General features: G+C 45.7%; 1 protein-coding gene, 2 long non-coding RNA genes and 1 pseudogene across 4 annotated transcripts; 3 read left to right on the forward strand and 1 right to left on the reverse strand.

Annotated features, from left to right (window-relative positions):
* Positions 1 to 28,247: 28,247 nt before the first annotated feature.
* On the reverse strand, positions 28,248 to 30,522 carry LOC129045927 (uncharacterized). Of its 2 annotated transcripts, none has more exons than XR_010409710.1 (3): positions 30,201 to 30,522; positions 29,485 to 29,603; positions 28,248 to 29,265 (listed from the first exon to the last, which is right to left on the reverse strand). It is a non-coding gene; the product is annotated as an uncharacterized LOC129045927 (long non-coding RNA). The 2 variants fall into 2 exon arrangements; XR_008506414.2 differs by having other exon boundaries at positions 28,250 to 29,265; positions 30,221 to 30,520.
* Positions 30,523 to 30,605: 83 nt separating this feature from the next.
* Positions 30,606 to 80,122, forward strand: PRAG1 (PEAK1 related, kinase-activating pseudokinase 1). The gene is made up of 6 exons (XM_045879758.3): positions 30,606 to 30,825; positions 35,021 to 35,497; positions 37,523 to 39,354; positions 59,167 to 59,324; positions 71,155 to 71,912; positions 78,779 to 80,122. Exons 2-6 carry the CDS (start codon positions 35,189 to 35,191, stop codon positions 79,946 to 79,948), a joined length of 4,227 nt encoding a protein of 1,408 aa, XP_045735714.1. The 5' UTR covers positions 30,606 to 30,825; positions 35,021 to 35,188; the 3' UTR covers positions 79,949 to 80,122.
* Positions 80,123 to 108,908: 28,786 nt separating this feature from the next.
* LOC123847390 (uncharacterized) lies at positions 108,909 to 122,175 on the forward strand. Its single transcript, XR_008506413.2, has 5 exons — positions 108,909 to 109,022; positions 111,974 to 112,056; positions 121,065 to 121,235; positions 121,329 to 121,423; positions 121,717 to 122,175. It is a non-coding gene; the product is annotated as an uncharacterized LOC123847390 (long non-coding RNA).
* A 12,643-nt stretch (positions 122,176 to 134,818) lies between these two features.
* LOC123847756 (aspartate aminotransferase, mitochondrial-like) lies at positions 134,819 to 136,897 on the forward strand (annotated as a pseudogene).
* The last annotated feature ends 6,833 nt before the right edge of the window (positions 136,898 to 143,730 follow it).

Raw genomic sequence — 143,730 nt, forward strand, 5'->3', positions numbered from 1 at the left:
GGGTTCCACGAATCTAAAGAATCCTAGAATTTTAGAGACGTGGCCATAAATAGCACAATCCAGTTTCCTTGGTCTGTGCTTCTGCCTACGCCCTGGTTACGCAGGGATACACCAGGGGTCCTCCAAGGGAACCACAAGGTAAAGCCCCGCAGAGAGACACTGTTACAAGGCCTAACATAAGGGAGGCACTTGGAAAATATCTGTTGGATTAATACATCTCTGTGGTTTGTCAGTTTCACTGGTTGTTACATAATTTAAAACATTTTTATTTTATTTTATTCTTATTTCTTATTTTATTTTATCTTTTTAAGTAGGCTCCACACTCACTGTGGAGCCCAGTGAGGGGCTTGAACTCACAACCCTGAGGTCAAGACCTGAGCTAAGATTAAGAGTCGGCTGTTTAATAAAGATAAATCTCCCTTTTTAAAAAGATTTTGTTTATTTATTTGACAGAGAGACAGAGAGAGAGGACACGCGAGCAGGGGGAGTGGGAGAGGGAGAGGCGGGCTTCCCGCCGAGCAGGGAGCCCGATGCGGGGCTCAATCCTAGGACCCCGGGATCATGACCTGAGCCGAAGGCAGACGCTTAACGGCTGAGCCAGCCAGGTGCCCCAAAGATAAATCTCCTAAAGAAAAATGTAAGTTTATAAAAATTCCAATAAAAATAACAGGATTCTTTTTTTGTAACTACACAAGTTGATTGTAACATTCATATGGAAGAATAAGAATAACCATAATGTGAAAAAGTAGAATCATACAGGATAACTAGACCTACCAGATATTAAAATGTCACAAAAAGTAAAATATTGATACTGGCACCTGACTAGCTTACTCAATGAATAGAACAGATAAAAGGAAGTCCAGAAATAGACTCTGAATTAAATTTAGAAAGTACAATAAGAAAGCATGGTTTTTCCTTTAATCGTGTAGTATCCCTTGGGACGCCTGGGTGGCTCAGTCGTTAAGTGTCTGCCTTCGGCTCAGGTCATGATCCCAGGGTCCTGGGATCGAGCCCTGCATCGGGCTCTCTGCTCCGCGGGGAGCCTGCTTCTCCCTCTCCCACTCCCCCTGCTTCTGTTCCCTCTCTCGCTGTGTCTCTCTCTGTCAAATAAATAAATAAAATCTTTTAAAAAAAAAAATATCGTGTAGTATCCCTTTGCCTTCTGAGTTAAAAAAACAAAACGAAGAGTACTTAAAAGGAATGAATTATGTGACTAGATTTTTTAAATTCTGTATGGAGAGGCACTTGGCTGGCTCCATCAGTAGAGCATGCAACTCGATTTCAGGCTCATGAGTTCAGGCCCCATACTGGGCATAGAGATTACTATTAAAGTATTAAAAAAAGTAAAAAGGGCGCCTGGGTGGCTCAATCATTAAGCATCTGCCTTCGGCTCAGGTCATGATCCCAAGGTTCTCCCTTTCTCCCTCTGCTTGTGTTCCCTCTCTCGCTGTGTTTCTCTCTGTCAAATAAATAAAATCTTTAAAAAAAATAAATAAATAAAAAGTAAATAAATCTCCATTTAGTGCATCATGACATAACAAACCACCTTAAAACTTAGTATTAAAATTCTTCAGGTTGATAGGGCTCAGCTGGGTGGTTGTGTTCTACATGGACTTGGCTGGAGCTCTAGCCATTTGGAGGCTTCATTCAGCTGGAGCTGTAGACCTGAAGTGCTTTGGTTCTTTTGTTGTGGCCTCTTCACAGTGGTTGGGATTTCACATGGCAACTGGGTTCCAAGTGGATGAAAAAAGATCTTAAAATTTTGTCTCGGGTGCCTGGGTGGCTCAGTTGGTTAAGCGACTGCCTTCGGCTCAGGTCATGATCCTGGAGTCCCGCATCAGGCTCCCTGCTCGGCAGGGAGTCTGCTTCTCCCTCTGACCCTCCCCCCTCTCGTGTGCTCTCTCTCATTCTCTCTCTCAAATAAATAAATAAAATCTTTAAAAAAAAAAAAAAAAAGTCGGCTGTTTAACCGACTGAGCCACCCAGGCGCCCCAAACATTATTTTAATATTAAAATAAATCTGTGCTAAGCATGAACCTGAATGTATGCAAATTAAAAAAAAAAAAGTCATCTGGGAGATCAGGGATCCCAGGGATGGGATGCAGAATGTAAATGCATGAAACGACTTCATCGAGGGGATGTGTGCTGGGGGGGGGGGGGGGATGGGGGGTGGTCCTGAGCTTAGTAACTTCCAAAATGAGCGGAGTCTCTAAGACTGAAGGCAAAAGAAACTGTGCATAAGCTTTGTGCTTAGTTGTTCACGTTGTTTTCCCCAGCGGTACAGATTAACAATAGTTCCTGCTGCACGTGTACACCAGGAATGAACAGATCAGTAAAAGGATAACGAGTGATGGGAATCAGCTTTCTCACTGTTGGAATGAGAGTTGACAGATAAGCAAAGGGAGAAGGCTAGAATGATCCGTGTGTTAATGGATTCACATTGGATAACACTGTATGAGCTTACATTTAGCTGAATATGGGTACAGATGTATCTGTATGTACTTCGGATACAGATAGATGTGCAGATATTTATAGACGTGTATGTAGGAGTTAGTACACACACATCTCTTTCCTTGCTCTGTCAGCTGAGAGGAGGTTGACACAGAAGCCAGCACACCTAGAATCTTGGTCTCTTAGAGCATTCTCCAGTGAAAGGGACCAGGCAGGACTCCTTGGAGAAATGGCTGATCCTAGGAGCAGGGCAGGAAACACACATGGTGAGCCTGGAGTATCTTCAAGCGCCAGAAAGGTAAAAAAAAAAAAAAAAAAAAAAAAAAGCTAGAGGAAAAAGAAACCCCAAAACAAAACCCCACAATGATAGGGGTAGGAACCACCTGAAAGAGCTCCTAATGAGAGCCAAAATGGGAACAATTTGAGCACCAAAATTAAGTAGACTTGGATTATAATCTAAAGGAAAAAATAAATAATCATAAGCCTATTGCTACTATAAATACATGACTAAATAAATAAATTGCAAAAAAGAGACAAATCTCAATAATTCCAAGTAATTTCTGTACTCTGCCTTCCAGGAGGTGGAGCTTGACAGTCCACTTCTTAAATACGGGTTGTGCTTAGTAACTTCCTAACTTCCTTGCAGAGAGGACAGTATGCAAGGGAGGGGAGAAAAATAACTTTGAAGTGGAGAAAACTGATAAACACCACCTCAGCTAGGAGATCAAGGTCAACAGCAACAGTGATGTCATATTGATTAGTATGTTCTCTCGATATGATGTGATGGGAGGTGCCCTTTATCTGTGATCTTCTGCTAAAAACCCATAACCCCTGTCTAACCAAGAGGAAAACATCAGACAGACCCCGATTGAGGGAAGATCTGAGTCAAAATCATCCAAAGAAGATCTGAGGAACTGTTATAGCCAATGCGAGTCTAAGAAAATTTGACAACGGAATGTCATGTGATATCCTGGACAGATGCTGAAACAGAAAAGAATATTAGATAAAACTTAAGGAAATCTGAGTAAGCTAGGACTTTAGTTAATCATAATGTATCCATATTGGTTCATTAATTATAACAGATGAACTTCCTAATATAATGTAAGGTGCTCATAATAGGGGAAACTGGGTACAGAGTATATGGAAATTCTCTGTACCATAGCTTTAAGTGTTCTAATCTAAACTGTTCTGAAATAAAAAATACATATATATTTAAAAAATCTAGATAGGTCATGGGGTAAAGGGCCAAGATGACGAATCTTTAAAGAAATAGGTTGAAGGCAGGCTGAGTAAAGAATATTCCAGAATGTCAAGGTGTCCTTTGACTCCTTGCCGTTAGGGGTACTTTGGTAGCATGGTTTATGGTGTAAAACACTACCTTAAACTTTGGACTTTACCTAAGATAATGCCAAGGAAACTTCAAGGATTTACAATCTCCTTGTTTAAGGAGTGGAACAAAGATGAAGACTGGAGCGTCTCTAATGATTAACTAACATATTTACATTATCCATGTTGAAAAAAAAAGACTTCATTGACAAAGAATTGAATCAACCACTCATCGGTAAGACTTACTAAAATAGTTTGTTTTCATAATACATAAGGATGATAAAAAAAAGTTGATTTATTTTAGAAATATTTCTTTGTTCACTTTTAAAATCCTTTGGAAGTTTGTAGTGACTAATATTTATGCAAATAGTCCACTTGGCCTCATTTCAGCAATCTCCCTCTTTTTACCTTTTGCTCTTTGAAAAGCTCATATCCCGGGTAATTCTTAAGGATGAAAAATCTCATCAGTTTAGTTTATATTTAGTACTCGAAAGCCTTTCAAAATGTATTGCGTTTATTTCTCATTACGTAAGGCCCATAGTACCTGTTAAATTATAACTTGTGTTTTAATTTTGAGCAAATCATAACTGGTTCTTAATAAAATGGCTCCTCAAACTAAACACATGTTCTACTTTGTCCAATACCTTTTTAGACATTATAAGTGAACTTTTTTCCCTTTCTTCCTCCCTCCCTTCATTCCCTCCCTCATTTCCCTCCTTTCCTTCCTTCCTTCCTTCCTTCCCTCCTCCAAAATGTTTACTGAGCATCTACTCTGGCCAGGATTTGGGAAAACATTTTATTTTATTTACTTAATTTTTTAAAGATTTTATTTATTTCTTTGAGAGAGAGGGAGAGAGCACAAGCAGGGGGAGGGGTAGAGGGAGAGGGAGAAGCAGACTCCCCACTGAGCAGGGAGTCTGACATGAGGAACAAGGGGCTTGATCCCAGGATGCTGAGATCATGACATGAGTCGAAGTCAGACGCTTAACTGACTGAGCTGCCTAGGTGCCCTGGGGAAAACATTTTATTTTATTTATTTTTATTATTTTTTAGAGATTTTATTTATTTCTTTGAGAGAGAGAGCACGAGTGGTGGGGAGAGGAAGAGGGAGAGGGAGAAGCAGACTCCTCACTGAGTAGGGAGCCCGAAGTAGGGCTCGATCCCAGGACCCCAGGATCATGACTGAGCCGAAGGCAGGTGCTTAACTGACTGAGCCACCCAGACGCCCCTGGGGAAAACATTTTAAATAACATATGGTTGGTATCAAGGAGCTCACAGTCCAGTAAGAGAAGCAGATGATGGGTAGACAGACAATTAATCCTCATTAAATGAGTATTAGGCTAGAGGTGTGCAAAGGATGCTTATGAGGGCAACACAGGACAGAAGCCTATTCCTCAGGGTGGGGGAAGTCCTGTTACTGTTAACTCAGTTACTGTTGCTCAGGATCGGGAATGGGGGGGAAGCCATCCCTTCCCTCACCTGACACTTGGCTAAATCACTTTCAGGGGATTGCGTCCTTTGCCCTGAGGTACATCTGAAATCCGATCATTTCAATCAATTGACAAATGCATCAGATGTAATGGAATCAGCCAAACCTTCCCTCTTATCCTGTCCCGACTTTTCTTTGTAAAACCTCCTAGAAGTAAAAAACAACAACACAACAATAACAACAACAAGGTGTTTGTGATAAATCCTGGAAGGAACAGTGACATTCTTTCTGTCCTCTGCCCTCCCCAAATTAAATACATAAAACATAAGGCATTTAGAAAAGTGATCACATTTTAAAGAAGATGTGGTATATATATGCAATGGAATATATGCAGCCATCAAAAGGAATGAGATCTTGCCATTTGCAACGACGTGGATGGAACTGGAGGGTACTTTGTTGAGTGAAATAAGTCAAAAAGAGAAAGACATGTATCATGATCTCACTGATATGAGGAATTCTTAATCGCAGGAATCAAACAGGGTTGTTGGAGTGGGGGGTGGGGTGGGAGGGATGGGGTGGCTGGGTGATAGACATTGGGGAGGGTATGTGCTTTGGTGAGCGCTGTGAATTGTGTAAGACTGTTGAATCACAGACCTGTACCTCTGAAACAAATAATACATTATATGCTTAAAAGAAGAAGAAGAAGAAGAAGAAGAAGAAGAAGAAGAAGAAGAAGAAGAAGAAGAAGAAGAAGAAGAAGAAGAAGGAGGAGGAGGAGGAGGAGAAGAAAAAGAAGAAGAAGAAGGTAGCAGGAAGGGAAAAGTGAAGGGGGGGAATCGGAGGGGGAGATGAACCATGAGAGACTATGGACTCTGAGAAACAAACTGAGGGTTCAAGACGGGAGAGTGGTGGGGGGACGGGTTAGCCCGGTGATGGGTATTAAAGAGGGCACGTACTGCATGGAGCACTGGGTGTTATACGCAAACAATGAATCATGGAACACTCCATCAAAAACTAATGATGTAATGTATGCTGATTAACATAACACAATAAAATAAAAAGTGGCAATGGAAAAAAAAAGTGATCACATTTAACTGCTTCGTGTATTAGTTAGCCAAATATTTGAGAGGGAAGCCAGATTTCTTTAAGGGTTTAAAAAGTTTGTGAAATAATTTTTTCAATATTCCTTTTAAAACGTTCTTCTCTGATAGCGTTGTGGCCTTTCTAAGCTGTGAGTGATTAGAAATGCCTGGTTTTTACATCAACCCAAAGTGATAAATAGTTATCAAGCCATAATCTGATAGTGCTGGTCTCATGACTGTCTTGGAGAAACAATGCCCCCATTGTAATGCCACAAGGGGCAAAATGGGAGACTGTCAGAAGGGTCTTAGTGTCATGGTTCTGCTCCAAAATGTGCTGAATATCATGCATCCGTGTCACACTGCCGTGTAAGGCCGTGCCCATGTTGCCACACAAAACCATATTATGTAGGCTTGACAAGAGCCACCAGCAAATCTGAACACGGACATGTGAGCTCTGAGACTCTGAATCAGCCCCCTCTTCCAAAGATCAAAGTTCAAAGTCGACTCTCTGAAGGTTTTCTTCAGGAGGCGTTTTATTAAAATTCTTGTCTGTTATTTAATTCAGCAAAGGGAAATCTCGAAGCGTGCGAACGCAAGAGGGAAAAAGTATTCACGCGTGAATCATACATGCCCCACTGGGCGCTGTCTCACGCCTAGATCAGATCCCAAGAAACTCTGCCCACATGAATCTTGCTCCAAGATGTTTATGAAACAACCGGGCCGACATCTGAACTCTCTCTTCCGGAGCCAACGATTTCTGGAAAGAAAGACGCTGTTACTTACACAACGTGCTTAGTATATTCCCCGGCTTGGATAAACGGTGGTGTCGAGTCCGCGCGCAGTGTCGGTTTGTCAACAGTGGTTTCGCTAAGTAGGGAAGTCCCGAGGGCAGTTGGTTGATTCAGGGCTGATCTTGCCCCTCGTCTGGCCCAGAAAAAGGGAATTCGGCATCACGCAGGGTGAGCGCACCCCGCACGTGGCGGGAGACGCTGACCGCAGGTCGCCCACCATAAGGCACTGCCAGCGGAAGAAGACGCAGAGAGCAGGGCGAACTGAACAGAGGTCAGAAGGCCCTGGCTTCCAAAGTCAGAAGGCCCTTTCTCAGTCTCGGGGATGGCTTCCTTGATCTCGCCGAGCCAGCGTCCGCACCTGTAGCCGGGGGCTGCGGGGCGAGCCAGGCGCTCAATCAGAGGTAGGGCTCTCTGCAACACGTGACGCCGCGCATCCCTCTGTCCGGACTCTTCCCTGCCCTTCGGTATGGTTCCTCTTCACTTCCCTGGGAACAGCTGTTACTCATTCTTGAAGATCCTAATCAGATACCATGACTGCCAGGAAATATCCCTTGTGCCAGGATAACTAGCTCTTCCCATCCCCACCCCTCCTCCCCCAGTTCCTGTCAGGTCTTTACAGCAGGCACCACCCTCGGGGCGGATGGGCACCTCCTGAAGCTGCCTTATGGTGTCATTACTCGAGCGGTGCGTGACTGTCCTCCTAGTCACTGCCTGGACGTTTGTCCAGGAAACCAATCTAAAGAGCCGTGAGAATGGGGATGAGGAGGGGTGATGGGAAATTGTTGGGGAGGAGAATGAGTTGCAAGACTGAATGCAACACGCTCTGAGATCATCAGTGTGGATTCAGCACAAGAGGAAAAGGCCAAGGCAAATATAGTCAGTCTCGGAGTGGAACAGAAAAACCATAGAAGGAAGACGGGGCTAACTCTGGTCTCTTGGAAGCAATGGAGGAATGAAAAAAAAAAAACAACAAAAAACAAAAAAACTCAACTGGTGTGCCTGAAATGTGTGTGTGTGTGTGTGTGTGTGTTTACATATGTGTGGAGACGTATCTCTGCATATGGCATAAACACTGTTTTGTAAAAGAGGGTAACAGACACCCTAGACACGTTTCCTTTGCTTTTGAGAGTAATTTTCTTGGCGCACCATGACTTGTGCAAATTCAAAAGAGATGATCCCAGTAGAATCACTCACTTTGTTGCTCCCCAACCCAGATAATGTTCCAAGTTTTAAAGTAATTATTTTTGTCCTTCTCTCAAAGGTGGTTGGGCCATATTACTAATTCCCAAACTAATAAAAAATGAGATCCTTGAGAAGTCTGTCACTCATGATTTTGGCACTCATAATAGATCCAGAAGGATACTACACAGGAAGACTAACTTGTGCTCAAATATGGTAAGCTGGGTTACAGAGACCTAGCAAGATCGTCTGATGGCCCTCAAATCCTTTAAATCTAGTACAAGGAGACCAACTTCAAGATAAATGTGGAAGATAGGGCTTCCTGATCAAAGAGAACATGACCTGGTCAAATTACATGGGATATTACTGTCAGATTTCTCTGTATCATAGGTCAGCAAACGTTTTCTAGAATGAGCCAGATGGTAAATATTTTCAGGACCAAAGGCTGTCCTGACTCTTGCACAACTACTCAACTCTGCCACGGTAGCATGAAAGTAGCCATAGGACATGTGTAAACAAATGGGCACACGTTCATGCTCATGGCTGTATTTCAATAAAACTTTATTTACAAAAACAGGTGCAGGGTTTGCTGATTCCTATTAGAGCTGATGACACGGCTGAAATATAAAAAATATTTTTAACTCTTTGGCTTTTAAAATGCCTGTTATGCATTTTTTTAAGGTGCCGTAATATATAGTAGGTTAATGATTTTGTTCTGGATCAGACCCGGATTTGACTTTTTGCCCTGCCCCTAATTACCTGTGTGACACTAGGCATGTTACTTTACCTTCTAAGCCTTTATTTCCTTATCAATAATACCAGTTATGATATTATGATACTTATTTCATTGTTTGCTGTGAGGATTAAATCAAATAATATGTGTCAAGCCCCGAGTACCACTGCTCGATGATGGTACCTATCTCCTGCATTTACATTGTCCTGGAAAAGGCCACAGTCATCAGCAAGAAAACCCAGCGCTACCTTGCCTGCCTGCCTATGAACTATGAGGAGAGTTACACCCCACAGGGTGATTCTGACCATTATAAAGTTCAGCTCCTTAGAATTTCTACCCCTGACTGACTTTTTCAGGGTCTCACAAGCTTCAAGAGATAGATTCAGTAGCACCTTGGTTACCTAATAGTCACTTCGAAGGATAAAAATTCAGGTAATTGCTTTAAGCAGGTCTGCAGAGGAAGGGAAACAGACCTTCTTACATGTTTTTAAACCAATGTAATATTGTCATTCAGTTGTGCTTGCTCACGGTTTAGTTTTCCTCCTGGTAACAAGGGCTCCCTTGTCTTTGATTTTCCAATGATTAGCACATTGGCTAGCATGCACCAAGCACTTACTAAATGCTTTTTGAAGGAATATTGGCAACTGGAAAGAATGAGTTGAGGAACCAATAGAAGATAAAAGTACATGCCTGGGACTCTCGGGGTATTTCCTTGGGACCATGATTTCCCACCCTTATATCCAGACCCTTCCAGGGATAGGACTAGTCTCAAAACAAAGAATCATTTTCTCTAGTTTCTTTTCAGTGCTGGATAAAAGCCGATGTAGATCTCATTCTATACACTCAGTTGAGCAAGGAATGTAACAAGATTTTTCTATAACCCAACTAAAATTTTGTTTCATACCTTTACCAGTGGTAGGAGCTTTAACCCAGTCAACAGCAGTTGCCCTTTTGTGCCCAATCATCGTGTCTAGGGCATGGTGGAGTCTGGGATTCATCTGGCCCATCTGGGGAGGCATCCCGGAGAGGCCCGTCATTGTCCTGCCTGGCCCTGGTCATCAGGAACGCCGGTGTCCCATTCCTCCTTGCTACAGGGGCCGTTCTTCTAACACAGTGCTCTTTCTGCCGTGTTCCAGAATTGACTCTGTCCTCGGTGTTCTGTTGTTTTCCTTCCTCAAGGCAGTAGGGGCAGGAATGTCCTAGGTGATTTATGAAGGAAGGACAAGGGCAGGTATATAGAAATGTGCTGGAAGCAAACACACTAACAAAACTAGTTAATATTGCAAAAGTGCTCTGCCACATAGATCGTTCAAATTAAGATGAACTGGACAAGGGAAATACATGCCTGTGTGCAAATAGCTTGCCTGGCTCCCAGCTACAGGATTGGACCAAAGGGGAGAAGACATTGGTAAATAGATTGGGCTTGTATAGGAAACAAACAAAGCAACGGAACATGATGCATTTAGAACTGTTCATAAATATAAAGAGTTGTCTCAGTAGCCATTGGGTTCCTGGGCAGAAAATATTCAGCAGAGGCTCAGTGCTTGTTTAAGTGGATGCTAGATAAGAGATTTACGGCTTGGGGGAGGGTTGGAATAAATTGTCTTTAATATTTTCCCAGCTGTGCAAGTTTTGTGATTCTTTAGGAGTTTATGTGTATGTGCATGCGTGTGTGTGTGTGCGTGTGTGTGTGTGTGTGTCTGCTTTTGGTTTGATGTTGTGGCTACAAGTCCCCTAAGAGCTGCGCTATTATCTTGTTGTGTGACCTCAGATAAGGTTCTTCACCAACCTGCTTGTTTCCTCACCAATAAAATTGGGATAACAATGCTTATTGTGTATTTGGACGATTACATTAGGTAAAACTCTTTGCAGGGTGATTGATGCATTTTGAATACTCGATAACAAGTAGATAAATCTTGATAGCAATGCTTAACTAGATGTAACTGTTCGGTCCCCCCAAAACTTTTGAACACTGTTATTTTCAGGGTTTCTAGAAGCAATACACTTCTTTGATAATGTGGGCCAATTTTGAGAGAAGTGCCACTTGGACTCAGATATTAATTATAATGATAATTGCAGCTAGGTTCCCAGAGCCCTTGCTCCTTCACGTTTCCATAAGGTAGGTAGAATTGTCACCCAGATAAGGAGACTGAGCCCACAGCTGATGATTGGCAGAGTTTTCATTTGAAGACAGATAATTGGCTTTGTCATCAGCCACTGCACTCCATCTGCTACTGACTTGCGGTGTATATTAGTCAAGGTTCTCCAGAGAACCAAGAGGATACATATATATGTGTGTATATGTGTGTGACGGGTCAGGGGGAGAGAGAGATTTTAAGGAATTGGCTCATGTAATTGTGGAGGGGTGATAAATTCAGCATCTGCAGGGCCAGCTGGAAACCCAGGGGAAAGTTGCAGTTCAAGTCCAAAGGCAGTTGGCTGGCAGAATTTCTTCTTGTTCCTGAGGTCAAGGTTTTGCTCTCTTCAGGCCTTCAACTGACTGGACAAGGCCCACCCACGTTATGGAAGTAACCCACTTTATTTGAAGTTCACAGATTTAAATGTTAATCTCATCCCAAAAATATTTTCACAGAAACATCCAGAATAATGTTTGACCAAATATCTGGGCAACCCATGGCCCAGCCAAGTTGACACATAAAATTAACCACCATGTTGTGGTTCTCCACAAAAATCCACTCTAGTTCCTCCCTAGCTCTCCATGTCCAGGCAATCAGGTAACACAGCAAGTGAGTTCATTCTGAAAAGAATTTTTGAGATTCTAAGATAAAAAGTGATATATAATTACTCAAGTTTCCTACTTCCTTCTCCAACCCCTACCCCCTTTTCTCTGCTTCCCTGCCCCACTTCTTCTGGAAAAAAAAAAGGAGGTTGGAGAGAGAGAGAAGTTTCAACAGGGATAGTTTTGCAACCCGATACCACAGCATGTTGCAACACTATGATGCTTGAGGCAAATGTATCTAAAAGACAAATTCCATTTTAAGTGCATACACTCCATAATAATTCAGCACTTAACATATCTTGGTACTTTGATGTCTTTATGGGTGCTTTTCTCCTTGCTTCTCAGGTTTGCACTTTCTAATATGTAGCAGAGTTTGAAGAATTAAAGTTGAGTCCCTAGTTTTCTCTGGGTGAAGTTGCAAACCTGTTCACATATGATTATTCACATCATAGCTTTGTTGTGACAGGGACTAGGGGATCTGCAGCCACCACCTTCTCAGTCCCTTTGGCCAGCAGTATGTTTGCCTGTTCAGATATAGAGAAGAAGCCATGTTCTGCTCTCCCCGTGGAGTCGTGGGCCTGGAGTGACAAGTCCAGAAAGAGGGCTGCCTATTGGAACGTCTGGGACAGGTTCCCATGGCCAGCCTGCCATGGTTCTGATCATATTTCAGAATGCATGCTTCTGCTGAAAAGGCAAAAGATGATTTCTTAATATCACATCAGACTAAAAGGACAGTTGCTAATTGCTATATGAGTAAGTTATGGTAAGTTACTAATAAACAATATTGACTTAACTTGCAAAAAAAAAAACCCTTTTGAAATCAATTTTTATTCAAAACCATGAAAACGTGCAAATAAATCAAATATCCATCCACTAGCGAATGGATAAACAAATTGCAGTATATCCATGTAATGGAATACTGCTGAGAAGTGAAAAAAGAACAAATCGCTACTACGTGGGGCAACATGGATAAATCTCAAAAGCCTTATACTAAGTGAAAGGAGCCAGGTACAAAATACTACACAAGGTATGATTCTCCTAATATGATATTCTGGAAAAGGCAAAACTCTAGGGACAGAAATCAGAAGAGCGACTGCCAGGGGCCAGAAATGGTAGGAAGGGGCTGACCCCAAAGGGGCATGAATGACCTTTTTGGGGTGATGAAACCATTCTATATCTTGATTGTAGCGGTGGTCACAGGACTGTGTATGTCAACATTCGTGGAATTGCAACGCCTCAAAAGCATGAATTTACTATATATAAATTATGCCTCAATAAATGTGACGTCGAAGAAAAAGATGTAGGATGATGCAAACATCTGGAGAGAGCCAAAGACAAGGATTCCCAGCAAATACAGAGTGGCAATTGTGAAAGAATGGCAATTGCTAAGCTCTCATGCTCTCCCAGAACTCGGGGCGGCGGTGGGGGGCACTGAAGGAAGAAGGAGGAGGAAGGGAGCAGCGAGGGCCAACCCTATTCTCCACCCAGTTCTAAATGCTTCTGCCAAGATTTGCCAGTGCATTGGTTTATTTATCAAACACTCTCACTATCTCTTTGAAGGTGGAAAACATCAAGTCGGTGTTAACCTTCTCAGTGCACGAAGAGACTGTAGGCATGATCCCCCCAGGAAGATGAGCCTCCTTCCCGCTCTGGCTTCATAAGGGCACTAAAAGGACACTTAGCCCAGTGAGTTTGGTTTCCCCCTTTCTGTGTCTGGACTGCAGCTCAGGAAGGTATAGCAGGGAGGCAAAAAAAAAAAAAAAAAAGACCTGTTTTTCATTTGCCTTGAAGGGCTACAAAAGCGGGGTGGGTGGGGTGCCAGCTAAGTTAGCAAAGGGGCTTCAGGGACAGGGATGTGTCACTTTAAGTGCCAGCCAAAGTTGCAATTGGATGAAAAAGCAGGCACTGTTAGCAGAAACAGTATGATTAAATCCCAGTCGCTGTCAGACAGTGAGGGGAAGTAAAATCAGAGGCTTGATAGCGGTGGGAAGAGGGTGTTGGAGGAAAGATAGGAGCGGCTAGGTCTTTAGAGGTGGAAGGGAACGCCTCCCACTGATTGAGCAGTGGCTCCAGCCACTGAGCAACCTCTGAAATATAAAGATTTCCTTTCCTGGTGCCAAGCATAGCCCTCATTTGCTGGGGTTTTGTTTCTGTTTTCTTCTCCGCAAAATGGGGTCTTCCCACAGGGGGAATGTGTCTAAATCCTTTGTTCCTGCTGCGGTGCATTGGGATTGCAGTCTGCACCTTGCTCTGAGGTCCTCGGAACAATACGAGATCACCAAGACTCCTGGTGACTCAGATCGCTGCCTTTCTAAGCTGTGTGCTCTTTTCTTCCCCCAGATGAGACCATTCACCTGGGCAAGTCAGGCGGTGATGCACGTGAGAGCACGGTGGCCGGCACTGAGGGAGAGTTGGGAAGACTCTCTCAGAACCATCGACAGAAGATTACTTTTTACAAAGGGAATCCATTAGAGCCAATAAGAGCGCTACGGTTATCAGTAAGTCTAACTTCTAAGGAACAATCTGCCTGTCCTGTCTCTCTCTCCTCTGGTGTTTCCCTATAACTTAGTTCTTCACTGATGTCTTTTGACCCCTGCCCGTTCCCTTCCAAGTAGAGAGATACAAGGTGAAAAGAATATATATTCTTCACAATGTCTGGAACTTACTTTCTGTATTCACACTGTGCTCGGTGCTTTCCGTGTATTATTTCATTGACTATTAAAAACAGCCCTGTGAGCACTCCCATTTTTCAAACAAGGATATAGAGACCTAGAGAAATTAATGAACTTGCGGAAGGGCACTCAGCTATTTAGAGGGTAGAGCTGAGAATCAAGTCCACACCAGTGCCAAAGCCAGAGATCCCCCCCTCCCCACCTCCAAGCAAAGGCTGCTGTATCCTTGTAAAGCCAAGCCATTCCTTTCAGAAGGAATGGGCATCTCTAAACATTGCCTTCTATCTTTCAAAAATATGCAGGATATGTGACTGGGGCTGGCTGAGATTCAAATACTAGCTCCACAACTTAATGGCTGTGTGAACCTGTGTAAATTGCTTGCTTTCCCCAACGCTGTCAACTGTAAAATTGGAATGATGATGCTTATCTTATAGAATTATTTTAGAGAATGAATGTGATAGTATGTATGAAAATAACTCAACAAATGATACTTTTTCTCCAAAGAATAATCCCCCCAAAGTTTAATTATTTGCTACTCTTACCCATGGCAAATTGACATGGAAAGAAGGCGGGACACATTTAAAGCAACTGATCTGTGTTTTTCAAACTTTTAGAGGTTTTAGGATGCCTAAAATCTGGTGAATGTATTGAGTGGTATATTGGATGTGAAGGAGGGAACAGAATTAGTATTGCCTACTGCATAACCACCATGTTCTCAAGAAAGACCTACTCCAAGGAAGATATCATGGCTGATATTGGACAAACCTTCCCATACACCCCCCTTTCCAAATCCAGCCCTTGCATGAAATCTTGATTCATCTATACATCTGAAGTTGCAATCTTGTTTGTTTATAGGTGCTATATCCCATGAAAGACATAAGTGAACTGAAAACCATAATAGACTCAAAGAAACTTGGAGTTAGAGTAATTTGTATATAGCATTAGGGAACACCTACTTTTTAGTTCCATACAATGCAGGAATCTCTTCCATAATATCTTGATTAATTATCTGAACTCAAGTCTTTACATCCTACCCATGTGGGGAGCTTGCTGTCGGTGTCTGTAAACTTACTGAGCCTCCCTATGGTTTACCCTCACTAGTCCTAGCTTTCAAATAAACAAAGGCCCACTTCCATATTACCTTCTGTCATGTACAGATGAAATGTAATCCTGATGCTCCCTCTTTGCATCAAATTCTCTTTTCTGGGGGTTACAGCTTCCAGACTTTTACTGTTTCTTATCAACAGTGTCCAGACTCTTGGTTCTGCTAGGCCTTAGCTCTGCCCAGTACCCCATCGCCCACCGTTGCAATGGGGCTAAGATTGTCTTGACTTTTTGGCAGCCCACCACTTTGTGGCTGGCTTAACACCGAGCCTGTAATATGAGAGACTGCACAAGGAAAAGGTGGGGCCCCCGGCTCAGAAAAGTGATGAGAACCAGGTGTCGTGGACTTGACCAAGGCAGAGAACCAGGCTCTTCTCAGCACCCTGAATGTCGGCCCTGCTGTATGTGGCAGGACAAGCCTATGAAACTGATACACTGTATAAAATCCAGAAGACCAGTGGATTAACTTAGAATGAGTGATAACTGCTTCCGGATCCAGAAATGACTTGGATTCAACACAATTTGTTTTTCCCTCTTTCACACAAAGATATCATGGAATTCTTTGTCAAATGCCTCAGTGAAGTCTGTAGATGCTCTATAGACTGCATGGTCTTCACCTACCAGCACGATAATCCACTGAATTCCTTTTCTGCTTCTTTATATAGAAATAATGAGCTTCTGTCTTTCTCTCAGGTATCCTGTTTGCATAGACAGCAAGAGAACGATCCTGGTGGAGAACAAACTTGGAAAGAGGACAGACTTGGACTAAATATTTTCTTGACAAAGATTGGCAAGGAAACCATCAAAGACTCTTAGACACATATATGGCTCTTCTTCTTTGCCAAGCTCACTCTTACAGGTGAAGAGGGATGTGAAATGAGTGTAAATCAAGGTTTCTGACCTTTGGGGCTGTGACTGCCAAGGCAAGGGCAAGAAAGAAACTTGTAAAATGGTTAAGAACAAAGGAAGGAGGCATTGGAAGTGATGAAAGGGGACCAACGTAAATGGTACCGGAGGTCACAGTAGATTGTGCTAAGAGCCAAAGGACATGGTGGAGGTGTGGGGGGCAATGACCCCAAGATGAACTTTGCAAGATGAATGGAATTTAGATGGGCTGGCAGGGTGAGAAAAGAGCTTTATAGATAGAACTGATTAAAATAAAAAATACAGAAGGAAAAACTCATCAGTAGGGTGAATGCATCTATCACTGAGGACAGATTTAAGGAGGCACGTTGACGGTGAACTAGGGTACGGAAGCTGAGGGGAAGACCCAGAGAGATTTGAGGGAATCAGTGGGGTGAGAGAGTATGAACTGCTTCCCTGGAGCCCAAAGGGGGAGTCGAATTACCCTTTGGAGGTAGAAACTGACAACATTTGGAGGAAGTACAATAAGTATTACTTTGCAAAGTAGTTGGAAACCTTATAGAACTTGTTAAAATTAAAAGGTACAGACTAAATATATGTATTATATATATATATATATATTTCAAACGTGTAAATACGACCTCGCAGTTTATACACAGTCAATAGGTTGTTAAGAGAAACTAGGGATGTGTCAGTATCCTGATCTGGTGTTAGCATCACAAAGGGCAACAGTATCTTTTCTTTTCTGAAGTCCATGAGATTACTCTCTAATGATAAAACCCAACGCAGCCAGTCTTGACTTAGGTCTTAGACTGGGGAATCCCATGACACACAGATGACATTTCTGAATACAAATGTTTTCTAACGGCCTCATCCCCTAGATAGGGTCATTTGCTGCTTACAAAGGGTCTGGTTTTCTTTGAAATAACAAGAACTGGCCTTATATTCTCTCTTCATGGTCTTGGGAAGCCATTGCACTTTCTGGTCTGTACATTTCTAGATACTCCTCTTGAAAGGTCTTGGATGATGGAATTTGGGATAAGTGTTGAGAAGATCTTTCTGCTTTACTGTAACATTGGTTAAAAATAAGTGTACTATTAATATGCTGTTTTCATAGATGATTTATTTTTGTATGGAGCGTCACCTTAGAGTATCTCAATTTTAGTTACTTTCTCCTTCTACACCACAGAGAGCCCAGGAGCTGTTGCTACATAATACTAATAAGAAGTTCCAAAGACACTCCTGAGTCCCTATTCCACAAAAAAAAAAAAAAAAAAGAGCGAATTCTGCTTTTTAATTTTTTTAAAGTTTATTTATTTACATATTTATTTATTTAATCTTTACACCCAATGTGAGGCTCGAACTCACAACTCTGAGATCAAGAGTCCTATCCGCTACCAACCAAGCCAGCGAGCGCCCCAGATTCTTCTTTTTTAAACATTCGTTTTATCAAATTAAGGTGTTTTGGGGCTTTTTTTGTGTGTGTGAGCAGGAGATGCGCGTTTCTTACTAATATCTTATTTTTGAAATATTTAAATGCCATGAGAACCACAAAGCACAATTTTTATCACGCTTCCTTTCTTCTAATAGAGAAACAAAATAAACACCTTGGAGGCTTTGATGTTATGCTTAAAGGACAACACATTTACATTTTTCACAAAAGTGTAAACAGGAAAACAGTGTGCCTGGCAGGGGAGGGTGGCTGTAGTAGACACGGGCACGAAGAACAGCATCTTCAGTCACTGTGGCTAAGGGAATAAGGAAATGCCAAAAAGGCCTTTGGGAGAAGTGTATTTGCCCTACGCCTGGAGCAGCCAAAAGAAGGTTTGTTGCAAGCAATGGAAGGGCGAGGAATTGCCTAGCCTCCAGAAGCTAATGTCAACTTGGTGATTGAACTTGCTGTCTACCCTGGGGGTAGACATGTGTGCTGTCTTCAATTTCTTTTTTTTTTTTAAGATTTTTTATTTATTTATTTGACAGAGAGAGACACAGCGAGAGAGGGAACACAAGCAGGGGGAATGGGGGAGGGAGAAGCAGGCTCCCCGCAGAGCAGGGAGCCCGATGAGGGACTTGATCCCGGGACTCCAGGATCATGACCTGAGCCGAAGGCAGTCGCTTAACCAACTGAGCCACCCAGGCACCCTGCTGTCTTCAATTTCTTAACCTCTAGGCTCAGAATAAGAGCAGGGAAGAGGTTAAGGGAATGAGGTTCAGCAGAGACCTCCAGCTTGGCTGCTTTGGGAGCTGCAAGTTTATTGGAGCTAATGACTCAGAATGGTTTTGAACTCTCTGCGGGGTTCATGTCTCCACGGCTTGCCCTGCATTTGGCACAGATACCCAAGCATTGGCTGGAATAACCATGATGATAATACGGTGGAGGAGTCCGTTTCTTTCCTAGTGATTGCCCTTAGGATGAGATGGAGACAAAACCCTCAATTGGTGATCACTCTCATGTGGATTTTAATGGTTCTATAAATGATTAAATTGGACATATTCCAAAGTGGAAAAGTCATAAATAAAATTTAAGATTTTTTTCCTTTCTTTTCTTTTATCCTTTCTTTCTCTCTGCCTCTCTTTTTTTCCCTCTTGCCTCTCCTTGCTTACCTTACCTTACCCTTCCTCCTCCTCCTTCTTCTTCTTTTTTGTTACACTGTTAAGGAAATACCATGGGGATCTCTCATAATATTGAGCTTTATTAAGGAAAGACCTGGAATAAAAAGGCTTGGATTGTAGTCTAAGTGTTCCACCACCTACTAGGTGTATATTCTGGGTGACTACATAGTCTTTTTGAATCCCAGTTTTCTCATCTGTAAACTAGAATTCCTAGGCAGGAACAGGATTCAGCTCTCCTGACTCTCAGCCCAGTGCTCTGTGAGTTTACCCCAGGATCCTACTGGTGCTTTCCTACTTGCCTCCATAATCCTCCTCCAGGTGTCTTTCCTGCAGACCCCTTAACCTCCATCCTTTGCTTTGTCTGCATTCCCTGTGATGCCAGAGGGAACAGCTCACACGCCACAAAAAGGCCTGGAACTTAGTTCTTCCAAATCCATACCGATAAATATCCTGATCCTGCAAGAGTATGACATTAAACCACAACAGAACAGATACCCTTACCCACATCCTGCTTCCGCGTCCCGCTTCACCCTTGCGACCTCAGCCACAATATCAATCATAGGGAAGACCTCGTTAACTCCCTGGGCAGTGGAGTTCCCCTGCTCTGTGACCTTACAGAGTATTGTTCCTTCCAACACCTGTCACAATCGGCCACCAAAAATGCACGCTCTTTACACCTGAAACTAATATAATTATTATATGGTAATGATACTGCAATAAGAAAAATTGTAAAGAAGGGAATATAATTAAAAAGAACGCATAGTCCTGTTTGGCCGTGTCATTGCCCAAACCCCTATGCCCCCCACTCCCCACTATACTCTCCAGTTCAGAAAGTCCAGAAACCTATCTGTTTAGCTCATCACTGTGTCATCAGGGCCTTGCTTAGAGCCTGGCACAGGGGATGACCTCAGTAAGAATGTTCTGAATGAGTGAGTGAATGGATTTAACTTTCTGATGCATGCTCTAACAACACCCACCACTTATGGAGTGTAGTACATTCCAGGTCCTGTAGATTAATTGTTCAGTTCCCCCCCAAATTCATATATTGAAACCTAACCCGCAAGGGGATGGTATTAGGCGGTGGGGTCTTTGGGAGGTGATTAGGTCATGAGAGTGGAACCCTCCTGAATGGGATTATTGTCCTTATAAAGTAGACCCCAGAGGATTTCTTCACTCCTTCCACCATATGAGAACACAGCAAAAAGACAGCCTTCTGTGAATCAGGAAGGGGGCTCTCACCAGACGTTGAAGCTGTCTTGATCTTAGACTTCCCAGCCTCCAGAACTGTGAGAAATAAATGTTTGTTGTTTATGGCACTTTGTTATACTAGACCAAGTGTACTCAGACATCAGGTTCTGAGCTAGGCATTTGACATAGCTTGCTTAATTCTCCAAACAACCTCTTGAGGAAGGTACCACTTACTGTGTTTACAGACAAGGAAATTGAGGCCAGGGAAAGCACCGAGAGGAAACATCCAATCCTGCTTCCAGAGTCAGCAAAGGCTTTCCAAAGGTGGCAACGATAATGCTTATGATAATTTAATTCCTTCCAAGTCTGGCTGAAACCAAATTTAAGTGGCTACCTTCTCTGGCAAGTTAGCATCTCAATAGGGAGAGATAGATAGATAGATAGACAATAGATAGATAGATAGGTATCTCATGTATATGATCACACAATTGATATTTATCAAGGAAGCCTCTATTAACTGTAGGAAATATCAGTTAATATGAGACATAACCATTTGGTATAGATCTGGGCTAAGCTGGTTAACTGTGGAAGGTATGGGGTTTTTTTCCTTTTGCTCCCCCACCCCCACCTGCCACCACACTCAGGATAACCCCTTGGAGATCAGGAACTGTCCCCTTCTGGCTTTCTCAAGATACTGATGCCAATCAGTATCAGTCAAGCAGAGGTCTGGCTGTATTACAGCCCAAAAGATGTGGATCTCTGTATTATCTCCTCTGTCATACAATAACATTGTAATGCCTGTTCTTTCATTGAATTACAAACAAAGCAACACTATGGCCAGTTTTGAAAAGTCACATTTATTTTCTTTCTGGACACTGGCTCTGTGGGATCATGCAAGGGAATGCTGCGGTCATCCCCACTAGGACTCAGTCAGCTGAGTTGGAAGAGATTGTGTGTTTGTGGTTTTCTTTTTCCTTTCTTTTCTTTTCTTTGAAGAAAAGAGATTAGTGAATGCATGTCTGTTTGAAAGCAAATTCCTTTTGGAGCAAAACACCAGAAACGTGCCCTGGTGATGAGTCCTCATCTTGTGAGCCTTGACCTACGGATGAGAATATTAGATAATAAAAGGTTTCTTTTGAGAAGAATCAGAGGTAAAAACTCTACAATTCCCTCATCTCACAAATGCACATTTTTCTTTTTCCCTTTTATGCTCTCGTGCTACATCTTTTTGGAAGCTGTTTTCTCATTCAAACAACTCCTACTGGGCCAGCAAGTCTGGAAGAGCTGCAGGTGTCCCCTGGCCACTGCTTAAAAAGCCTACTTGTTAATCAGCCCCATCACGTGTCTTTTGACCCCTTTCCTGCCCCTCTCTCCACATGTCTCTCCCTGCCAGCCACCACTGCCACTTCTAAAAGGGGAAAAAATACTGAACAGTCAGTCAAAAGAGCTATTATCCTAAAGCCTCCTTAACAAAGCGTGGGGCTTTCCAGTAAATTAGTTGAAGGTTTTGCTCCCCTCCCCCTTTCTAGATATGGTGGTCCCCTCCCCCCATTCATTGGTCACTAACAAAGCTTGGTGACTCTGCTACCTTCTGTGACCACTGGACTTTCCACCAAGCATCCCTGCCGGAGCCTCTCTACCACCCTCTCGATAGGTCAGAACCAGTTAGGGATGTAAATCCACAAGCAGATCAGCCTGACTCCACACAAAGTACAGCAAGGGCAATATTGTGGGCAATGTTGTCTGGGAGTTTAAACAAATAAATAAACCACTTTTCCCCCCCTCCAGTCTTCTATACTTGATTATTGACTGTCTGACAATGCAAGTCCTCCCCACATGAGAATGCTAATTCTAGGACATTCTGACTTGGGGAGAAGTAATTTGCTAGTAAGGGCCAATGTTTGGAGAAGGCTCTGGGGGTGGACAGATAGGTTCTAGACAATCTATGTCAATTACATAGTGTGGGCCTGAAATTGAAGGAAGCTGGCATGAATCTACAGGTCCTAGAAAGGAAGGTTTATTTGCTTCCCCCATGTCACCCTACCCCACCCAGCACAGAAACCAGGTACCATCTGTCCCTTCACTCAGGTCATGCTCTCAGAAACATGAAAGGAGGAAGCGGGTAAAAGTATTTTTGGTTTCACCATGTGGTGGACCATGGAGAGAAGTAAGATGTCCCCAGAGTCACTTGTGCTGTATCAAAATGGGGGATTTTACTCCTAGAAAGGGCCAAAGCTGGTTATTAGCAAAATGCTCTAAGTGTCCAAAAGATTGTCTTTCAATCCTTTTGTGGTATATTTCCTATGGGAACCATAAGGAAAAAAGAAGGGAAAGAGAAAAGACCACCTCACTTTAAGGGTGAATAAGCAAACAGTTTGCTTTTCAACAGGCTTATAAAACTTTACGACAGATGGCAAAAGATGTGTTCTTTTTTAGATAAAAAAAATAGGAAGGTGTCTTTTCTTCTACCATTGAACATTCCTCGGGAAAACTTGATTCAGAACATTGGCTTACCTTTGTAAGTAAAAACCCCTTAGATACAGTCCATATAATGACATTCACATGGCTGGGTTTTGGCAAATGATGACTAGGTCTCGGAGGTAATGTTACACAGAAGCCTTCCGGTAGAAGTCAACAAAAACAATGCAGGGGTCAAGACAGTCAGAAGCCTACTGACCTAGCAAAATGCAAAACCGAAGCTGCCTTGGGGGAGACAAGGGGAGAAGGATGTTCAGCGGTGGGATGGTTGAACGGTAAAGCATGTGATGTTTTCTCATCCATGATTTATCAGGCGGCAAATAGGCCTGGAGTTTCTGTGACTTTATAGAATTAGGGATCGATGTGTTTCCTACAGGAGTTTAAAAACTGATGGTCTTTTGAATGACTAAGGCTCATTGGCTTGGAGATAACATGAGATTTGGGGCACCTGGGTGACTCAGTCAGTTGGGTATCTGACCCTTGATCTCAGTTCAGGTCTTGATCTCGGGCTTGTAAATTCGAGCCCCGTGTTGGGCTCCATGCTGGGTGTGGGAGCCTACTTAAAAAAAAAAAAGAAAGAAAAAGAAAACATGAGACTTCTCAGACCTGTTTCATCTTTCAGACATAGGCAGTTCACTTACAGAAATAGAGGTGTTTCTCTCAATCTCTCTCTCAATTATATGAAATATGCACAACATAAAATATGCCATTTTTACTTTTTAAAATGTACAGTTCTATGGCATTAAGCACATTGACATTGCTATCTAACTATCATCACCATCTGTCTCCAGAACTTTCTCGTCTTCCCAAAAGAAACTGCACCCATTAAGCAGTGATTCCCCACTCACGCTCCTCCCACCCCCAGCAACCACCATTCTGTTTGCTCTCTCCATGAACTTGACTACTCTAGGGACCTCACATAAAATGGTATCATACAGCAATTTTCCTTTTGTGACTGGCTTATCCCACTTGGCGTAATGTCCTCAAGGTTCATCCATGGTGTAGCAGGTGTCTGTTCCCATCGTTTTTAAGGTTGAATCATATTCCATTCTTTCTCTTTTCATAAACAACTTCATTGAGGTATAATTTACATCCCATAAAGTTTGACCCTTTTAAGTGTACAGTTCAACAATTTTAGTCAATTTTTCAAGTTGTGCAATCATGATTCACAATCCAGTTGTAGAACACTTTCATCATCGGAGTAAGATCCCCCATGCCACTGACACTTAGTTTCCGCTCCCAGACCCCCTTCCCACTCCCTGCCCCAGGCAGCCGCACATCAACTTTCTGTCTCTATCAAGTTATTTCTCCTGGATATTTCCTATAAATGGAGTCACACGTGGGCGCCTGGGTGGCTCAGTTGGTTAAGCAACTGCCTTCGGCTCAGGTCATGATCCTGGAGTCCCGGGATCGAGTCCCGCATCGGGCTCCCTGCTCGGCGGGAAGGCTGCTTCTCTCTCTCCTACTCCCTCTGCTTGTGTTCCCTCTCTCGCTGTGTCCCTCTCTCTGTCAATTAAATAAATAAATAAAATCTTGAAAAATAAAATAAATAAATAAATAAATGGAATCACACATTAGGTAATCTTCTGTGCCTGGCTTCTCTCGGTTAGCATAACCTTCTTGAGGTTCATCCGTGTTGTCACGGGTATCAGGGTTTTATTGTTTTATAACTGAATAGTATTTCACTGTATGGACAGACCATGTGCTTATTCATTCACCAGTTGATGGGCATTTGGGTTGTTTGGACTCTTTAGCTCTTACGAATAATGCTGTGTGAACATTTGTGTGCCAGTTTTTGTGTGTACCTAGTTTCATTTCTCTTAGGTAGATGTCTAGGAGGGGAATTGCTGGGCCATAAGACAAAGTTCTGGTTAACTTTTTAGGAAACTGTTAAACTGTTTTCCGAAGTGGCTGTACCATTAAGAGGTTTTCTTTAGGGTAACGAAGCAGATCTTTCAAATGGGTTTGTTTTTTCTTTGTGACTCTTCCTAAAGTCAAATATTCTGCTTCTTTCCAACCCTGGCTCCAGCTCAGTCAGAAAGCCAAGCAGTGGGAGTCATGAATTAATTCCTCAAATAGTTCTTATCTTCACACCCTTAACTCACAGTGAGTCCACATTAAAATGAAACAACCTTGAAAGCTCAGAAGAACAAGGTTATGAAATGGCTCAGAAGACCCTGGGCAAGTCATGTCAGTCATTGAGGACCTCAACGTCTCCATTTGTCCCTGAAGGATTAGACCTGGATGATCTGTCCTGTCCATTAACGACATCTCTGAAATGTATGTGCGCCCAGAACAATCCTTTGGTGGGCTTTGAGGTACATCTTAATTCATACTGTCTGGGTGCGGAGGTAAGGAGTTTCTCAACTATGCAAATGCTAGCACAGGTAAGGAACCAGGAATTCTAACCATGAGGCCTGAAACCAGAGAAAGAGGGAGCTAACAATGAAAGAATGACCATTGTCTTCCTAGGGCAGGTTGAACAAAGGGACATGCTGACCTTATTACAGAAAACTGGCCTTATATTCTTAGCGGACATTAATTAACATGTCTCCTGTATGTCATGCTCTTTGGAGCTGATTTCTGAAAAATCTTTATCTTCCATCTAGAAGCAATAGTGTATATCACTCATTGGCACATTTTCATTTTAGTAACCGTATTATTTTCCTAGGGCTGCTGTAACAAAGTACCAAAAACTGGGTGGCTTAAGACAACAGAAATGTATTGTCTCAAGGTTCTGGAAGCTAGAAGTCTGAGATCAAGGTGGAGGCAAGAGCCAGGCTCTCTCTGATAGCTCTGGTGTAAAACCTTCTCTTGTCTCTTCTAGCTTCTGGTGTATGCTGGCAATTCTTGGCCTTGTTGGGCTTCTAGAAGCATCAATTTAGTCACATGGCCTCTTCTCCCATTGTGTTTTCAAACAGCCTTCCTTTTTTGGGTGTCTGTCTCTTTCCTCCTTTTTATAAGGACACCAGTCACATTGGGTTAGGGACCACCCTAATGACCTTATTTTAACTTGATTACCTCTTTATAGACCCTACTTCCAAATAAGGTCACATTCTGAGAAACTGGGGTTAGGACGTCCATCTATTTTTCGGGGGGAGTGGGAGAACACAATTCAACCTATAACAGTAACATTTTTTTTAAAAAATGAGGTTTGCAATAAGGTATCTATCACCAAATGCATATCTAACTGTGTTTATGCTATAAAAGGAAAAGAAGAAAGTGTTTTCCTTCTTTAATGCTTGACATCTGAGCTCTGTGGCACTTGGGCACAAAGGAAGATCATAACAGTCTTGAACCCTTGGCTCTCAGTCCCATGTGGTTTGAGATTCTGACATCCAGCAGTTATTTAAATAATAGCTTTCAGTTTGGGGGAAAAATCTATTCAGTGCTTGGAATATGATACTGTAAATTATTAAGAATGTCTTATCCATGGAGAATTGCCTAGGATTAAAGTCGGGGGGAGGATGGGACATTGGAAAAGGTTTTTTAAGAAGCTTGGACACAAGGATGTGATGCCATAATCACAGGACAGGGGTTAACCGATAAGATTACTTGAATTTCCACAGCTCAGAGAAGAAAGAGATAAGTTGGGTTGGCAACCAAAAGAGCTGATTATCACTTAGGGAGAAAGAAGGAGGGGAGTGGGGCTGTGTATGCTTGCCAGACCAACCTTTGGCTGGCTCGCTGAGAAGACCAGCCTCCAGCAGCAGAGAGAACTCAGATGAGCTCCTCACAGCAAATTTTCAGAAGACCTTTTTCCTTCCCTTCTTCCCTGTCCAATCCCCTCTGGGGTGGTTTTGGGCACCTGCCCGTGGCTTCCAGAGATTCCATCCTATCTCATCTGTGGCCCGCCCTCCTCCCCCTGTTAAATGCCCTTTTCTGGACTGACAGCCCTACAGAGGAGCCCACCTTTCCCGTCCCATTTTCCTCCCCCCTGATTTCCTTCTTCCATGGGGTCCATTGGAACTTCCTGCCATTGTACACAGAGTAACTAAGAGTTTAAGCTGGTCTCAGACACTCTCCGCCTCACACAATGCACTGCAGCCTGAATTCCCTTCACGTCACCTGCTCCCTAGCTCTTCTCCCTCGTCACACGGCTCTGGGTTTCAGAAAGTCTCACAGAGAGGGGCCACGCTCCTTTTCTCCATGGCCTCTTCTAGATGACCGTGTTTGCCAATGCTTCACCTCTTCATATCATCTCTTCTCCAACGTCCTTCATTTTTTCTCTGGCTCCACATGCCACGGCTGGCAGGGTACCTTCCTTCCCCGGTTGGCTGCCACGCACAGCAGACTCAAGAGACCACAGAGTGAAGTGCGCTGACTTCCTTAGTTGTACTAGCGAAACCATTAGTTTACAAGTCTCTGGAGGCTGAAATTCTGCTGGTTATCTTTGATTCCTTCCCCTCCCCCATAGCAGCACCTACCTGGGAATTTCTGTGAGCCTCATATGAGAAAAGGCATGCAAACCCTTTAGCACACGGGGCCTGATACAGAGCGAGGGCTCCGCAATGTAAGCTATTATTGGTAAATATCTTATTGCCCTCAGTGAATTCCTAAGTAGCCAGTCCCCAGATCTCCCTCTTCATGTCTTTCCAAACCATCCATCCCACATCCCTGTTTTCCATTCCCACTGCCGCCTCCTTTATCACAGCCCCCTTACCTCCCATCTGGACCATAGATAGAAACTCCACGCCAGTCTCCTTGTCTCCGACCTCCTCTCCCACTTCCTAATCTATCTGGGATAGAAGATCCAGGTAGGGCTGATGAAAAACTAACTTCGATGACGTCATTCAGTTGCTCAGAAAAGTCAATGCTCCCCTGTGGGTAGGTTCCCTCCTTCCTGCCAGTCCCACACTGCAGTTTCAGCCTTGTCTCCTATAGCCACGCTCCAGCCAGACCAGATGGGAAATCTCTGCAAAGTCTCCCGCCTCTCCCACGACCATTCCTTTGTGGATACCATTCTCTCAGTCTGGAAAGTCCCCATTGTCCACAAATCGAAATCCTTCTCATCCTCTTAAGCCCCCTGGCTCCATGAAACCACTTTTTGGGTTTCTGGCTTTTCCTTTTTTGAGCCCCCACTGCCCCTGCATCATCTCCGGCTCACTATTTTCCCCGTAGGACCTCATCCAGTGCTTCATAAGTAGAAGGCGCTCAATAAATGTTTGTTGACTAAAACTGAACCTCTTTCTCCCTTTAAGGGGAGAGACACCTCTCTGTTGTTTGGGGTCTATTCTCCGACCGGAGAGAGATCAGGCATGGGATTACTTTGGCCCAATCTTCCCACTGTCCAACCCCTCCAATACCCCATCTAGCCTCTTCTCAGCATATTTTAATGTGGACACTTCCTCATTCTGCCTTTTTGCCTTTCTAATTTCAAACAACTCTAGCTTACCTACCCCCAAAGCACTACCTGTCCCGGCCTTTGTCCTAATTCCCCCCAATTTCACTGCTCTCTTAAACAGACTGGTGCTCATGGACTAAAACCCTGAAGCGACTCGCTCTTCTACAAGGTCTGATCTGTATCAGGGAACCCGAGCCCCGCAGTTAAAAGTGTCATGAAATGGACTGATAAGTAGCTAGAAGCAGAACGCTGTGTATACACAAATGACGTTGCATTGCAGGATGCAGTTTGGGAGTTCGAGCAAGAATTGTTTATTAAAATGCATAAGCTTACCGCAGCTTTACTGAGGAGATAACATACTTAACAGTCACTGGTGGAGCACTGCATAAGAGAATGGGTATTTTATGTGGATCTAAGTGGGTCTTTTGAAGTATTTTTTGATTCTTTTCATTAGGCAAGATGAAGCCATCTTTAAGGCCATGTCGCTGGCATAAAAAGATGCACATGACATGTCAGCAACTACAGTATACGCATTTATTTTGTGTGAGCACAGCAAAACACTTGGGAACATGGTTTATTTCGCAGAAAGACTAAATTAACCCTTCAATTGCCGTCCCATGCCACATAACTGCCAATCTTGTCACACTGCTGCCTTTGCTTCTGATCATTACTTCTTCAGCCTGTCTGTGTCTTAAGGATACATTAAGTAAAGAGAGGAAGATCAAGTGGGAACAAGAAAGCCTTCTATATGCTCAATCCTGTGAGGTGGGTGTCCCCATCCAGGCCTTACAGAGGAAGAACAGTCGCGTCTAGCCTGAATCATGGGAACCAGGAACTTCTCGAATCCCAGGCGTGCGCCATCTCCCACTGTAACTAAACCACACTCACATCCTTATGCCATTTTTGTATTTCTCCAGTGCAGACCACTTTGTACCTATCTGCTTATCAACACCCTCCTCCCCACCGGGTCTTAGTAAAGAGAGGCCTGGCCCCTTCTGTTTTGTTGGATGCTGATGGAGGCTAGCAAGAGTTTTCCTTCCATGTTTGTTCATGTGGTTTCCTCCCACTTTGAGAAGAAAGAAAAATAGGGCTGGACTGCCAGGACTCGGAGAGGGCCGCACAGCAGACTGGGATTGTCCACCAGTGGAGCAGTGCGGTTGTTGCTTCTTCTTTTTTTTTTTTTTGGTTGTTGCTTCTGATCCCAGTGTTGCCACTGTTCAGCTGATGGGCCCTGGCAAATTATGTGGTCCTCTGCATGTCAGCTTTCTTCCCTATAAAATGGGCATGATGTCCCTCTCATGGGGTGGCTTGGCACAGGGTAGGCACTTAACCAGTGTTAGCCCCCCTCCCCCAAATTCTATTCATAGTAAGGAGAAATCCAGACATTGGAGCATGAAGAAGTATTCCTTATATCCCTCTACCTTTCCCCTTTTCTCACACCCAAGCCAAACCTCAAAAACAGGTCTTCTCCCTGTCTCCCCTCCACCTACCTCCTCATCCCCTCAGTCCCGCTGTCACTGCCAGAGCTCATGGAAAGCACAGGAATCTCAAGGGAAACCAATCTTCCTCCTCTCAGCTGGGCGGACACTCAGGGGCTCATCCCTGTGGACTGAAAGGCAGAGGACCTAATCGGAGTTACCTCTCTGGGGAGCAGGAGGGGCAGAGAGGAGGTGTTTTTCCAGGGTCTTCTTCCCATTCCCTTTCACTACATTGCCCCCACCCAGGGAGGCTCAAGGTGGTGACTCTGGCGCTCGCTAACTCTCTGAGGAAACACCCAGGTCAAGGTGCGAGCCTGTCATAAGGCAGCCGGAGGAAGGGAGGGGACTGACTAGGTAGTATGCTGTCATACTCTCCGTGACAAGAGTTTTTAGCCCAGGGACTATCTCGAACTCAGTCTATCTCTGTGAGTGAGATAGGGGAAACTGTAAACCCAGGTGTAAATTGGCCCGCGGAGGACCGGGATGTCGGTCCGGGCGAGGTGGAGGACCAGCTCTCTCCAGTCCAACCCTTCATTCTACATCCAGAAAACTAAAGTTCCTGGGGGTGAAGCAATGTGCCTGACGCTCCGTCCCAGGACTGAGCGGGACCTGGAATCCGCCGTCGGGATTCCCAGTCCGGCTCCCTCGCGCCCCACGCTCCTCCCCCGCCACCGTAATGGACAATATCGGTGCCCACGCAGCTTGGGCGACCCGGCTCGGCTCCCGACCTCACTATTCCACTCCCGACCTCTCGCTTTCTCGTTCCCGCGCCGCAGCTCTCGGGCTTTAACCGCCCCGGGGTCTCGCAGAGCCGGCTGGACGAAGGGAGGCAGGACACCTACGATACCTCCACAGACACTGTGGTCAGAGGAAGGCTGCGAACGCCGATCGCCGCCTCCGGGGCGGGCGCAGGTGCGGGCTCGGCTCGCGGGTCGGAAGGCGCCCAGTCCCGGGCCAGGGGCGGGGCCTCCCCGCCGAGAGAGGCCGGGCGGGTGGGCGAGGGAGGGGCGGGGCGGGGCGGGGCGAGTTTGGAGCGCTCGGGGCGGGAGAGCAGCAGCCCGCCGGCGGGGAGCCCGAGGCACGCGGGCCTGGGCGGGGGCGCGCGGGGGGCGCGGGCGGCGGCGGGGGCTGCGGAGGTGCGGCGGGGGCCTGGGCGCGCGGCGTAACCGGAGGCGGAGGGGGCGGAGCCGCGCTCGCAGCTGCCACCCGGCCTCCCGGCCCCGGCAGAGGACACCCGCCCGCCGCCGGGCACGCACCGCGCGCACTCACTCTCCAAACAATGCTCCGAGGCGCCCGGCGGGGCGGCTGGCGGCTCGGCGACCGCCGGCGAGGCCGGGGGAGCGCGGCCCCGAGGTGAGCCAGCGCGACGCGTTCTCCAAACCCAGGCTCTTTTTGTCTTGGCGAACGTGGCCGCGGAGGGGAGCTCCGGCCGAGCGCCGCGGCCGCCGAGAGGGCGACCCCCCTGTCGGCGTCCCCCGGGGTGACAGGCGGCCGCTGGCGGAGGGTGGGGCGTCCGGACCGCGTGCGCCCGGGGTTGTGCTCCAGGTTGGAGGCGCTGAGCCTGGAGCACGCGGGAGCCGGAGGGGTGTTTTCGATTCATTTGAGAATCGCGCTTTTTTAAAACGGGGGAAACTTTCCTTCGAGTTCGGGGAGGGGAAACCGACTGTTCAGCTGGGCTTGCTGGGCTTGCTGGGCTTGCTGTTCTGTTTGGGGCAAGAGACTGAAGCGCTTTGCGAGTTGCTAATGGGGAAGACTTCGTTTCTGCGGCGGGAGTCCTGTCAAAGGAGCAGAGAGGGAGAGGCCGCCGGGGCTGCGAGGACCGGGATCCCGGGGGCGAGATGGTTTGGGGCCCCAGGGTAGCCGCCTCCTGTGTTGCCCCGAGTTAGATGGCAGCCTCTGAGCCCCCAGAGGGCACAAGATGATGCCTTTCTCCCGAGCCCCGGCTGAGCCCTCTGAAAGGCGTACTGTGGGCACGTTCTTAACCTTTGCTTGTGCTGCTCGTGTCCCCAGCCGGACACACACACACACACACACACGCACACACGCACTCAGAAAATAGAACCTCTCCACCTCTCCACTTTCAGGTCCTGTAAATGGGAATGGAGGCAGGGCCGGCTAAATGTGTTTATTTTTCTCAGGTAGAGCTCAGCCAGCGAGGGCATGGCTTTGCAGAGCTGTAAAGGGAAGCCCAAAGGTCTACGGGCCAGGAGTTTTGCAATGAGATCAGGGCAGAGTCAGGTTCCATGGACCTTATTGATCACTGGCCTAAACAATGGTAGCAGCCTTTTTCCCTTTTTCAGAGGGAAATTTGACAGGAAGCCCTGGGGAATTCTGCAGCTACTTTGTTATCAGGGGATCCTGTGGAATTCGGCTATCCTCCTTACTGGTTTAGGCTGTAGGAGGTCTAACCCATGAAAATCACATTCCTACTGCTGAGATTAGATTACATTGCATTGGAGAAGGAAAAAATAAAATAAAAAGTTGGGCGAATATCATGATACCCTCTGGGTGTGTGTGTGTTGGGCGGGTGTTGGGGAGGTGTGTTAAGGTTGTCACTTTGTTCTTTCTGCCTGGGCAACCCCTACCAGTCGAGTATTGAAATCCAGACATTTTCCATATGTACTTTTCTTTTTCAGTGTTGCATTAATTTAATTGTTCTATATATATACGTGTGTATATATATATATATACACACGTATATATATATATATAACAATGCATACATATATATTTATTTATTAGATGAGTCTTTTCTGGAATTCCGTCCCTTCAGGGTAAGGCATTAACAACCTTTGATGCAAGTGTAAGGGGCATTTTGAGCCAAAAGGTTTAGTTTTATGGATCTGGCCACCATTCTTCAGATTCTTTTTAAATGGGATGGGAGTGTGTCTGACAACTTCAGTCTTGCAAATTGTAGCCACAAATCTAGTGCAGAAGTTTGCAGAGGCAAAGCTATTTTTCATGACTTGGATCAGAAAGAATGCTGGGACCTTTTTCTAATCTTACACTGCTGCCTCCCACTGAAATGGGGGAATTTGCATAATTCTGGGGGCTGCCTCCCCTCTGAGGTAAGGGATGTGGGCTGGAAGGTACCATTCCCAGGCTGTGGAGAGTTGGCACTGGTAGGCAAAGTACTGTTGCTGTTTGTGTGTGCCACTTGAGTTTTTCACCATCTCTCACTGAAAACAAATAGGAGATAATTCCAGGCATAGAGCTCTCTAGACAGAACTGGAAAAGCATCTTTTCTGGCTTGATGTGGTGGTAAATTTCTGTTTGCTGTGACTGAGAAACCAGTTTTAACAGGATGCAGTGAGTCAATGATGGTGGAAGGCTAGCGCTTCATTCTGTTCTCTTATTCAAAGCCTTCCCCTAAAAACCTTTGCCTCTCTGAGCCGTCGTGTGGAGAGCTGTGCCCGCGTCAGAGAATTTCAGAGCTGGGCATGGGAGCAGAGAGCGTGCGTAAGCTGGGGAAGGTTCTGAAGGAGGCTTCCCATACCTCAGTCATCCAGAGCCGACCCAAAGTCCCAGGGCTGTTGTGGGCCATCGGGGACAAAGAATGGGGTGCTCTGGAACCAGGCAGACATGACAAGTTTGTGCTCTCGGTTGCCTGTTGGGGGAGGCAATGAAGGGTGGGTGGCCACCCCAGACTGCCTCTTTGTGTGCCTGTGGTAGCCGTGAGGAAGTGGTTGGACACCCACCTCCACAGAGAGCTCAGCCTTATAAGGAGCTGCAGGAACGTGAAAGGCCCACACAGAACGGGTTTCTGAGTTTTCTTTCCCTGTCCCATCAAGGGGGCTCGGGAGCCTTTGCCTGCAGTAAAGGGGAGCCTCTCTTTCCCTGTGGTCAGGAAGCCAACAGCTCTCTATGAAAGGACCAACTCCCCACTTTGGGGCAGGGATATGGACCCCTGCTCTCTGAATACCAGTGTGCTTCTTCCACTCCCCCTCCCCCCAAAATTTAGCAGCAGAGCCTAAAGCTCTCCCTGGCTCAAGACTGTGGGAGGAAGAAAAATCCTTGCTATCCTCCTCTGCTTGTTGAAGCTTAGTGACCTCTTCTGGGGAGCTTGGTGAGGCATGAACCTGCTACTTGGGTGTATTTAGGGGAGGAGAAGAACCTAACCCACAATCATCTTAAAGAGAGGGATGCATAAGCCCCTACCGACAGTTGCGGAAAGACAAACACTTGTCTTTTTCTCAGAGTGTTTATTTAGCTTCAGGATGCGGTGGCTTCACGGTGAACTTTGGAGGGAGAGGAGGTAAATTTAGCTCCGGTGCTTGTGAATAAGCATGCCTGTCTGTGAGTGTGGGACGCTGGAAAGAGAGCACTCTCCACAAAGATGCTGGAGTGGGCTCCTGGCTCACTCCACCCGGTTAGCCCTGATGATAGTTTAGAGGGCATCTGCCCCAAAGCAAGTTCTCACTGGAGGAGAGTGGGGAGCAAACCCCAGGGCAAAGCTCCCTTTTTGATGAGAATCTGATCGCCTGACGTTTGTAGAGCTGATTTTCTCATGGACATTTTCCTTATGAGGAGGTCAGTTCATTTAAACGAGGAAAGAAGGACGACGAGCAGCAAACAGGTGATGGGCAGCCACTCTGTAGAATGAATGACGTGATGAGTTGAGGGGCTGCCAGCAGTTGACCTTGCCTTCTACAACCACCCAGCTCCCTGTGTCTGCTGGACAGGTCGTAGTTATGTCATTGCCGTTGTTTCTCCATCTCTAAAATGGGGATAACAGCTACCTGCCAGGGTGTTATTCAGGCTAATTGGTTCATATCTGCAACCCTTTGAGTTCATCTTCAACAGGTGAATTTACTAGGTTCTCTGGGCAAACTCTCTGCTCCCTATTGGACTGTCAGAGACAACTCTTGCAATAAGCAGACTGCCTTACCCCCAGGGCTATCATAGGGGAAAAGAATTGTGTGATAATCTCTTCCTTCTGTTATATTTTACTCGGCCACCCTTAGACCAGAGGGCTGTGGTAATAAGGCATTTCTCTTTCTGTTTCCCTCCTTGGCCTACGGCCCTGGCTCTGTTGACCTCACTGAGCACCGGGTTGAGTAACGTCTATGAAGTAAGGGGAGGAGGGCGGATTCTCAAGATGCTGGACCTCCTGACACGGTTCCCCTGAGGGGCAGGCTGGCCCCACACCTCTCCCCTTTCTCATCCACCGAGTGTCCCCCTGGCCAGAAGTATGGCTTCCAGCACTGGGCTCAGGGCCCAGGCCTACCTGCCCCCTCACACAGTCCTTGGTGAAAAGCTCTGGCTTGTCCTCTGGAAACCACCATTTTTATCTGCTGTACTACGTTGTGGTTCTTGTCCCAAGCTCTAGATCCCTTCAGCCCTGGGGACTGAAATGCCCGCTCTGCTCGGTACTCCCGTCACAGAGTTGTGTTTAGTTTTCACAGCTTCTGATAAGGCCGCACCACCAGAGAGTGACTAAGAGCCTTATGACAAATAGGTGAGGGCCTCCGAATACATGGAATGCTAATCTCTACCTTTTTCTTCTCCTTCTTTCCCCCTTCCCCCACCTACTACTCCCCCTTGGAAGACTCAGCCTCTCGCTGGTAGTGCGGCCATCCTCAGGTCGGGCAGCTCTCTGACAGGCCCAGTGTTCTGCTTGCTGTCTCGGGAAGCCGCCCTGCGACCCGCATCTGCCTCCCAGGAGACCACGCCGGAGAGCCGAGCGCAAGATGAGCCAGCGCGCCGTGGGCTCAAGATGCACCGGACCGTCCGACTGAGCCCCGAGAGCCCGAAGATGTCTGCGTGCGGTGACTTTGTGGAACACATCTGGAAGCCCGGGTCCTGCAAGAACTGCTTCTGCTTGAGGAGTGACCACCAGCTGGCGCCCGGCCACCTGCCCCCTCCGCCTCGCCTGCCCCCCAGGCCCGACAACTGCCGCCTGGAAGATGAAGGCGTGAACGGCTCGCCCTACTCCAAGCCCACCATCGCCGTGAAGCCCACCATGATGAGCCCCGACACCTCCGATGTGTGGACAGAGGCGAACCTGAGTGCCGACGTCTCGCAGGTGAGGCTGACTAACCCCGGTGGTATTTTTACAGGGGCTGCTCTTGTTGTAACACTGGGTGGCTGGCCAGCAGCCAGGGAGGGCTGTTAGAGCATGGCTCCCGCGGGACGGCCTCCCATCAGCCTGCCCCACGACTGCTCCTTCCTGACTCCTGCCCTCCTTTCCTATCCGCCCTCCCTTCCATCTGTCCCTTTAGGCTGAGAACCATCAGTCCAGTCCCTCCAGTGGCATCGGAGATTGTCTTAATTATATATCTGGAGGCACGCAAAAATGCAGCTTTTTTTTTTTTAAAAAGGTTTTTAAAGTTTTTTCATCAATCGTTTAAAATGCATACACGAGTAGCAATGATTGCATAACAAATGCTCTGTGTCCACAGCCCGTTACCATGAGTGTCCACAGATCAACGCATGACCCCGTCTTGCTTCCTCTCTGCCCCCAGCCCCACCCTTCCCTCCCTGTGATTTTAAAGCAAACCCCAGATGTCGTGTCATTTCCATCCATGTCTTTAAAAAAATAAAGTCTTCCTAAAAAAGAGAACCACAATGTCATGATCCCACTTAACGTGTTAGCAATAATTTCTTCATATCCAGTTCCCAGCCGGGGTTCATGTTTCCAGTTGTGAAGCTTGGATTTTAGCAGCTTTGAACTGGGATCACCAGAGACAGTTATATCCCTAGAGATTAGACCGTTCTGCTCATCTCCCACAGGTCCCCCTTACAAAGGTATAATTCTTTAGAGGGCACGTAGAGCCTGCTGCCTCTAGACAGGGTCTAGGAAGCTGGAAGTCTAGGACATCTAAGAACTGCTTGGGACTTGTTTGACCCTTTTGCCTATTCTAGTTTTCCTAAACCATCATGATGAGTGGATCAGGAAGGCTGTTTGAGCCTATGTGAAATCAGAGGTCAGTTTTAAATTAGAGGAGGCTTAACTGAGGAGAGACATTTCCTGTGGTTCTGCTTAGCTCCATGTTCCTCCAGAACCGCTCCATTGGTCATAAGCTGGTTACACCCATTCACCAGGCTGTGCTCAGTACCTTCGGTCTTTATAGATGTAAGCTAGGGACTCCCTCAGCTCAGAATCATCTTGGAAAGGAGGCGAATGCCGGCCCAACTTTGAGGCTGCTTCTAAAAGTTTTGGGGTAGGGGGAGACTTTAGAAGGGAAGGACAAGGGGACCATGACTTCAGTGATGGGAATGACCAGTCCACATCTTAAGATTTTACTCATTTTAGAGAGAGAGAGAGAGAGAGTGTGTGCACGAGTGGGGGAAGGGGCAGAGGGAGAAAGAGAATCTCCAGTAGACTCTGTACTTAGCATAGAGCCCGATATGGGGCTTGATCTCAAGAAATCAAGAGTTGGATGCTTAACCAACTGAGCCACCCAGGCATCCCATGACCAACCCATATCTTTGTCTCGGGGCTCAACTAGTCCAGCCACTTCTGCAGGCTCCGGCTGAAGTCACTGCCTGTAACTTGGAGAGGGAGCAGCTCTTTGGCATGGCCCAGGGAGCAGCAAGGTCGCTGGGGACCCAGCTCAGAAACCACCCCTCACTCTCCTGCCCCAGCACCCACCCGAGCTGTTTTAAAAAGCCCCATGACCTTGGTTTCTTCAGGATTATACTGTGACACGGTTATCAAGACAACTAACAAACATAAAACAAAAATGCAACCAAACTCAACACTCTGTTTTCGAAGCTCTTAGGAGAATTTATCTCGTCGGGCCATTTTGAGGGAGAAGGCAGAATGTTCTTTTTGAGAGGTTTGTTGTTTTTTCTCCCCGCCCCCCACCTCACAGACTTAAGCCAGCCAGACCCCGGGTGGGAAACGCAGCTCAGTGTATGGGAAGACCCCTGGCTCCGGGGGGGTGGGGGAGGTCCCCAGCAATGAAGAGAGTCCGTGGGGAGATCAGGGCTCCCTCCCTGCAGCATGGAAGACCGTTGACAATGTCGTGGCACTCTCCTCTCACGGTTTCTCTCTTTTTTCTCTGACAAGGTCTAATGTAAGTCTTTTAACCTTGGGGCTGTGTAGGTCATCTGGAGACGAGCCCCCGGCAAGCTCCCCCTCCCGAAGCAGGACGACGTGCCGCTAGTTTACCTGGGCAGCTTCCGTGGTGCCCAGAAGCCGGCCGGGCCCTCTGCCTCCACAGATGGCCTCGCTCGCTGCCCCCCGGCCTATGCCGTGGTGGGCCTGCACAGCCTAGAGGCCCGGGGGCAGCGGACCACTGCCTTCCACCCAGTGAGTTTCTCCAGTGAGAAGGTTGGGCGAGAAGATAAACCCATGTTTCCCTACCAAGAGCTGACCTCCGCTCAGGAGAGCTTCCGCCAGAAGGTAGCTGCCTTTGCTGGCATGACGTCTGGCTGTCACAAGGGCCCCGGGCCCTGCCCCTCTCCACAGCCCCTGCGGGAGTCCCTGCCCTCGGAGGACGACAGCGATCAGAGGTGCTCACCTTCGGGGGACAGCGAAGGGGGAGAGTATTGCTCCATCCTGGACTGTTGCCCCGGGAACCCCGTTGCCACGGCCACCTCACAGGCTGAGAGTTCTCGGGGCGGACCTGGCAGAGGGGACCGCTCACCACTGTGCTGGGAGCAGGGCGTGTGTGGGGGCCCCCCTGAGGAGGAGAAGCAGGTTCTGAGCTTCCCGAGGGAGTGCTGTAGCCAGGGCCCAGCCGAGAACCCGCCCCGCCTGGGTCCCAAGAAGCTGTCCCTTACCTCAGAGGCCGCCAGTTCTTCGGATGGCCTCTCCTGTGGGAGTGCCAGCAGTGGGGCCAGCAGCCCCTTCACCCCCCATCTTGAGAGTGATTACTGCTCCCTCGTGAAGGAGACTGTGCCAGGGAAGGAGCAGGACTCAGGCTGCCACGTGCTGACCTCTACCAGGTGCCTTGGACTGACGGGGGAGCCCCAGCCTCCAGCCCACCCCAGGGAGGCGGTACAGCCTGAACCCATCTATGCTGAGAGCACCAAGAGGAAGAAGGCGGTTCCAGCACCTTCCAAGCCACAGGCCGCAGCGGAACAGGCAGCAGCTGCTCGGGGCCAGGGCCAGGTACGGACAGCTAATGCCTGGGCTCAGAAAGCAGCATCTGGCTGGGGCCGGGACAGGGAAGGCCCAGATATGGCTCCCCAGGTGGCAGCCACCATCACAGTCATGGCAGCCCATCCAGAAGAGGACCACCGGACAATCTACCTGAGCAGCCCCGACTCCGCCGTGGGGGTCCAGTGGCCACGCGGGCCTGTGAGCCAGGACTCTGAGGCAGGTGAAGAGGAGACTGCAGCTGGGCAGGGGCTGAGCTCCAGAGAAAGCCACCGTCCCGACGTGAGTGAGAACACGCCCAAGGGGAAGCCTGCCATTCCCCCCAAGCTGTCCAAGAGTAGCCCCGGAGGGTCCCCAGTGTCCCCCTCTGCCTCCCCACTGTCTGACCTCAGCGAGGGGAGCTCCGCTGGTGGTACGGGGCCCCAGACTTCCTCCAGGGGCCCCACTGACTCTGCTTCTTCCTGCCGGGCCAGTGGCGTCGCCGCCGGTGACTCTGTCCGGTGCCACCCCCCAGCTGCCACCGCCTCAGCCTTGGACCAGAGGAGGCCCCGGTACCAGACGGGGGCCTGGAGCCGTCAGTGCCGGATAGAGGAAGAGGAGGAGGTGGAACAGGAGTTGTTGAGTCAAAGCTGGGGAAGAGAGATGGAAAACGGCACCGCAGACCCCTCCAACTCCTCCGCGTGGCACTGTCTCCGCCCCACAGACGGCGGCTCCGGGCAAAGCAGCAAAGTGGGCACCGGGATGAGCAAATCGGCCTCTTTTGCCTTTGAGTTCCCCAAGGACAGGAGTGGGATTGAGGTATTCTCACCTCCGCCGCCGCCTCCGAAGTCGCGGTGAGTATGATGGTCTGTGTGTAACTCGGGGCCCTTCCAGAAACCTCTGCTGTTGCCCTTTACCGAAAGCCCTCAGGCCCAAGCCCTGAGTCCTGCGCGCTGGGCACCAGCGTCCGCCCAAAGGCCCTTGTGCCTTTATGTAAGTTCTGGGTTGTTCGTGTTCATGCTCAGCAAACAAGCCCCCAGGCGGTGCCCTGCCCGGGATTGGCTTTTTGAAATGACTCTTTCCAAGAAGCACTGCCAAGCTGTTCCTCTCTCCTGGTGCTCAGAGTTGTCGAAGCTGGTACTCTTTTCCTCCCCGTCTCTCTGAAGTCTCCCTAGCAGGCTTTTTCGGGGAAACGCTGAGATTCACCATTTATTTAGACACGCAAAAGAAGGCCAGGGAAGGTTGTCCTGTGGCATTTGGAGAGGCAAGGAGACGGGGAGGCCCACGGGCACTGCCAAATGTGTGCTCCAGAAACAGTTAGGCCTTGGAGCCAAGAGCAGGGTAGTAGGAGGCTCTGCACGTGGTTAGTAACCTTCAGACGTGGATTTTTACCGGGGTTGGGGGGGGGAAGAAGGAGTTCGTTTTAGCATATGCTGAAATCAACAGCTTTCTCCACTGCTTCACTGCTGTCTCCTGCCAGTTTAAAGTACCTTCCAAAGGCCCAAGAAAAATAAGTGCGTTTTTAAAGGTATTGCGTTGTGCATGGAATTTAAATGGGGGGGGGGGGGGGACGGAATTTCCCTCTCATTCCAGCAAGATGGATTCCTATCAGGGAAAGGAGAAACCTGCTGTGTGTTTTGTTTTTGTTTTTGTTTTTTAAGTGACAGCCTTTCCAACAGACTTTTTCTAGTTGTGTCGTTTCCAGTGATTCTGTTTCAGCTCCCGTGCCTCCGGGCTGTTGCCGGAAGCAGGGAGCTGACCACAGAGACATGCAGCTGTGACACTTGACTTTGAACATCAAGGCGTCTCAGGCTGTGATGCTCTCTAACGTGGGCTTTTTCTGTGACCACTGCTTTGTTCTGGTATTGCACTGGCCACCTGCCATGCGGCGTAGACATCCTCCAGATCCTCAGGTGATTTGCAGACTCCTTTTGGCTACAGTTTTAACTTCCCGAGTGAATGAGGGATCCAGCAGCTAAGAATAGCTCCCATTTATATGGCGCTCACTGTGGGCCCCTTGTGGATCTAAGGGATTTAGACCTGTTAACTCCTTTGATCCTCAGAACAGCCCCAGGAGGTAGGAATTACCATTCCCAATTTACAGAAGACAAAACAGAGATAGGAGGAGCTGAAGTCACCTGCCAAGGTCACACCGTTGTGTCTGGCCGGCGCTGCTCCTAAACACATAGGGCACTTCAGCAGGTGGTGTAGGAAGTGAACAAGGCATGAGAGTAAAACATGGGCATTGGCTCTGTCTGCCTCAGGCCTGGGTAGGTTAGTGGAAGTATGGGCTTTGAACTTGACCAGAAAATCAAGTTCATACTGCATCTGTCTTATCTATGGGCTGAGTGATCTTGAGCAAAGCCACTTACCGTGACCGAGCCTCCCTAAAACCGCATGGGAATAACAATGCTTTTATAACACCCTGTTGTTGAAAGACTCAAGTGAGAGGAACAGACTCCAGTAGAGGGGTTCATTATTATGCAGGCAAGGGCCCCCTGGAGCTATTGTTTGTACAGGGACACTAGCACCCTATGGGAACCTCCTGGCCCACTCCTAGGCCTACCACCTGAACACCACCTAGTTCCTTAGGGAAGAAACTAAACCTTTCTCATGGGAGAATTAAGGGCTTGGAGGAACCCCAGTCACCACAGCAACCTGACTCAGGTAGGGTTTGCATTAGCGTCTGGGTTGAGATCAGAGTTTTTTGGCCTGGTTTGTTATGATAAAACCATTGGATTATATATGTAGCTCAAACCAGGTGGGAATCTCAGAGGTTCTGGGTTCCAACTCTTAAAAACAAACAAACAAACAAACAAAAACCAAGCAAACCAAAAAAGTTCTTATTTTCAGGACTTTTGGGGAAAAAAATCTGGGAAATAAAATTAGCTTAAGGGAACCCAGAAAAGAGCAAAGAGCACCTGGCACTATTTAAAATAAAACAAACTCATATATATTTTCATTTGGGGAAGATGTTTTAAGCATTATTGACATCTCTTGAATCATCACATCTGCCTCGTGAGGAGATGAGGGCGGGCTTGGGACCATAAGTTGACTTTTAATTCTGGAACTCAGTACTTACTGAATCCCTCTGAGGAAGGTGCCAGAAACCCACAGCCTTCGAATCTAGCAGGTCAGGGTGATGGCAAATTGGACTGTTCGTGGGAACACAGCCCACAGTTGATCCAGGACCAACAGCAGTACCACACTGGTAACTATGGCAGGCTGATGTCAATTTTCCAAGATGGAAAATGTTAGCAGGTCTTTGAATGACATTGAAGATTAACTCAGTTTCTTTGCACGACCCATCTGTGTGTCCTATTTCGAAGAATCAGCCTCACCCGCAAACAAAACTAGCGACTCTCCTGACGCGTGTTAAGTACACTCAACGCTCTGGAGAAAGGGGTTGTTTCATGCAGGACGGTGTTACTTTTCACTTACACGCACTTAGATCCTTCTGCTTTCTTGGGCTATTATGGAAGAACAAAGAATCACTTTCTGGTTTGCCTAATGGTCCTGCTTTACAAAACTGACTGTGGCGCGGAGTTTTAAAAAAAAAAAAAAAAAAAACGATGTTGAGAATGACGTGACTTTCCTATGGTGTTGTTTTGGATGTTTGGCAGTACCTTCTCTGTCTGAGATGCTGTCCTCTGTAAGCTCCCATTAGGGGTCTGGAGAAGATTCTTGCTGTAATGCCATGAAGGACAGAGGCTCTCAATGCCCATGTCATACCCTTCAGAGGTATTTAAGCGCACTCAGTGTACCTCCTAGCAGATGAGGCACGGTCTGGGGCCACCACGGATCCACCTACACGTTCGGGCTCACCAGCTTAGACTGACGGACCTCACCGAGTCTCTGGGTCAATTTAGTGCCCCAACTTAGGGCAGAGTTCGGAGGTGAGGGTTGACAAGTCCTGCTGGCTAGGAGGCTAAAACCTACGGGGAAACAAGCGTGGACTTCTTAGTTTCAATGTCACATTCAAGACTTAAAGGCAGTTTCTTGAGAGTGGCAGCGCCTGGGGACATAATTAAGATGCAGAAGAATCAAATTTATTTCTGCCTTTTATTTCTTCGCAGATGCAAACCTGGTTTTAAAAGACTTCGGCTTTTGAGTGACAAGGTCAGTTGAGGGAGACTCCTCTGATTAGTGCGGACAGGAATTTCACAGAAAAACCCCAAATTAGGATGAGAGGCCTGAACTCAGAGGAGGAGCGAGAGCATGGCAGGTGAACAAGAACTAAGACCGGTTTATATGGTTTCAGAGGCCAAAGGTCTGGCCCCAGGTGAGGCTAACCAAGAGAAGAGTTTCCCCAAGAAAGTGAGAGAGGTTTACTTTTGAAGTCGTCACTCATGCTCATCGTAATTTTAACCCACTACTTAGTTACATTCTCCCGATCCTCTGCGGGGATTCTGGGGAGCAGAGACCGAGTCTATCTTTGGGCTCTTGCTCGTTCTTGATTCCCCGCTCACCTTCCCCCGTCACTTCTCGGCAGACAGGTGCTGACAGGGTCACAGATGGAGCTGTTCTGTCCACAGAAGTGGCCACTGGGCCATTGGAATCAAGATCAAAATGACTTCATTCTGTGGTCTCTTGGTAACATGGTCTCTCAGCATGAGCCCCAAGGATGGGAGTAGAATGATAGAGATTGCTATTTATCTCCAGACTCCATATCCGATCTGAGTTAAGCTCCGGATGCTTTATTCTTGAGGCATTTTCTGCTACAGTGGATTCTGGTAGAATGGTAACAATTTACTAGGAAATCCTATGGTCTTGATGTGTAATGGGGCTTTTCTGTGTGGCATTTTGAAAATCACAGTTTATATTAGAAAGCACTCTATGTGCTTTGAGAATCTTCTCTATGTTTAGCCTCTTTGACAAAGCTGAAATAAGTTGGCTGGTGGTCGGATCGATCCAGGGAAGACTGAATCCTGGGGATACTTCAGGGAGAGAGATTGCTCCCGCATGTACACACAGAGTTTGGCAAACAGAACGAAGCACGTCAGCAACGCACGTTTATATTCTGCTCCCTGCCAGGGGCAAATTAATAGTTGGCCTCTTCCCCTGAGTTTGTGGATAGAACCTGAAAACACTGGACATCGAATGATGCTGTCTGGACCAGGGAGAATCAAAATTGATTTCTGTATTTCCAGTCTGTAATTAAAAAAGAAAAATCACTGAGTTGAACAGTAGTCTATTTCAAATATGTTGGAACTTCTCTCCGTTTTGGAGCATGCATCCACGGCTAAGGGTAGGGATTCGGTTTTCTTTCTGTAATTCATCAGGTGTCTCCTAAGTGCCTACCTTCCATTATGCTCTGTATAAGGTGCTACAACGTCAGTGACTGGGTTCTGCCCCTTAAGGCCCCTGAGGGTTGAGTGGGTATAAATTAAATCAGCAGATGTGTCGTATGACCACCATGGGCTCTCGCCCTGTTTTGATTCCCTTTGATTAGATTGGTTATCATAGCAACTGGATTCTCAGCACATTCTCATTCTGTTGGGTAACACAGAGGTAAGTTCAGCTCAGTGTCCAGGAGGAATGCAAGAATAGTCCTTCCTTGAAGTGTCTTGTGACCTGATTCAAGGCCAAGGTTAGTATAGGTATATAGATAACCATTTATTTGTAGAAAGGCAGGATGGGGTGGGGAGGCAGATGCTCCTTGAAGGTCAAGAGCACGCTTAGCCATCTGTAATAACACAGTATCCTGTTTGGTGCCTGGTACATAATAGATGCTCAAGAAATACTTGTTGAATTGTAGGCAGAGACCATGCTTGTCTTATCTCACTTTCTCCAAAAGCACTATGCTTCGCACATCAGGAAATGTTGAGAAAGGAACAAGTAGCTTTAAATTCTTGTATCCAAGTATCTTTCTGAAACCCAGGTTTCTGGATTGTCCCAGTGCTCTGTTTTGGCAGTTAACACAGTATGTCTTGCACCCTGTTAAATTGGATCCATATTTGTATCTCCTCAAGAAATTGTAAATTCTTAGGAGAACAGGAACCGTGTTTCATGTATTTTTCTTTGACTTTCCCGTAGGATATCTTAGCATAGTACCTGGGACACAGTAGGTATTCAGTAAAGGATTATTGAACTAGGGGGGGACAAAAGGCCAGAGAGAACTACAGATCTTGACCTGATTTTTCACTGGACATCCCATTATAATTCTGTGCCTAGCCTTGCTCAATAGAACATTATCACCTTGAGTAAAAGAAGCTGAAGTTAATAATTATTAATGTTTCAGGATGGGTAAACACCCCGATAGGCACAATGTATCCTTTCATGGATTAATTTCTCTCCAATGATTATACATTTCAGTTTTGCAACTGGGCTCATACTCTGCTCTTTTTTTTTTTCCCCCAAGCTGAGCAGGTGTGTGGAGCCAGCCCTCTCTTGCCACAAGAATGTTCCTTTCAGGTAGTCATCACCTAAGGACCTTTCTCCCCACCAGTGAGTCTCAAGGAATTCTAGGTGTGGTTTCACTTCTCTTGGGAAGAGATTTTGCATGCTTTCTGAGGTGGGTTGGAAAACACAAGTGTGGGCCATATGCTCGAGCCCCCATTGTCGATCAAAGGGACTTTTTCCTAAAATGGCCAGCCTACTTTTTGGGTGTAGAACTCACCAGTTGGTGAGAAATTATCTATGTGTGGTGTGAGTCGTTTGTTACTGTGTTAGGACCGTCCATGTGCTCACGAAAGGACTTCCTTTTATCAGGAAGGAAGTTGATAGACCAACTGCAGAGAACACCCGGCGGCCCTTTCTGCAGCTGATAACCTTCAGAGTTTAAGATGGGTCTTCATCCCCTGTACTAGAATTGCTCAGTTTCTTTATATCGACTCTTGGGCACATCCCTAAAACTGTCAGTCGTTAAAGGGTGTTTATGCTATTTCCGTACAAGTTGGTAGAACTCCCAGCTTCAATGAGCTTTTGTCTAATGCCTTGGGTGGCTTATTCTCTGTGCTTCTCTAACGGGCTGACTCACGGAAGCAACTGTTCTTCACTGGGGGAGGGGAAGGGGAACTTCCAGATTGAAGACAGCTTTAAGAAATCCTTCCCTTTTTACTCATCTTACTGTCCAGGACCTATCACTGTCAGATGATTCCCTGACTTGCTGGTAGTTTGGTTTTTGGCCACTTCGTGCTCATTCATGCTTGTGCTATGAAAACTTATCTGAAGTCTAAAACCTAGGCAAATAATGGGCAGTGTTACCATGTATGTTCCTGGGTTGTAGAACACCCTTCAGAATGGCTCCTGCTCTTCAGAGAGCTCCATATAGCAGTCAAAATGAATGCAAAAATACACCGACACTGGATAAACACAAGAATAGTTGGGATAACTTGATATATTAGTAAGTAATATGACCTTGAAGGTCAGGAAAAAAGGGAGGAAGTCTTTGGAATTTTAAAGCTAGTCATAGTGGGGATGTCACTTAAAATCATGCTTATTGATATGTATAGCTCAAAAGGAAGATTTTGTGACAACATATTCTTGAACCATGAGGGCAATTCGGTTGCATTCTCCACACCAGTTCCAATCAATGGGAGTAGCAGCCTGAAGCTCCACATGGAAAACAGGGAGACCATGTGCCTTCCCTGCAGGAAAGTTCACCACGATCAATTAGTACTGTCTGCAGGTCAGTACTGCAGGTCATTCGAAACCATCAATCTAGGTTTCGAATCTAAAATTTACCGTCTATAATGCAAAATCGTTGATCGTCAGTAACTATTCCCTATACTAATCCAAGGGTTTTATTTTTTTTTGTTTATTTATTTGTTTGTTTTTTTAAGATTTTATTTATTTATTTGAGAGAGAGCATGAGTGGGGAGGAGAGGGAGAAGCAGATTCTTCGCTGAGCAGGGAGCCCGATGCGGGACTCGATCCCGGGACTCCAGGATCATGACCTGAGCTGAAGGCAAAAGCTCAGTCGACTGAGCCACCCAGGTGCCCCATTCAAGGATTTTATACCTGTGAGAGGATCTGTGTTCTGTCCAGCCCAGGCCATCCTAAGCAAACGTTGGCAGACTGTGGTCCTCTCTTTGATTATAACCTCAAAGTTCAGATTGTAAGGCCAAAGGTTTTGTTTTCTCTTAATGAGTGATTGTGAATATCCCATGAATTGTAACCTTTTTGGAGATCTGTATTTGAGTAAGTAAGAGTTAACCGTTACATCTGTTACCCATTAAATGATGTATGTTCACTTAGCCTTACCCTCTTTGGTTTGTAGCACTGGCTTTCTATGCTTCCCGATGGCAGAGACAGGGAGTGGGGGCAGGAAGTATGTCTCATCTTTTAGAGGGATAGTTTGAAAATGAAAATTCCATATTATAAATATATAAATATTATAATATAAATTTATCATATAAATTTAATATAAATATAAATATGTTTTCATAATACATAGTACATATTATTTTTCTGCATCTTCTGGACTGGTGATGAGCTAGGTTGTTTGTTTCAGAGATGTTCAACTTGGGGACAGAGCGTGTCTCCCCAGGAGCAAGTACAAGAAAGCCAGGACAAGAATACTCACTGATCTGTCACATTTACTTTGTGACCTCCCTTCAGATCTCTCAAAATGCCTTCTATATCTTCATGTCCTCTCTAAAACTTGAAACAGAAATTGTCTCTACCAATGAATCCTAAATCCAGCCCCTTGATCCTACTTCTTATCCTACTTTCAATGCTTGTCCGTGCCTCTTCTGAAAGCAGAGAAACATAATGAAAGAGACTCTTGTTAGAGTTCAGAGTCTGAAGTTTTCTTGGTCTTAACAGTCGTTTAATCGCTAAATATTGAGGATTCGGTGTAGGTGGAGCTAATATGAGCTACTGAGTAAGATTCAGTGTAAGAATACATTATGCCCCTGCAATCTCCATTCCTCAGTGTTTGCCTCGGAGAAACACTTGGGTCAATAAGGGAACGCATACGATGAAGATCATCACAACATTGTTCACAGTAGAGGGTAGTTGGTGCAATCACGGGTATTCGTGTCTAGGAAAACAGAAAAGTAAAATGTCATGAGTATGAAATGAAATATTTAATAGCAGTCAGACATTATGGACTGGATATATATACAGAAACATGGGTGAACCTTAAACTAGCTTTGAGTGAACTAAGAAACAGAACACGATCTGTAACACGATGTAATGCTGTAAATTGAAAACACATAAAGTGCCAGCATTTTTTAAAAGATAAATCCAAGGATATATATCCAAGGAAATACAGTGAGTACCCGCAAGTGGGAAATCGGGAAATGGAGAGTTAGTGTAGAGATGGGGATGAAGGGAAAAGCTAAAACAATGCAGATCAGTGTGAAGGTGTATCATTAATCGAGGCAGAAGGTGATTTCACCTCTCTGCACTTGAAGTAAATAAGAACATAAAGAAAGACCGAATCATGGAGAAAGAGGACTTACTTGCAAGAAATAAGAATGGCAACTAAGAATATCAAGAAAAATGGTGAATGTTTGAAATAGCTGCTTTGGAGAGTGGGAGGTCAAGTGCAAGGATTGCCAGGGAGCCCCAAGGGCTAGCTGAAGGCCGGAATCATGTATTAATTGTGGCCCCAGGCTGCATGGTTATGCACTTTCCTAGAGAAGCAGTAGGCTGCCTGGTGCAGGAGTGAAGATAGAAAATGTTTGAACTTACCTAGTATGATATTGTGATTTGTAATAAATAAACCTTTGGTCTCCATCCCTGTTTCTGGCACAGAGCTCCTAAAACCCGGGGAGTTTGCTAAGTGATGAATTTCCTAGGAGCCATAAAGGCGTGTTTTATTATGTTAATGAGGTGACTTTTGAACCCACCTAAGGATGGGGGCTGGTTGCCAGGAAATCAGCCCTGTGATTAGCAGGTTGGAACTTTCAGCCCCACACCCCAGCCTCTGGGGGAGGAGTGAGGGGCTGGAGGTTGAATCAGTCTTCTGTGGCCAAGCTTTAATCAGCTGTGCCTCTGTAATGAAGCGTCCATAAAACCCCCAAAGGATGGCGTTTGGAGAGCTAAGAGGTTGGTGAACCTGTGGAGACGTGTGTGGAGTGGTGTGGTGCGCCTGCCAAGGTCATGGAGGTTCCGTGCCCTTTCCCCACACCTTGCCCTGTGGCATCTCTTCCATCTCGCTGCTCCTGGGTTATATTCTGTAAGTGAAATGTTTCTGTGAGTTCTGTGAGCTGCTCTAGCAAATGAATCGGACCCAAGGAAGAGGTCATTGGAACCTTCGATCTGATGCTGTCTCCGGGTCCTTAGTGTCAGAATTGAGTTGTATGGTAGGACACCCAGCTGGTGAGAATTAGTGGTGTAGGGACACCCCCGCCCCCTGCCCACCGCCACGCTGGAATTGGGTGACCAGAACCCTTACCCAGGTTGGGGGAGGTTTCAGCCAGGACTAAAGGAGATGGGAGAGAACAGCTAACAGAGGGCTGAAGAAGTGACCTGGGAGTGGGAAAGAAACCTCATCCTTTCTGGGCAACAGACTGGGCCAGAGAGGGGAGTAGAGAAGATCATCTAGTGGCTTTGTTACCAATAGCCTGACTCTCCCAAGCCAGGAGGGTAGGAACAACATCTAATAATAAATACACACAGATTTCTTAAGCCAATAGTTGGGCTCAGAAACTGGGTCAACAAAGTGGACTTGGAGCATTTGCTGAATCAAGAGAAAGAGGGAAAGATAATTCTGAAAGCGTCGTTGCCAAAACCAGTAGTCTAGAAACAGAAAGATTCTGGTCAGGCACAGATTGTATTGGTGGATGGGTTCCAAGAGGGATAGGTCAGGAGTAGAAGAGCAGTAATTCCCAAGTTGGTGAGTAAGAATTTGCTACTGCTTTGGTTTACTCAATCACCAGAGGCCTCCGTTGGGGGTGGAGCGGTGGTGTGAAGGGGGTAGGAATCATGGGAGGTTCTTTTTTGCAGAGGAGAGGCAAGCTAATACCGTAAAAGGGTTCTTCTGTTTCTTAATTTGTGTATAATGGAGCTAATCAATCTGGTCAGCTGTGGAGTACGGCAGCCCTGAGCCTGGGGCTACACTTCAAATTAGCAATGTCTTGAATCCTAGATCACACTGAGGTCTGGTTGATGGACAGATCAGTGCTTCCTAGTTACTTTAGAATAATGCGTATCTTCAAAGCATCATCCTGATGACTTTCTTCTTTGATCTCTTTATTTTTTTATTAAAGATTGTATTTATTTATTAGAGCGAGAGAAAGTGCACGTGCACGTGAGAGAGCACAAATGGGGAGGGGCAAAGGGAGGGGGGAGGGAGAAGCAGACTCCCTGCTGAGCACAGAGCCCAAGTCCGAGGCTCCATGCCAGGACCCCAAGATCCTGACCTGAGCCGAAGTCAAACACCCAACTGGCTGAACCACCCAGGCGCCCCCTTTGAGTCTCCATCCAGTATCATAAGAAAAGTAGAAATATCAGAGTGAAATCTGTAACCCATGTGCTCTTTTCTGCTTCTATCCAGGTAGCAGAATTAGTTTACTGGAGGCTGCTGAAGTCCTCCCTCTGTCTCTGTCTGTCCATCCGTCCGTCCGTCCGTCCATCCATCCATCCATCCATCCATCTTTCTGTATAAGTAACACTTTTCTGTGCACCTGGTGCTGTTTCCGGCACGTAGCAAACATTAACTCATTGCATCTTGCCCACAGCCCCATGAGATAAGTGTGATTGTTATCGGCATTAGGAGAAATGGGCTGGATGGGCAGCTGAAGCACAGATCGCTGAAGTGCCTTTTATCAGGCACCCGGCCAGAGACCAGTGGAGCCAGGACCCAAGCCAGGCAGCAGAGCTCCCGGGTTCATGGTCTTAACCACCCCATCAAGAAGCCTTCCTAGAGGACTCGGAAATCCATCTGGGAAGTTCTGGAAATGCTTGCACGGCTGTTCTTCCCAGAGGCTCCTGCAGGTCCTCCCACACTGTGCTGGGCTGGAGGCGGGCCGGCAGTCAGGGTACCCCTCTGTGGATTGCAGCTGCTTGGTCGTCCATTTGTTCCTCATCTCCTTTCCATCTTCTCTTCCTTTCCACCTGCATGTGAACACCTGTAAGAGCTTCCTCCTTGACTTTCCAGGCCAGGACTCGGGGCCTCTTTACCTCTATTGGAGATAAAGTGTAGTACGTTGGTGATGGGGTCTCCCTTACCTGCTCCCTGACCCTTCTGGCCTGTCATCAGCCTCAGCTCAAAGCTCCCCAGGTCAGGTACCTCCAAACCTCTGCCTGCCTTCCTCCGGCACCAGGCAGCCCAGAACTTCTCTAGGAATGTACACAAAAGAGTACCATGCTGCGTGGGGCCACAGATTAAGGAACTTTAATTTTCTGAGACCTGAAAGGTGATCTTTAAAAAACATTCATAATCTCTCAGTGCCAAAGTAGATCTGTATATAATCAGGGCAAATGCCTTCAGATTTCCATTTGACCAATTCAAGCACTTATCCTTCCCTAAAACTAACGACCGACCTAAATGTTTGCGTGTGCACATCCCTGTCTTTAAAAATAAGTATGGCTTTATTCCTATTTTTAAGTGGTTTCCACTGAATGCAAAGTGCATTCATTGTCAGGTTGAACCAAAGGGTTTTTCAGCTTGTAGAGCTATGGAAGTTACTAGCGCATTAACTGCAAATGCAAATTAATAGGCCTGCACCGTGGGGAACATTGAGGTCATCTGACCGAAAATGAAACTGATTTCCTATCTTTATACATGCTAAGAAATCAGGGGGGAAATATGCCCTCAGAGTAGACTGGACTTATTAGCCCTTTCAGGTGACACTAAGATACTTGGAAAATAACTCCCTTAGCATTTTCATCAAAGAGAATCAAAGATAAAAACAATAAAAACCTTTCAGCATAGTTATCTGCCTTTCTCATCCCATCTCTTGAAAAAAAATTTTTAACTACAAGATTTGTAGAAATTCAGGATATTTTGGAACTGCTGTATTTTGTAAATATGAAAAAGGCTCAGCTATTGAATCCAGCTTTTTTGAGGGGTGTTTGCTCAGTGTTCCTGCCTTTTGCAAGTTTTGCTGGACAAGTGTAATTCTTTACCAAAAGGAAACATTTATGCTCCCAGATGCCACCGAGTTATTGAAACAGAGGCAGATAAACTTAGTCAAGAAGTATTTAGTAATTACTGTGTGTTCCAGTATATTCTGAGTGTGACACAGCTCCTCAGTTTATAATTTGGGCGTGGTAACAAGCCTATTTCACATGAAACAATTAGAATAATCTAACCAAGATTATAACCTAATGCCCAGTGATGTGAATCAGACTCAATTCAGTGTGCGTTCCAGAGAAGACGGATCAGTCAGAAAAGACTGCAATGGTTTGGGCGGGATTTGTAGGTAAGTGATATTGACCCTGGGTTTTGAGGGTGTAAAGGTTTGAAAGGGAGAGACAGTTGTTTCTTCAGAGCTAGGATGGGGAGGGGACAGTAATGCAGAGTGCTTTGCGGACAATGAGAGATTAGCCCAATTGGAGCAAAGGATTTATGAGCAGAAGTCGTAGTATAAAAACAAAATGGTGATAATTTTTCTTCCCAAATGAGAAGTCTAGCTATATGTTGTAATATATAAACAGTGGGGGAAAATGTTTGAAATTGAGATTGGCAAAGAATATTTCAGTCACCACGGAGAACCCAAGATCCAGTATGGTGGCCGAGGTTAAGAATATTTACAAGAGGGCGCCTGGGTGGCTCAGACAGTTAAGCGTCTGCCTTCGGCTCAGGTCATGATCCCAGCGTCCTGGGATCGAGTCCCGCATCGGGCTCCCTGCTCCTTGGGAGCGTGCTTCTCCCTCTGCTTCTCTCTCTCTCTGTCTCTCATGAATAAATAAATAAAATCTTTAAAAAAAAAAAAAAGAATACTTACAAGAGCTCTGCATAGGGCTCATCAGGGTCAACCATCATTATGAGAGCAATGTTTTAGAAAGATTTGGAGTCAGGATGCTCAACCCCCAAGGCTGCAAATCTATCCTGAAGGTATAGATTGAACCCTCCATATACTTTTTTAGGGGAGCTTGACAAGTATTTATCTTCTGGGTCGTAGGTTTGTTGGAGCAAGGATGGCATCATCTCTATGCACTCTTGTATCCCCAACACCTAACACGGTGCTCACCACAGAGCAGGCAGTCAAAATTTATTTCTTAAAAAACCTGGGAATGCTCTTCAGGACAGACAGGATGGGGGACACACTGCAGGTAATAGAGGCATAAGATAAGTAAAAAGTGAGGTGCTTTTACTTTTACACCCAGCAAGCTCAGTGTTTCAACTTGAATCATTGAATGATTTTGACCTTAGGATGTGGCTACCTAGTAGAGAATGAGTGGGGTGCGGCTGACTGTGTTTCAGAGTGTATTTGAATTGCTGCTAACACTGGAGCCCAACAAGACAATCGGAGATTGAAAGCTGCAGGTCAGAGGCAGAGCCGTCCCTATTTTCCTGTGCTTTGGGAGGAAGTGCATTTTATAGAAAAGTCAGAGAGGAACTTAGGGGAAAGGAGAGCTCTGAGCAGTGAATTCACAGCTGGCTGACAAGGCACTCCGCCACCGTCGCCGAAGCTGGCCCTCCTCCTCAGGGCTGCTCCATGGGACCCCACAGTCACTGGCCCAGCCCGTCCCCAGGCTCTGGGGGGCCCTGCCAATGAGGATGGCGTGACGGGCCACGTCTAGGATGGTAAGGGGTTCTCCTTCTTTGATTTAGGCATGACTTGACTTATTTGCATCTGGAACTGGTCTGTTTTCACTTCTTCTTGGCAACTGAAAAAGTGGGTGTCACATCTTCTAACCTGTGTGTGCTTTCCGAGCTAGCTCGGAGGTCTTCTCCGAGTCATCACCAAACTCAGCAGTGAATTTGATCAATGCGAAGGCTTGGTGTGCAGCTGTGCTGGGGTCTAGAGTCCCGAGACTGAATTTCCGCCCTAGTGTTCTTTGGGTTTTCATAAGCTTCTGCTCCGGAGGCAAATGGCTCTCAGCCGAATGCGTGTGAACCAAACAAAAGTCAGGGCAGTGAGAAAGAACCCTGGCCTCCGTCACACTTTACAAACTGTGCCGTCTGATGAGGATCCTGGCGGCCATGGGAAGCTTGAGATGCAGTCCTGCTGGGGCAGGGCATCCGTTAAGAATTTCGGACATTCTAAAAGCTTGGGATATTTTTAGATGAGGCTTGTTCCTATGAATGAGGAAGTCTGGCAGATGGCTCTTCCGCCTGGATTTTTTTTTTTTTTTTTTTTTTTCCCCAGCTTTCTACCAATACAGTACGGAGAAAACTCTGGCAGGGCTTCTTTCTCTAAGGACAATGGGGGGAAAAGCCATTCTGAAATCACCGGGCGGCAGCTGCAGGGCTCAGTCTCTAAGGACCCCGGGCCTCTGGCCGCGTATTTCATCCTACTCTCCTGTGACTCTGGCTAATCAACGGGAGGCAGGGAAGGAAGTCTGAGTAAGAACAAGTCGTTTATCACGCTGTGTGAGCAAAGACATCTGTGCAGACCATGCTCTCCGTGCAGCTGATAAGAATGTTATTCACCACCTAGAGAGGAAAGACCGGAGTATGTGGTTTCAGCCCGTTGAAGTCGCTTCCTTAAATGACGTGACATCAGATTGCATCTTCTAGATGGTTGGCACCAGTTTTATGAACAGCAGATCAAACTATCATTAATGAGGGGCAAGCGCCTTTAGAAGCAATCAGTAGAGTCTTGCTGTGCATCGTTGGGTGCCCTTGGATTGTCATCTGGCCTTAGGTCTGATAGAACAATCCAGTAGGGCTCAGAAAAGTCACCTTTCTCCGGGGATTCTTAAGAAATCCATTGCATGCATAGATGGAACACACGAGAGCAACCTGATTGTCAGTCTCTGCTCTGATGATAAGCTTCCCCTTTCATTATGAAATCTGAGGTGGTTTTGCTCATTCCCTACTTAAAATGGCAATTCTCTAAGAGTGCAGATTACACGGGCTTCCAAGAAAGATTTTTTTTTTTTAAAGATTTTATTTATTTATTTGACAGAGACAGAGATAGCGAGAGCAGGAACACAAGCAGCGGGAGTGGGAGAGGGAGAAGCAGGCTTCCCCCCGAGGAGGGAGCCTGATGTGGGACTCGATCCCAGGACCCTGGGATCATGACCTGAGCCGAAGGCAGACACTTAACGACTGAGCCACCCAGGCGCCCCCCAAGAAAGATTTTTGATGCAATTCATATAAAAGAGTCATCACTCCCAAGATTTCGCTATTATGAGCAAGGGTTACTCCTTTCTTCCCCATTTACACCAGAGAATTCCAACTGCTTACTGGGCTTTTGTTACCTGGTGGGAGCCTGGGCTTCTTGAGCCCTTTTAGTAGAGAAAGAGTAATATTCCCAGAGCCATGAAAACATGAAAATTCCCCCTGTGCTTAAATACTGAGATTTACCAAGGTCTACTTTTGGAGGCTTCCTACTTCCCTACACATACACACATGTGCAAGCTGCTGAAGATTTATGCTGCAACCCCAAGAATAAGCTAATTTTGTCTGCATTCACTTGGTGAGTTCAAAACTGTGACTTCTCCCTCATAGTGACTAGATTCGGAAGAACTAATTTCTGAAGTCTCAGAAGAGTGGTTAGGTCTGAGAAATAACTTTTTCCGTCTATAAGGCTCTTCTGTGGTTATTACTAACCTTCACTGAATCTGCCTGTCCCACGGTGCGGCCTGGTGGAAATATCCTGCTGGGTCATCCTTTCTGTCCCTCGCCTTTCAGAGGCTCTGTAGCAGGTCAAGAAGAGTGGCCATCCCTGGGCTCTTGCAGGCCCTAGTGACTTTCTGTCCTTCTAGAAATGTTCGTTTTCGATTTATCAAATATTTCGAGCCTACAGTGAAGTTCAAAGAATAATTTAACTGTCATGTGTCCTCCAAAGATTTTTCAAGTATTATTAACCTTTTGCCATTTTAGATTTTGAAAAATAAAACATTACAGGTCCAGTGGAAGATCACTTCGTATTTAGTTTCTGTTTCCTTTTCCCATTGTTACCCAGAGTATTCAGTATCTTGAAGATGATGAGTATTATTTCCATTTTACTACATATATATGATAAACAAAAAAATTATAGCATCGTTATGTATTTTTAAAAGATATTTAAACGGCATCACAGTGTACTTGAGACCTTTTCCAAGTTACTTTTTTTTTTTTTTGAAATTGAAGTATAGTTGGCATACAATATTATATTAGTTTCAGGTGCACAACATACTGATTCGACAATTATGTACATTATGAAATGCTCACCATGATGTGTAGTTACCATCTGTCACCATACAGAGTTATTATAATACGATTGACTGTATCCCGTATGCTGTACTTTTCATCCCCGTGATTTATTTATTTACTTTATAACTGGAAGTTTGTACCTCTTAATTGTCTTCACGCATTTCAGCTCTCCCCCCACTTTCTTGCCCTCCGGCAACCACTAGTTTATTCCTTGTTTTTATGTGTCTCTTTTTCTGTTTTTTGTTTCTTTGCTCTTTTTGTTTTTTAGATTCCACATGTAAGTGGGATCATTGAGTATTTTTGTCTTTCTCTGTCTGACGAATTTCACTTAGCCTGATGCCCTCTAGGTGCATCCATGTTGTTACAAATGGCAAGTTCTCATTCTTTTTTTATGACAGAGTAATATTTCATTGTAAATATGTACCACCTCTTCTTTATCTGTTCATCTATCAGTGGACACTTTGGTTGCTTCCATATCTTGGCCATTGTAAATAAGGCTGCAATAAACATAGGGGTGCATATATCTTTTCAAATTAGTGTTTTTTGTTTTTTGTTTTTCAAGTAAATACCCAGAAGTAAAATTACTGGATCATATGGTATTTCTATTTTTAATTTTTTGAGGACCCTCCATACTGTTTTCCACAGTGGCTGCACTAGTTGGCATTCCCATCAACAGTGCAAGAGGGTTCCTTTTTCTCCACATCCTCGCTAACATTTGTTATTTCATATCTTTTTGATATTAGCTATTCTGACTGGTGTGAGGTGATTATCTCATTGCGGTTTTGATTTGCAGCAAGCTACTTTTAACATCAACATTTAAGAGTCATTTCAGTATTAGTATATTAAAATCAAGTTCATTTATTTTTGAATTCTATATCATATTCCATTATAATACTATACCACAATGTATCCATTATTTTATTGATGGACACTGGACTGTTTATGATTCTGTTTTTGCTGTTAGTAACACCATGAAGAGCCTTGTCCATGTATGAGAGTTTCTTTAGATCTGCACTGAATAGTACGGTAGCCAGTAGCTTAAAATGTGGCTAGTCTAAATTACATTGTGCTGTCAGTACAAAATACACACCAGACTTGGAAGACTTAGAATGAAAAAAAAAAGTAAAATATCTCATTAATGATTTTATACTCATTGCCTATTACGATGACACTATTTTTATATATTTTATTAAAAGATATTATTAAAATAATTTCACCTATAATTTGGCTACTAAAATGTTTAAAATTATATATATGACTTGCACTATAATTTTGTTGGACAAGGCTGGTCTAGATCAGGGATCAGTAATCTACCATCTACAGTGTGGTCATCTGTGTTTGTAAATAAAGTTTTATCGGAAAGCATGTCCATTCATTTGCGTAGAGTCTACGACTGCTTTCCTGCTCCAACAGCAGAATTGAGTAGTCGTAACAGAGACCATATGATCCATAAGCCTAAAATAGCACCCATCTGGCCCCTTAAGGAAATGTTTGTTGACCACCGATTCTAGAGCAATGATTTTTAGCCTTTTTTTAAATGACCCACAATAAGAAATATATTTACTATCATGATCTGACAAGCACACACCTGAAGCAAGTGTCACAAAACAATGTTTCAAAAATCCTTACTATAATATTTCATGTTTTCTGGCCCCATAGCAGCATATTTTGTTAAAATAAACTGCTGGTAAACTGCCATGACTCACTAAATTGACTTAGCCATTCATTCACTACTAGTGATTTGAATAACATTGCTCAAGGAATATATCCAAGGTGTGTGTGTGTGTGTGTGTGTGTGTGTATTCACACATACACTTATTTACGTGTTTTTTAGCTTTATCTGTTTATATACATTTCATTCAGTGTTTCTCTAGGTTTATGGAATGGGGAGCTTTGTCCACTCAGCAACTCTGGTGCTGGAACTTGTCCCTTGGCAGTTTTCTGGACCTGAGGAGCAAGAGACTCCAGAGGCCACTTTGGAGGGGCTGGGTCATTGCATTGCCACAGAGCTGGCTTCTCTCCTAGACTGAGGAGTTGTCATTACTCACAACTGCATATCTAGGCTTTATCTGCAAAAGCCATGGTTGATGGATCTGATGAGAATAAAAATATTTTACAAAACTTTCTATGATTTTATTTTGCCAGAGGGTAAAATAAAGATAACTGACTACCACAGCACTTCCTAAGGATCTGATATTTCCCAGAGCCCTACAGTGACATTAAAATGTAAGAAATGGTATTAGAACCTTGCCATCACCATCACAACTTATATTTGACAGCTGTAAAATATTTTTCAATGTGGTTCTAAGAATTGGGGGTGAGGAGAAGGATGTGTTCCTAAAGAGTATTTCATGGTAGCTAACAAACTTTCTCTAAACTTTTCTGGTAATCAGCACCGGATCCCCCGGACTGCAAAGACCAATGCAGGGCCTGGCAATGTTGTACACAAAGAACAATCGATAAATTCTTGACTGTAAGGTCATGTGCATTAAATAAGGCGGTTCTGATGCCAAATCAATACTGCATTGTCTATTTCCTACAGCAGATATTGAGATATAGATCTGCTCTAGTGGGAACAGGAATGTCATCAGGAAATATCAGTTCAGACAAATCTGGGTTACCACCAGCAGGGAGAGAGCTAGATGGATTGTGGTCTGCCTCATTTTGTGGTGAAAATGTCAGGTCAGAGTGAATATTCATGTAGTCCTTGGAGAAAGGGAAGGAGAAATCAATAAGCTAACCGCTCTACCTGATAATGGCAGTGTTTTCTCCAAGGCAAGTTATTTTTCTCTTGAACTTGGTATTCCGGTCCTTGATATATTGGTAATGATGTCTTAGAGATGCAACGAAAGATTTCATAGAAAGCCTAAGGGCAGATTCTGTACTTAAGGAAGAAGGGTTATGTTAACAGGTTTCTGAGCATTGCACTAGAAGTCTGGTTAAATTGATATAAAGTTTTCCTTAATTCCAAGGAACAACCTAGAACCTTTGAAGCTCTGTCAAGAGAATGCCAGGCAAAAAGAAATCCCACCTTTTTAGTCCTAATTTGCAATTCACTTGCCCTGTGATCTTGCGAAAGCTACCCAATCTCTGTATATCTCTATACATTGACTCTTATGATAATGTTCGTGTTTTTCTTCATAGAGATGTTATACAGTAGGTGACGTAAATGTTATGGCCAACAGGGTCAGCATATGAAGGCATATTTCCTCCCAAACCATGATTTGGCATTTGTCTAAATTTTGTAGACTCACTCCTCCTAACCACACTTGAGAAATCTCCTACCGTTCACGTGCATAAGGTTTCAAAAGAGTGCCCGTTCTCTCTTCCCAAAATCATGTTTTCAAAACTTGCTGGTACTGTTCAGGCTCCAGGAGCATAGTAGGTTCATGACCCATCACCTGGTTTTTTAAGAGAAACCAAATTAATTGCTTTTACTGTTTGTTCTTACATTTTCCAGGCACCTTTTAAAGATGAACAAGAGCAGCTCTGATTTGGAGAAAGTGAGCCAGGGCTCTGCAGAGAGCCTCAGCCCTCCCTGCAGGGGTGTCCCCGTCAGCTTCACCACGGGTTCCACAGACAGCCTGGCCTCGGACTCCAGGACCTGCAGCGATGGAGGTAACAGATTTCACCTTGACGGGGAGGCTTAGATTCTCCCGGGTCTGGAAGGCCAGCCCTGGGCTCACTGCCACGATTGGGAATGGCTGAGCTGGACCTACCATCTTGGTCCTGCTTTGCCCATGAGGTAGACTCCACCCAGGAACAGTTGGCATTAATCCCCTGTTGGATACATGATGAGGCGCCTCATTCTGCGCCCTTTCCACTAACACACAGTGCATCCCCTGATTCCTGGGGTGATGAGCCATTTATGTATAGGTCTGTTCTCCATTTCTGTCCTCGGGATTGGTTCTCAGGGGCTTAGGTACTGCCAACCACAAGTTTTCACCCTCCATGTTTCTCTCTCTCTCGCGCCCTCCGCCATCTTGTTCGCCCCTTCATGTGTATGAGTGCACACCCATGTGCATACACGCACACGCACACACACACCTGGACACAGCAGGTGCTTATATAAATGTTTGTTGAATTAAAGCATGGAGGCTTCGTGAGGCTACCATCCATCCCACTCCCTGGAGAAAGCTCTAAGCTATACTATGTGGGTATGTCCTGATTGGGCACATTCCTGAGAAGGAACTCTTGTGTTTCTGTAGTTGTGATGGGTAGTATTAAAACCTCTCACCATTTCAACATTCTTTGTGCGCGCGTGTGTCTTCTGCATTTCTCTTAAACTCGTTTTAACATGTTAGTTTTCGACATGTGCTAACATGACGACCTTTTCTCACTCCTATGGAAATATTTCTTCCCAGCAGGCAACTTTGGAGTTGAGGCTTCCATTGTAAAATCACGATCACCAACATATTTCTATAGGAAAGATGAGTACTGCTAAGTCTAGAGTGTATGTTGTGTCAGTCTGCGGTGTGTTCTTATGGGAAACTTCTGATAGCTCAGACTTCAAAACAGGAAATCTCTTAGTCTTGATTGGGGTGGGATATAGCAAAAGAGGGCTTGCTTTCTCTGCAGATTTTCCTGGGCTTCCATTTTTTTTCCTTTTCCCATCAAATTGTGCAAAAATTCTGTGAGGTGGGTTATTCCACAGAGGTGGGCTGGGCTCGTAGACTGTTGGACCCTGTGCCCTGATGTGCTCTCTCGGGGACTGTGACCAATTCTGAGGGAGCAGTGTAGAGTGGAGCCCCACTGGCCACCAGCCAGCTCATGTTGATGAGAACTCTACCTAACTGTCTGTGCACTGGGCTAGTCAGAACCGGCAAATCATGTTTGCTCTCAGGACTCTTCAGGTCTAGCTAGGAAGACGAGCCTAAAACACGTGACACACAGGTGGCTGGTCTAAGCTAGGAGATTGGGCTTCCCAGAACATGAATGTTTATCAAGCCTTCCAGAAGAAAGAGGAATCAATGAGGGCTGAGGAAGGGTTCAGGGAAGGCGTTTGGAAAAGATGGCACTTCAACTCATGTCTCAAGTGTGGTTACAATTGAGGAGGTAGAGGGAGGAAAGGGCTCTGCAGGTTACGGAAACAACAGAGGAGGCGCCAAGGCACAGGGTTAGCAGGGCATGCTGGGAAAAGGGCAGGACCACCTGACACACTTCAGTGGAAGCAGGCAAGGGGAAAATGGGACTAGAGGCTGGATTGTACAAAACTCTCAAAACCGATGTGCAGAAGTGGGAAATAATGGAGCCACTAGGGATTTAGGAGTACGATGGTGACACCTAACTCAGACATTTTCTAATTAAAATGAATATATTTTCATGGTTCTGCCTTTATCATGAGCCAGTTATTCAATGGGAATGCACTTCAAAATTTGAATTCCTAGATCAACAAAAAGTGTATACCTTGTTACTAGACTTTGGGTCCTTAGAGTGAACAATTTCTACCTGCTGTTCCTGCTTATGGCTCTGTACCCCAGACCATGCTTTCTTTCTCCACCCTCCCTTTGTCACATCTATTAGACATTAGTCTGGAGACTATCCAGAACCACACTGGTCATGAAATGTGAGGAACCCTTCAGTCCACTTCTCTTCATTAACCAAGGTGGCTTGCTTTCGATCTGTTCCTAAACAGTTATCTTTCAATCCCATGAATTCTTGCTCACTTTTACCTCATAAAAATAATGTTGAAGTATTTATCCATCACACCTTTTGTGACTATTTGTATCTAGTACTGAAGCTGAGACAGTGGATCTGAATAAGAGAGGTAGAGTTAGTTCAAGCTAAAGTTCCTGGAGACCAGAATGTAGTGTCTACTTCTCTAATATTAAATGTAAAGATATCATTAGACTATTTGTTTGGTCAGGAAGAAGTCACTAATGAAAAGAGATGCCTTTTGTGGACTTTTTCTATCTGCAGTAAAGGCTGACCTGAGTGAGTTGAGGACAAAGTCATTCCAGTGTCATAATAGTAGTTTGTGTAAATTTCTTGGAAGCTTATCACGGTTAGTGGTTAAAGTTAGTTTTCTACTATTTGGGTTTTGTGGCCAAAAGAAAAAAAAAGTTTCACATTTTATAAGGAAATGGGCGCCTGGGTGGCGCAGTCCATTAGGCGTCCAGCTCTTGGTTTCAGCTCCGGTCCTGATCTCAGGGTCCTGAGGGGGAGCCCCACGTCAGGCTCGGCGCTCAGTGCAGAGTCTGCTAAAGTTTCTCTCTCCCTCTTCCTCTCCCCCTCTCCCCCATGGACGTGTGCACCCTCGTTCTCTTTCTCTCTCTCAAATAAATAAATAAATCTTTAAAAAAAAATTTATAAGAAAAACAAACATAATTGAAATGTATAACTTTGTTGCATTTTAAAAACCAGTGTGTCTAAACTTCATGTTTACAAAGTATCATTTTTATATCAATATTAACTTCACTTCTTTATGCTTGTGTTGCATGTCATACCCCTCAAAGCACATCTGTTATCCCATTTGTCCATGTGGGCAATTCAATTGAACAGTGAGTCAACTCAGTGGAAGGGAAAATCCATGTAAGCAGTTGTTTGGTTTATGCTTGGTTTGGGAGGGACAAACTGCATGTGTCAGGGCAGATCCATGAATGCTGCCAAGAGGTGATCTGTAGTGAATAGCTGTGAGGCACAGTGGTCAGCTAAATGACCCCCACAGATGGGCAGCAGAAGACTCTCATGCTTTAAATGGTTCCTTTTATTTTTTTTTTAAGATTTTATTTATTTATTTGACAGAGAGACAGCGAGATAGGGAATACAAGCAGGGGGAGCGGGAGAGGGAGAAGCAGGCTTCCCGCCAAGCAGGGAGCCCGATGCGGGGCTTGATCCCAGGGCCCTGGGATCATGACCCGAGCCGAAGGCAGATGCTTAAGGACTGAGCCACCCAGGCGCCCCTAAATGGTTCCTTTTAAATAGGTGAGCCTAATGTCACATGAAGATCATTTTCCTCTTTGATTTAGGATAACGTTAAAATTCAGTGCCACAGTTTAACATAAATCCTGGATGCCAGGTTCCCACAGTACAGGAGATTAGAAAGAGCTCTGTCGAACTGAAGCTGTTGGCACCAGCAATAGATAAGAGGTCTGGCCACACAGTGAATGTAGGTATGAATTCACATGAAGGTATGTACCAGGTCAGTGTTCGTATTTTTATGGTTAGCAGACCAGAGATATGGCCAAGTTAATTAAATATCTTGATAGTAGTCAGCTTCTTTTCCTAATTATGCCAAGAGGATTTTTTTTTAATATTTTAGTTATTTGAGAGAGAGAGAGAACGTGCACAGGAGAGAGCACTAGTGGGGGAGGGGCAGAGGGAGAGGGAGAAGCAGACTCTCTGCTGAGCAGACAGCCCGATGCCATGCGATGCGGGGCTCCATCCCAGGACCCTGAGATCATGACCTGAGCTGAAGGCAGCCGCTTAACCCACTGAGCCACCCAGGTGCCCTCCCCACAAGAGGATTCTTAAAATATATACATTAGTTCAGTCATTGACTTGATAGGTATTTGTTGAATCCAAACCTTGTGCTGGGTACAATTTTAGATGTTGAACATACAGCAATGACAAGAAAAATGCCCAGTTCCTTCTTTCACATTCCAGTGGGGAGAGATGGAGAAGGAGAAAGATACAAAGGGCTAAAGTAGCCAGTGCGTCAGATGGCAGTAAGTGCTATGGGAAGAAATCAAGCCAGGAAGTGGGCGGGGGGGGGGGGGGTGGATCTGTCAAGAGAGACGGTAAGTCCACAAAGATCAGAGGTCAGTCAGGAGTGACAGCCTAACCTTCACTGAGCATTTGCTCCCCTACTCAGGCTGTTACCTGAGACTCTGTAAGAAGAAAAGGTGGCCCTTAAAAAGGCATCTAAAACTCCCTAGCTGAAAATAGTGTGTTCTGACTATCGAACAGGCTGTCAGAGCACTTGATCCTAAACTGGCAGGGCTGGTCTAATATATTCCATTTGGTGTTTTGCGGTTAGGCCCGCCTCATCCCCTGCCCCGATGGAGACAGACTGAGTCGTGGGTTCTGTTCTGGGAGATGGATTAGTGAAGGATGAAGGAGCTATCCCAAAGGAAAAGATACTCATTTTTCAGAATGTCTGTGGCCTGAGCCCTTACAATATCACAAAAGTGAAGCTTTACCTTAGTTTAAACTATTCCCTTTAAGCTGAATTTTAAAATATATATTACTACTTCAGTAAAGTCAGTACATGTCTCTGGTAACAATTCACATGATGGGGAAAGATGTGAAATGAAAAGACAAACTCATCAGATACCCTCTAAACAAGCTCCTGCCTTTGACACATTTTGAGCATATTTTTCTATATCTTCTCAGAAATTTTTATCCGTATTTTTTTTTATTTTTTTAAAGATTTTATTTATTTATTTCACAGAGAGAGAGAGAGAGAGTGAGCACAAGCAGGGGCAGTGGCAGGCAGAGGGAGAGGGAGAAGCAGGCTCCCCACTGAGTGGAGAGCCCGACTTGGGGCTGGATCCCAGGACCCTGGGATCATGACCTGATCTGTGGGCAGATGCTTAACCAACTGGGCCACCCAGGCACCCCTTTTATCCATATTTAAATGTCATAAACCTCAGTTCGACACATTTTTATGCTTAATATATCTTGAAGTCTTTCAAATCAGAACCTCTGAATTGATCTCATTTTTGTTAATGCTGTTTATTTTGTCATTGTGCGAAGTGGTTAAACCCCTCTCTTAACAATGCATGGTTAGGTGATTTTCATTACCAGTCTCCAGTAAGATCCCGTGACACACTTGAAGATAATTTGGTGAACATATCTGTAAGATAAATTCTTAGGAGTGGAATTGATATGTCAAAACATACACATTTTAAATAGACATTCCCAAATTATCCTGTAAAATGTCAATTTACGCTTCCATCAACAGCATGAGAAAGTGCTTTGAACTAACTGTTAATTTGGAAGAAAACCCCTAAATGATCCTGTGTTCTTACAGGACATGGAGAGTGCAGGATTCCGCAGCCACACTGGGGTGGTGGGCATGGAATGTTTGCCATGAGCCAGTCTCCAAACTGAGACAGGGCTTCTCCTCTTTTGCATGTAAATTGCGTTCACATCTCGATTATTGTTTCTTGGGATGATTAAGTGTTCCGGGGAGACTCCTCACAAATGCCACATTTTCCTGCCAGTTGTAAAATGTTAATAATATGCTTCCATTTTCAGACCATGTTTACCTTCTTGAGAAAGGAAGGGTTCTTTTTGAAGGGATACTTGCCTGCTTTTTTTTAAAAAAAAAACACTTCGAGTTGAGCCTTTCTGATTGTGTGACCAAACAAGAATTTGCACAGTTTTTCCTTGGAGGAAAAAGCTACACGTGAGGCTAGACCATCCCCTCCGCCACCCACTTCACTGGGTCTCACGGGCTGGGAAGAGGGGGTTTGGCAGAAACCTGCCAGAGTGCCATTGGCAAGGTGCCCACATAGATGGCTTTCTTTGAATGAGGCCACAGGCTGTAGGAGAGGTTTGATCCATCTGCTTTGTTCCCTATGCCTTGCATTTAGTAGGTGCTCAGGAAACATTAACTGAAGGAATGGATAAATCTATACAGCCATTTCCAGCTCTACAGTCTATATCCTCATTAAAAAAAAGAAAATGATCCATGGAACACTCCCAAGTTTTTCAAATAAAAAAAAATCCAGTTTGCTTTACCTTACCTGCAGCTGGAGAATAGCCAGACCCAAAAGCTGCGAATTTGGAGCTTGGGTACTCCTGGCCCTGACTCTGCCTTTGGCCTCCACTTCTGTTCTGGTCAGAAGGCAGAGCTGTGTGCCGAGGGAGCCAGACAGGCTCATTCACAGAGCTCAAAACTGGACTGACCACTTCCTCCTTAAGCCTACCTCTCTCATCTTGGCCGAAGAGAACAATGAAGGTACCTATTAAAACCCCACAAGAAGAGAGGACTCTATGATAAAGAAAACATCACAGTACTACGTCTGAACTTCTGGCCTGCATTTTTGCCTTGGCTTTAAGCTGCTTATCCCAACCACTGAAATCCTGATTTCTTCTCTGCTTTCTAAATATAATGGCACCAGGGCGCCTGGGTGGCTCAGTTGGTTAAGCGACTGCCTTCGGCTCAGGTCATGATCCTGGAGTCCCAGGATCGAGTCCTGCATTGGGCTTGCTGGTCGGCGGGGAGTCTGCTTCTCCTTCTGGCCCTCCCCCGTCTCATGCTCTCTCTCTCTCTCATTCTCTCTCTCTCAAATGAATAAAATCTTAAAACAAAGAAAATTTAATAAATAAATAAATAAATATAATGGCACCAAGCTAGTATACCTTCCCCTTGGTCTTTTTAAGATCCCACCCAGTGCCCCATATGTGATATGTAGCTTTTCCACCAGAAACACTTTCTCTTCCCTGAAACGGACACACTAAAGAGATGCAGAGGTGTTCTACTCTGTGGTTGGCTACTGGCTTTATATGCCAAACTGGAAATTGGAAGAAAAACTTAGGAACAGGGGTTTGGAGCTCTCTGGACCAATTAGTGTGAGAAGTCATTTAAAAACCTACTGATGATGTAACTATGATGGAGGCAAACTTCCCAGAAAACTATTTTCCATTCTCACCTTTTTTTTACACTCTTAGCTGTAAGCCAGAATTTGGAAACGGGGTGATCTAACACCAACATAAAACCAGGATATATTTGAATTCTTCTCATTGCTGTTGAATCTGAGTCCCGAGAAGACAGGCTGTTGGCCAGAGTTTTTTCAGGACTTTTTTTTTAGGCATATTTTCCTGAACCAGTGGTTTGCCTGTGATTTCTGCAACTGTTTTAGGTGTCAAGGCATATTTGTCCCCTCTCCTTTCTGGCTGTTCTAAATGCAGAGTGTGGTAGTTCTTGCAAATACAGTTGACCCTGGCAAAACATAGGGGTTGCAACACCAACCCCCCACACAGTCAAAAATCCACATATAATTTTTGACTCCCCAGAAACGTTAACTACTAATAGCGTACTGTTGACCAGAAGCCTGATAACATTAAGAGTCAACTAACACATACCTTGTATGTTGTAGGTATTATATACTGCATTCTTACAATAAAATAAGCTAGAGAAAGGAAAATCATAAGAGAAAATACATTTACAGTACTGTACTGTATTTTTATTTATTTATTTATTTATTTATTTATTAAAGATTTTATTTATTTATTTGAGACAGAGAGAATGAGAGAGAGAGAGCACATGAGAGGGGGGAGGGTCAGAGGCAGAAGCAGGCTCCCCGCCGAGCAGGGAGCCCGATGCGGGACTCGATCCCGGGACTCCAGGATCATGACCTGAGCCGAAGGCAGTCGCTTAACCAACTGAGCCACCCAGGCGCCCTGTACTGTATTTATTTTTAAAAAAATACATATGAGTGGACCCATTCATTCTGACCCCATGTTGTTCAAGGGTCAACTGTAATAAGAATCTAGCTGCTCTGTTGCCTACAGCCACACTCATGAGGAGGTTCCCCCATGAAAGAGTGAAGAAACTGGCGGAATCAGAGTGGGTCCTCAGGGGTGCACTCCGGTCCCAAGCAAATAGGTACTGCTTGTTTCATGGTGGAGGAAGCACAGTTTCATCGAGAAGGGCCACACATTGCCATCTCTTTCGGAGTAGCCCCGGGAATGCTACCAGCTGAGCTGTTATGTGGTCCTGAGGTGCCCAGGGGCTCTCAGGGTGAAGTATGGTCTTCTCACTAGCCGTGGTTCCAAATCTGGAGAAAAACTTTAAGAAACTGTAAGGAAAGAAATTAAGAAATTGGAAGAAAGAGAGAGAGAAAGAAAGAGAAAGGAAGGAAGAAAGAAAGAGAAAGAGAAAGCAAGAAGAAGGAGGGAAGAAAGAAAGAGAAAGAAAAAGGAAGAAAGGAAGGAAGAAACCTTAAGAAGGATGCCTCAGGTTGGAAGGTGGTTGTGCCTGTTACAGAATTAGGCATTTTTTTTTTTACCTCAAAATCACCATCTGTGTACATAATACCCAATTATGTGGGTAAGGTGCACATTTCGGGTGAGCCTCATTCCCTGGATGAGGTTTGGGGAGCTACAGCCCTGCCCTGCTGGGGACAAGTGTGGTCGGGGAGCACTCGGAGGCAGTGCCGTCCTCTGATTAGGACATGCTTTGTTGAGTGACAGACCCATAGCATCTCAGAAACAAAGAAAAATGAACCATTTTCCACCGAATACCCGGTACTCCTTGCCAGATTTACCTATAGATCTGATCAAAGCCGCTAACTTCCCACAGGAGAGCAAGGAAACACCCGGAGGGTAAGGGAGAAAATCACTTCCTTCCAACTGCCTGAACACACAAGCTATTTTTGGTGTGAAAGCAGAACCTTTTGATTCTCCAGGGTAATCTAGGGAATAAGAAGTGTTACAGGATTTTTTTTTTTTTTTTAAGATTCCTGCTGTCCTTACAGATTGAAAAGTTAAGGAAACTAGAGGTAGAGGAACCGTGGAAGGAAGAGAGCCTTCTGTCTAGAGGTATTTTATTTCGGGGGCAGCTTTGAGACAAAATGCATGTTGGGAGGGGTTGAAAATGGAGTGAGTGGTCAAAATTATAGACTATTCCTGCTGGAAGGGACCTTCACCATGATGCCATCTGGTCAGTTTTTAAAGGAGGGAACTCAGCCGGGTGAGGGCAACGGCGAGCTCGGGGCTGGTCCTGCTGTCCGCACTCAGACCACCGTCGAGGCAGAAAAGGCCGTCATGGGGGTGTCACCGTGACGGAGAGCAAGGAAGGCAAACCCCTAAGGATGGGGAACTAGCACAAGGCTTAAAGCAGCGGCTAGCCCAGAAGCTGATTTGTCAGACACACCCCAGCCAGTGGGCCTGGGGACCAGAAGGATCCTCACTGTAGGCCAGCTGTCCCTGTCACTGGAGACACTGCTTAAAGCATTGACCAGAGACTCTGATCACACTCCCCTGTCTCCCCCCCACCCCCCCTTCTGTCTGTTGATAACAAATGGAGAATCAGACCCTTTGACACATTCCGCCGTGCCGAATGCAGAAAGGCCAGGAGATGGACCTGTTTCCCCCTGGCTGCCCTCTTGCTCATCACCTGGGTACTTGGTGGCTGAGGCTTAGTGTCCTTTGAGAGCCCCAGGTATAAGGGGTCTTGCTCTTCCGTTTTTCAGCCCAGGAGCTGGTGAGGGATGCTCCCCCTGCTCTCTCAGCCTCTGCTAGGGGGAGGCACAGAGAGGAAGTGAATGTACAGCCCTAGACTTCAGCTGCCCCCATTGCTGACTATACACTTGAGAGGAGAAAAGGTTCTTCCTGGAGAGTGTGGGATGGGGGACCCATGGACCCCAGGGTTCCAGAACCTGCTGAGATCAGCTGCGATCAGGATCTCCCGTCTTCTGGCTGCCTGGCTCTCGCTTGCCGCCCTTCTGACTGGGAGGGGAGAATACACGGGTGTGTAGAGTTGGCTGGCCTGACCGTGCCACTGCGGCTTGGTTTATAATCAGCCTGGCTTCCTGGAAGGGTATAAATCACTCATTCAGCCTTGCTGGCAGGCGCCCCACCTGTCATTAGCAACGCAGGGTGAGGTGGGAAGGAAAACTGTGATCTTGTGAAGCCACTGGGCAGCAAGAGTGCTTGCCTAGTGCAGATGTGGGAACGTGAGGAGCACTGTGCTTTCTCCGGGGTCTGGGAAGAGAGAGAGTAGAGCCAGGGAAGGTGTTGGTGTGGGGCCCGACTGCCTCCCTGTGCCGCGCAGGCTTCTCCCTGCACGAGCCTGTTGGCCCCCGGCTCGTGCGTTCATCAAGCTGCATGCATCTACCATACTGTGCTGTGAGCTTTGCGTCTGGGGTTGTCCTGGACAGGAGGCCTCTGCTGTCAGCTCCCTGACTCTGCTCTCATCAGTGAAGCTGAGGCACAGACATCCGTGCCCGCTCTGCCCAGGGCAAGGGGAGCCCTGATGACGTGCGCATGCCCCTTGCTCCCCGAGAGGGACCCTCCTCCCTATGGGGTATCCCAAGTAAGGAGACCCAGCGTTGATCCGAGGGGCCTGGTACCCATGCTTGTTCCTCGGGGGCCCCTTCTGTCCCCACTTTGGTTAAAGAAAGCAGAGGGGGCCTCAGTGTGGGCAGAGAAAGTTGTTAACTCTGCGGGAGCAGCCCTAGAAAGATCCTGTGCATTGACACAGAACTCACAGTTTGCTTCCTTGGGGGTCTTTCGCAGCGTGCCTGGGGCCCATGTTCGCTGTAGCGCTTGCCTTCCGGTCATTCTGCTGAGGTGGGGAGAGGTGTAGAGAGACACCGCATGCCCCGCCCTTCGGATGCCACAGCTTGGGGAACTCCGTGAGGGGCGCATGTCCCCGTGCCTCTGTCCTTGAATGTAAGACCCATATTTCTCTGACTTTTTAACCTTCGGGATACTGGGAGGCATTTTACGACCTATGAGTACTTCAGTTATTGCCCTCAAAGCTACTATCAAAAGCGTGGGGACATCCTCCAGGCAGTCCTGAGAGTGAAGGAAATGAGGACTATTTCAGTTTGCCCTTTCCCGGGCCCAGTGGCTCTGCCTTTCTTCCTGCCTGTTTTTACCTGAACTCCTGTTTCATTGTGAAACCTCCATTTTCTATGCTGATATAAAGCGTGAAGTCCAGTCTTCATCCTGTCTAGACTGGCCCTCCAGCTCACCGTCTGTGATGCTTCTGAACATCCCCATGCTCTGGGGGTGGGGAAGGGGGCTGAGGCCGTGATGGAGTCTCCCCCAGCCTGCCCCCCATCAAGGTCAGCATCCATGTGCCCCACTCTGGGAACTGGGGGTCTAGGAAACACTCGCTTTCCCTAGAGATCTGTTTCTTCGTCTATAAAGTCACGTACCTCCGCCTTCTAAGATATTTCTGGGTCTGCCCTGCCCCCCAAGGCACCAGGGTGCTTGTCAAAACTCATAGCAGTACACACTGAAAAGGGGGAATTTTGCTGTAGGTAAATTGTATCCTCTGTTAACCTGACTTTCAAAAAGTCCATTCAAAGCACAGGTTTGCCATTGTTGTTGCAGGCATTGCTTGCAAAATGTTGGAAACAACCTAAGTGCCCATCACGAGAGGATCGGTTAAATACATTATACTTGCATGGATGATATGGGATCGCTGTTAAAGAGAATTGGATAGATCTGTACGTCTGATGTGAGATATCTTCTTCGTGTAAATGTGTGCTATGCATTTGTTTGGGTTGTTTGGTAAATCTCCAGAAGGATCCCTGGAAATTACCAGCTGCAGTTTCCTCCGATGAGGGGGACAGGGTGCTAAGGGACACGGGAGGAGGAAGACTTCATTGGCACTGTATACCTTTCTTGCATTGTGGATTTTGTTCGTTGTGCGTCTGTTGTCTCTAGAAAATGGATACAAATAAAATGAAGTGCTTTGACCTCGGGGCCCCGGAACTGATTGGCATTGGCCGCTAGCCTGATTGTTGCTATTTCTCAATTTCAGGCCCTCCATCTGAGCCAGCGCACTCACCCACCAGCAGTGGGAAGAAGCTCTTTGCTCCTGTTCCGTTCCCTTCGGGCTCCACTGAGGATGTGTCCCCCAGCGGCTCCCTACAGCCCCCGCCTCTCCCCCAGAAGAAGTTAGTGAGCCGGGCAGCCTCTTCACCCGACGGCTTCTTCTGGACCCAGGGCTCCTCCAAGCCAAGAACAGCAAGTCCCAAGCTGAACCTCAGCCACTCAGAAACCAACGTCTGTGCCCACGAAGAGCCCCACTTCAGCTACTCCTCAAGCCCCGGGAGCCGCCATCATCATACCTTCTCCTCTTCTGAACCCCTGGAGAAAACTTTCAAAGGCAACGGCCACTGGGTGCCAGTGCCAGGGCTGGCGGGCAGCAAGAGCGGGTGCGGGAGCCCCAGCCTCCAGTGCAAAGGGGTCCCCTCGGCCTCGTCCTCCCAGCTGAGCGTGTCCAGCCAGGCATCCACCAGCAGCACCCAACTCCAGCTCCACAGCCTGCTGAGCAGCATCAGCAGCAAGGAGGGCACCTATGCCAAGCTCGGGGGGCTCTATGCCCAGTCCCTGGTCCGCCTCACGGCCAAGTGCGAGGACCTCTTCATGGGCGGCCAGAAAAAGGAGCTGCACTTCAACGAGAATAACTGGTCACTCTTCAAACTGACCTGTAACAAGCCCTGCTGTGACTCGGGGGATGCCATCTATTACTGCGCCACCTGCTCCGAGGACCCCGGCAGCACCTACGCTGTGAAAGTAGGTACCTCCCCGCCCTCCCCCCACACCCTGCTTCCATTCTGCACTGCAGCCAGCTGGCCCCAGCTGTGACCGGGCTGTAGGCACAGGCTTGAAGCCTGAGCTTCCTGCTAACACTTAGTGCTCACCGATTTCTCCCTCAGCCCGGCCTGGGACACAGTGTGGTGAGATTTGTAGTGTGAATGTGACATTCGTCCTCTGCATTCAGGAATGAACCTGTGTCATCTAGTTGGAAAACAAGTTGACTTAAATTTAAGGCAGCAGAGAGTTCACTCATTTATTCATCACACTTTTACGGAGGGCCTACTGCATGCCAGGTATTTTGTAAAGATCTGAGTCGATAGAGGTGAACATAAGGTTCCTATGGAGCTTATAATCTAGGAAGGGAGATAGCCAATGAAGATACAGTTCTGCACATGTTAGAGCTGGAGAGAGCTAGGCCTAAGCATCATCTTGAGCAATGAGAGTAATGGCATCGATTAAGCATTTGCTATGCAACAGGCCTCTCGGGTGTATTCACTCCATGACCTCACGGTGTCACAGTGCAGATAGGTTTTATAGATGGGGAATCAGAAGCGCAAAATGATTAAGTAATCTGCCCACAGCCAGCTGGTGGCTGAGATGGCTGCGAATGCTGCTTTGTTTTGCCTGCAACACTTCTGCTGCCATCCTGTCAGTTAAGAAAAAGGAAGTTCCAAGAAGTTAAGTGACTAGCCCAAGGTAACACAGCTCCTGAATCTTTGCCACCAGATCAGGGCTGTTGCTACCCGCACCCCCCCCCCCCCATATTGCTCTCTCAAGACGTGGCTCTCAGCAAGCTGGCCAAGCTGTCTGCACCCATCCAGCCACTCTGGTCTCCGACACACACTCTGGTCCTTCCAGGCGGCCCCTTCTCTCATCTTCTTTGGCATCCCTTGAATACCTGGTGGTTCTGTAGCTCTTCTATAAATGCAAGCTTTTGTGGTGAGCAAGGAAGGAAATGCTGCGCTCTTTTCTTCTATCACCTGTCCCCAGATATTCTTTCATTTCCAGTTAGAAAGAAATGCAAATAGTGAACTAACATGAAATGGTCTGGGGAGGAAGGGTAGCTTCCTGCTTACCAGTGGAGGTTTTTTTTTTTTTTTAATATTACGATTATTGGCCAAGGAAAATGGCAGTGACTTTTACTTTGAGCTTTTTCTCTGAAGAACTTGGTGACACAATCATAAAAGATAGATGGGTAACCCCTGATTTATATGTTCAGGGGCTATATATAGTTATTTGCTGCCTTCCTAGGAAAAAACAGGGTGGTGGGGGCTGTACGGCTACAAGGAGGGTCCAGCCGATGGTCCAGAAATCAAGGCCCCCAAAGATGAGGCGGGAATGGCTAAGATGGCAGGGGCTAGATGGAGGCAAACGCCAACGTCCTGTGGGAGAGTCTGTGCATTTCTTGAATCTCATCATCTCTATCTAAACCCAGCAGCTACATTCTTTTTTTTTTTTAGATTTATTTATTTATTTGACAGAGAGACAGAGAGAGAGGGAACACAAGCAGGGGGAGTGGGAGAGGGAGAAGCAGGCTTCCTGCTGAGCAGAGAGCCTGACGTGGCTCATGACCTGAGCTGAAGGCAGATGCTTAACCAACTGAGCCACCCAGGCGCCCCATGGTTTTTATATTTCTAAGTGCTTGTCGTGGGCAGCTCGGATCTAGGACCTCCTATAATAATGCAGAGTTAGCCACGTTCTCTGCAGAACAAAGCAGAACATCCAGCTTTCCCAGAGGAGGTAAAAAAACAAGCGTCCCTCCTCATTTCATTAGAAATGTGAACCAGAAGGAGACAGGAAGATAGGCCCTGGCCCTCTAAGGAAAACAGTCCCCGGGTGTCCTATTTGACTTTGCCGGAGACTTGGCAGCTCAAGGACTCTCTCTGTCACGTACGGAAAGGAAATTCGGAGAAGAGCTTCAAATATTCAGAGTCTAGAGAACAAGGGTATCAATCTGCAAGCGCGCCTGGCCTGGTAATTGTGGGGCGGGGGCTTTCGGAGCATCCTTTCCCATGTGCAGCTGGTCCACTTCATTAGCGCTGCAGTCTAGGCGGAATACAGTCAATCTGGAAGCCGAGGGACGGAGCGGTCCCCCCTCCCGCGCCGCCGCCCTGTCGCGGGCCTCGCTTCGTCTGTGCCTGGGAAGCAGGAGCCTTGCTGGCGAGTCCCCGTTAGCCAAAGCAGGCTTGCACCTGCTCCCACTAAACACCGGGCCCTCCTGTTTATGGGCCCAACGCCCTGCAGCCGCCAGGAGATTAAAGCCAGCTCTTAAAGCCCTGCTCCGGGCATACGTGGTAGGGGAAAAAGAAGAAAAGTCATCAGCTGTGTGTGCGTTTTCAGAGCTGCTGTATTCCTCAGCCGCCTCCAACCCCAGTCGGGTAATTAGGGACCTGTGTTAAGCCAGCTGGGCCTTCTTTATTTAACAAACGTGACTTCGCCCAGATTTTTAACCACTAATGAGGCTGTGGCTCCGAAGTTTAAAGTGAGACTTGGCTCAGCAAAACGTTTGAAAGTTGAGCTGAACCAAAGGTTTGTGTGGTCTTGCACCAAAACCCGAGCACAAACTCCCTGAAAATGAGGTAGAGGGGGTGAGGGTGGAGAAGAAGCCTCCCCGCCCCTGCGCCCCTTCCTCTACCCACCCCCACCATGCAGCACCCTAAAAACGATCTCAGGGGGAGCCCGCCCACGCCCCCCCCCCAGCTTTGCTGACTCTCAGATGCAGGGCACGAGGAAGCTGCGACTGCTAGCAGAGGACCGGCTCACTGATTTTGAAATGCATCCAGCCCAGTTGCCATTTACTCTGCTCCTTTATTTACATGTCTGTGCAAACTGTCAGTGGTGTTTGCTGGGCCCAGGTTTTTGATAGCCTTGAGAAAAGGGATCCTTGGAAACACTTCCCAGGCCCTGGCCAGCTGTACCGTCCAGGTTGGTACAATAACCTGCAAGCCGGCTCTGCATGGCCTCACCACAGGGCTCCAGCCAGACCTGCAGAACAATCACCATAGCAATCTTGTCCAGTGAGTGCTCACCGTGGGCTGGTCACTGGGCTGAGAGCCACGCCTGCCTTGTGTCATGGACTGCTCACGGTGGCCCCAGGGGGAGAAGGCACCTATCACTGCCCCGATTGCAGAGGAGAAACCACACTGAGACACGTCAGGTCGATCCTCATTCTTTGTGGACTCTGTATTTTGGAATTCCCTCACTAAAATTTATTTGTAACCCCAAATCATTTTCTGTGGTCGCTGCCCACACAGAGTAGGGGGAGATTTGAGTCACCCGAGGTACGAATTCCCAGCCCAGGTGCGACAAGGCAAGTCTCTGGCTTCCTTTCTCAGCACTCATCTGTGAACAAGTGTCCTTGTTGTGGTCTCTTGATTGCCTCGTTCTTCCCACGTTTGTGTTTGTGTTGATGATTTCACCGTTGAAAATGACCAGGCTGAGCGCTCCCTGGTATTCCTGAGTGCCAGAAGGTTGCAATGTGCTTCTGGGCGGGTGTTAGGTAAGCTTCATTCGGGCCTGAGTTACAGTGCCGTCGGCCGTGAGTTCTGGGTTAGCGAATCAACAATATCTGCTGCTAAGGCGTCTTTAAACAGAAACACCCACAAAACGAGGTTCTGTACTGGCCCCTTTGGTAAAAATGTTGTGACCAGACGCTTGTAAGAACTCTGCCTTCTATTTCCCTTCGGAGCAGTGGGTCAGTTTTCACTCATAACGTGTTCGTGGCTGCTTAATAGAACATAACTACTGCAAATCACAAGAATCGATTGCAACTTGCCAGTGTTTGCAGAGTTCGGAGTTAAGCCAAGGTCTTTTTCACTCCCAAGCGCATACTTTTGGCCCCCGGAACACATCTCACTGGTACAGTCTTGGACAAATAATTTAACCCCTCGGAGCCTCTGTTTCCTCTTCTGTAGCAGCCTGTACTTGCTCCTTCCTCATCGGGTTATCTGAGATGCACCGAGACACTGTGAAAAATGCTTGGTAGGCACAGTGCCTCACATGCAAGTTAGGCAGGTGTCTGTGGTGGCCAAGCAGCTCTCACGGGAGGAGAGTGACCTCGACCTCAGCAGCGCTTTGCCCACATCGCCCCAGATGGCATGGCAGACAGGTCTGTACACAGTGGCTGGGATCGAGATGCAAGACCACTTTTCGAGGACTGCAAAGTCCCTTTCGTGTTTTTTTTTTAAGATTTTATTTATTTATTCATGAGAGAGAGAGAGAGGCAGAGCGAGAAGCAGGCTCCCAAGGAGCAGGGAGCCCGATGTGGGACTCGATCCCAGGACCCTGGGATTATGACCTGAGCCGAAGGCAGACGCTTAACCAACTGAGCCACCCAGGCGCCCATCATTTTTTTTTTTTTTTTAAGATTTTTAAAATTTATTTGAGAGAGAGAGAAAAGGTGCAGGTGCCCCTCCCTTCCTTTAATAGCGTTTCAGAAGACTGCCATTTAAAAACCAAATACAGGGGCGCCTGGGTGGTTCAGTTGGTTAAGCGTCTGCCTTCAGCTCAGGTCATGATCCCAGGGTCCTGGGATCGAGCCCCGCATCAGGCTCCTGGCTCAGCGGGGAGCCTGCTTCTCCCTCTGCCTCTCCCCCTGCTCATGTTCTCTCTCTCTCTGTATCTCTGTGTCTCAAATGAATAAATAAAATCTTTAAAAAAAATTAAAAAAACGAATACAGTTGGGTGGACTAGAACGAGGAGTCTGCAACAATGCCCCTCAGATATGTGTTCCAGAGTCATTTCTGTTAGTGTAATAGGGAGCAGTGTCTGGGAGAAAATGTGCTGCCATTTTATTTCTGTTTTACTTCTGTAACAGAGAGATGACTACATTGATGTGTTACCTCCTTCCTTGCCCCCTTCCCCATGATCGTTTTTAAAAGTTTCCTCAGAGGCTGGACTCTCTTATGCTGAGAAGGCTTGTATGGCGGCAATCTAAATAAATCTCCGTGAAAAGATGCTTGCGACAGAACTCCTGAAAACGTCGCCTGTTAGCAGGTGGCGCCTCACAAACGCTGCTGTGACCCGTCGTGTGTGGCAACGCAGCAGTCCGAAGGCTTATTCCAGGTTGTCTGCAGGATGATATGTTACAGAGGCGAGGGGCCCTTCTCTGCAGGATTGCACACCGACCCTTACCTTTCTGTAAAGCGCAGCCGAGGCTGCACTGTATCCTTTGGAGAGAGGAGACCACAGACCATCTTCTGTCCCTTTCATGTAATTACAGGGAAACTGAGGCCTGACCGAGGGCCATTATGTCTGGTGCAAGACTCTCCAGTTGTGGCAGCCAGAGGAGGGTTAGCGTTGCTCGAGATGCTTGGGGGCGGGGGGGCGGAGGGGGGCTGGCACTATCCTTAGTACAAGACGATGTTGGAGAGGCAGGAAGGAAGTGGTCGTGGGGATTCCCCAGAGGAGTTTGAGATCCCTGCTTGTTTATTCTTACCTTCAGTTTCGAGGGTGCCTTGGGCTCTTTGGCATCCCTAACCCTGGAGACCTTTCTGTTGGCTTTCGGCTCTGTGACTCACCCTCGGAGGCTATTGCACGTGGCTTCCCTCTAGCAGTGCCAATGAAATTGGCTGGCCCTGCAGGCCATGGCATCTAGAAACTGGGGCAGCCTGAGGGAACTTGGCCACGTCCTCGAGGGGCCTGCCTCTGTCTCTCAGATTCCCTAAGAAGGGAGCACCCCCGCGGTCAGCCATCTCCACTGTCAGGTAGCTGCCTTCGAGTGCAAGGGATGGGGAGTCAGGCTGACAGCCTGTGTAAACTCCTGTCTGGCTTCCTGAGAATTTGTCCAGTACACACAGTGGGCAGACGGATGTCTTCCTACTGATACCCAGGTGCCACCCTGCATGTCGTTCTGCAGGAACCCCACTCCTGCTGGGTTATGTAGTAATTTTATGTTTAACTTTTTAAAAAAAGATTCATTTAATAATTTTAGAGAGTGAGCAAGCGGCGGGGAGAGGTAGGGGGAGGGTGGGCAGAGGGAGAGAAAGAATTGCAAGCAGACTCCCTGCTGAGCATGGAGCCCAACCTGGGGCTCGATCCCAGGACGCTGAGATCACGTCCTGAGCTGAAATCGAGAGTCAGCCGCTTAACCAATTGAGCCACCCAGGCACTCCCTATGTTTAACTTTTAAAAAAATTGCCAAACTGTGTTCCAAAGTGATGGCACCATTTTCCACTCCACCAGCAATGTATGAGGGTTCCCATTTCTCTACATTCTTCCAGACACTTGTTATTGTCTGTCATTCTTATTATAGATGTCCTAGTGGGCGTCAACTAGAACCTCACTGTGGTTTTGATTTGCATCTCCCTAATGGCTACTGATATTGAGCATCTCTTCAGGTGCCTATGGCCATTTATATATGTCTTTGGTAAAATGCCTATTAATATCTTTTGCTCACTTTTGATTGGGTAGCTCATCACCTAATTATTGAGTTGTAAGAGTTTTCTGTTCAATTTTATTAAAAAAATCATTTATCAGCTATGTACTTTGTGTTTTCTCCAGCCTATGACTTGTCTTTTCCTTTTCTTAATGGTATCTTTAGAAGCACAAAAGCAGAATTTTGACCATTATCTGCTTTTTTCTTCTGCGGACCGTGCTTCTGGTATGGTATCTGGCAACTCTTTGCCCAACCCAGAGTCTCAAAGATTCCTGTGTTTTCTTGGAAAATGTGCTTTTTTGGCTCATACACCGAAGTCAGTGTGATCCATTTTGAGGTAATTTGTGTGTACGGTGTAAGGGTTTCAGTTCACCTTGTTGCAAATGGATACCCAAATGTGCCAACACCGTTTGTTGAACAGGATGATGGAGTCCCCTCTTGACCTGACTTTGCCTTTTCCCCACAGATCTGCAAAACCCCTGAGCCCAAGACAGCCTCCTACTGCAGCCCTTCTGTGCCCGTGCATTTCAACATCCAGCAGGACTGTGGCCACTTTGTTGCCTCGGTGCCCTCCAGCATGCTCACCTCCCCGGACGCACCCAAGGACCCTCTGCCTGCACTGCCCTCACACCCCCCTGCCCAGGAACAGGACTGCGTGGTGGTCATCACCCCGGAGGTGCCCCACCAGACCGCCTCTGACTTTGTGCGGGACTCAGCCACCAGCCATCAGTCCGAACCGGAGGCTTACGAGCGGCGCGTGTGCTTCCTGCTTCTGCAGCTCTGCAACGGGCTAGAGCATCTGAAGGAGCACGGCATCATCCACCGGGACCTGTGCCTGGAGAACCTGCTGCTGGTGCATTGCTCCCCGCAGGCCTCCCCTGGCCCCGCCCCTGCCACCCCCACGCCCCCTGTCTCCTCTGCCACCTCCAGTGCCCCCGCCCCTGCCGCATCCCCTTCCCCCGCTGCTGCTCCCCCCGCCAGTGTCACTCCCAGCCCCTCAGCTGTCCCCGCCTGCCAGGAAGGGCCCAGGGAGAAGTACCTGCCCCGGCTCATCATCAGCAACTTCCTGAAGGCCAAGCAGAAGCCAGGCGGCACCGCCAACCTGCAGCAGAAAAAGAGCCAGGCCCGGCTGGCACCCGAGATCGTGTCTGCCTCCCAGTACCGCAAGTTCGATGAATTCCAAACGGGCATCCTCATTTACGAGCTGCTCCACCAGCCCAACCCCTTCGAGGTGCGCGCGCAGCTGCGGGAACGGGACTACCGGCAGGAAGACCTGCCCCCGCTGCCCGCCCTGTCCCTGTACTCGCCAGGCCTGCAGCAGCTCGCGCACCTGCTGCTGGAGGCCGACCCCATCAAGCGCATCCGCATCGGCGAGGCCAAGCGGGTGCTGCAGTGCCTGCTGTGGGGGCCGCGGCGGGAGCTGGTGGAGCCGCCGGGCACGGCGGAGGAGGTGCTGTGCGGCACACTGCGCAACTGGATCGACGTGAAGCGCGCCCTGATGATGATGAAGTTTGCCGAGAGGGCGGTGGACCGCAGGCGCGGGGTGGAGCTGGAGGACTGGCTGTGCTGCCAGTATCTGGCGTCCGCGGAGCCGGGGGCCCTCTTACAGTCGCTGAAGCTCCTGCAGCTTCTGTGAGCGCAGCCCCGGGCCCCGCCCTGGAGCGGCCCGCTTCCCTGCCTGACCCCAGACCCCCCCCCCGCCCCCCGCGCCCAACCTTGCCCTGGACACGCCCGCCTCCCCCTGGGAAATGGTACAAACGACTGTCGTATTTGGATGTAATATATATAAAAAATATCTAAATATGAAAGACTGCGGCTGTCATTGCCCACTCTGGCCTCCCCTCGTCCCCAGGCCCCCCCAGTTTCCTCCTGCAATCATGTCCACTTCTGGCTCGGCGCCAGGGCCTGGGGACAGTTCTGCTAAAAGAGCGAAGCCTGCATTCTGGCTTCGCTGCCTCCTCATGGGATCACTTCACCATCTGGTCAAATGGCTATTTAAAAAAAAACAAAAAACCTGAATTTAAAAAAAATGGGGGGGTTGAGTCATTAGCAAAACTCTTTTATCGCCAAGTGCCCGGGTGTGTTAATATCTTGGTGGGTTAAATTGCATCTAAGCTTCTGAGCCGTGGCTTCCAGACCACTTGAGGGGTCCGTATCTCACACTTCTGAGATAGAGCAGCAGGCCCCTCAGCCCCGGGCGTGTGGCCACCACTTAACCTTCCCTGCTCCCCTTCCCACCCAGCAGCCCCTTAGAAAGAACCCGGACCCAACTGTGAGCCCAGCAGAGGTTCCGTTTCCAGTGTGCTAAAGCTGGTTGCCGTTTGTATGGGTCAGAGTCCTGGCCGAAGCGGAATCCACCCCAGATGGTTCAAATGAAGAAAATTTAACCGGGCCACTTAGAAAGGCGTGGGCAGGGTTAAGAGCAAATAGGAAAGATGATGAGGCAAAAGCATGGAGCTGAGGTGGAAGAACTAGCTATATTCACCCTCCATCTCCCACCTGTCATCCCCAGGCCAAGCCCAAGAGGGGCCGGGGGATGGAGTCCGCAGGAATGGCCTCCTCCTTGGGGCAGGGAATGGGGAAAGATGGGGTGGGCTGGGGCGGGGTGGGGGGGGCAGGGGGGGCGGGCAGCATGCTGCCTCTTGCCTGGACTGTGCTAGAGAACAGCAGTACCAGAATAAAACAGAGGTGTTCCCCCTCCCAGACCAGTAGTTTCCCTGCTGTCCTAAGCTCCTTCCTGTTTCCATTTGTAAAACACGTATTCAACACGCTTACTGGCACCTACTACCTACCGCGGTCAGTATTTGTCACTATGCCTTTAAAGCACGTGGAGAGACTTAGGAAGCATCGGATCTTTTCTCTACAAACTAGACACACAAAATGTTACTAATTACTCATTTGAAGGGAGACAGCCCCAAGACCCTCGGATTTCTACCTAAATGGTAATCTTCCACCTTGCGAGCTAATTAATTTCTAAAACCTTGTTAATAACTATGGACAATTGTAAAATCAATGCAAAGATCTTAACGGATGTCCTAGAAATCTGGGAATGTGGGTAGCAACCGGGACAGGGAAATCTCGCGGGTCCCCTTCTGCATATTAATTTCACTCCTTTCGGACTACAGGTAAATACGCCCCCATTTCCCTGCGACAGCTGTGAAGAGAGCGCCTGCCTTGTCAATTGCTGCTTGAGCACCGAGGAAAGAACTGAAAAAGCCAGCTTCCAACTATTTGGACAAGAGAAAAGAGCCTTCGAACATGGAAATCATAATTCTTCATAGGACCTGTCTGTTTCGGGGCGATATTTTGTCAGTGGTTTATTCCTGGGAATTTTCCGGGCACACCCTCTGCCCCCGATTTGCTGTCCTTTGCTTTCTGGTCTTTTCTCACTTCAAGTAAATAAGCAAACAATGGGGAAGGAGGAAATAAACATTCTGCCAAGGGAATGCAGTGCCACTTGGAAACGCATGTCTCGAGGCACATTTTAAATCTCTGAATGAATGACACCTTTTATATATGCCACCCACTTCAGGGGGAAAAAAATAATTGAGATTGTAGAAAAGGTTTTAAAACCAAAATGATTCCAAAAGTAAAGGTGAGAAGAAATGATCGCAAAATAGTCCAATTGAGAAGAATGATAACAAACACCAAACTTACTTCTGAGTTGTCCACCAATGTAGAAAAAGCAGAAAACAGGGGCTTGCAGAATTCTTTGTGGAATTTCAGGGGACAGTTCAGTTCGTCGTGAGGAACAGGCCTTTTCCCAGTGTGTGCTTCTGAAGGGAATTTGTCAAGGATTTCCTTCTTTAAAGACACTGGATAATGTCCCCAATAGCAGTGTTTGTTTTTTGGTTTTTTTTTTTTTTTTTTTAAGACATTTTCCTAGATAGGGCAATTTCTTATATTCACTATTGGTGAAATCCAAGTGGGTAACATTCAAGCCTATTTCCATCGAGGTGATTATACAGGATACTTGCCACCCATTCATCTCCATGGGTTGTTGGCCTTTTCCATAAATGGTAAATCATGTGAATACATATTTTCGGTTGGGCAAATAGCTTTAGCCACTCTAAATTCAGGGGCTCAATATAATTGGGTGGTTTTTGGTTTTTTTTTTTTTTTTTTTTGCCTCAAAATACACCTGCAATGCACATCTTTATCTCCCAGAAAGTTCAAGCACTAAGTAGATAACATGCAGAAACATAATTTTGTTCCACAGGCTGAGGTTCAGAACAAGCAGGGACTTTGGTATAATGCCGGGCTCCTAACCCTTGGCTATTCAATACTCCTGGCATCTGTGGACTCATCGTCTCCTTTTTGCTTGGCTTGAGACCCAACTACTGGTATTTAAATCTCCAAATTTTTTTTTTCTCTCCAGCTCTGAGTCAGGTCGCCCCCATATCCTTTTCACATTTGTAATCTTTGTTGTTAACGGGGCCTTTCCCGTTTTCATGCCAAGATGTGGAATCTTTTTTCTTCTCCTCAGTTCTTTCCTGTAGGCGTTATGAAGCCGTACTTCTGAATTGTTATATCCTTACCAGCAGCAAGATATGCACTTCAGGGGATTATTTATTTATCATAACACATGGCTCAGATCTAAAAAGACAGGGCTCCGGGGAGCTGTAGTTACCAGTCTGTGTAACACTTCCTGGTTTTCAAGAGCTCGGGGCTGGAGAAAATTCTTTTGTGATACACACTTGCACACAAACAATTATAACTCTTTTGAAGAGGGAAGACACATGTTACTTTAATGACTTCTCTGAAATCCATTCTTTAAATATACAGCTAATAAATGAGGCAGGCCTTTCCCACCCTGCTGACTATCTATAAATCTTTGAAGATCTCAGGATAAGCTTATTAATCTCATTAAAAGTAGCAAATTTGTCACGTAAAATCTGCTTGGCATATTTAATAGAGGGCGATGTGAATGGAATTGATTCATTAGAAACCAAAATTTAACCCGACTGATGTCATTGCTAAAAATAGAAGACAAGAATAAAATGATTGGGGCAAGTTCCATGGGGTGAATATCTTAACAAATTACTCTTCTCTTTTCCAGTGCTAATTAATGCGCGTTAAGGGACAGCCAAGGAGACCTACTCCAGACTAAAGATGTTCTGGAAGGACCTGCACTCTGGAAGGTTATTTAGGAGGTAGCCAGATGGGTTCCAGAGCCTCAGGAAAGGAGTCCAAATTGACCCCAAAATGATGTCATTTATTTAGAGAGAACTGGGGTCCAGCCAGAACTTCCATGATCCATTTGGAACCTTCCTGAGTCCTGGATGCTCAGTCTTCTCTGATCCGTATCTTTCCTCCCAGAGCTTGATGACACCTGTTCCAGCTTTCTGGAGTAGGGAAGGCAAAGTCAAGCTTACTCAGGAGCTTTCGGCAGGCCAACAAACTAGCTTGGTACTGAATTATACCAGTGGGAATTTGAACATACAGTTTTATCATACGTTATAAAGTGCTGGGTTCAAATCTTTATAGATCCTTTACCAGAAGTGAGTATAGCTATTTCAAAAACAAACAAAAAACAACAAAAACCACTGTCCTGAACACTGGATGTGCTTAGACCATGAAAACATTTATGTTCCATATTAGGACTTCTTAAAGGTTATTCTTCAGACTTCTGACTTACTGCCTTATCAGGGATAATTAGGCATGAAAACAGATTGACAGAACGAAGCATGGAGATGTAAGGAGGGAAGAGAAGACAGGAAATGAGAAAGCAAGGTTCAGAGACAAACCACCTGCTTTACTACTTTCCTGGAACGATCCCCGATAATTTCCCACAACCCCAGAAGGGGATTCATGAGCCTTAGCCTGCTCAAGCTGCTACAAAAAAGTACCATAGACTGGTGGCTTATAAACAACAGAAATTTATTTGTCACAGTTCTGGAAGCTGGGAAGATCAAGATCAAGGTGCCAATAGATCTGATCTGGTGAGGATCCACTTCCCAGTCATAGATGGCCATATTCTTGCTGTGTCCTCGCTTGGTGGAAAGGGCAAATGAGTTCACAGGGGTCTCTTTTTTAAGGGCACTAATCCCACTGATGGGGAGGTTTTCACCCTCATGACCTAAGCACCTCCCAAAGGCCCCACCACCTAATCCATCACCTTGAGAATTAGATTTCAATGTATGAATTTTGGGGGAATGAACCTTCAGTTTAGGGTATCACTCTTAGCAGCCCTTTCCTGGAATTATCCAGACATGATCTATTCTATTCTATTCCTAAAGATCTCCAGGGATGTGGAGGCTCTATAGAACTCTAGGTGGTATAGAGTTCAGTTTCAGTTTGTAACAGATTCCTTAAGAAGTCAGAAAGACTTTAAGAACTGTACCTTTTATTTATGTCCTTTCTTTACTGACCATTCCCATCACCATGATGATGGAGACAATTTTCTATTTTCCTAAAGAAGTAACAGAGGTTTCCTCTCCCCTACCCCTCCCTTTTACTGGCTTCATTTCTTTTGAGTACCTAAAACATCACAGGCACTAAAATCCAAACTACTCAAAAAAATATACTCAGAGAAATATCCCTCCCCCAAAGCCAGTCCCCTTCTTCCATCCTTTTCCCTGGCTTCCGCCTATCAGCTGTAGTAACCAAACGCACTAATTTCTTCTTTATCTTTCTTGTGTTTCTTTTGCACAAATGAATAGATATAAGACTATTTCTTCTTTCTTACACAAATGTTGGTATACCAGAGAGAAGAGCACTTAGCTTTTCTCTCTTAGCAGTGTGTCAACAAAAACTTTCATCTTTTTTAAAAAATTTATTAATTTATTTTAGAGGGTGGGGGCAGGGGCAGAGGGAGTTGGAGAGAGATATGGCGAATCCTCAAGCAGACTCCACACTGAGCATGGAGCCCAATATAGGGCTCCATCCCAGGACTCTGAGATCATGACCTGAGCCGAAATCAAGAGCCGGTGGCTTCACCAACTGAGCCACCCAGGCACCCCTCAACAAAAATTTTCTTAAAGCAAGGAGGTGACTTGATCGATCTCTTGCTTGACTCAGAGAGTTAACACAGTTTTACCACACCCCGAGGTGGTAAAAGCGTCATTTGCACTGCTTGGAGAGCATTAATTCGCCAACCTTTTAATGATCCCTTACTGGTATTGCCCCTTGTCTTAGGACAACCCATTTTATTTTCCTTGGGAGATACGGACTACTTTTCCTCCCAGATGGAAACCCTGAGACTTGTCCCAAACTGCAGTCGGCTTATGCCTCTGTGGAGTGACTCTGCTAGTCCTTGCCCTTGGAACCTAACGCTTCTTTGATAACTCTGCGTTGATCCCTTAGGCCAAACCCAACCTAGAGACGATGGCCAGGTCTTTGAGGAAAATACTTCTGGGATAATCTCCCAGAAAGTGTTTAAAAAAGAAAGAGATAATGTGACTCTCCGAGGCTTGGCTTTTCGGGGACTCCAGTGTGGTCCTCCCTTTCCCTGACTTCAGAGCGCTGCAATGTAAGCAACAAGGACTCCACTCATAGAAATCGGCTCTGGAACTTGGAGTTAACTCTTACACAAAAGAAGCCTGATGCTGTTGGTCTTGGCAGAGGCCAACATGAGTCATGCACTGTTTCAAGTACCTGATTAAATATGGGTAGAATGAAGGAACTTGCTGGGCGTTTTGTCCCGTGGAAAGGTTTCTTGGGACGTCAAGGGTTGGGGGAGGGGCGTGGGGGTGTGGAAGGCACCCAAGGGTGCAGAGCAGAGAGGGCCTTCCTCGGTCAGTGCCGACTGCACCCTGCAGCTGGGTTTGGCAGCCTCCTCCAGCCATGAATCACACGTTTGATAGCAGGCCCCCTGGCTCATCACCCGACAGCCCCCTTTGTTTTAACTCTGAAAAGGCAATGGCCTACTGGAGAAGGCACTGGAATGAAGACGACCAAGGGCCTTGTTACATGGGGACTGCAGCTCTGGTAGGATAACCATTTCTAAACAACACCCAGCCCACGAATGTTCCTGAAAAGGACTTTTACGAGGGCGCATGCAAGCCTCCAGGATCAGGTTGCCAGGCGGCTGGGATTATCACCTTCCAGGGGACAAGCTTTGTAAGGTCTGGAATGCCTCCTTGGTGGTACCTCTAAAGTTACCTTGAAGGGAAAGAAAGGATGTAGGAGAGAGACACTTGATATTCCTGGAGTGATGTTATTAAGAGCATGCCACAAGCCCTGAGAACCCTATGGCTTGGCTCTGCTGTGTGTCTGTAAATGGACACCACGTTGTTTAGCAAACAAAAATTGGCGTGTAATTCAGGTGCTTTGTCTAGTTTTGACTCTCTACCCCTGAGGTCTGAGCACCAAGAAAGGAAAGCCTTAATGGGCAAACTTTTTTTTTTTTTTGTAGTTTCAGGTGTAGAATTTAGTGATTAATCACTCAAATATAACACCCAATGCTCATCACAACAAGTACCCTCCTTAATACCCATCCCCCATCCAGTCCCTCTCCCCTCCCCAGGCCACCTCCCCTCCAGCAATCCTCAATTTGTTCTCTATCCTTAAGAGTCTGTTTTCTGGTTTGCCTCTCTTTTTTTCCCCCATGTTCATCTGTTTTGTTTCTTAGATTCCACATATGCGTGAAATCATATGGTATTTGTGTTTTGCTACCTGACTTATTTCACTTAGCATAATACTCTCTAACTCCATCCACGTCATTGCAAATGGCAAGATTTCCTTCTTTTTTATGGCTGAGTAATATTCCATTATACACACACAAATATATATATATGTATACCACATCTTCTTTATCCATTCGTCAGTCAATGGACGTTTGGGCTCTTTCCATAATTTGGCTATTGTTGATAATGCTGCTGTAAACATCCGGGTGCATGTATCCCTTCAAATCCGTGTTTTTGTATCCCTGGGGTAAATACATAGTGGTGCAATTGCTGGATCATAGGGTAGTTCTATTTTTAACTTTTTGAAGACCCTCCATACTGTTTTCCAGAGTGGCTGCACCAGTTTTGCATTCCCACCAACAGTCCTCGCCAACACCTGTTGTTTCCTGTGTTGTTGATTTTAGCCCTTCTGATAGGTGTGAGGTGATGTCTCATTGTAGTTTTGATTTGCATTTCTGGGATGATGAATGATGTTGAGCACTTTTCATGTGTCTGTTAGCCATCTGGATGTGTTCTTTGGAAAAATGTCTATTTGTGTCTTCTGCCCATTTCTTAACTGGATTATTTGATTTTTGGGTATTGAGTTTTATAAGTTCTCTATATGTTTTGGATACTAACCCTTTATCGGATATGTCATTTGAAAATATCTTTTCCCATTCCATTGGTTGCCTTTTAGTTTTGTTGACTGTTTCCTTCACTGTGCGGAAGGGTTTTATCTTGATGAAGCCCCAATAGTTTATTTTTGTTTCTGTTTCCCTCACCTCAGGAGACCTTTCCAGTAAGAAGCTGCTATGGTTGATGTCAGAGGTTTCTGCCTGTGTTCTCCTTTAGGATTTTGATGGTTTCCTGTCTCACCTTTAGGTCTTTCATCCATTTTGCATCTATTTTTGTGTGTGGTGTAAGAAAGTGGTCCAGTTTGATTCTTTTGCATGTTACCGCCCAGTTTTCCCAACATTTGTTGAAGAGGCTGTCTTTTTTCCATTGGATATTCTTTCCTGCTTTCTTGAAGATTAGTTGACCATATGGTTGTGGGTTCGTTTCTAGGTTTTCCATTCTGTTCCATTGATCTATGTATATATTTTTGTGCCAGTACCATACTGTTTTGATCATTACAGCTTTGTAATATAACTTGAAGTCTGGAATTGTGATGCCTTCAGCTTTGCTTTTCTTTTTCAAGATTGCTTTGGCTACTTGGTGTCTTTTGTGGTTCTAAACAAATTTTAAGATTGTTTGTTCTAGCTCTGAAAATTGCTGGTGGCATTTTGATAGGGATTGCATTAAATTTGTAGATTGCTTTGGGTAGTATAGACATTTTAACAATATTTGTTCTTCTAATCCATGAACATGGAATGTTTTTTCATTTCTTTGTGTCATCTTCGATTTCTTTCATCAGTGTTTTATAGTTTTCAGAGTACAGGTCCTTTACCTCTTTGGTTAGGTATATTCCTAAGTATCTTATGGTTTTTGGTGCAATTGTAAATGGGATCGATTCCTTGATTTCTGTTTCTGCTGCTTCAATATGGATATATAGAAATGCAACAGATTTCTGTATGTTGATTTTGTATCCTGTGAATTTACTGAATTCATGTATCAGTTCCAGCAATTTCGTGGTGGAGTCTGTTGGAGTAAATAGAGTATACTAGAGTGTACTAGATAGAGTACAGAGTATCATGTCATCTGCAAAGAGTGAAAGTTTGACTTCTTTCTTGCCAATTTGGATGTCTTTTATTTCTTTCCATTGTCTGATTGCTGTGGCTAGGACTTCCAGTACTGTGTTAAATAATAGTGCTGAGAGTGACATTCCTGTCTTGTTCCTGACCGTAGAGGAAAAGCTCTCAGTTTTTCCCTATTGGGGATGATATTAGCTGTGGATCTATCATATATGGCCTTTATGATGTTGAGGTAGTTTCCCTCGATCCCTACTTTGTTGAAGGTTTTCGTCAAGAATGGAGGTTGTACTTTGTTAAATACTTTTTTTTTTCATTGATTGAGAGGATCATATGGTTCTTATCCTTTCTTTTATTAATGTGATGATGTATCACGTTGATTGATTTGTGAATATTGAAGAACCCTTGCAGCTCAGGAATAAATCCCACTTGATCGTGGTGAATGATTCTTTTAATGTGCTATTGGATTTGGTTTGTTAGTATTTTGTTGAGAATTTTTGCATCCATGTTCATCAGGGATATTGGCCTGTAGTTCTCTTTTTTAAGTGGAGTCTTTGTCTGGTTTTGGAATCAGAGTAATGCTGGGCTCATAGAATGAGTTTGGAAGTTTTCTTTCCATTTATATTTTTGAATAGTTTGAGAAGAATGGATATTAACATTTCTTTAAATGTTTGGTAGAATTCCCCTGGGAAGCCATCTGGCCCTGGACTTTTGTTGGTAGGGAGATTTTTTTTTTTTAAGATTTTATTTATTTATTCATGAGAGACAGAGAGAGAGACAGAGGCAGAGGGAGAAGCAGGCTCCCCGTGGAGCAGGGAGCCCGATGTAGGACTCGATCCCAGGACCCTGGGATCATGACCTGAGCCGAAGGCAGACGCTTAACCGACTGAGCCACCCAGGCGTCCCATTTGTAGGGAGATTTTTTATTACTGATTCAATTTCTTTGCTAGTTATTGGTCTGTTCAAGTTTTCTATTTCTTCCTGTTTTAGTTTTGGTAGGTTATGTGTTTCTAGGAATTTATCCATTTCTTCCAGATTGTCCAGTTTGTTGGCATATAGTTTTTCACAATATTCTCTTATAATTGTTTGTATTTCTGTGGTGTTCGTTGTTATTTCTCCTCTCTCATTTGTGATTTTATTTATTTGGGTCCTTTCTCTTTTCTTTTTGGTAAGTCTGGTGATGGGGTTTATCAATTTCATTAATTTTTTTCAAAGAACCAGCTTCTGTTTTCATTGATCTGTTCTACTGTTGTTGTTTTTTTAATTTCTATATCATTTATTTCTGCTCTAATCTTTATTTCCCCTTTTCAGGTGTCTTTAGGCTTCATTTGTTGTTCTTTTTCTAACTCCTTTAGGTGTAAGGTTGGGTTGTGTATTTGAGATTTTTCTTGCTTCCTGAGCTAGGCCTGTGTTGCTATATACTCCCCTCTTAGGACTGCTTTTGCTGCATCCCAAAGGTTTTAGACAATTGTGTTTTCATTTTCATTTATTTACTTGTATTTTTTAATTTCTTCTTTAATTTCCTGGTTGACCCATTCATTTTTTGTAGGATGTTCCTTAACCTCCATGTATTTGTGGCCTTTCCAAATTTTTTCTTGTGGTCGACTTTTAAGTTTAACAGCATTGTGGTCAGAAAAGATGCGTGGTGTGATCTCAATCTTTTTGTACTTGTTGAGGTCTGATTTGTGACCTAGTGTGTGATCTATTCTGGAGAATGTTTCATGTGCACTTGAAAAGAATGTGTATTCTGCTCCTTTAGGGTGGAATGTTCTGAATGTATCTGTTAAGTCCTGGTCCCATGTGTCATTCAAAGCCATTGCTTCCTTGTGTATTTTCTGCTTAGAAGATCTGTCCATTGATGTGAGTGGGGTGTTAAAGTATCCTACTATTATTGCAGTACTATTGATTAGTTCCTTTAAGTTTGTTATTAATTGTTTTATATATTTGGGTGCTCCCAAGTAGGGGGCATAAATATTTACAATTGTTAGATCTTCTTGTTGGACAGTCCCCTTTATAACAATACAGTACCCTTTATTTCTTGTTACAGTCTTTGGTTTAAAATCTAGTTTGATACAAGAATTGCTATTCTGGCTTTCTTTTGACATAATGGGCAAACTTTCTTTTATATACTCCCTGGTTTGGCATCTAATGAAAATATCAGAAAACAACAAATGGCATAATAATAGTCTTTTTGTTTGCCTGACTTCTCTGTTCCAAAGGACTTAAAGTCCTGGTATTTGAAATAGTACTTTACCTTCTTACAACATTTCTCTGATATATGTAGGAATCCAGAGAGGTGACCAATATTTTAAGAGAATATTGAGGTCTGGAAAGATGAATTAATAGATGAAGTGTAAACCCAGGACTAGCGTCTAGGCTGCATGCCTTCCATTCTCCACCAAGTACCACTCTACCATGTGTGTGGTCAGGTGTCCCCTGGGGACCCATCAATATCCTGGCTGTCCTTCAGTGTTCAACTCAAGTCTTACCCTGCCCATGAAAGTTAGTGTCCCTTTCTCCTCTGTGCTCACTCACTTCTAGGTCATTCTCGACCCAGTACTCTTGACCCACAACTAATCAGTTTTGGGGAGGTGAGTACTGTATATTTATCTTGTTATAATAAGAGTGGCAGTGTAGTGTATTCTTCCTCACTAAGTAGACTATGAGCCCCCTGAGGGCAGTGACCAATGTCTGAAACCACTTTGTTTCCCCATTCCTTATCCCCTTATGTTGTATACATTAGGTCCTTAATAACTGTGTCAATAACATTTATGATGATGCATGGTTTACAACTGATGACTCTGATCACCACTTTGGAAAGATGGCGCCTCACAAATCACACAGGGCCCTACAGTTGGTAAAGCACTTTAACACAGCTTACCTTACACCACCCCTCCAGGGTCATAAATATCCCCAAGCACAGAGCATGACCATGAGCTTCAGAGAGACTAAGTGATTTGCCAGAGAGTCCTTATAACTGGTGAGTGACGGGACTCAGACTGGAACCAGCTCATCTGTCTTCAAGCCCAGCGATCTCCCCCCCACAACACAGCCACCCCATGGTTTCTGAAGGACTGTGCTCTTGCCTTTGCACTGGGACCCCCACAGTCTCTGTCTTCCACATCAAAGCTGCTCTGTTTGTCCTATGTTGGGCAGCTTCCCCTGCAATAATGACTGCGTAGTGCCCCGTTATCAATTTCAAAAGTTAAATTCAAAGGAACATTTTATATGTTTTAGGCATGTCATGCAAACACCATCCATCTCTCTGAAATGTGTGGTGATGAGGTGGGTAGTGACAGATGCACACAAGTTTTATTAGAACCATTTTCCACTGAATTACCCTAGATGCACTCCCAGAGTAACGATGCCTCCTGCAGAACCCCCCACCCCCACCCCAAGGGAGCACATTCTCTCTTGGACCCTCTGCTCTTCCCCAGGCCACTGGCTCTGCCAAACCGCCGGCTCCCAGTTCGCAGAAGCTTCATGGGGCCTGTCAGTTGGGCACACGGGGGATGTCCAAAGTGACTGCCCAGTTGAGCCCCTCCCAGGCCCTGCACCAGGCCCTGCTTCTGGGCCCCCAGGCAGCATGCCTGCATTGAAATAGCTGTGACTCCGTGGTCACCTTCCTGAGCTGTCTCCCTCCCTCAGCCTTGTCAGCCTGGTGCCCAACCTCAAGCAGGACAGCTGGACAAAGGAAGTAGTACAAATTTTTTGTTTGGTTGGTTGGTTTGGTTTTTTGTTTTTTTGTTTTGTTTTGTTTTCCAGACCATTATAAGACACCAAATTTCATTTTCTGCACCAAACTGAGGCTACACGGGCAGAAAAGGAGCAAGAATCTTCAAATTTCCCAAGCTGCTGATTTTTCACTCTGTACTGTGAGTTTGTTTGTTTGTTTGTTTGTTTTGTCTTAAGGCTAAGTCTGAATATTAGTATGATACCAGCTGGGTGGGACATCTCTGGTTTGTAATGAGGCTGTCCCAACATTCCCAGCAATTGAACCTCTTCAATGGGGCTCTGGATAGTGGGGCTCAGTGCTAAAAGGCATAGTGAACACACTGTGATCTTAGGTCTCTGTGCAGCACATTTACTAAGTGACTTGCAATAGAGAACTCCCTACACCAGAAGTCGCTGTACATGGGACTCCCTCTATGAGAAGCACATTTTCCTTTAATGGTTAGGCAAAAATTAGGATGAAATTTCATGAGAACCACCTAAATCCATAAGTGGACATAAGTTTACGAATCACTGAAATGTTTGTCAGTGATTTTACAGGAATGTTGTTGAGAGAAAAATTTTGTTATATAGGGCCCTGCACTCTAGGTTTCCCCAGATTTGGATGAGCTTTAAGACACACTCTTAGTTCTCGGCAATGGCCTGAGGGTGCCTTGTTTTTGAGCTGCTTCTCAGTGTTCTGTTTTTATGACAGGAATTCAGTTTTCCAAAATAATGTACCTTTATCCTGGGATAAAGGGATCCACAAACCTCATGAACCTATCCCAGGGCCCCTGACAGTTACCCCAGGTGGAGTTCAGACCTCTGTCTGGTTTCTCTCCATTCCGGGTCAGAAGGGTCTGTGAAAGTGAGCTAAATCCTCAGCAGATTATTTCATCAGCCCTAATAAAGGCATGTCAGGACGCTGCCAAGAAGAATCTGGTTTCAGAAGCAACTTTCCTTTTAAAGTGCCAGGGTAATCGCTTCCACCCAAACTCAGGAGGATCGCATTGCAGGAAGCAAAAATATGCTAGCAGGACATCTTAGCAGACAAACATCTTCCCTCCCCCACCCCCGCCTCCAAACAAATAGCTCTGGGGTTGGGGAGGGGGAGTGATGTCTACATCGAAGCTGCATGTCACTCAGTGGGCCTCCCAGATGGGGAAGTATTTACTTTGGCTGCGAACAACTATATTCCTTGCATCCTGAGCCAGGGGCTGACTGCAATGGACTCTTTCTGGTGGCAGCAGCATGGATTTGCATGGGCCGTGCCTTTCTCCCGGCTCCCATCATCCAGAAAGGTTGGAGGAAGTTAAGACACTACGAGCGTCTTGACAAGGACTGAAGATCTTCAAAGTGTGCAGAGGCTGCTGGGTGTGCCATGAAGTTCATAAAACCTCTTTTAAAGCTTCTGAGTTGGTGCTATTCAGGTCTTGGTAAAACCTGGGATCTTGAGAGATGCTAAAATTAGATTTTTTTTTTAAAAGATTTTATTTATTTATTTGAGAGAGAGAGAATGAGAGACAGAGAGCATGAGAGGGAGGAGGGTCAGAGGGAGAAGCAGGCTCCCCGCCGAGCAGGGAGCCCGATGCGGGACTCGATCCCGGGACTCCAGGATCATGACCTGAGCCGAAGGCAGTCGCTCAACCAACTGAACCACCCAGGCGCCCTAAAATTAGATTTTTTTTAACAATACATAAGATGTAGAAATATATAAATCTTCCTATTTAACTCATTCTTGCATCCATGGACATCTTCAGGAAATTTGTTTGCACTCAGAAGTCAATGAAACATGTGATGTGCCACAATCCTGGGGTGAGAAGTTTCTCTCTGTTAATCACTGAGCTGTAATGTGATCACTGTTTGATGTCTGGAGCCCTAAACAATTTCCTTAATCATTGACTGATTGATAGACATTTGTAGCACTGTTCACTTACTAAGAGCTATGAAAATCTTAGGTTTCCCTAAGTCACTTTTACACCCAGGTAAGACTTACTAACTCTCATTTGTGAACCGCCTGTCCAGCAACCTTATATAAGGAACAGGGTGGCCCTATGGGAAAAAACTGGAGATCAAAGGCATGCCCACATCCTGTGACTTTTATACATGAGATTGATCGAAGCAAGGAAAAGACTGTTGGCTTAAGATAGTGATAGTCAGGAAACAATGGCCAAAATAAGTCAGTACTGAGTCAGGGCTTGAAAGAAGTGATGGTCATTTTCTTAGAGTCCTAACCACTGGAACTCGGACAAGCCTCACAAAATTGTATAGCACTTGTGTTAGGAACCTGGGCTGGATCGCCTGACGGAAGAACCAAGCGGCACCCGGAGATCTTGGAGGACAGGAGGTTTATTTAATGCCGGCAGACTCAGAGGAGAGTGATCTCCAAAGGTCTGAGCCCAGAGCACAAACCAAGGGGACAATTTACACACTTCTACTTCCGCATACTTGGCACTTTGGGCGCATGCGCGAAGCGGGGCCGGGAGAAGGACCCGGGGGCAAGGACTGGGACTCTCTCACTGGCTCCATCGGCCATCTTAGAACACAGATTTTCCTTATCATTCCCCCCTTTGATGCGCCTTTAAACACCTAGTTTAGAGGGCATCATTTTTATCTTTTAAGGGGCAATAGTGAGTAAGGAGTACTGGAGCCTGATTTTAGCAATTTGAGTAGTGATAAACCTAGTAAGGGCATTAAGAATATAGGGACCAAATGCTACTATGAGGAGGAGCATTAGGAGGGGTCAACGAGGGGGCGGAACCAAGGGAACCATTGTGAGAGGGTATCCCACCAAGTTGTCCGCTGGAGTGATTCCCACGGGCGATGTACTTGTTCCTGTAATTGGGTCAGAGTTTCTTGGACCACCCTCAGCTCATTAGCATAGAAACAACATTCCTCCTGTAAGAAGAGGCAGAGCCCCCCCTTGCTTGGCCGTAAGTCGAGCCCGCACCTGCTTTGGAGGACCACTGAGGCCAGTGAATCGAGTTGGCGCTGTAAGGCCAGGGCCGACTGAGTGAGGGTGGAAAAATCCACCGTGAGTTGTTAACCCCTGGTACTGAACCTGAGACCTCCCGGGGAGGATTGAAAGATCAGATAAGAGACTGATGAGTGTGCATGATTGATTGTGTGGGGTGATGCAGATGTATACACCTTGATCACAAGCCAGTAAATTGTTGTTAGGCACACAGACCTGACTGTGGCCCGTGATGGGAGAGGAAGAGTTGCCATATAGAGGTACCGGAGCCAGAAAGGGATAATCTGAGGTTCCCGGTGCCGAGGTGGGAGGTGACACGGTAGGTTGGTTAAGGATGACACCTAGGTATTGGACGGGACCGGGATTTATACAGATCCAGCAGTCAGACGCTAGGGATGGATTTGAGTGGTTAAGCGCTTGGTGGGAGGCGTTAATCATACCTAACAGTTGCGCTATAGATGCTTGCTATGTGTGAATGGGGAACCCAGGGATATGCCAGGGCGAGTTATTTTCTGTCTGACTCTGGGGGTTGACTATAAGGCTTGGAGTGACCATAGACTTAATCATAAATTTGGCCATGGGGTCGGTTCCCATAGGGTGATATTGGCCCAACAGGAGAATGATTCCTGTAGCCCATGATGAGGCATTGGGTTCTAAGACTGAAAGGGTGAGTGGTATACAGTGATTGTTAGAGCAAGAGGATGGGGTGGCATTGTGTGACAAGGAAATCCAGATGTCACTGTGCTATTTGAGGTGCCACCATCTGGTGGACCATCGTTCCATTCCTGGCCAAGTCCACCCATAACTCACATCCCCAGGCTTGCAAGCAGAACTGAGGGCAGGTGTTTGGCTGTTGAGGTGTAGGACCCCCACAGATGTAGATATCTACCAGCCAGTTACCTGAGTGAGGGCCATGGTAGGAACACCATCTATGAGGTGCCCAGGAGGTATCAAGAAGCTGGCATCCATCAAAATGGAAGTTAAACTTTTGTATGTGCCCATCCCAGGTGGAAGAAGTCAGTGGGGGTGCTGGTGCAGGATTGAGGGGGATAAGCTGGAAAGTCCATTTGCCAGTAACGGTGATATGAGAGTTTGCCCCTCTTGCCTGGCCGGACAAGCTAGAGGCAGTGCGGAGGAACCACACATCAGGTAGCAGAAGACCAGGACTGACTGGGGCCAGGAAAACCATGGTGAAATGCCCTCCGGAGTACACAGAAGAGGGCCAGTAAAAGTGGGGTCTATGACCTTAGGTAGAGGAAGCCATCATGGCTAACCCGTCAACAGATGAAACCTGTGGACAAGTGAATGTAGTAATAAACCCTAGGGACACCCAATAAGCAATGACAATAGTAAGCCTCTGGGAGAAAGTCCTGTCAGGAGGGGCAACAGTGTAGAGTCTGACTCCCAAGATGAGGGAAATCACACCAGTGAGAGCCAGGGACCACGGTGGTGAGCAGATGTCCATCAGTCGGTAGGGTCTCATCGAAGGTGAAGCCGGAATGGGTTCGTGAGGTCTGGCTGGACTCTCCCCTGGCACGGCTCCTTGTCCGAATGATGAGCTTTCTTCACTCTGGAGTGGTGGACCCACAGGGTGACACCTGAGACCTTGAGGCAGTAGGGGCAGTTAGAACAACAGTGTGAGGCCCTGTCCACTGTGGTTTGAGGGGGTCTTTTTTTCAATCTTTGACTCAAACTGAGTCTGCTGTCTGGAAAGAGTGTACCTGAGACCCTAAGGAGATCGGGGCCCTCTCAATGGTGTACTTTTGTAATTTATTTAGGATGGCCCCCCGGAGTCTGAAGCTGCTCCTTTATCCCTTTATCTCCAACCTGATGCAAGTTTCCTGGAAGGCTTCCCAAGCATGGGGGAGGCCGTCCATATATTAATTCAAATGGGGGGAAACCTGGTGTCCTGGGCATGCAGCGAGCATGCAGGAGAGCTAGGGGTAGCAGATCTGGCCATGGGAGGTTAGTCTCCTGACAAAACTTTGCTAAGGTTCCCTTGAGGGTGTGATTCATTCACTCTACTTTCCCTGAACTTCGGGGCTGGTAAGCATTGTGGAGTCTCCAGGTGATGTTGAGAGATCTGGTCAAGACCTGTACAATGTCTGTCACAAATGCGGGTCCGTTGTCACTATGGATTGTTAATGGCAGGCCGAACTGGGGCATGATCTCCCACAAGAGGACTTTACCTACTTCCCAGCTTTGCTCCATCCTGGTTGGGAAGGCTTCAACCCACCCAGAGTATGTGCATACTGTTACTAGGAGAGGTCTGAACCCCCTGCTCAGCTGCACATCTGTGAAGTCTACCTCTAGATCTTCGAAGGGGGTTGCTCCCATCCTCTGGACACCTTCCGGGGGCTGTGGTGCAGACTGAGCATTATTTTTAGCACATGTTATGCATCGTTCACTCGGTGCTTGGCACAGTGCTGGCAGCTGACTGATGTAGTGGTGCTTCTTGAGAAGGGCTCTAATGCAGTTTTCCCAGATGAGTGAGTCAGTGATGTTCCTTGACTAGATGCGCTCCAGTTGCTGTTGGAACAAAGGTGCACCCATCTGGCATCATCCACCATCCCTTTCCAGTCAGGGTGGCTCCCTCAGCCATGGCCCATTCCTTTTCCTTTTTAGTGTAACTGGGCGGAGGGACTTCTTCCAGGGGTGTCGGGGCCATGGTGAGGGAAGGGGCTCTGTCCATGTCCTCACTGGCTGCAGTCTTGGCTGCCTCATCTGCCAGATGATTTCCCTACGCTATGGGGTCGTCTCCTTTCTGGTGTCCCTTACAGTGCAGGATTGCTACTTCCTTTGGACACCAGACGGCTTCAAGGAGTCTCAGTATCTCCTCTTTGTTCTTGATAGCTTTTCCTGCTGTAGTTAGGAGGCCCCTTTCCTTGTAGATGGCTCCATGTATAAGTTCAGTAGCAAAGGCATACTGAGAGTCAGTGTAGATGTTGACTCGCTTGCCTTCACCGAGGGTGAGGGCTCGGACTAAGGCATATAATTCAGCCCGTTGAGCTGACCATCCAGCTGGTAATGCCTCAGCTTCTAGGACTTCAGTCGTTGTGGTTACTGCATAACCTGCCTTCCGGGCACCCTCTTGTAGGTAACTGCTGCCATCGCTGAACAGAGTGAACTCTGGATTCTTTATGGCTTGATCCCGCAGATCTGGACAGCTCGTGTAGACGTCATCAGTCACCTCAGAGCAGTCATGGTCTGGTTCCCCCTCTTCTGTGGGGAGAAGGGTTGCTGGATTTAATGTCCTTACTGTTTCGAGGGTGACCCACAGGTTTTCACAGAGGAGCCCTTGGTATTGTGCTAGCCGAGAGTTGGAAAGAAAGCGATGTCCCTGTGCATTCATGAGGGACACAACTGCATGAGGGACACTGACGTTAAGTTTTTGCCCCAGGATAAGTTTGTCCACCTCCTTGATGAGTAGGACTGTGGCTGCCAGCACCCTCAGGCATGGTGGCCATCCCGCTGCCATGGGGTCCAGCTTCTTTGATAGGTAAGCAACTGGCCGTTGCCAGGGTCCAACAGTCTGGGTGAGTACCCCGAGTGCTATTTTTTTCTTTTCACGCACAAAGAGTTTGAAGGGTTTTTCTACATCTGGTAGGCCCAGGGCTGGAGCCTGCCCCAGGGTGGTCTTTATCTCTGTGAAAGCGGCTTCTGCTTCCTCAGTCCAGATAGGGGATTCTTGATCTGGTCCTCCTAAGAGATCATAAAGGGGTCTTGCTATTGCCGAGAACCCCGGGATCCAGGTGTGGCAGAATCCTGCAGCCTCCAGGAATTCTCATAGGCCCCTTTTCATCTGGATTAGTGGCAGGGAGATGATGACCCTTTTCCTCTCTGGTTCTGGTTCTCTCTTCCCTTGGGTGAGGAGGAAACCAAGGTATTGAACCTGTTGTCGGCAGATTTGTGCCTTCTTCCATGAGGCTTGGTATCCTCGGTCTGACAGGAGCTGTAGGAGGGCCTTGGTGCCTTTTGTGCAGTCTTGTGTGTCACTGGTGAGGAGGAAGTCATCCACATACCAGAGGAGGGTGCATCATGTGGCCTCGTTTGGGAAGCTGGCGAGGTCCATGGCCAGCGCTTCCCCAAAGAGGGTTGGTGAGTTTTTAAACCCCTGCGGGAGGCGCGTCCAAGTCAATTGCATCTGGCACCCTGTATCAGGTTCAGACCATTCAAAGGCAAAGAGTGGCTGGCTCTGGTGAGCTAAGCAGAGGCAGAAGAAGGCATTCTTCAAATCTAGGCAAGTGAACCATCTGGCCAACCCTGGGATTTGGCCGAGGAGGGTGTATGGATTCGGGACCACTGGGTGTAGAAAGATGCTCACCTTGTTGATGGCCCACAGGTCTTGAACTGGTTGGTATCCCCCTCTTGGCTTCTTGACTGGCAGCAGTGGGGTATTCCAGGCTGACTGGCACTCGACCACAATACCTGCTTCTTTGAGTTTGGTCAGATGTTCTTGGATGCCGATCTTAGCTTCTTCTGGAAGGGGGTATTGCCTTTGCCTCTGAGGTTGGGCTCCTGGGATCAGTTCAATAATGATAGGGGCCCAATTCCAGGCTAGTCCAGGTGGGTTGTTTTCAGCCCATACTGAAGGGAAGGCGGGTCTGAACTCTGGCGGGCTGCTTGGTTCGGCCTGGGCACAGAATAGCCTCCATTTTTCTTCCCTTGGCATGGTAATTGCTAGTATTAGAGACCCCATCTCCTCTTGCCTTGAGTTCAGTTGGAGGTTAGTGTGTCCGGTGGGCTCAAAGATTATCTGAGCCCCAAGCTTAGACAGTATGTCTTGGCCCAGGAGAGGGATGGGGCAATCAGGCAGATAAAGGAATTCATGTCGGACCTTGTGTCCCCGAGTTTGCACTGGCAAGCCTGGCAAAAGGGCTGTTGTATCACCCGCATCCCGGTGGCCCCGAGGATGGTCGCAGTCCTTTTGCTGAAAGGTGTCACTGGGGAGGTAACAACAGAGTGCTCTGCCCCAGTATCAACCATAAAAGTCACTGGTTGGCCCCCTACCATGGGGGCTCATGGGGGCCAAGGAGGAAAGAACCCAGTCCCCCTCAGTCTGAGTCCATTCCCGCAAGGCCTATGAGGTCCTCCTCTCGTGGTTCTTCCTTCTAGTGGCTAGGCCTTTGAGCCTTTCCCCAGCTGGGACATTTGTTTTTCCAATGCCCTTTTTCTTTACAGTTGGCACATTGATCCCTTGCCAAAGGGGTTTTGGACTTCCCACCTTTTGGTGGTTGGGGTCTCCCCATCTTTGTGTTGTCCTTTTCTTTCAGGGCAGCAGCGAGGAGGCTGACTTTCTTTTTCATCTTTTTGTGGGCTTCCTGTTCGGCTGCTACCTCCCTGTTCATGTAGACCTTATTGGCAATCTCTATTAGTTGGGTGATGTTCATCCCGGCAAAACCCTCTAGTTTCTGAAGGTTTTTTCTGATGTCTGGGGCAACCTGAGCCATGGAGAAGGTGTTTACCATCTGTTGGCTTTCCTGTGCCTCGGGGTCAAATGGAGTGTATATCCTGTAGGCTTCACATAGTCTTTCGTAGTAGTCCCTGGGGGACTTCCCTGGTTGTTGAGTGACTGAGGATACCTTAGTCATGCTCATGGGTTTCTTAGCTCCTGCCTGGATTCCCCAGAGGAGGGCCTTTTGGTACCTGCGGATGTGGGCCTGTCTCTCAGTTTTGGTGAAGTCCCATGCTGGGCGCTCTTCGGGTGCAGCCGTATTAGCCAGGCAGCAGGGTTGATGACTCCCACTGGTGCGTGCTCTTCCAGGTACTGCCGTGCACCTTTCATTATTCTCCTCCTTTCCTCTGTGTTAAACAGGGTGTGGAGTAACTGTTGGCAGTCTTCCCAGGTTGGCTGATGAGTCTGGAAGAGGGTTTCTATGAAGTCTACCATAGCCTGTGGTTTCTCAGAGTAGGATGGGGTGTTATGTTTCCAGTTGAAATCGGTGGTGGAGAAGGGCTGATAATACATCATGGAATGGCTGGGTTGCACCGTCCCATCTTCATCGTGGCTCTCGGGTTCCTGCGTCTCTCGTACTGGCATTTGGAGGGCGCTTGCGCCCGGCCTGGGGCACAGCCTGGTTGCTAGTCCTGGAGAAAGTGGATCTTTTGGGCCTGGGGGCGCCGGTGGATCCTCTGGGCCTGGTGGCACTGGTGAAACCTTTGGCGGCGGAGTGTCTGGAGCTGAAGGGACAGGTGTAGGCGGTCTTGGGGGTACGCACGGTGGGGGCAGGGCCGGTTCATCCTTGGGATCTTTGGCTAGGATTTGAGGAGACTGGGGCTTTTGCTGATTTTCTTTAGGTCGCTTGGATGAGGTGATTAAGACCCTGGCCTGTCCCTGCCCATTGCAAGCGAATCGCCCCCAGGGTGGAAGGGTCTGAGCAATTCCTAGCCAGGAGCCAGTGTATGGAAACTGGTCAGGGTGTCCTGGTTCTCCTGTTAAGACTCGCCATACTCGACGAATCATTGGGACAGCCAATGTCCCTTCTGAAGGCCACCCAACATCAAAGGTGGGCCATTCCAATTCACATAGGGTTCTCAACTAGCCGGGGTTCATCCTGACTCCATAGTCTCCTGAAAACCCCTTCTTGAAATTTTTGATCATGGTCTCTAGAACCATAGGTTTACTCTGCCCTGACCCCATTGTGATGTCCTCATGTGCAGTGGTGCAGAGATAGACAAAGGGGGGGGGTGCCTCCTGAGATGAGGAGACCAATCAGATGCCCGTCTGGCCGTGTCCTGAAGGAGCTTAGGTGAGGCTTAGCTATAGCAGTCTCAACGTTGTGACTTATGATTGGAAACTATTCCAATGCCGCCATAGGCTGTATGCCATTCACCATGGGATTGCAGACAGGCCCCCTCAGACTCTGTAGGCTTCTGGGGACCTTAAGGGTGCCCGCCCGGGGAGTCACAGAATCAGTCCGCTTGAGCAAGCTAGGTCGGACTGCATATTCACTCACACATTCACACTCCAGAAGTTATTACATTCCCTTCCTGGGAATCCCTACCTGTGAGACCTCTAAGAAATCTCTGGAAGGTGATCAGGCTCCTCTTCCACCCCAAGAGGGGTGGGCCTTTCTGGGTCCTGGGGCTCCAGGCCTTACCGGAATCCAACATCGGGACCAGGTCCTCACCTGCCAAGTCTCCTCGAGTCTGGCAGGAACAGCGGACCGGGGCCAGCCCAAGGCGAGCAGGGTTGGGAGACTGCCGAAAATCAGGCAGGGCGCACCTTCTCCGTTAGGATCCCTCATTCCATCACCGCCCCACCGTTGCCCCAAACTGGTGGCAACAATGGGCCAGCGTGGTTGGGTTTCCCGGTCAGGGAACCAAATGTTACGGAACCTGGACTGGATGCCCGATGGAAGAACCAAGCGGCACCTGGAGATCTCGGAGGATAGGAGGTTTATTTAACGCTGGCGGGCTCAGAGGAGAGTGGTCTCCAAAAGTCTGAGCCCCGAGCACAAACAAAGGGGGCCATTTATACACTTCTACTTCTGCATACTTGGCACTTTTGGCACATGCATGAAGTGGGGCAGGGAGAAGAACCCAGAAGAGCCCCGGGGCAAGGACTGGGACTCTCTCCCTGGCTCGGTCGGCCACCCTAGGACACAGATTTTCCTTATCACTTGAAGTTTACACACACACACCTCTCAAACATATCTTCTTTCTTTTTTTAAGATTTCATTTATTCATTGGAGAGAGAGAGAGACACAGAGAGAGAGAGAGAGCACGAGCGGGGGCGGGGGAGGGAGACAGAGGGAGAAGCAAACTCCCCACTGAGGTGGGAGACCGGATGTAGGGCTCGATCCCAGGACCTGGAGATCACGACCTGAGCCAAAGGCAGACGCTTAACTATCTGAGCCACCCAGGTGCCCCTCAAACATATCTTAATATTTTCTGGGTGACATCTCACCAATTCTTGTTCAAATTCTTAAAAATAAATAAATAAAAGACTATTCTCTATGTCTTTTATATCCTTCAAAACGTGATCCTCTGCATCCCTGGGAACTTGCTAAAACTGCCAAATCTCAGGTCCCACCCAGGGTTTAGTGAATCAGAATCTGCCTTTTAACAAGATCCGCAGGTGAGGTGCGTGCATATTCAAGTGTAGGAAGTGCTGTGTCTCTAGATCGCCAGCCTTTAAGCCTAACAATCATCATATAAATGCCTTCCTTTTAAAAGACTTTACTGAGATATGATTCACATGCCATACAATCACCCATTTATAGTTTGCAATTCAATGGCTTTTAGTTGATTCAGAGTTTTACACCCATCGCCAAAATTTATTTTATTTTATTTTATTTTATTATTTTATTATTTTATTATTTTATTTTATTTTTCATCTTATTATTTATTTTATTTTATTTTATTATTTTATTTTATTTTATTTCTTTACCACAATCGATTTTAGAATATTTGTATTACTCCCAAAGAACACCCCCCCATGTTAGCTACCATGACCCAAGCTCCCATCTACCCCAGGCCTGCGCGACTCCTAATCTGCTTTCAGTCTTCATAGTTTTGCCTATTCTGGATTTCCCATAAATGTGACCATACAATATAAGCTCTTTTGTGACTGTCTTCTTTCACTCAGCATAATATTTTTGGGTTTTATCCATGCTGTCACATGTATCAGTACTTCATTTCTTTTTATTGCAAATAATATTCCGTTGTGTGGCTATACCACACTTGATTTGTCTGGGGGCATTGTGGATGGATGTTTGGATTGTTTCCACTCTTTGGCCATCAGGAATAAAGCTTTCCGTGGACATCATGTACAAGTGTTTGTGTGAACAGATGTCTTCATCTCTTTGGGGTATATACCTAGGGGCGGAATTGCTGGGTCATACTTTGTGTTATTAAGTGTTTTCACGTTGTGATTCAGAAAGTACAAGTTCTGCTGTTCCCATGTAAAAGATGAGGAAACGGAAGTCCAAGACCTTGTCTTGCTTGTGGAGGGGGACGTTTTGTTGAATTCTGTCTTGTGACTTTCAGGTCAGTGGGCTGGTAAATGGTCTAATTAAAGAAGAGTAGGTTAATTGGTTTTTCCAAGCTCACCCAAAAGATTTAATTTCATAAAGAAAATTGTGATCTTGAATTTATAATTTTACTTCTCCAAGTCCTAGATAGTGACTGGGAGACTAAGATAGTGTCTCTAGCTTTTAGACTGTACTCAGATTTTTTTTTTTTTAAAGATTTTATGTATTTGGCAGAGAGAGAGCACAAGCAGGGGGAGCAGCAGAGGGAGAGGGAGAAGCAGGCTCCCCACTGAGCAGGGAGCCCGATGCGTGGCTCGATCCCAGGACCCTGGGATTATGTCCTGAGCTGAAGGCAGACGCTTAACCAACTGAGCCACCCAAGTGCCCCGTACTCAGATTTTTAAAAATACAGTCCTTTATAACTTTTAAAGGAATTGATGAATGAATGAAAACATTGATTAGAAATTGAAAGCAGTCTAAAGGGGAGACATTTTTAAAGCTAATGATGCAAAACCCAAGTCCAAGAGAGGTTCTCTATCCCCAACTTTTCCTTCACTATTATGTTAAGTAACCTGCATTGTTCCCTCTGCTTCCACCAGGCATTATGAATTTATGTCCTGAGGAGTTGCTTGTCTGTACTTAAACAACAGCTTGATGCATTTATTTATGATTTATTTGTTAGGTTTCTGTAGTACCTTTCCACTTAAGAGCCCGTGACACAGGTCATGTCATCTCTAGGATGTTATTTTTATCATAAACATTTCTAAGTATCCTTATGTTGACTAGACAATCAACAGGCATGGTTCCCAGGATAGCTAAAGAGAAGAGGCAATAAAGAAATTACTAGAGTGACATAAATATGAACTATAAACATAAAAATGAACTACTCATGGAGATGTGAGTTAAGATACAAGGGGGCTACAGAGGAGGAAAAGCTAATTTTGCCTTCTGAGGTGAGGGATGGGAGGAACTGGAAAAGATCCCAAAGGAAGACATACAGAGGTGAATTTTGAAGGATAATTAAAACAATGTGAGATAGACAAGAGTGAAAAGGACATACTTTTTTTTAAAGATTTATTTATTAGAGAGAGAATGAGAGAGAGAGAGAGCACATGAGAGGGGGGATGGTCAGAGGGAGAAGCAGACTCCCCGCCGAGCAGGGAGCCCGATGCGGGACTCGATCCCGGGACTCCAGGATCATGACCTGAGCCGAAGGCAGTCGCTTAACCAACTGAGCCACCCAGGCACCCAGGACATATTTTTTAACAGCTATTTTGTATATTTATTTGATATACAATTAAGCTGTGCATACTTAAATTTCAGATTTAGTAATTTTAAAAAATATTTTATTTATTTATTTATTTATTTATTTATTTATTTATTTATTTAATTTATTTATTTATTTAGAGAGCAACACAAGCAGAGGGAAAGGGAGAGAATCACAAGCAGACTCTGCACTGAGATCAGGGCTCAATCCCACGACCCTGAGATCATGACCTGAGCCGAAATCAAGAGTCAGATGTTCAACCAACTGGGTATCCCCAGATTTGGTAAGTTTTGACATGTATATACACCCATGAAATCATGCCACCATCAAGATAGTGAACATAATCATCACTCCTAAAAGTTTCCTTGTGGCCCATGTAATCCTTCCCTCCTACCTTGCCCCACCCAGCCCACACTCAAAGTAGCCGTTTATAGGCTTATTCTCACTCTACATTAACTTGCATTTTGCTAGAATTGTGTATACATAGAATCATAAAACGTGTACCCTTTTCATTCAGCATTAATCATTTTGAGACTAACCCATGTTGTTATGTGTATCAGTAGTTCATTCCTTTTTATTGTTGAACAGCTTTCTAGTGTATGGATTTACCACATGGTGTTCATCACCTTTTGATGAATATTTGAGTTTGCTTCTAGTTTTATCAAATTGCTGCTGAGAACACACTATGTACAAGTCTTTGTTTCTTTTCTCTTGGGTAAATACCTAGTTGTGGAATGACTGCATCATAGGGCACATGTTCGTTTAACATTTTAGAACCTGCCAGTTTTCCAGAGTGGGTATACCATTCTATATACTCACCTGCAATGTATGAGAGGTCCAGTTCCTCCACATGACTTGGCCTGGCCAGCCTTTTTAAAATTAAAATTAAAATTAAAATGTTGTTTTGTGGTGGGAGGGAGCATTTCTGATGATTCTCTTGGGAGGGAATCGGCGAAGCAATATGAACATTTTAAATCTCTTGCTACACATGGGAAATTGTTTTGCATAAAATTCTTCATTCATTTACCCTCCTAACAAAGACTTCATCTTATTGGCCTTCACTTTTTTTGAGAGAGAGAGAGTGAGCAGGGGGAGGGGCAGAGGGAGAGAGAGAGAACTCCAGGCAGCCTCTGTCCATGCTGAGCACAGAGGCCGATTAGGGGCTTGATCTCACAACTCTGAGATCATGACCTGAACTGAAATCAAGAGCCAGATACCTAAACCGACTGAGCCACCCAGGCACCCTGGCCTTCACATTTTAAAATCCTTCCTCATCTCCCTGAGAATTCCTGTACTGAAAGTCCCCATATACCATCCTTCCTGGGACATGTGTCTAAAGGGTCTTTGAGGGGTTCCTAATATTATCATCGGCGTTCCTTATAGCCTGATTAAAACTGTAGCTTTTATTCTTCTGTCTCTCAAGCACCGCCTCATTATTAGTAACACTTACAAATATGTTTGTCTTGTTATAATCAGTCCATCTAAAATCTTTTGGGGAACAATTTAGCCCAGGGTTTATATTAGAAGAAAATCTGTAATGTCTTCCAGTTTTGAGGCTCTCCCGATGCTATTTGCCTTAAAAAAACAAATGACTGCTGCTTCTGTCTGTTCATCAATGAACGTGTCTGCCTTTCGCAGACGTTAGGGAACTTTATCGTTAATACAACCCCAGTACCTTGTCTTGACCTTTAGCTTGAGAATTCAGGGATTTCTCTTGCCAGCCAAGTTTTAACCCACTATGCATCTTCATAAGGACAGTCTGGCAGTGTTATGAGGTTTATATCCTTAGACAAATGGCTCATCCCAGCCTAAAAAGGGAGTAGACGCGACAGTTCTTTTTAACCACTAGCAGTCCCAGCTGAAGGCTGTGTGCAAGGGATGAGGCAGGCCTTCCTGGCTCACAGGGGGACCCTAACCAGAGGGACACTGATTAGAATTAGAATTAGAATTAGAATCAGAATCTGCCCCTTTGCTGTGGCTCGAGCCCTCTGGTCGCTGGTCCTGGGGTGACATCTGAGTCGTAGGTGTTCTGAGGGCCTTGTCCTGGGCAAATGGGCTGGATACAGCCATTCTTTAAACTTATGGCTAAAGTTATTTAATATCAGAATAATTAAGATCCTCTATAGCCACTATTGCAATTAAGGGCCCTAAAGAAGAGTCTCGATCCTGTTCTCTCTCACCACCATTCCTCTCCAGATGGCTGAATGGCATACTGTAGGAGAGACTGCCTCAAATGCTGATGTTAGTTTCTCCTGACAAGTCCCCCTACACGGGACAGTGGCTTTTTCTTCTCTCCTCTTCTCACATGATCTTTCTCTCTCACCCTCTTTGGCTTGCTCCTGATTTCCACTTTCCATTCGTGGGGAAACATTTCTACCTGTTAAAATACTGCCCTGGACGTTCCCCAACCCATAGGAATTTGCCAGCTGACCCATCCGCCCTGTCTAGGGGGCCAGGCCTCGGGGGATGCAGCGCATTTTTTTCGGAATCTGCCCACCTTCCCAGGCAGCGCTGCAGACCTGAAATCCTAACCCAGCCGTGAAAACGGCCCCGGAGCTTCTCCACCACACCTCTTCCTTTCTGGTCATCTATCAGGTCAACGCAGCTCCCACTTTGGCATAACCAAACTCTAGTGGTTTTTTACTATAACGCCAGCACCATCTAAGTGCTTATGTTCCTTCTGTCTCCTTTTGCGTGATGGCAGATGTCACCAGCTCCATTTAAATAAAGAAGGAAACAGGAGGACGTCAAAGTCACTGCATCATCTGGTTACGCAAGGACTCAGGAGCCGAGTGAGGCCTACATTTTCAGCTTTCTTTCAACATTTCATCGGAGTCAGTAGACCTATTATGTCCTTCGAACCAATCTAACCTTTTCCATTTCCCCTCAGAGGGCTCTGTTTTCATACCTATACTGAGATTCTGCACATGGACTCATGGAGATGGGGAAGAATCCCCCCAGATCCACCCCTCTCCCTGGGCCCCACTTTGCCTTCCTGGTGCTCCCCCCAGCCTGGCTGAAGGGGAGGGTCCCTCAGCAGCCTCTTTTACCACACAGGTGCCTGTGACCAAGAACATGTCCCACTGTTCCACAAGTGACCCCAACTGTGGAACAGAACCCCCAAGGCACTGCTCCAGTGAGCTCCCCATCCTCTGCACAGGTCTCCCTCGGGGGGAAAGTGTCTGAGAAGGTGGGACTGGCCAAATTCACAGCAAGATTGCCGACTCTCAGGGAGAGGGTTAGAGGGGAGGCAGGAAGCGGCAGTGGTCATGAACTCTGTCCCGAGTGGAGTGCCCTTGCAGAGGGGGCTGAGATCAGGGCTGACTGCTGAGGTCAGCCTGATGGAATGCTTCTAGGTGACACACCCTCCCTTGTCAAGGGTATGAGTCAGAGGGTATGAGAGCCGCCCTGCCTAGCTGGGAGCAAAACGGCACCCAGAAGCAAGGAAAGGAGGAAAGCCGGGCTGCACCTCCCCCAGGACAGCCGCAGGTCAGTCACTTCCCCTGCTCCGGGGTGCAGGGCGCGACTCTACGGACGGTTCACTCACTGAGTCTGCGCCGTCTCTCTTTCCAGCCAGTCACAACTTGCGTTTGCACCTTGGATGAGTTTGGTCTTTGGGGCTTCTTGGGAGCGGGTAGGGGGAAGCCACTTGTCTCCAGCAGCAACTTCTGTGAGGAAGGGAGAGTCTGCTCAGTGGAGGTCAAGGTCAGGGGGTGCCTTGCTCCTGGCACATGGTAAGCAATTGGCAAATATGGTCTCACTGAGCTGAGGAATGGGAGGTCAGCACTTGCTCCCCTTTCCACAGGTCTCTCCCTCTTATCCCTGCAGTCACATTTTCTCAACGGGATGGACTGCAACTCAAAACAATTCACGGACTCAGAAATGGCACTGATGAGCTCAGCACTTTCACAGATGAGCTCCGGCAGCTGGGGGCCGACTACAGTGGCCTAATTGTGGGACACGGCCTATGACTTAAGAAAAAAGGAGTGTTGAAAAGGAAACCACAGGCCCAAAATGGCATCACTGAGGCCAAATCACCAAACCAGGACTTAACATCTAACCGATCTGCAATTTCAACCTCCCCCAGAAATGTAGTCTTAACTGGTGAGTTAGGACATTTCTGATCAGCACCAGTGAGGTGATCTGTCACAGGGGCCCTCTCCACCCCCCAACGGAAGATGAGGTCCTCCTCCTAATAGGACCCTCTGCCCTTCCCTCTAAGGAAAGGAGACCTCACCTGGAATAGTCCTTTATTTTCTTTAGCTAGTAACTTCCTTGCTCCACCTCCTTCCTAGAAAAACCTTCCATTTTATACAACTCCTCAGAGCTCCCCTCTACTTGCTAGATGGGATATTGCCTATTGATAAATCGTTTTTACATAGAGCAAATTAGACCTTCAGTTACTCGGTTGAATTTTTGTTCTTCCACGGTGGTTTCCCCAGAGGTGCCACAGGCCTTACTGAGATGGGACCAACACCCGGGCTTGGTGAGGCTGAGGGGCCCAGAGCCCGGAGCCGGGGCAGGTAGGCTGCTTGGAGCACGGAGCGTGGGGCCCCAGGTTCTGAGGGGCTCTACAAGCCACTGCTGTGAGCAGGGCGGGCCTGAAGGACTTGCCCGAGATGGGAAAAGAAGCCCTGGGGCAGGTGGGGAGGCCAGTTGGCTTTGCTGGCCCTGGACGTTCACAGAGTCCCTCCCCCTCCTGGGAGGGGCCAGTTGCATAGTCAGGAAGGGGTGGAGAGCCTTGAACCGGACCTCAGCCACCGGGAACCATGGGGGTTAGGTGGAGGGGCCCCAGCTGCCCCAGCCAGGTAGATGTAGGTTCTCAGAGTGAGGCCCCACCAAGGGCCTCACTCCCAGGAGGGAGGGCATTGACTTCTTCCTTAAAATGTTCTCCGCCCACTCTTCTCATTTGCTTCCTCCCACATGGAGATATCCTACTGTCCTAGATTGACAGGGAGTTTTGCTTCTGACACTCAGTCCTGCATCCTTTCCACAAGGACAATCTCACCTATTACCCCTCGTCTCTGTTATCATCCTCCCTCTTCCATCATTCAGTCTCTCACATCACCACCAGACTGAGCGGGCACTGCGCACCAAACCCTTTTGCAGGCCTGGGGACACAAAGTCCCAGCCTGCCAGGGGCTCCCACTGGCATTAGGGGAAAAGCCCCGGTGCCATCACAAGGACCCCCGGTCAATTCTGTGACCGTGGCAAGAGGGAAGGATAGCAGAACAAACAGTGTGCCACCAGGGAGACGGGGCGGGGAGGCCTCTCTGCCAAGAGTCAGGACCTGAAAGGTCGAGCCCGGGTTCCCCAAAGACAGGTGGCCCTCATTCCGGGAAGAAAGGAGGAATGCACCGGGCCTGGGCTTCGAGGAGCACGCTGACATGGAGAAGGAGCGCAGCTGAGGGGCCCTGGGTTTGCTGAGGGCACAGGGCTCAAGGTGAGCAGGGACGGGGCTGGTGCCTGGACCTGCTGACCCTCCATCGGTCATGAAAGGCTCATCCTGACCCTGAACTTGGGGAAGCCTGGCACACTTTCCTCTCAGCCCCCTCCTGCCTCCTCCTCTGGGATAAGTAATTAATGGTCCCTCGCTCCTAGATCCAGCCTCACGGGCACCAATCCTGCCGGTCCTTGCTTGACTCTTGAGCACTTCCTGCCTTGCCATTTTGCCTGGGGCAGGAAGGGAAACCGGGGTCGAGATCTGCACGTCGGGAATGAGAAAGCAACCCTATCAGGAATCCTAGCAAACAAGTGAAACAAAAGCAGGAAGGACGTTTTAAAGGAAAATCCTCACACAGGAAGTAGGGAGACAAAAATTTAAAAAGAGAAAGGGAAAAGCAAACAAACTTAGGTCACCTGTGAAAACCACTAAGTTAGCCAATGAAATACAGGATGTGACAAAATGGATCAGAAAAAGCTAGGGAAATAATCATAGCTAACACTTAAATAGCAGTCACAGTCTAGGCCCTTTTCTAAGCGCAGAACGTATTAACTCATTTAAGCCTCACGGAAACCCTATGCATTGAGTACTTTTATTATCCCCACTTTACAGATGGGGAGACTGAGGCACAGAGAAGCAAGGGAAGTAAAGAAGTGAAGAATGGCTGTATGCAGTGGATAGGAATTAGTGGCCTGCGTGTGTTATGACAGAAGTTCACAAAGAATAAGTTTCCTTGAGGGGGTTGGGAGAATTCTTGCCTCATTGCTCTTCCCGCTCTCACCAGAAGGGGTTGCATTATATGGAGAGTGATGCCAGCTCAAGTCCAAGTTTGGGACTCAGACATGGCCTGGGTAAATAGAAGTGTTTTTTACATGAAAGTCAAAATGAGTCCTGGGAAAGAAAAACTTACACATACATAAAACTGGTCCTAAGAGAGAAGAGGGCGGGCAGACCTCCTTCTTCTAAGACTAGAGATTGAGTGAATGGCTGTGTTTAGCTTCTAGATCTATCTCCTGCTGCAGCCCTGTGAACTCATTCAGGCCTGAATCTCATTCCGAACAGATTATCAGTGGAGTAATGGTAAGTAAATATAGAGCTGTTTCACAAAACACTTGGGTGTGTATCTTCTGGACCAGTTCATAGGTGTATAGCACTAAAAGGAAGTTAAGGATTCTTTCCCACTTTTCCAAGGAACATTCTACAACTCAGAAACCCCCCAACCAACCCCTCAGCCCTGAGGTTTCGATCTCTCAGTGCCTTGTGTGTGGGGTTCAGGGTGTCTGGGGGAAAGGGAACAGGCGAGCAATGGCTCCCACAGGAGGGCAGAGACCAGCAGCCAGCAGCCTGGTGGTGCCCAGCAGGAGTGGGGCTTAGCCCCAGGGCACACAGCATGGTGTCCACAAGAGGCAGCAAGCCCCCACCAGAACCCTGGTACCGAAAAAAGGCGCTGTGGTATCTGGAAGCAGCGATCAGGCCTGGTAGTTACTGAAGCATGCAGCAAAGCTATATCCATGCAGAAGAAGTATAAACAAGAGAAATAATCTTATTCACAAACCCCAAAGAATCCTTGGGAAAAATCTGTGGCAAGAGCAATAAATACAAGTGATTACTGTACATGCGACCTTAAAAAAAAAAAAATTCAAGTAGCCTTATGGAGAAGTATTTGAGTTGCTTTCATTTCAACTTAGACTTTAGGCAGAGTCTGTGTTTTAAAAGAAAAACGTGCTCACAAATAATTTTTCTGAGACGAGAAAAGATATTTTAAGTCATAACAATATCAACCCAAAGGAGAGTTAGTGTTTAAAAAATTAGTTTCTTAGAAATTCGTGTTCATTTTTGTTTCCTTAAAGCTTTGCTAATTACTGACGAATCTTTTCTATTTTCTATTGTTTGGATAATGTTAGTGTTTCCGTGGACAAAATCCAAGACTCGAGAGTACAAAAAGAAAGCTCATAGCATTTAGGTCAAGATTTGCGGCTCACCTCTCCCCTCCCTACCTCCCCCTCTCCCCCCGCACACCCCTGGTTTTGATTCATTGTGGTCTTGGAGGCATGACCTTATCTATTAATCTCAGTGACATTCTGGGTTGAAAGGGCAATACTCTGAATGGCAAATAGTAAGATGAAAGTATTGAATCTCTTTAGTCCATCTGGATCCCAGAGCACTTAATTTTCAAGGGTAGATAGTATATGCAACTAACCCTCAGGGTGATCACTCCAGTTATAGCTAATGCAACAAATACTATTCAACTTTAACAAAGTAAGAATTTTATATGCTCTGGCTTATTCTTAATTCTTCCCTAAGGGCCTATTTGGTTTAGCATCAAATATAAGATTAAGAGACTCTAAATTTTAGCTGAACAGCCACTCAAGGGATTTAGATGATCCCTTTACACAACAGAGACTTAGTGTGTGGCTGACATCTCCCATTCTGGGAGCATAGGCTTCTACATACGTTACACCTCAATTTCCTAATGTTGGTTGTTTATTTGAAAGCAAAATGAAGAATACTATTACTCCACCCTCAAAAAATCAACTCTATTAGTTGTGGAAAATTTGGGGCAAAACAAATCTGTCATTTTCTTCTTAAAGATTTTATTTATTTACTTATCAGAGAGAGAGAGAGAGAGAGAGAGAATGAGCAGAAGGCAGAGGGAGAAGCAGACTCCCCGTCGAGCAGGGAGCCCGATGCGGGGCTGGATCCCAGGACGCCAGGATCATGACCTGAGCCGAAGGCAGACGTTTAACCAACTGAGCCACCCCGGCATCCCAAATCTCTGTCAATTTATACTGAATAAAGCAAAAGAAGAGAATGAAGTTTATACTGACTATATAATAACATAAAAATATGTGTGTGTATCTACATCTGTGTGTATTTGCAAAAATCTTAAATCTGCATGGCAGAAATGAAATGGGGAATTAATAGCGCGACAGGAATTCAGACTTTGGTCTTCCAAGGCTGAATCTGGCATTCCTTGCATTACTCTGAGCTGTAACCCAAACGGGGATAGAAATTTGCAGGCCAGAGGAGAAAAAAATATGCAGGGTAGTGGCTCTCAGTCCCACCAGCTGGCTAATAAATAAATATTTTTGCATAAGTAGTGAACCATAATATGGGCTTTTCTTGTGTATTTAGACTTAGGATTGTTGAAATAATTTTAAAGAGATAGCAAGGATAGAGAAACAGGGAAGGCGAAAGATAAAAGATAAAAGGAATGAAAAGAAATCTCCCCCCCTCTTTTCTCTCTCTCTCTCTTTAGAACAGCTTTTCTCCAAAGACATTACAGAACCATATAAAGAGCTACAAAATTCCAAAAAGCCTCACTGTGAAGTTACAAACCGGAGGAGAGCTTTGGAAATGGGGTTGGGAATGGAGGAATGGAACAGGGAAGGTTCAGGAAGGCAGAGGAGCACCAGTTGGCCAGACCTGGCTCAGCTGTAAATGTTTTCAGGCCACTGTGCCCCAGCAGAGCAGAGTCACTCTGCTAGATTATTTGCAGGTGAGAAGAAATATATTTTAATATCTGACTCTATTGTCTTTGCGGCGTAAGTGCAAATATTTGTATGCATAAACACATTTGAATGACGGCAGTTGATGGTGACATTTTCTAGAATTAATTATTTCTATGTTCATAACGCTTGAGAGCCTATCAAACTGCTGAGTAGAAGGAGAGCACCGGGGTTGTATGCAGCTCCTTCATTCACAGAGGAGCCAACGGGTTTGGGTATCACATATGGTCTGCATACGCCCCGCTTATGTAAGGTTATATTTTTAAATGTGACGGTGTGACTAAGCCTTCAAAAGCTATTTAGACTGCCTTGGATGTCTTCGATTCTCCAAAGTCATGCATTTGCTGCAAATGGAAGTCAAGTAGTAACCTTTGCTGCACCTTCATTTCCTCACACAGGTGCCAGTTCTTCCGCTCAGCGGACCTCTTGCCCTGGCAAGAAATGCTAATGATATGGTGACGGCAACCAAATAAAAGATTAGGTGCTGCTAGGGAAAGACTATTACTCATAACTTGGTCTACATCCTGTCAATTATCCTGCCCTGATGAATAGTATGTGACGGGAAACTGGGAAGTGATAAAAGACCTCCCAACCCCATCTCCTTGAAGGGAAGGTGGAGCGTTGAGTGATTGCCTACTAGGCACCATGCCCCACACACACCACAGAGCAGGGGCTGGGCTCATCCATCACCGAGACCACTGCAGACGGCATCTGTGCTGTTAGAAAGTATAGGTATAAAAGGGTTTGACGTTCAGGTCTAAGTAGGTAAGTCAAGAGTATAAAGGGTCCAGGGCGCCTGGGTGGCTCAGTTGGTTGAGCGACTGCCTTCGGCTCAGGTCATGATCCTGGAGTCCCTGGATCGAGTCCCGCATCGGGCTCCCTGCTTGGCGAGGAGCCTGCTTCTCCCTCTAACCCTCCCCCCTCTCATGTACTCTCTCTCTCTCTCTCATTCTCGCTCTCTCAAATAAATAAATAAATCTTAAAAAAAAAAAAGAGTATAAAGGGTCCAAAATGAATGTCTCATCCCAAACCAAAATATTAATTAAAAATGCAGAGAGAAGCTTAATCATGCAAGCAAAAGGGCGGCTTTGCCTAGAAAATGCATCTTTTGTCCATTCTCTTTTTCCAGTTTATAAATCACATGATCTAATCAATGCACCATGATTGAAACAAAATTTGTCACATCTTTGAGTATGTCTGTGGATAGTCAGTAGCTTAATTTTAGAATAGCAGACCCAGAAATGCAGGTATCCTGGTGGCCTTGACATTGAAGTTCTCACCCCATGAAGGGACTCTTTCCATAATACTCTGGAGAATGACCCAGATCCAGGTAGTCCTTGAAAATTGCCGGTATTATGGACAAATCATGACCTAACCAGACATGCCATTCTATTTTCAAACAGTTTTAATTATTAGAAAAGTTCTGATGTGATAGAATGGGGTGAGGTATTGACACTTTCCCCGGTTCTCATGTCCCTCACCAAGTATCCATGTGCTCAAAGTGATATGATTGAGAGCTTGTTTTGACCAAGGGGAGGGGAGAGAAGAGAACAAAGACTACACAGAGTTTCCTACCTAGCCCTTCGGCCTGGTTGGAGCTCCAGTGGAAATAATAAGGATTGAGAGCCAGAAAATGAAGGACCCCCTGCATGAGCTCACTGCTGTGAAAGCCAGTGTACCAACTGCAGCCAGCAGAGAGCCTTTCTCTGCACTTTTCCGTGGAGCCCAGCTCTGCAGCAGCCCCCCAGGATGGACAGCCGGGGGAGAAGTGCGAGAAGGACGGAGGCACCTTGGTATAGACAGAGAGCCTTATGTGTGACTCAATCAGCTATAGCAAGAACGTGGCTCCTTCACGTACCCGGGTAGGCAGCTCACCCGGACCAGGGAGAGGCAGAGTACAAAATGAAGAATGTGGCAAATGTCTCCGGGGGTCTGAAGTATTGTGGTTTCGAGGGAGCAGGAGGGAGGTCTTCGTGCAGGGAGCTAGGATAGTGTGGGCAGGATCAGTTGCCTGTGTCACTGATGCTGAAGCATCTCCAGGCTGCTGAGCTGCAGCTACATCTGGGCCACATTTATGCCGAATCACAATCCCTTCCATTGCAACAGGGGCTGATTAAATGACTCCTCATTGCCCCAGACTGTGAGGATCAAGTGTGTGACCAACTCTCCGAGCAGTTTTTTTTTAAGTCACAAATTGCTCTTGTCAGTAGAAATAATTGATGACTCCTCCTTTTTCATAATAGAAAACATATTTGAATCTTTGGTGCTATGATCGGTGAGAAGCACCGCAAGAGGGTTAAAGCTGTCCCTTAGAGGAAGAGTGGCCATATCACGTGTCAGCCAAACCAGGACACTTTCGAGATTGAAAGATGGTGTTATTAGTTGTGCTGGGACAAGAGACAGTATCAGGGACTTTTAGGATCAGTTGGGCCACGTGGATACCCTACCTAAAGGTGATTGGTAAGACATACATGGGCACTAAAATCTAGTGGCCATACTTGTATTTCTCAAACAGCTCAGAACGTGGCTTGAGTAGCGCTGAGCCACCTTGAAGCCTACTTCTGCTGACACCAACCCTCCCTGGCAATAACAAGGGCGGGGGAGCAGTGCAGACTCTTCCAGAAACCTCAAAGAGTAATACAGGTATTTCTTTTTTTTTTTTTAAAGATTTTATTTATTTATTTGAGAGAGAGAGCACATGAGAGGGGGGAGGGTCAGAGGGAGAAGCAGACTCCCTGCCGAGCAGGGAGCCCGATGTGGGACTCGATCCCGGGACTCCAGGATCATGACCTGAGCTGAAGGCAGTCGCTTAACCGACTGAGCCACCCAGGCGCCCAATACAGGTATTTCTTTTTTTTTTTTTTTAAAGATTTTATTTATTTATTTGAGAGAGAGAGAATGAGAGACAGAGAGCACGAGAGGGAGGAGGGTCAGAGGGAGAAGCAGACTCCCCACTGAGCAGGGAGCCCGACGCGGGACTCGATCCCGGGACTCCAGGATCATGACCTGAGCCGAAGGCAGTCGCTTAACTGACTGAGCCACCCAGGCGCCCAATACAGGTATTTCTTACAGGTTTTCTTGAAGGGGGGTTCAGTGGTTTCATGGAGTGCGTTACGCACACCGCCAAGCATCCAAAAATTCTTCTTCCCCTTTCTGGCTCCCCAGAGTCTCCACTGCAGCAGACCCCCACCATGTCCTTCCTCCCGCCACACAATTGTCTCACAGCTATTCTCCACTGTGTCTTTCTCCTCTCTCCCCTCAAATCTGTCCTCCCCCGTTCTGCCCACTCCTCCCCACCATTGAACCTGTGCAGTGGGGGAAAGCAGAAGACTGTGAACACGCATGCATTAACTTGTTGTGTGTGTTCGTCACACGTTTTAGAGCCTCGTTATGATAAAAATAAACATTTGTGTTAGGGAAAGAGGTGACCCCAGTGTGGGACATGCTGGGGGGCTGGAATTCAGATGGAAGGAAGAGAAACAGAGGAACTGACGCTTGCTGAGCACCAGCCTGGGATGGGGGCTTGATTCACAGAGTGTGAAAATGGGCACTTCCTGCCTTGGTTTGTCTGACACAAGAAGACAGTAGAGGCCATGTGCCAGGTGAGTCATGAGATATAGAATCCCATGGAAATTGTAAACCGTGTCAGACAATTCACCTATGCCAGGGGCCGAAAGAGTTGTATGGTTGGAGACTGAAGGGATTTGTGAAGATTATTTATTTGGAGATTGCTTCCAGTGTGTTGTAAGCTTTGCCCATGCCTCTTACCTCAAGCAGTACAGGAGCTGGGAAGGACCACTTAGAAACCTTGTGTCCCAACATTAGATAGAATGGATTTGGATTTGACTCATGACCAAGGAACGTAAGGTCCAGAAGTGCCGAGCTATCTGTCCTGATGGCAGAGTGAAGGAGATTTCCAGGTTGGTCAATTCAGCTTTTTGAGTAGGCAAATAATTCGGGAGCATTTCCCATTGACCTGATCTGCTGGGCCCATGCTGAAGAGAAGGAATCAAGTCTTGCCTTTGTATCTGTTCAGGGGGCCTCTAGAAAAGCACCAGCCTTCAGGAGAGGAGATGTTGGAGGTGCTCTCCTCTTTCCACAGGCTTGAGAGGAGAGTGAGCAACCCCAAAATAAATTCCATTTGCCCAGGGCGAGGGAACCCTACATGGGAGCTGCCCCAGGTGGGAGAGCCCCTGGGTTGGCAACCTATGACCAGCAGGCTGGCTGCCTGCTTTTGTAAAGACATATTTACTGGGACGAAGCCACACCCTCTCTTTTATGTCTTGTCCGTGGCAGAACTGAGTAGCCATGACAGACTGTATGACCCATGAAGCCTAAGAAATTTACTACCTGGCCTTCTACAGAAAATGTTTGCTGATGGCTGGGAAAGATCCTCAGAAAGCTCTCAGAAATGCTCCCAGTAGGGAAAAGAGTCAGACTTCATCCGTTTTGGTGCTCAGAGAGCAAATAACTGTCTTAAAACTGCCCATTGCCCCTTCTTGCTCTCCCTGCATCAACCTGATGGGGTCAGAAATGTCTGTGACAGGCGGAGAAGTGGCCCGGACCCAGCCCTTCCTTCTCATTGCCAGGGGTCAGGCCTTAATGTGTGGGTGTTTGCACGGGAGGATCGGACAGCATGAGATTTTTACTCTGAGTCAAACTTGAAGTTTTGCTTATTACAGAGGCCTGGGCACCATAAATGACTAAATTTGAGAATGTGCTGATGAAAAGTAAATGTATTTTTCATTCAGAGGTAAGGAAGGAACTTCCACCACTGAGCAAATATACAGGGACAGTGGGAGACCAAAAAATAAACTTAGCTTTAAGCTAACACCCCAAGAATCTGGCCTATTTAATCAATTTGCTGGTTGTACATACATGTCTTCAGAGAGGAAAGCCAGACTCTAGATGGAACTCTCCCACTATTTATATGATACAGGGCGTTGCTCATCCTTTCTAGAATTCAGTTTTCTCATCTGCAAAGTAAGGGTTGGACCAGCCCTTGATGAATCCTTCCCATACTGCTAATCTGTGATCCCAGAGCTTGGGGGACATCCTTCGAGATGGATGATGTCTCTTTGGGACTTTTTTTGCAATGGTTCATGTAGCCTGTAGGTAACTGGCATCTAAATGCTGGGAAAATGGTACACAGTGTGTCCCCACCCTCACCTCTAAGATAGTCCTTGAGTGCTTCCTGACTACCTGAGCCTCTCCCATTACGTGGGAGAAGGGTATAGAAGCCTTCGTGTAAGGCCTTATGTTTATCTGGCCAGGAGTTAGGCCATGTTTGCTATTTGCTATAGCTGTGGTGTCTGAGGCTAAAATTCCCTTAAGTGTCCTTGCTTTTGTTCCCCTTGTTGTCTTTCAGTTTTCCTAAAAACTCTTAAATAGGGTCTGAGGCTTGCAGTCCTTTAGCAGTATTCCCCTGTCACAATACAGGAGCCCTGCTGGTGTGGTGGTGAGGTGTGGGGGCAGGGGAGGCATTTTTAATACTGTGATTAGGTCTCAGTCTGTCAGTGAGGGAGCTTGACTGGGTGAGGCTGGTGGGTAAGGTTTTGATAAAATAGTTTCCCTTTGTGCAGTCTTTGTTAAGGAGAACAAAATGCTCTGGGTATATTTCAAAATACCCTGCCAGACACACAGGGGATTTTTCTTCAATCTTCACAGGAGAACCTGGCAGAGCTCCTGGAGGTCAAATTCATGAAAGTGTGTGGGGCCCAGTCTTAGGGGGTGTTTCTAACTTTCAAAGTAAACTGTGACTCTCTCTACCCACCTGTCTGTCTCTCCAGTGTTAGGGGCAGCTGTTGGCTTAGGACCTCAATTCTCTGATGGATCTAAGAAGAGCTGTTGATCTTTACTTTGCTCAGCTTTTTTTCTTGTAAAGACAGGAGTGATGAGTTGCAAGCTCTTCCCACGTCTGACCAGAAACTAGAAGTCTTCTCACTAATATAGGAAAATTATAGGAAATTATGGAGAGTCTACAGTTTTTGTCCAACAAAATGGCCATTTCATAGGCTCAACCACACTCAAGCAGATGAAGAAAATTCATAGAGTGTAGGGAGATTGACAAATGTGAGATTCAGAGTGTGTTGTTAAGGGTCCCCCTGAAATTGTTTTAAATATCTATTATGATGTTGTGGGTTACAATTCCGTTTGGGAAATTCAGTTATGTAAATCTCTAAAGCAATTTTCTGAGTACTGTTTCATAGGGAATTCTTTCTCCAAGTCCTTCAAGCAATACCTGACACATATTTTATTTTAAAATTATAATCACTTTTAGCACTTTATACTTTACACAGATTTTTACATACATTTTCTCAAAGGTGGGTAGAATCTCCAAGGTGGGTATCTTTGTCTCAAGAACTTCAAAACTTCCTTGTGGCTCTAGGGCCAGGAGAGTACTGCTCTTCTCTGATGGAAACTTGTGGAGGACAAGAATTTGCAAACCTAAATTCATGGACACCAGAAATGTAACCATTTCCTTAACTTAAAGTAATTTCGATTTGGGATTCCCATTCTGAGGGGAGCAGCAGAAAATTCTGTTTTCATGGTTACCAATGTCCCTCTCTCCTCTCTAAGATGCCAAGAGCCCAGAAGGCCTGAATGGTACTCAAAAGGGAGAAGGACCCACCTGTGTTTTGAGCCCATCCTGGCTGCCCTGATCGCACAATTCTTCAAGCCTGTGACCCGCAGACAGGAGCTCACTCTCAGCTCAAGCAGAGCTTCTTGTTGCTTTCCCATGAAGCACAGGTATCTCATTCTACCACATGGATTCCCCCAGAGGGACTGCCAAAGTGAATGTGTGGGTCTCCAATACATCTGTACTTTATGATCTCACTACAGAAAGAGAAGGAAGAAAGGAAGGTAGGAAGGAAGGAAGAAAGAAAACAACAGAAAGAGTTTCTTCCCTCCCCGGAACACAGAATACATCGAATCCAGTGAGTTCCAACTTTTGTAAAAGGCCAGTGGAGATGTTGCCCTCCATTAGCTTCCGCTTTCTGCCCTCCATTAGCTTCCACTTTCTGCCCTGCCAGAAGTCCCTACAGCAAGGGCCAGTGTCCAGGAGCTATGAACACTAGAGGGAAAGGGGAAGAAGAAACACATTTTAATCTTTCAGTGAATTATCCTGCCATGCATCCATCAGTTAAAAAACCAAAACCTTACCTACAATAATTTCTTAATTTGATTCGAGGCAGTTTAACTCCTGAAAATGCTTTCTTTCATTTCCTAGATTTGCATATTAATGACAGAAGGCATGTGATGGAATAACACAACACAAATGAGTCTGCGGGGTGACACCAAGTAACACTCAGAGAAAGATCAGTTTCCTCTGAGCAAAATCATCCAAGGACAAGCACATTCCAACAATGTGGATTCAAGAAAGTGGGAAGAATGTAGTATATATTGCCTTGACATTAACACAGAGCTGCACACGTAGAGTTTTAATAAGTAGGTGACACAATTAGTTTGATAAAAAGAAGACTGTGAGGTAGCTTCTGACGGAAAGATAGAATGCCGAGAACAAAGAAGAAGGAAATGGTGTAAGGAATGAAGAGGAAGGAAGGAAGCCTGACATGTAACTCAAACAATTACTGTATTAAAGAAATTATTGATATTATGCTTTGTCATTGCGTGTTTGTTTATATAAGTTGAAAAATGTTTCCTTAGTCAAGAGAGTTGCATGCCTAGATGGAGGATACTTCTCCTTACTTAAAGCATACTTCAAATACCTGGAGTGTCATTTCAAAGTTATGTAATACCTATCACAATCCGTTTTTAATGGTCAATATCCCAGTGTCCTCTAAGACATAGGGATGTCTATGTTTTTAGGTTACTGACATGTACCTACCTTTTCTTTTTGTGCCTTCATTTCTGTATTTGGCAGGCATTTGTTAATATAATTATTAAATTATTCAGTAGCCCAGAAATTCACTGAAGCATGTGATTCTCATTTTATATTTTCACTGGAGAACAGCCTCTGAATTCTTGCCACTGGATATGACAAAAATCCAGGCAAAGCAAAAGTCTATCTTAGAATGCTTTCAAGGTATCAGGAGATGGTAGAAGAGGGGTATGAGGATGAGGCAATTCACTTAAACACTGAAATCATTTAAGCAGGAGAGTAAGGTCCTGTGAAGTGTTAGATTTTCTTGAGCAAGCCAATAAGTGCACACACACACACACATGCTCACAGAAGACCAGTTCCATTTCTAGAAATAAGGCAGACAAGATATTCAGATAAATCTCTTTAAGTATAACTCATCTAAAAATCCTAGAGGTATATTTATATAAACATATGGGTATAGGTAGATAGATGATAGATGATAGATAGATAGATAGATAGATAGATAGATAGATAGATAGATATAGATGGATAGATATCACGTGACTTAGCTGGTGGAAGTAAGGAAATTCTCTAGTGTCCAGAAATGACAAGAAATCTTGAATCCACGGGTCATGCACTGACTTGGAGTTTTCTCTGGAGGTATCTTGGTGGCCTGGTGACAGAGAGCCTGAAATTTAACAGTCCACACGTGGGGATTAGGTGACAAAGCCTAGAGCCTGAATATTGCAAGAGATCACGTATGAGACCCCCTTCATAAAACTGTACCTCCATGAATGGCATGCTCAATTTGAACCGAGAACTTGCTTTGGAGAGTAAGATAGTGAGCAGACCTACCTAAATATTGGTCTTCATGCAATATGACTAGAGGAAGGTAGGAAAAAACTCTTTGTGAAAATTTCTAACCTCAAGACCATACTAATAAGTACTTAAAGCCGGAATTTCTACCCTCTGTGTGGTCTGAAAACCCGTTAGTTTACATTTAACATGGTCCTGAGCTGGTAGGACCCTTAAGGAAAAAGTATTCCCAGACCACTGGAAGAACATTCACCCTCTAAAACCAGACCTCCCTCCCACAGATGAGGAAGGAGGATGCAGGCTGTTACAAGGAAGATTCAGCAGAAACAGGAAGCTGTAGAGTCAGATATGCAAAAATGATTGGAATTGTTGAAAAATATAAAATAAATATGTTTAGTATGCTTAAAGGAGAAAAAGGCAAATTGAAAGAATGACAGTGTAATAAGAGATTATGAAAATGGACCAGATTGATGTGAAAAAGAACCAAATGAATACATTAAGATGAAAACCTGGAAACTGGAAACTTAATGGCTGGATACATAGTCGATTATGGGGAAATAGAGCTGGTGACATTTCCCAGATGACAGCAGAGACAAACATGGAAATGGAAAACCTGAGCGACTAGGGGATGTGGACAGTGGAGCAAAATCGGCCAATGTTAAAATACATCTAATGCTTCCAGAGAGAGGAGGAAAGAAGAATTTGGAAAGATAGTAATTGGGAATTTCTAGGACTGATGGGAAAGCCATGTCTTAGGATCTGGAAACCCAACCAATCCCAAGCAGAGTATATAAAAAGAAATTCAACACTAAGATATATAATAAAATTGCAGAACACTACAGGTAAAGAAAGACTATCTTAAAAGTAGCCAGAGGGAAAGGATAGGTTGCCCATTAATTGGCTAACTACATAAATTATCATACAAACCAGGATACTTTTGAAAAGGAAGGGGGATGCTAACCAAACAGGAGACCAGGGCAACAGGCATATCTGGGTCTACAACAGGTGGAGGAAAGTACCGGATCACCAAATCTATTAAAGAATAATAATTTAATTGACAGCAAGGACAAGGAGAGTCAGGAAGACATTGGATAACATCTTCAAAGTGCTGAAAAAAGTATTCAATTAGAATTACATATCAGTAAAATCTCTTTTAATAATAAGGGTCGGGGGGCGCCTGGGTGACTCAGTTGGTTAAGCATCTACCTTTGGCTCAGGTCATGATCCCAGGGTCCTGGGATTGAGCCCCTCGTTGGGCTCTCTGCTCAGTGGGGAGTCTCCTTGTCCCTCTCCTTCTGCCCCTCCACCCTCCTCGTACGCTCTCTCTCTCTTAAATAAATAAAATCTTTAAAAAATAATAAAAGTCAAAAAAAGACATGTTTAGATAAGCAAAAACAGAAAAGTCACAATCAACAGACCCTCTCGAAAATAAATTCCTTGTAAGAGAAGGAAAATGAGCCCAGAAAGAGTCTGAGACACAAAAAAGCCAACAAAGAACATTGAAATTAATATTGACTGATGAGGTAATAATAATAATGCCTACTAAAAAACAGAAACAAAGTGTTACTTAGAAAATACTAGAAAGACGATATTAAGGTATGGAACAAAAACGTAATCCAAAGGAGGTTAAGAAAAGCATAAAAGGAAGATAAACCTAGAAGGGTCAGGGTGGCGGGGGAGAACAATTAGAAAGTACAAAATAATAGGCACATTAATTATAAGTGGACTAATATCTCCAGTCCAAAGATAAAGATAGACCAGATTTTTTTTAGAAATCCAGCTACAGGGATGCCTGGGTGGCTCAGTCGGTTAAATGTCTGGCTATTGATTTCAGCTCAGGTCATGATCTCAGGGTCATGAGATCGAGCCTTATGTCAAGCTCCATGCTTAGCAGGAGTCTCCTTAAGATTCTCTCTCTCCCTCTGCCCCTCCCCCTGCTTGTGAGCTCTCTCTCTCAAATACATAATCTTTTTTTTTTTTTTTAAGACAGAAATATAGCTACATTCTGTTTACAAGAAACAACACTTCAGAGCACAGTAAGGTTGAATAAAAAAGATAGGGAAAGGTAATATGAGGCAAATTCTACAACGACAAAAGTAGGATGGCCATTTTATCTTAGATGAAAGAAACCTTAAAGCAAAAAGCATTAATGACAACGAAGAAGATCACTACATATTGATAAAAATTTCAACTCACCATGAAATTACAGCAATTCTAAATTTGTATAGATTCAATAAAATAGCCTCAAAATATATAAAGCAAAATTTGGAAGAATTACAAGAAGAAATTTACAGATCAAGCAGGCAAGAAAATGTAAGCTTGATCAAAAGGTCATTATATCTAAAAACCGTATTTGGGGCCATAAAGCCACTATCAACAAATAATTTTTAAAATCTTCTTCATATGGGGCACCTGGGTGGCTCAGTCGGTTAGGTGTCCGACTCTTGGTTTCAGCTCAAGTCGTGATCTCCGGGTGGTGAGATCGAGCCCCATCCCAGGCTCTGTGCTCAGTGCAGAGTCTGCTTGAGATTCTGCCTCCCTCTCCCTCTACCCCTCCTGCTCATGCTCACTCTCTTTCTCTCTCTAAAATAAATAAATCTTAAAAAAAATAAAATCTTCATATAGATAACAATCTCTGACCACAGCACTATTAAATTAGACACCAATACCAAAAAGGTACTGCTCCCTCACTGCATCCCTCAAAGAACCTGATTTGGGGAAATAAGAATAAATAATCAGCGGGTCAAAAGAAGTCTCGACTTTCTAGAAAATAGAATTACAAAGAAAGGTAAATGCTACATATCATTGCAGTTAAAGCTATACTTAGGAAAAGAAAAAAAGCCTTAAATGCTTACATTTTCAAAAAGAAGGAAATATATGAGCTCAGATCCAGTTTAAGAAGGTAGGGGAGTGCCAGAAAAAAAGTCAAATAATGCAGAAGAAAAGAAACACTATCCCTTTTCTGTTACTTTACAGTTTTCACTTAACGTTGTTGTTCCTCATTTTCGTTTCTTACTTTTATTGGTTTGATCATAGGGCTATGCATTCCATTTTCATCTTGTTAATTTAGAAGTTTTACCATCATGTACCATTAATGACCTGGATTTTCCCCCTCTCTAGAAAGCAGACTGAGTGCGTCTATTGCCCTATTATTTCAAAGCTATTTCTCCCACCGAGACCCACTCTTTCCCTACTGATTTCCTCTTTCTGACTTCATCACATTTTGCTCACAGTCTAGGAACGAAATATTTAGAATTCTTTCATTTTTCCCTTTTCTCCTCCTTCCAGGCATCTCTCGCCCCCTAATTAAACCCTGGAATGTTTTCACTTCCTCTTGCACTCTTAATGCTGAGGCTTTGCTGAAATAGTTGGACATAGAACTTTACTTAACAATTGTTTGTGTGTTTGTTTGTCTTTGGGGTCCACGTGCAGGATTTACATTACACATTATGTTCTTATCCATTAATATTTAATGATATATTTCTAAAACCAATGCATTATTCATCTCTGATTGTTTCCTACTTTCCCTTTCCTCATCTTGAAGTCTCTGTTCTGGTTCATTGGCTTCTGGAAAGGGCTTTTTCTTAAGTATTTACCTCAGATGGGCGCATTCTGTGATTTATTCTCTGAATTAGTGCATGTCCTTGAATATCTTCCACTCACCTTAACAGGTAAACAACCGCAAAAGCCTAGTATGGGATTCTGGGGGGTTCTTTCAATCTCTTCTAGCTTCCAGTGTTGCAGATAAGAAGTTCAGTAACAGTCAAAAAAGGAAAAGCCTAGAAACTTGTTTTACCCCGATATCCCTAAGCATGTGTTTGTTTCATCAATCTAACCAAAAACTCTGAATGTTTTTTACTCTGCAAACTTGTCTTTCTTTGGCTTAGGAAAATTTTCTCCTAAGTGATTTAAAATTAATTTATTCTTCCTCATATATTCTTTCTTCTTTTAGAATGTCTGTTATTCAAACAGTTGGTATCCTGCATCCATTTCCCAAATTCTCTCCTTGTAACCTTGTGATTTCCAGCTCCGTGGCATGTTTTACTCTGTGATTTGTGGATGTTCCGATCTTGCAGGCCACTAACACAAATCTCATCAGTCACCATCAACCCTCTGTATTCATGCACTGAATCAGTGAGGTTTTCATTTGTTATTACATAGTTTTGTTCCTAAGTGCTTCTTTTTAATTTTTTTTAAATTTAGGAACCCATTTGTCTGATCCAGCAAGTCACTTCCATTGGGTGTGCAATGTGATTGTTGAATCTATTTGTCCTCTTTGGCTTCTGGACATCTTTAGGTCCTTGATTTTTTTTCCTCCATTGGCCAACTGGAGTTCAAGCCTATTTTTTTAGAGCTACTCGAAAAATCAGGAAACTCTCAGGTCAAGGGGTCTCATCCCCACAAGCCTAGTACAGAGGCAGACAGTCCTCTCTGAGGCCCCTAGGAAGCAGCCCTGTTCTCAGGTCACCCTGGGCTCTCCCAGCACCAATGGCAGGGAAGACTTGCCCAAACTTTTATGTCCCTGGGGAATCTTGACACGCTCAAGTAGGATCGGGTGGACCCCCTACCCCTGGGGTCTACATCTTGATTGATGAGCCCAGTCCCTTTCTCCGAGCTCACCCAGCTCAGCACTACTTGCTTAGCAAGGGAAATTTCAGGGAAAGGGAGTCCCCACTGAGAGTCCACGGCCTCATTTACACCCACGGTAGATCCTGTCTCTTGAGAGACACATCTTTTGGATTTGGAAATCGAAGGAAGAGGAATCTCATTTAGATTGCCATAGTCTGAAAATCCTCTGCCCAGGGCTTTCTTCCATAAAATGAGAAAATTTAAGAGCTCTTTCAGCTCCAAAAATCTATAAATCAGAGCTTAAATAAGAAGCATTCATGACTATGATAATTTATGGGAATAGAGTTTGCATGAAACAAACACTTTAAGGCAAAATTTTTTTTAAAGATTTATTTATTTGTTTTAGAGAAAGAGAGAGCACGTGAGCAGGCAGAGGGGCAGAGGGAGAGAGAGGGAGTCCTCAAGCAGACTCCCCACTGGGCACGAAGCCCTATTCGGGGCTCGATCCCAGGACCCTGAGATCACTACCTGAGCCGAAATCAAGAGTAGGATGCTCAACCGACTGAACCACCCAGGCACTCCTCAGGGTAAGTGTTTTAAGAAAAGAGTAGTTTTTGAGTTATAATGCTTTTATGAAAACCCAGCTAATCTGGTGACAGGAAATCTAGCTTGGAATTAAGTGGCAAGATCCTATGAATTTTCAAATCTGCTAATTCTGATCATTTATAGAACATAAAGTGTTTTCTTTTTGTAACCTAGAACAGTGCTTCTCACACTTTCCTGGACTGACAACTTGCCAGGCGATGTGGCAATGTAGGTTCTGATTCAGTAGGTCTGGGGGATGGCCAGAGAGCCCGTGTTTCTTACCAGTGGGTTTGCCCACGCTCCTCTGTGGCTCACATTTCAGCAGCAAGGCCTGGAATATTTGTAGTGGTGAGTGGACCTCTGGTGGTCATAGGAGAAATGTGCCATCATTTTGTCAGGCAGCTATTAAATTCTTTTTCTGGGAATGTTAAAAAACATCCCCCCCAAAGCCAGCAATTGATGTATCTCTGACCTGAGACAAGCAAAGCCAACAGAGTTTATTAATTTGGACTCCGTCGATCTGGAATTTGGTGTCATTCCAGGAAGACTACATTGCCAATGCCAAGCAAAGAAGAGATGTGTGATATTAAATGCTAAAAGAAATGCATTAAAAAAAAAAAAAGGAAACCAACTTGGTGGTAGCCTTTGTAAACAAATAATGAATGAACTCCAAGTGATTAGTCTTTATTTCATTAAAATTCTAAAAAATTCTTTAAGGCTTTTAATTTAATTCTCTTATCCCTGTCAAGGGTGGCCATAAATTACATTTCTTAGGAAACATTCACTGATTCAGGCCCGTTTCTGAATCAGAATAGCCTACTCTTTAATTAAGAAAAATGAGGTCAGTTTTATAGTAGTTTTAAATTCCTCAATCTTTTGGCTCCTTTCAGTCTGTGCTTCTCAAACAGAAAATAAAAATTGCTATGCCATTCGACTATTGTCAGTGTTTCGGATTAAACAAAGAATCTATAAACGTTTGAAAGGTATTCAATTCTGGAAACTGTTTTTTCCTTTTGTTTTTTTTTTTCCCCCTAGCTACAAATATGTTTCTTATTTGGAATATTTCCTGGCTTTGCCATGGTCAACAGATACATGTTCCAGAAATCATCCATTTTTTTTAAGATAATAAAATTAGTATCACTTTAGGAAGGAAGATAAATATCCTACACCAAGAATGTGCTTATTCTCAAACTCGAAGCCCAGCTCATTGAAACAAACTTGCATATTGTCAGTACCAACTTGAGAGTGGCAGAAACTTCTGTCCTCCTGAGCCGTTCCTGAACAGTGCTTTGTTGGCTCATGGAAATTTTCTTGACTTTAAGCATGTCCCTGTGTCCTTGCATCTGGACACTAAATCGGACCCCAAAGCAGATCTGTTTCCTTTGCTGGCTTCCACAGTATTGTCCTATCCATTTATGTTATGAGAGTTACACAGATCTTATATATTGTGAGAAGTTATGTAAGTTTATTCAAACCTCTAATTAGTCAGCTTTATAACAACATCTGGAGTCCTTACTACCACTGACCCAGACTTGGCAGTTATCAAAAGAAGGATCTGTGTAGATCATTTCAGAGGCTCCTGTTCCGGTGTTCACGTAAAGGTTTGGTGAGAAGTGCAGGTAAATGGTTAATTACGGATAATTTTTCTATTTTTAGAGTCCCCCAAATCACACAAATTTCATATGCATCTCTGACTCAAGGATCGACCTCTGGTTCCTATGTACAACCAGACATCATCTGGTAATGGCCCTGATAACCATTCGTTACTAAATGAAAGGAAAAACTCCATTCCTCTGCTCTGCACTCATACCACTTCTGACACTGGATGTGTGGGGTTTTTCTCACATTGACCAATCCTTTGACACCAGCTGGGTGTCCTACAATTCAGCTCAGCTCTGAGACTGTCTATCTGGGGTTAGCAGAAGACCCCACGGGTTAAGGACTCAGTTTCACAAGACAACCCCTCTCCAGACACCGATTGTAGGTCATAGTCCCCAGGTCACTCATACTTCTTTCTCATTTGGCCACAACAAATTGGGGGTCCCAGTGACCCCCTCCTCAGGTTCAATAATTTGCTATTATGTCTCACAGAGCTCAGGGAAACATTTACTTACATGTACCAGTTTGTTATATAATAAAGAATATGATAAAGGATGCAAATTAAAAGATACAGAGGATGGGGGCGCCTGGGTGGCTCAATCATTAAGCGTCTGCCTTCGGCTTGGGTCATGATCCCAGGGTCCTGGGATCGAGCCCCAAATCGGTCTCTCTGCTCGGCGGGAAGCCTGCTTCTCCCTCTCCCACTCCCCCTGCTTCTGTTCCCTCTCTCACTGTGTCACTCTCTGTCAAATAAATAAATAAAATCTTCAAAAAAAAAAAAAAGATACAGAGGATGGTCCAAAAGGGTCCCAAGCACAGGAGTTTCTGTCCCCATAGATTTAGGATGTGCTACCCTCCCAGCACATGAATGTGTTTACCAACTCAGGAGCTCTGGAACACTTTAGGGATTTTTATGGAGGCTTCATCATGTAGATTGGATTAATTATTAACTTGTTTTCTGGCCCCTCTTCCCTCCCTTGAGAATGGGGGGTGGAGATGAAAGTTCCAAGCTTCTAATCACGGCGTGATCGTTCTGGTGTCCAGCCCCCATCCTGAAGCTGGCTGGGACCACCCAGGCTCTCCTCACTTGAACCAGAGGCACTCCCATCACCCAGGAAGTTCCAAGTGCCAGGAATTGGGGTCAAAGGCCATTTCCCGTGGTTTCAGTTATAGTTGGTCAACCAAGGTCAGGAAGCAGATAGTCCTCCTCCTGATGTATCCTTGGAAGGTCAAGATAGCTTAACACCACATCACAATGTCTATGTCACTCTCCTCACTTCTATTCATCACACAGACATTTTATTGTCTCATATCATCACAAGAAGAAGGGTGAGTGCGGTACAATAAGATATTTAAGAGAGACCACATTCACATAACTTTTATTATAGTGTATGGTAATAATTGTATATTGTAAATATTGTATAATTTTTTTTTATTGCTTGCTGTTGTTAATCTCTTACTGTGCCTAACTGATAAATTAAACTTTATTATAGGCATGTGTGTATAGGAAAAAGCATAGTACCAGCCGTGGTTGGAGACATCCACTGGGGGCCTCCGAATGTATCCTCCGCAGACAAGGGGGGGTGGCTACTGTACTAAAATTCAAGACACAGTTCAAATCCTTATTTTACACTTTAAAACCCAACTTATTCCTTTCTTAAGATAAGTCTAATTTATTCCCCTTCTTGCCTTTCTTTCCATGGAGCTCTTCTATTACGTGAGACAGAAATACACAAAGGTAATAATCAGAGCGACTGTTCAAGCTACAATGGGAAGCAAGTAGCTCCATATGCCAAGTCACACACAAAAAAACGGAGCATATTTTCCCCTTACCTGTGTACCCACTGTGACAACCATAGAAGTCATTTGAAAAACTGAAACGTTTATGGGTTCCATGACTTCAGAAGTAGAGTAAGAGATGTGAAAATAGAGGCAGCTGAGACTAGACCTAGGGAGATTCTACCTCTCAGGTAGGAGTGACTTCTACCAGCTGGAAACATCTTCTACCCCCAATACCTTGCTTTGTGTTGTTACCTTTGTTTACTTCTAAAAACCAGAAATAGGAGCACCTGAGTGGCTCAGTCGGTGAAGCATCCCACTCTTGGTTTCGGCTCACATCATGATCTCAGGGTCATGAGATCGAGTCCTGAGGGTGGGCTCATGCTGGGCATGGAACTTGCTTAAGATTCTCTCTCTGCCTCTGCACCCCCCTAAAATAAATAAATAAATAATAAAAATTTAAAAATAAAAACCAGAAATATACTTAAAATATATGCTTAAGTGTGCAAAGGGTACTAGTAATTCACACACGAGATGGAATTGATTCATTCAGATTGCTTTCCTCCTACATGTGCAGAGCGCTGAAGGAGCAGAGTTCACGGGGTGGAGGGGAAGTAGAGATGAGTCTCCAGCCCAGAATTTTCTCCTCTAGTTGCCTTCCTGGGGCAGGCGAGACTGGCCTTGGTCTATGGGTTGGGATGGGCTGAAGAATGAGGCATCTATTGCTGGCAGTTGGACAGGTAAATACTGAAAGTCACGTCCCCAGAGGAATGCAAGGTCAGAGCCAAAACAAACATTCTACCCTGGGTCAGCAATCCCAGGGGCCAAATAACAAGTAGAAACTAAGGTAAGGCGCCAAATGGGTTAAAGAAACAAACTAAAAGAGGCAAACTGCTGAATGAGATTATCAGGAGTCAGCTATTTGAGGCCATGCTGACTGCATTTAGAAGAACTAAAATGGTTCGAAACTAACACCAACCCCACCACCGCCAGCAGGCTTTCTCCTGTAGGGTTTCCGTAGATTTGCCTGCTAGAAGGCTCTGAAAATGTCTGAAGCTTGTATTTCCAAGATGGAAGGGGGGGGTCCCCATTGTCACAGTGGATAGGTTACCAGAGCTCTTGTTGGGATCCAGTGTTCAGGGTGAGTTTTTGTGGAGGGTGGGCCTGGCGGAGCAGGGATCTGTGGGGTATGGTGGGGATGTTTGCAGAAGGAAGCTGGAGACAGAAAGCTTGAAGGGCCCAAGTGGGCTTCTGGTTTCTCAAGTGTTGGGTGTGTAAGATTCCGGAGGAAACCCAGGCATCTTGCATTGAGCTGCCCTTCTCCCTTCTGTAGGGATGGACAGCTATCAGTTTATGACTTTTGAGCCTCCACATACTACAAGGTTTTCTAGAGATCTTTCTAGGTGTCACAGCTCCTCCTGCTCCCAGGTACCTGTCAACTGCCAGGCCTATTGTTATAGAATGGATATTCTTAGGGAAGGAGTAGGGGTTGTTACAGCAAATGCCACTGAGCTGAGGTGGATATACTTGTTATTTGGTTTCTGTAGAACTGTAGGAGCTTCCCCCATCGCCCTTTTACCAAGTTAATGTTGACTAGCTATTTATATAAGTCAAGCACAGTAATAAGAGCTTCAGGTGCGACTCTCACTGAACGCTTCCCACACACTCCCCAGCATCCATGACCCCTTTCCTCCTTCCCAGAGAGCCCTAATTCTGTTCAGTTATCCACCCCCAACCCCACCCAGCAGCCATGTGCCCCAGGAGAAGTCACCCCATCCTCAGCATGAGGCTGGCTCTGGTTTGTCTGAGGTTCCTTCCATTCCTTTTGACAGTTTCTGTTTCAGGAAGGAGCATATGACCAAATTTTGGCCAACAAAGCTTGACGGGGAAGGGTGCCAGAGGTTCTGGGAATGTATCCTCACTCCTGAGAGAGAGCCATGGAAAAAAACTTCTCTTCTTTAGTCCATGATGAACTTTAATCTCATTCCTGGAATCTTGCTACTTGCCCGAGGTTGGAGCTTACACAAGGAGCGGGGTGGACCTAGAGAATCTCAGAGAAATGCAACCAGGCTTCTGATCTACTGCCCCTCCTGTGAGATGATACATCTCCTTATTGTTTAAGCTGGTTTAAGCAAGGGTTTCTGCTTATTGAAGTCCAATCATCCTGATACAATAAAAGGCGGCCATGTTTTCCCCCTGTACTACCAAGGAGGAAATTGGAGCTTGAAGAGGTTAAGTAATGCTTCCAGAGTTGTACGGCTCCTTAGGTAGGCTCAGGATTTGAGGCCAGTATGGCTCAACCCCTAAGCCTGTTTTCTTACCACACACAGTTTAGAGTCCCTGGGTTACACAATTAATTCGACTCTTGGTCAGAAGGGTATAGGCCGAGGACATGCATGCAGAGGGCTTTGATTCCCCTCCAGGGGCTCCCAATCCAGAGTAGCTGACACCTTGTCAGTGTACTTGTCCTGGGCTTGATCTGGTAAGGATGGTGCTTTTGGAGACCAGGACATTTATGGGAGAACCAGGGATTTAGGTGAGAACAAAAGAGGAGCTCACATGGAAGAATAGGACTTCTCTATGTTACGTAAAGATCCCTATTCATGATTCATGAGTCACCTTAAGTGCCATTTTCTTAGTGAGGGTTTCCTAATCCCAGGCTTGGTTGATCATTGTATTATATGCTTTCATAGCACCCTAAACTTCTTATCCTTATCCCAATTATAATTAGGTAATTGTTTGATGTCTGTCTCCCCTGTAGACTGTAAATCCCTTAGTCCTCTGTGCTTCCTTTTCTCTAAGCCCACCTCCACCCAGCCATGTATTTGGTTTTCATGCCAGTTGACATAAGGGCATATGTCCAAACAGACAGGACATCTCCAGGGGATGGGCTGCCCGTAGGCAGGGGGCTAGTCCAAGGCCAGGCTGCAGGAGAAGGCGGGAGGCCTGGGGGTCTATAGGGAAACTGCCACTATGACAGAGTGTAGAAAGGAAATGGAAGGAAACCAGAGGTAAACGTCATCTATTTCAGAATTTTAGCTAGAAATTCATATGTAGAAAAGAAGCATTGTGCAACTTTACCATCAAGACAGATAGACAAACACACACACACATACACACACACAGAGAAGGGACTTGAGCTCATTCTTTTGTTACTACCATGAAGTTACATAAGATCTTCTGGACTGGTTTGAAAACTTAACTGTCATTTGTAATTTATTTCTTATTAAGAGTACCCCCCCCAAATAACTACTCCATATGAACTTTTGATAAAATATAATCATCCCTTGGTATTGAAGTGATTTTGTTTTTGGTGGTGGTGATTTAGACTCCTTATAAAGGCAAGTATAATGCCTAGAACCTAGCAGGTGCTCAATAAATAATTGTTCAACAGAGGAAGGAAACTGATCATTGAGTCTATTTGATTTCTATGCAGACCATAAACAGAAAGAAATGAGTTTATTTTAACAAAGTGCAGATGATGAAGGATATGTCTACAGATGGAATTCCCTTCAACCAATATTGGCTGAAGAAGAAAGAAAAGTGCCTAAGGAACTTTAAGGCTCTTAGGAGCACAGAGGAGGTGTAGGAACGTTGTCTGCCCAAGGCCAGTTTGGGGCCTGCTGTTTCTCCACTCCTTCATCATCATCATGTGTCTATTCAGCACATACTCATAGTATATGATAGCTACCCTGAGGTGTTCAGAAAGAGGTAGAATACACAGCTTCTGTGGGAAAGAAACACCACAATCACACTAACCTTTTAAAGTCAGAATATGATGATGTTATTCTCCTGCTTAAAGACGTCCCACTTGTGGCCCTCTGCTCTGCCCTGTAGCTCCCCACGGTTCTCCCTCCCCTCACCTCTCACCCCCTCCCCCTGCCACTGTCCTGCCACATCCTGGTCGAATCCCGCCCGGGGTCACTGCCACCTTCCACCCAGACCTTGCTGCTGTGGCTTCTGCCAGAGCCAGCTCCTGGTGGACCCATGTGGAATTGGGGCCCCAGATCCCATCCCGGGAGCCCCAGAAGCCTTTAAGAGAGACACCAACGGCAAAAAGAGGCATCTGGGAGTTGGTGCCCACTGGGATGATAATGAAAAGCCTTATATGCTCCTCGTGTCCAGAAGGCAGAGGCCCAGTTTGCTGCAAAAAAATTGGACAAATACCTGCCCATTGTAGGACTTGCTGAATTTTGTTAAGGCACCTGCAGAACTAGCCCCAGGTGAGAACAACCAAGTGTTGAACGCAGCCGGTATGTCACCCTGCACACCTTTCTGGAACCAGGGCCTTGAGGATTGGAGTCGATTTTCTGCAAAGATTTTTAAAGTTCAGCCGAGATGTCTTTCTGCCCAAACCATCCTGCAGAAATCACACACCCATCTTCAGGGATGCTGCACACAGCTACACGGTTATCGATACTATGACCCCAAGACATGCGGCTTTGACTTCACAGGCGCTATAGAGGACATTTCCAAAATGCCACAGCAAAGTGTTCTTCTCCTGCATGCCTGTGCCCACAGTTCCACGGGAGTGGACCCTCGCCCTGAGCAGTGGAAGGAAATAGCAACAGTGGTGAAGACAAACAAGCTCTTCTCATTCTCTGACACGGTCAACCAAGGCTTTGCCTGTGGTGATGGTAACAAGGATGGTGGGCTGTATGCCACTTCATTGACCAGGGCATTCATGTTGGTCTCTGCCAATCCTGTGCCAAGAACATGGGTGGGCATGTGGGAGCCCTCCCTGTGGGCTGCAGAGACGCTGAAGCCAAAAGGGTGGAGTCACACTTGAAGGTCTTGATCTGTCCTGTGTATTCCAACCCTCTAATCAATGGGGCATGGATCGCCTCGACCATCCTGACCAACCCTGACCTGCGAATCAATGGCGGCAGGCCGTACAAGGCATGGCCGGTTGCATCATGGGCATGCGGACTCAGCTGGTCTCTGGCCTCAAGAAGAAGGGCTCCTCCCACGGCTGACAGCACATGACTGACCAGATGGCATGTTCTGTGTCATGGCACTAACGCCCGAGCAGGTGGAGAGGCTGACCAAGGAGTTCTCCATCGGCATGACAAAGGACGGCTGACTCTCTGTGGCAGGGGTCACCTCGGGCAACGTGGGCCACCTTGTCCATGCCATTCACCAGGTCCCCCAGGAATTGCCCTGTGGAGAGGAAACAGACACAATCTTCCTGCCTCCAGACCCCGCTGCTGTGAGAGTCACATGGAGGAAGGAGGGCTGATGGTGGCGAGCAGGACATTTCTTTCAACCACAGGACTTAATGCTCAACCACTGAATGTGTTTCTCAGAAAAGAACATGTCGTGAAACAGGGCAGAGGCATCTGTGGTGGGTGTCTGAAACTTTGTGGCTCAAAACCCAAACTCCTGCTCATCCTTTAACTCTAGCTGTTCCAAAAGAGTATGCATGTACAAGAAAGACATAGCCCGCCCCCCCCGCCGCCAAGTGCCATTGCAATATTCCAGAAGCTTTAACTGCAGCACCTTATGGTGCTGGGGGCACCTCTGTGGATCCAGCATGAGATCAGCACTTATAAGAGGCATTGTGAGAAGAGCTCGTTCTAACATTAGCAGGTAGCCTCTGTCCTCCCATGATCGAGCAAGCTTATCAAAGGCCCTTGTTACAGATATCGTGCTGCATCAAAACCAACAGGTCTGCTGCTCATGCAGCGAGGAAAAGATAAGATGCCGTTTCCTGTCTTATTTAAGAAAAAAAAGGGGGCTCTTTTTAAAAAAATTTTTTATTGTTATGTTAATCACCATACATTACATCATTAGTTTTTGATGTAGTGTTCCATGATTCATTGTTTGTGCATAACACCCAGTGCTCCATGCAGAACATTCCCTCTTTAATACCCATCACCAGGCTAGCCCATCCCCCCACCCCCCTCCCCTTTAGAACCCTCAGTTTGTTTCTCAGAGTCCATAGTCTCTCATGGTTCGTCTCCCCCTCCGATTTCCCCCGCCTTCATTCTTCCCCTCCTGCTACCTTCTTCTTCTTTTTTTTTTCTTAACATATATTGCATTGTTTGTTTCAGAGGTACAGATATGTGATTCAACAGTCTTGCACAACTCACAGCGCTCACCATAGCACATACCCTCCCCAGTGTCTATCACCCAGCCACCCCATCCCTCCCACCCCACCCCCCACTCCAGCAACCCTCAGTTTGTTTCCTGAGATTAGGAATTCCTCATATCAGTGAGGTCATATGATACATGTCTTTCTCTGATTGACTTATTTCGCTCAGCATAACACCCTCCAGTTCCATCCACGTTGTTGCAAATGGCAAGATCTCATTCCTTTTGATGGCTGCATAATATTCCATTGTATATATATACCACATCTTCTTTATCCAGTCATCTGTCGATGGACATCATGACTCTTTCCACACTTTGGCTATTGTGGACATTGCTGCTATAAACATCGGGGTGCACCTACCCCTTCGGATCCCTACATTTGTATCTTTGGGGTAAATACCCAGTAGTGCAATTGCTGGATTGTATGGTAGCTCTATTTTCAACTTTTTGAGGAACCTCCATACTGTTTTCCAGAGTGGCTGCACCAGCTTGCATTCCCACCAACAGTGTAGGAGGGTTCCCCTTTCTCCGCATCCCCGCCAACATCTGTTGTTTCCTGACTTGTTAATTTTAGCCATTCTGACTGGTGTGAGGTGGTATCTCATTGAGGTTTTAATTTGGATTTCCCTGATGCCGAGCAATGTTGAGCACTTTTTCATGTGTCTGTTGGCCATTTGGATGTCTTCTTTGGAAAAATGTCTGTTCATGTCTTCTGCCCATTTCTTGATTGCATTCTTTGTTCTTTGGGGGTTGAGTTTGATTTTGGATATTAGCCCTGTATCTGATATGTCATTTGCAAATATCTTCTCCCATTCTGTCGGTTGTCTTTTGGTTTGTTGACTGTTTCTTTTGCTGTGCAAAAGCTTTTTATCTTGATGAAGTCCCAATAGTTCATTTTTGCCCTTGTTTCCCTTGCCTTTGGCGATGTTTCTAGGAAGAAGTTGCTGCGGCTGAGGTTGAAGAGGTTACTGCCTGTGATCTCCTTTAGGATTTTGATGGACTCCTGTCTCACATTGAGGTCTTTCAACCATTTCGAGTCTATTTTTGTGTGTGGTGTAAGGAAATGGTCCAGTTTCATTCTTCTGCATGTGGCTGTCCAATTTTCCCAACACCATTTGTTGAAGAGACTGTCTTTTTTCCATTGGACATTCTTTCCTGCTTTGTCAAAGATTAGTTGGCCATAGAGTTGAGGGTCCATTTCTGGGCTCTCTATTCTGTTCCATTGATCTATATGTGTGTTTCTGTGCCAGTACCATACTGTCTTGATGATGACAGCTTTGTAATAGAGCTGGAAGTCCGGAATTGTGATGCCACCAGCTTTGCTTTTCTTTTTCAACATTCCTCTGGCTATTCGGGGTCTTTCCTGGTTCCATACAGATTTTAGGATTATTTGTTCCATTTCTTTGAAAAAAGTGGATGGTATTTTGATGGGGATTGCATTGAATGTGTAGATTGCTCTAGGTAGCATTGACATCTTCACAATATTTGTTCTTCCAATCCATGAGCATGGAACATTTTTCCATTTCTTTGTGTCTTCCTCAATTTCTTTCATGAGTATTTTATAGTTTTCTGAGTACAGATCCTTTGCCTCTTTGGTTAGATTTATTCCTAGGTATCTTATGGTTTTGGGTCCAGTTGTAAATGGGATTGACTCCTTAATTTCTCTTTCTTCTGTCTTGTTGTTGGTGTATAGGAATGCCACTGATTTCTGGGCATTGATTTTATATCCTGCCACCTTACTGAATTCCTGTATGAGTTCTAGCAGTTATGGGGTGGAGTCTTTTTGGGTTTTCCACATAAGTATCATATCATCTGCAAAGAGTGAGAGTTTGACTTCTTCTTTGCTGATTTGGATGCCTTTTATGTCTTTTTGTTGTCTGATTGCTGTGGCTAGGACTTCTAATACTATGTTGAATAGCAGTAGTGATAGTGGACATCCCTGCCGCATTCCTGACCTTAGGGGGAAAGTTCTCAGTTTTTCCCCATTGAGAATGATATTAGCTGTAGGTTTTTCATAGATGGCTTTTATGATATTGAGGTATGTACCCTCTATGCCTATACTCTGAAGAGTTTTGATCAAGAAAGGATGCTGTACTTCGTCAAATGCTTTTTCTGCATCTATTGAGAGGATCATATGATTCTTCTTTCTTTTGTTAATGTATTGTATCACGTTGATTGATTTGCAGATGTTGAGCCAACCTTGCAGCCCAGGGATAAATCCCACTTGGTCGTGGTGAATAATCCTTTTAATGTACTGTTGGATCCTACTGGCTAGTATTTTGGTGAGAATTTTTGCATCCATGTTCCTCAAGGAGATTGGTCTGTAATTCTCCTTTTTGATGGGGTCTTTGTCTCATTTGGGGATCAAGGTAATGGTGGCCTCATAAAACGAGTTTGGAAGTTTTCCTTCCATTTCTATTTTTTGGAACAGTTTCAGAAGAATAGGTATTAATTCTTCTTGAAAGGTTTGGTAGAATTCCCCTGGTAAGCCATCTGGCCCTGGGCTTTTGTTTTTTGGGAGATTTTTGATGACTGCTTCAATTTCCTTAGTGGTTATAGGTCTGTTCAGGTTTTCTATTTCTTCCTGGTTCAGTTTTGGTAGTTGATACATCTCTAGGAATGCATCCATTTCTTCCAGGTTATCTAATTTGCTGGCATAGAGTTGCTCATAATATGTTCTTATAATTGTATTTCTTTGGTGTTGGTTGTGATCTCTCCTCTTTCATTCATGATTTTGTTGATTTGGGTCATTTCTCTTTTCTTTTTGATAAGTTTGGCCAGGGGTTTATCAATCTTGTTAATTCTTTCAAAGAACCAGCTTCTAGTTTCATTGATCTGTTCTACTGTTCTTTTGGTTTCTATTTCATTGATTTCTGCTCTGATCTTTATTATTTCTCTTCTCCTGCTGGGTTTAGGCTTTATTTGCTGTTCTTTCTCCAGCTCCCTTAGGTGGAGGGTTAGGTTGTATACTTGAGACCTTTCTTGTTTCTTGAGAAAGGCTTATATTGCTATATACTTTCCTTTTGGGACTGCCTTTGCTGCATCCCAAAGATTTTGAACAGTTGTGTTTTCATTTTCATTGGTTTCCATGAATTTTTTTTTAATTCTTCTTTAATTTCCTGGTTGACCCATTCATTCTTTAGTAGGATGCTCTTTAGCCTCCATGTATTTGAGTTCTTTCCAACTTTCCTCTTGTGATTGAGTTCTAGTTTCAAAGCATTGTGGTCTGAAAATAGGCAGGGAATGATTCCAATCTTTTGGTACCGGTTGAGACCTGATTTATGACCTAGGATGTGATTGATTCTGGAGAATGTTCCATGGGCACTAGAGAAGAATGTGTATTCTGTTGCTTTGGGATGGAATGGTCTGAATAGATCTGTGAAGTCCATTTAGTCCAGTGTGTCATTTAAAGTCTTTATTTCCTTGCTGATCTTTTACTTAGATGATCTGTCCATTTCAGTGAGAGGGTTGTTAAAGTCCCCCACTATTATTGTATTGTTGTCAATGTGTTTCTTTGCTTTTGTTAGTAATTGCCTTATATAATTGGCTGCTCCCATGTTAAGGGCATAGATATTTACAATTGTTAGATCTTCTTGTTGGATAGACCCTTTAAGTAGGATATAGTGTCCTTCCTTATCTCTTATTACAGTCTTTGGTTTAAAATCTAATTTGTCTGATATAAGGATTGCCACCCCAGCTTTCTTTTGGTGTCCATTAGCAAGGTAAATGGTTTTCCACCCCCTCACTTTCAATCTGGGGGTGTCTTTGGGTCTAAAATGAGTCTCTTGCAGACAGCATATTGATGGGTCTTGTTTTTTAATCCAATCTGATAACCTGTGTCTTTTGATTGGGGCATTTAGCCCATTTACATTCAGGGTAACTATTGAAAGATAGGAATTTAGTGCCATTGTATTGCCTGTAAGGTGACTGTTACTGTATATTGTCTGTGTTCTTTTCTGGTCTATGTTGCTTTTAGGCTCTCTCTTTGCTTAGAGGACCCCTTTCAAGATTTCTTGTAGGGCTGGTTTTGTGTTTGCAAATTCCTTTAGTTTTTGTTTGTCCTGGAAGCTTTTCATCTCTCCTTCTATTTTCAGTGACAGCCTAGCTGGATAGAGTATTCTTGGCTGCATATTTTTCTCATTTAGTGCTCTGAATATATCATGCAGTACTTTCCGGCCTGCCAGGTCTCTGTGGATAGGTCTGTTGCCAATCTAATGTTTCTAACATTGTAGGTTATAGATCTCTTCTCCTGAGCTGCTTTCAGGATTTTCTCTTTGTCTCTGAGACTTGTAAGTTTTACTATTAGATGTCGGGGTGTTCACCTATTTTTATTGATTTTGAGAGGGGTTCTCTGTGCCTCCTGGATTTTGATGCCTGTTTCCCTCCCCAAATTAGGGAAGTTCTCTGCTATAATTTGCTCCAATACACCTTCTGCCCCTCTCTCTCTTTCTTCTTCTTCTGGGATCCCAATTATTCTAATGTTGTTTCGTCTTATGGTATCGCTTATCTCTCGAATTCTGCCCTCGTGATCCAGTAGTTGTTTATCTCTCTTTTTCTCAGCTTCTTTATTTTCCATCATTTGGTATTCTATATCACTGATTCTCTCTTCTGCCTCATTTATCCTAGCAGTTAGCACCCCCATTTTTTATTGCACCTCATTAATAGCCTTTTTGATTTCGACTTGGTTAGATTTTAGTTCTTTTATTTCTCCAGAAAGGGTTTCTCTAATAACTTCCATGCTTTTTTCAAGCCCAGCTAGTATCTTTAAAGTGATGATTCTGAACTCTAGATCTGACATCGTACTAATGTCCATATTGAGTAGGTCCCTGGCAGTCAGTACTACCTCTTGTTCTTTTTGTTGAGGTGATTTTTTCCATCTTGTCATTTTGTCCAGAGGAGAATAGATTAATGAGAGTACAAAATGCTAACAGGGTAACAATGTCCCCAGAAAATATACTCTAAACAAATCAGAAAAGACCTGAAGCCGGGAGAAAAGAAAGGGAAAGAAAGAAAAAAGAAAAAGAAAAAAAAAAGAAGATAAAAACAAACAAAAATAGAACAAAACAAAACAAAACAAACCAGAATATGATCAAATATGATCAGGCTCTTGCATAGATCAATGCCACACACTAGAATTTGGGTGTATTTTGGTCTGTTAGAAGAAAGTGCCTCCCAAAATTTTAAAGAAGAAAAACTTATATATGTACAAAAATAAGGGTTGATATGATGAAGGGATGGAATATGACTGTAAAGATGAAAATTATAAAAAAATTTATAAAAGGAATTGATAAGAAGTTGTTTGAAAAAAGAAAGAAGAGGATTAAAAAAAAAAAAAGAAAAAAAAAGGGAGAGAATGTGATCAGGCAGGAGAGTAGAACAAAACCATACACTAGAGATTTAGGGTATGTTTTGATCTGTTAGAAGAAACTATCTCAAAATTTTAAAGAGAGAACAACTTATATATATATGCAAAAAATAAGGGTAACTACTATGAAGGGATAGAATATGACTCTAAAAATGAAAAATAAAAATTTTTTTTAAAAAGGGATTGATAAGATGGTGATTGAAAAAGGGAAAAAGAAACATTAAAAAAAAAAAGGACAGTAAAAAAAAAGTTAACTTTCGAAGACTAAAGAATCATGGTAAAAAAGCCATGAATTCTATGTGCAGTATCCCCCTAGCGCTGGAGTTCTGCCGTTCTCATTGATCGGTGAACTTGGTCTTGGCTGGCTGTTCTCGCTGATCTTCTGGGGAGGGGCCTGTTGCCGTGGTTCCCAAATGTCTTTGCCAGAGGCGGAATTGCCCTGCCTCTGCCCAGTCCGGGCTAAGTAATCTGCTCGGGTTTGCTCTCAGGAGCTTTTGTTCCCTGCAAGCTTTCCATCCAGCTTTGGAGGACAAGAGTGAAAATGGCGGCCTCCCAATCTCCACCCCAGAGGAGCGAAGAACTGGGGCCCCACTCCTCAGTGCACCCCCAGAGAA

This window comes from Mirounga angustirostris, unplaced genomic scaffold (genome assembly GCF_029215605.1).
Source record: "Mirounga angustirostris isolate CCGP_5_RB_7025 unplaced genomic scaffold, mMirAng1.0.hap1 SCAF_2, whole genome shotgun sequence".
NCBI lineage: Eukaryota > Metazoa > Chordata > Mammalia > Carnivora > Phocidae > Mirounga > Mirounga angustirostris.

What these genes read in the sequence shown, in the direction of transcription:
- PRAG1 (XM_045879758.3), top strand. Translation starts at nt 35,189, where the DNA reads ATGCACCGGACCGTCCGACTGAGCCCCGAGAGCCCGAAGATGTCTGCG. An exon ending in TGAGTGCCGACGTCTCGCAG is followed by an intron (nt 35,498 to 37,522) that starts GTGAGGCTGACT and finishes GGGGCTGTGTAG; the next exon opens with GTCATCTGGAGACGAGCCCC. An exon ending in CAGGACCTGCAGCGATGGAG is followed by an intron (nt 59,325 to 71,154) that starts GTAACAGATTTC and finishes TCTCAATTTCAG; the next exon opens with GCCCTCCATCTGAGCCAGCG.